At 40.5% G+C, this 144,179-nt stretch overlaps 1 protein-coding gene across 2 annotated transcripts; it reads left to right on the forward strand.

The window, feature by feature from the left end:
• The first annotated feature begins 7,068 nt into the window (after positions 1-7,068).
• Positions 7,069-82,552, forward strand: micall2a (mical-like 2a). 2 transcript variants are annotated; one of them, XR_009656752.1, is made up of 20 exons: positions 7,069-7,278; positions 10,674-10,722; positions 21,205-21,346; positions 21,881-22,197; positions 24,290-24,417; positions 24,522-24,983; positions 25,315-25,487; positions 25,843-25,906; positions 31,373-31,539; positions 37,436-37,525; positions 37,609-37,722; positions 37,923-37,981; positions 38,080-38,203; positions 39,202-39,304; positions 39,528-39,601; positions 39,760-39,874; positions 40,138-40,184; positions 40,268-40,443; positions 41,868-41,973; positions 82,276-82,552. XR_009656752.1 is itself a non-coding variant. In XM_060942117.1 (18 exons), the coding sequence occupies exons 1-18, from the start codon at positions 7,136-7,138 to the stop codon at positions 40,354-40,356; spliced, it is 2,460 nt and encodes an 819-aa protein (XP_060798100.1). In that variant the 5' UTR covers positions 7,069-7,135; the 3' UTR covers positions 40,357-40,573. The 2 variants fall into 2 exon arrangements, 1 of the variants encoding a protein (XP_060798100.1); XM_060942117.1 differs by lacking the exons at positions 41,868-41,973; positions 82,276-82,552 and having other exon boundaries at positions 40,268-40,573.
• The last annotated feature ends 61,627 nt before the right edge of the window (positions 82,553-144,179 follow it).

Raw genomic sequence — 144,179 nt, forward strand, 5'->3', positions numbered from 1 at the left:
TTCGGGAGTCATTTGTGATAGGAAAGTCCCAGCAAAAGTGAAAGGTAAGATGTATAAGACAGTTGTGAGACCAGCTATGATGTATGGATTGGAGACCGTACCCTTAACGAAGCAACAGGATGCAAAGTTGGAGGTGGCGGAGTTGAGGATGGGAGTAACGTGGTTGGAATGAGCACATCAGAGGGACAGCACATGTGGAGAGCTTGGGAATTAAGCTAAGAGAGATGAGACTGAGATGGTATGGGCACATCCTGAGAAGAGATGGAGAGCATGTTGGAAGGAGAATGTTGAGGTTGGAGCTGCCAGGCACACGAAAACGAGGAAGGCCAAAGAGGAGATACATGGATGTGGTGAGAGAGGACATGAAAGTGGCAGGTGTGGTAGAGAAGGATGCGGAAGACAGGGAGCAATGGAGACGAAAGATCTGCTGTGGCGACCCCTAATTGGGAGCAGCCAAAAGAAGAAGAAGAAGAATTAGCCGAACCTGCATGTCTTTGGACTGTGGGGGAAACCGGAGCAAACCCATGCAGAACATCCAAACTCTACATAGAAAGGCCATCGCCGGCTGCTGGGCTCAAACCCAGAGCCTTCTTGCTGTGAGGCAACAGTGCTAACCACTACAGTACACCACCGTGCCATCCCAAGTTTCCCCACTCTCCCCTTCTCAGTAAACAATAATGGTTTTTTTTCGTGGTCCGGTTTCCATCAAATCCGGGGCTCTGATTGGCTGGCGAGCAGGTCTGTATCCTACGATACGGACCCCAGTTACGGACCTCTGGCGACTCGCTCGTTCACAACAACAACAAACATAGTAGCAATTTTTGCCAACATTTATTTTCACATTTCTCAGAAGAATAGCATTAATTTTACATCATGGATAGTGATAATGACAGTCTTCACAGCGAAAGCGAGTTTTACTACCCTGAGGAAGAAGAAATAAAAGAAAACATTTCAGGAGAGAGCTAAAAACTTGTAACTGTTGCTAACGCCGAGCAAAAACATGGCTGAATCCTGAATGACTCAATTTTGTATAAATAGGGGACTACATAGGTGGCAAAATGTAGTTTTTTTTTCCTGCCATGGAAGTGCACTTGTGTACCGAGGAGGAAGCCATTTGCATTACAGCCGTGAATGAGGATTCAAAATGGCGGCTCGGCTCGGCTCGGTTTTCCTTTTCGGGCCCTCTCATTTTCTATTAGAATTTGGTAAAGAAAAAAATAAATATATTATTTACCAGCTTAAGGTCGGTCCATATGGTGAAATACCGTGACCTCGGCCTTGAATACTGACCTCGGCCCAGAGGGCCTCGCTCAGTACTTTCAAGACCTCGGTCACGGTATTTCACAATACGGACCTCCTAGCTGGCAAATAACATATATATTTTTATCGTGGTGCGGATTTCATCAAATCCTGCGCTCTGATTGGCTGGCGAGCGGGTCCGTATCCTACGATACAGACCCCAGTTACGGACCTCTCGCGACTCGCTCGTTCACAACAACAACAAACATAGTAGCAATTTTTGTCAACATTTATCTTTTTTATAAGATTTATTTATAAGATTTTTTATCAAAAATCTTATAAATTTTTGCCAGCATTTCTCAGCATAATTGCATTAATTTTACATCATGGATAGTCATAACGACAGTGTTCACAGCGAAAGCGAGTTTTACTACCCTGAGGAAGAAGAAATAAAGAAAACATTTCAGGAGAAAGCTAAAAACCTCTAACTGTTGCTAACGCCGAGCAAAAACATGGCTGAATCCTGAATGACTCAATTTTGTATAAATAGGGGACTACATAGGTGGCAAAATGTAGTTTTTTTCCTGCCATGGAAGTGCACTTGTATACCAAAGAGGAAGCAATTTGCATTACAGCCGTGAATGAGGATTCAAAATGGTGGCTCGCCTCGGCTTGGTTTTCCCTTTCGGGCGCTCTCGTTTTCTGCTAGAATTTGGTAAAGAAAAAAAAATTATTTACCAGCTTAAGGTCGGTCCGTATGGTGAAATACCGTGACCTCGGCCTTGAATACTGATCTCGGCCCAGAGGGCCTCGCTCAGTACTTTCAAGACCTCGGTCACGGTATTTCATGATATGGACCACCCCAGCGGCTGGCAAGGGCCTTTCTGTGTGGAGTTTGCATGTTCTCCCCGTGTCTGCATGGGTTTGCTCCGGTTTCCCCCACAGTCCAAAGACATGTGGTTAGGTTAATATGGGACGGCCTTGGGCTGAGGTACCCTTGAGTGAGGCACCTAACTCCCAACTGCTCCCCGGGCACTGTTAGCATGGCTGTCCACTGCTCTGGGTATGTGTGTGTGCTCATTGTTCACGTGTGTGTTCACTGCTTCAGATGGGTTAAATGCAGAGAAGAAATTTCACAAGTGTGTGATGAATAAAGTTGTGCTTTCTTTTCTTTTTTCTTTCTTTATATATAATATATTCTGGTAAAACTCTTTTATTGTATCCTAACTGAACATCCTGCTTCTGTCCCTTTATTTACAATCTGATATGTCAGAGATGAATGAATGAATGAATGAATGAATTTATTTATTTTGAACATGTATAAAAATGTATGTAACTATTTGTACATACAAAAGAAAGAAAATGAAAAAAGTGACAAAAAAAAGAATAAATAAAATAACATAAAGAGCTAATACATTACAATACACCGCACATTGTTTGAAAAAGGAGTGGGAAGAAGTACAATACTTTTTAATTTCCCACCCCTTTTTAACTACCCCGAAATCCAAACTACATTAATACACCTATAAAAATATATACCATATATATACTTCATGATTATCCATATAAATATATCTCATCTCATTATCTCTAGCCGCTTTATCCTTCTACAGGGTCGCAGGCAAGCTGGAGCCTATCCCAGCTGACTACAGGCGAAAGGCGGGGTACACCCTGGACAAGTCACCAGGTCATCACAGGGCTGACACATAGACACAGACAACCATTCACACTCATACCTACGGTCAATTTAGAGTCACCAGTTAACCTAACCTGCATGTCTTTGGACTGTGGGGGAAACCGGAGCACCCCGAAGAAACCCACACAGACATGGGGAGAACATGCAAACTCCACACAGAAAGGCCCTCAACGACCCCGGGGCTCAAACCCAGGACCTTCTTGCTGTGAGGCAACAGCGCCAACCACTACACCACCGTGCCCATATAAATATATAATTACAAAAATAAATATATACTACATACCATATCCATATATATATATAAAAATCTCCTTCTCACCCCCGGTGGGGGAGTGGTATCCATGTCATCCTCAAGCTCGGGTCCTCTACCAGAGGCCTGGGAGTTTGAGGGTTCTGCGCAGTATCTTCGATGTTCCTAGGACTGCGCTCTTCTGGACTGAGGCTTCAGATGTTGTTCCTGGGATTTGCTGGACCCACTCTCCCAGTTTGGGGGTTACTGCCCCAAGTGCCCCCACTACCACGGGGACCACGCAACCCTTGACCTTCCACATCCGTTCCAGCTGCTCTTTCAACCCTTGATACTTCTCAAGTTTCTCATGTTCCTTCTTCCTGATGTTGGCGTCAGCTGGGATCGCCACATCTATCACCACCACCCTCTTCTGCTCTTTGTCCACCACCACTATGTCCGGTTGGTTAGCCAGGATCTGTTTGTCAGTCTGGAAGCTGAAGTCCCACAGAATATATATATATACATACACACACATATTATATATACATACATATACACACACACACACACACACACATATATATATATATATATATATATATATATATATATATATATATATATATATATATATATATATATATATATACATACACACATACACTTCATAAATATCTATATAAATATTTAGTTACAAAATTAAATATATACTTCATTCCATATATACACTTCATAAATATCCATATAAATATATAATTACAAAAATATATATATACTTTATACCATATATACACTTCATAAATATCTATATAAATATATAATTACAAAAATAAATATCTACTACATACCTATCCCTGTAAATATGAAGATATAAACTATCCCCATAAATAAATATATACCATATACAATGTTAGTTCTAATATAACAATCAACCCTATTCTATTTATCCCTCATCATCCTCCATTAACATACTTCCTCTTCTATACACTGAGTGCAGAATTATTAGGCAAGTTGTATTTTTGAGGATTAGTTTTATTATTGAACAACAACTATGTTCTCAATCAACCAAAAAGTCTCATAAATATCAAAGCTGAATATGTATGGAAGTTAGAGTGGGGCGTTTTTAGTTTTGGCCATTTTAGGAGAATATGTATGTGTTCAGGTAACTTTCACTGTGCAAAATTATTAGGCAACTTAATAAAAACCAAATATGTAGCCATTTCACTTATTTATTTTCACCAGGTACACTGATATGACAACTCCAGATTTGCAAATAAACATATCTGACATTCAAACACAAAACAAAAACAAATCAGTGACCAATATAGCCACCCTTCTTCATGAGGACACTCAAAAGCCTTCCATCCATAGATTCTGTCAATTTCTTTATCTGTTCACGACCAACATTGTGTGCAGCAGCAACCACGGCCTCCCAGATGCTGTTCAGAGAGGTGTACCGTTTTCCCTCTTTGTAGACCTCACGTTTTATAATGGACCACAGGTTCTCTATGGGGTTTAGGTCAGGTGAACAAGGGGGCCATGTCAGTATTTTTTCACCTTTCAGACCTTTACTGGCTAGCCACGCAGTGGAGTATTTGGACGCATGAGATGGAGCGTTATCCTGCATGAAAATCATGTTGTTCTTGAAAGATGCTGACTTTTTCCTATACCACTGCTTGAAGAAGGTTTCTTCCAGGAACTGGCAGTAGGTCTGGGAGTTGAGTTTGAGTCCATCCTCAACTCGAAAAGGTCCAACAAGCTTGTCTTTGATGATACCAGCCCATAGCAGTACTCCACCTCCACCTTGCTGGCGTCCGAGTCGGAGTGGAGCTCTGTGCCCATTACTGATCCAGCCACAGGCCCATCCATCTGGCCCATCAAGAGTCACTCTCATCTCATCAGACCACAGCACCTTAGAAAAATCAGTCTTAAGATATTTCTTGGCCCAGTCTTGACGTTTTATCTTGTGTGCCTTACTCAGTGGTGGTCATTTTTCAGTCTTCCTTACCTTGGCCATGTCCCTCAGTATTGCACACCTTGTACTCTTTGACACTCCAGGAATGTTGCAACTCTGGAATATGGCAGAACTGGATGCTAATGGCTGCTTGTTAGCTTCACGCTTGATTTTCCGCAGATCATGTGCAGTTATTTTGCGCCTTTTTTCCCCCCACACGCTTCTTTCGACCCTGTTGACTATTTGCAATGAAACGCTTGATTGTTCGGTGATCACGTTTCAACATCTTCGCAATTTCAAGAGTGCTGCATCCGTCTGCAAGACATCTCACAATTTTAGACTTTTCAAAGTCTGTCAGATCTCTCTTTTTCGTAAAAGCACACACTCTGAAATTCACTGATCTGGTTAAACACAAGACTGCACAAATTATGTATAAAGCAAGACATAACCTTCTTCCGGGTGAGGTACAAAATACGTTTATGGAAAGGCAGGGTGGGTATAACCTGAGAGGGGAAATGAATTTTAAGAGAGTAAATGTTAGAACAATTATGAAAAGTATGTGCATAACAGTCTGTGGGGTGAAATTGTGGAATGGTCTGGATAATGAGCTCAAAAATAGCACCAACATAAAACTGTTTAAAAAATTATATAAAAACATGTTAATAAAAATATATGAGAATGAGGACAGGCAGACTATATAGGTGATGATGAAATTGAGAGTAAGTCTGTGACTGGTCTTCTTGTATTTAGTGTATAGTTATAGGTATGTGTATATGTATGTACTGTATATATGTATTGTATGTGTGTATATATGCATAACATAAGTATCTGTATATATGATTTGATTTGGTCGATATTATACCATGTCGGTATGTTTTGATATGTTGGTATGTTTTCTTTTTTGTTTATTGCTTTTGTTTTCTTTTGTATATATAGTTTATTATGGTGGAAAGTGACATTTGATTAGCGGTGGTATAGAGGGTTAGGATTGGATAAGTTATTACTTCTTCCTAATCCTTTCTGAACATTATGTTATTGCCTTGTGGCTACGCTATTCTGTTTGTTTATGATGATGTTTTGATTATTGTATTTTTTATTTAAATTTTTATTTTTATATCTTTCTTCTTTATTGTTCAGAATAAAGTAATCAATCAATCAATCAATCAATCAATCAATCAATCAATCAATCAATCAATCAATCAATCTTCTGACCCATTTTGCCAGAGGAAAAGAGGTTGCCTAATAATTATGCACACCTGATATAGGGTGTTGATGTCATTAGACCACACCCCCTCTCATTACACAGATGCACAGCGCCTGATATACTTAATTGGTAGTAGGCTTTCAAGCCTAAACAGTTTGGAGTGGGACAACATGCATTAAAAGGATGTTGTGGTCAAAATACTCACTTGCCTAATAATTCTGCACTCAGTGTATACTTGTTTAAAAATATTTTTTGTACCTTTTTTAAAACAGATTTATACTTGCACTTTGTTTTATTTCTGTCTCCAGTCTGTTCCATAAAGTCACCCCACAGCTCGATACGCACATGCTTTTCATATTTGTTCGAACCTTTGTTTTTTTAAAATTTAGGTCTCCCCTTAGATTATATCCCCCCTCTCTCTCACTAAACATTCCTTGTATATTTTTCGGCAATAGATTATTTCTTGCTTTGTACATTATTTGTGCTGTTCTGAATTTGACCAGATCCATAATGAATAACTATTATGCAAATGAGCCTCTGACATCACCAAGCGACGACAAGGGGCTTTTGTGCGTGCTTTACAGTACTTTCCCCTGAAAACAGCTGGCAGCACTGAGCTCTCCCTGAGTCGTTTATGTCTGGCGCTTCTGTCACAACTTTTTTCATCCACCTTTACTGCTTTCCTCGTTGTTCGACTGGACTTTTTGGTGTAACAGTGACCTCTACGGGGACCAGGTGGCCCTGGGAGCAGATTTCAGCTGGACTCTGTTGTCCTTGGGGGTTTTTGTGGCTCAGAGCAGGAGTTAGAGGAGGATGGCGGCCATCAAGGCGCTGCAGCAGTGGTGTAAAGTCCAGTGTGATGGCTACAGAGATGTGAACATCATCAACATGACCACCTCATTCAGAGATGGACTGGCTTTCTGTGCTCTCATCCACAGATTCAGACCGGACCTCATGTAAGGATGACTTTTAACACACACTTTAACATGGGGTTTCATTTCAGACCTGTTCCTCAAATGCTCAGATATTCCTATGATTAGATGAGAAATGCTTTTAAAAAAAAATCCCACTTAGACTAATTAGCTCTCCCAGTTTTGTTAATTAATTACCCCAATGCTACATGTTTATCCTGATAAAGGTAACTGTTACTTTAACTAACCTGTTTACAGTTACAAACCTGTCTCAAAGACATTTTCAGCCCCAAACACCTAAATACTAATATTTATTTGCAACTTTTAAACAATTAATTTTGTTAACTTGTGAATGAGTTTTAATAGTAAAACACTACAGGAGCTGCATTTCCATGGTTTTGATATTAACCAGGAATTTCTAACAAGGATACAATAGGTCTGTTTATTGTTTTTCATGCCTGGAAAGATTATAAATAAGTTTATTTTCTTAGAGAACTGAATTGATCAGTTTAACTTTAATTTGAAGGCCCTTTGACTATTAATTATGCATGATAAAGTGCTCATTATAAAAGCAAAAGAACATCAATTTTAATCAGTGTTTTAATTTTCTTGAATATTAGGGGAGAGCAGGGAAACTTGGGACGGGGAGACTGGGGACAGTTTGTATTCTTGGTTGAAATTAACCCCTTGGCTGCCACCCATAATTAATTAATTGTAATGTGCCGGGCATATAGGACAAAAATAGGTCAAAATTGGGATATTTTCATAATCTTTCTCTAACTTGTTCAGAACTTTTTATATTTTTTAAATATTTGTATAGAAAAATCACAAAAAACTAGCCTGGCAAGCCAGATTAAATGTGAATATTTAGTCTGGTCTCGGTCGTAGACATTTCCGAAGGGTGTGGGTAGGAACAACCCGTTGTCTTTCAAACTGTCTCTGTGCGTATAGGCCAACGCTCTGACCAATCAGCGCAACAGTGACTGTGACGTAGTCAGAGCGACAGAAAGCAGTGGGGGAGGCAAAAATATTTTTGGCCGCTAGGCGGGTGGGTCTAGTTTACTAGGCTAGAGCCAGCTGGTAGATCAGACTTTTGCCATCGCCGGTCGGCAAAACAGCGAAAACGTCCTTCTTGAAAAGGAATGAGCGGAGAGCCTCTTCCTGCTCATGTTTCAACGAAAACTCCAAGTCTAATTCTTCTAAAACTGATTCCAAAGCGGAGTCAAACGAGTGCTGTTCAATAGCTGTAGCCATCTTTCCTGTTGTGCTTTCTCCAGCGTCGCGCAGCCTTGTCGTCACTCCTGCAAAAGCCCGCCCAAAGAATCCAAACAAAAACCTTGCATTGTGATTGGCGGGCACGATTTGATGCCCGGGGTGTGTTGTTGATATGGTCCGAGGCTAGACCCACTTGTAGGCAGAAATATTTTGGCCGCTAGGCGGGTGGGTCTCGTTTACTAGGCTAAAAAAAACCACTGTTGTAGAGTAAAAATAACTTTAGTAATCAAAAACATAAAACAATGAGAACCCGTCCATAAACATGAATTACTAGTACTTGAAAACACAGTGTACACCAAGGGTCCATGTATTCCAAGTAACTGGGTACCATTTTTATGATGGTCTTTGGTATGACTATAGAACTTGCAATCTCCCGATTGAGAGGCAGACACGCTAACCACTAGGCCAACTCGGGGTAATGTGCTACTGTGAAGTAAAAGTAATGTGCCATGTAAGGTACATAAAAGGAGGTGTTTATGACGAGTAGCGTACGTCATAAGGCACTGCGGTAAAAGATTTCATGATGTACGTGACTCATCCAAGGGCATTGAAGGGGTTAATCAGGTATTAGATTACATTAGATGTTAGATGTTGCCCCTCAGAGTAACCTACTTCCTTTGGAGACATGAAGGACACTGCAGTAAGATTTATGCAGTTTAATAGTTTTATCAACCAAAACTTGTATTTTCTATTTCATTTCTTCCTCCGTTCTATGGTGTAATGCGCGCTGGTGAATTGGGATTTGTTAGGAATTTAAGTATGTAGCCTCAAGTTACCATATATAATGTTATTTATTAAAACATTTTAAGGATTTTTTTTCAAAATGTCCAGATGGGGAGAGTTGGGACAGTTCATGTTGTTACAGGTTTTTTCTTGTGGTTTACAAATATAAAATTTTTAAAAATGTGGGTGTGTCCCTGCATGAAAATTAATCTTATTTCAATCCTTCTTGAGAATGGATCTGTTTTGTCGAGTCAGGTTTTGGGTAAACTGACATTTTTCTATTGCTGTACCAGCATTGTGTGTTCATACTGTTCATATGTTACAAGTTTTGATGATAAATAAAAATTAAACATGTAGGATTAATCTAGATATTTTATTTTTGTTCCATGTCACCCCACTATGTCTCCCCTCAAAAAATAATGACAGAAAAAGTGAAGCCTGAAGACCAGTATATGTGACAAGCTGAGAAACTAATGTTGTGGTAAGAGGGTACAATAAATACTCTCTAATGCAATATGACTGTGATGCTGCCTGCAAAGAATTTCACACAATCTACAAAAGCTGAAAACTTGTCCCAAGTCTCCCTGCTCTCCCCTGTCAGTACTGTAGATCTGGATTGACTCTTGAACGCACCGACACCTTAAAGTGCATATCACGGGTAAATTCAGGAGCAAGATCAATGTGATTCTCCTATTTTATATTAAACTTTGGTCAAATATCTGTCACATTTTGCATTTTGTGCAATTTTTTTACCTTGCGCAATACCAGAAAAATTCAGTTGAAATCAAGCCATTTGAGGCGAATTGGTCCGCCTCTGAAAAAACTTGGCATTTGGATTTCCCGGCAAACACTGATTTTCGTGACGTCGCGTGCGGGACGCCTCCTTCTGAATCCTACGTCAGCGCTGGTTTGTTTATGAGAAAACGACCTGGTGGTTTATGCAAATTTCTTCAACGTTATCATGTAATTATTAAAATGGTTAACAGATGTATCGTAGGAGGGTGTAGCAACACCAGTCATGATGGGATTAGTACTCATCGTTTTCCAAAAGACCGGACAACGAGAGAGAAATGGGAGTGCTTGGTCTACACAGGCTGTGCACTGAAACTGTGCAAAGCTCTCGCAGCCTGCTGGCGCTTCCACAGGTGACGTCATGAATCTGGCTCCAGACTCCCTTGGGATTTTTCCAGATGCGTTTTATTTTTTCTGCTGTAGACAGATGGCCTTGTGCAAAATTACCCTTCTGGATGAGTGTGTAAAGGCACATAGTTTCATATAACCCCCCCCCGAAATTGGTCCAGAATATGCACTTTAATGTAAAGCTTAGAAAGCATTGCGTGTTTCTCTGTCCTTGGAAATGATCCCTGAACAGGCTCCTAAACATCAGAGAACAGTCCTATTTTACTACTGAATGTGATTCATGTCTGTTTATTTCCTTTCAGAAACTTTGAGTCCCTGAGTAAGGACAATGTCTATGACAACAACTGCTTGGTAAGATTTCCTGTTTCCTGACTAGAGGAAATGACTAAAAATATACATATTTTCCTCATTACATTTTCTAAACATAACATTTTAGGGCAGCATGGAGGTGTAGCGTTGCTGTCTCACAGCTCTGAGGTCCCTGGTTTGATCCTGTTCTCAGGTTACTGTCTGCCACATGTTGTCCCCATGTCCGTGTAGATTTCCTCTAGGTTCTCTACCTGTTGTTCTTCTCAACCCCCCCCCCCCCCCCCCCCAAAAAAAAAAAAGAAAGAAAGAAAGCCCATGCCAGTAGGTGGATTGGCTCATCAGGTTGCCCCAAGGTATGAGCTTATCGCCTCACGCTTAATGTTCCTGGAAAACCCTTGGTCTCTTTGCAATCCTGACCAGAATAAAGCAATTCCTGTAAATGAATGAATGGCTCAGGCTCTTCCCAGGGTTCCTATGGATCCCTAAAAGGCACTGAATTCATTAAAAACAAGGCCTTAATTGGTATTAAAGTGTCTTAAATCAATCTTTTCAAAAGTCTTAAATGCTTAGTAGGATTTTATGGATCTTTTTTTGACATTGCACTTTAAAATCTCAAAATAATTAAAAAGAGATGTTAATAATTTACTGAATGACTCTTGGATTAACACCATGCAGATCAGGATGGCAGAACCAACAACACTCTTATTTTGTTTGCAGCGTGGATGCTCAGAGCAGATGCGCTGTCTAGATACAGTTGTGGTCAGAAGTTTACATACAGTGACATGAATGTCATCTTGGATATGAATGTCATGGCAATATTTGGGCTTTCAGTAATTTCTTTGAACTGTTCTTTTTCTGTGGCAGAATGTACAGCATGCATCTTTAATGAAAAAAAAACCACTAGAATTTGTTGCACAAGTTTTAATTTTCTTTGGGTTTTCTGAAATCAATACAGGGTCAATATTATACATACAGGGACAAAAATGTATTTACACTCACTTAGATTATTAATTCAGAGGTGCTGAAACTTCCGAAATTTATTTTATCTTGCCAAGGCCGAGGTCTCTTAACTTCCTGTTAGTGATCATGATTGACTACAGCTGGTAGCTTCTCTGTACTTTCATAAAAAGGGTTTGTTTACAGCCAGGGGTGCCGCCAGAAATTTTGGGCCCCATGAAAGATTAGAATTTTGGGCCCCCCAACTTTGCCCACCCTCGTCACAATTGCACTATTGCCATTATTTGACTTTTGATAGCCCATGGACCTTGAGTTTGTGACTTTATTACATTTTATGTATTAACCTACCAGGGACTAGATGAAAACTGGTCAGTGACTAATTCTGGTGCATTTACAATCACAAATGAAAATTCAAGATTTTGCCACATGCCTTCTTGTGCTAGGACAATTGGTAGTGAAATGTGTGATGTGACTGCTGTCCGTTATTAGCAACACTTTAATCTAGCAAACTGTATATGGCGCTCGCTCATTAAAAACTTCAATCCTAAAGCATTTATTGCTGCTTACCTCCTTCTCCAAAGGGGGATTCAGTGGTTTGGTAGGGCGGAGGTCCCCCTGAGGCTGAATCTGTGCATATTTAGGGCACCCCATTAGTTATGAAACTGGTTATTAGCACTAGTTATTAGCACCAGCATAACGTAATATTTCATCTTGTTTATCACACAAGTCAGTTCAGTTATTAAAATGGAAAAAATGTCACTGTACAAACTGTAAAAGTGTTCTCTTGATAGGCTAATCCAACCATGTTCATACTGTTCATTTACCATTCGCTAATATTTTGAACACACATGTGAGCGATAGCTACCTTTCTTTGGGAAAAACTGAGTGACCAGTTGGCTGCCTCTCCGGTCCCTCTCAGCTTTCAGCTGCCTTTCTTTACGTTTTTGACAGCCACTCTTCATATTTAGCGATCATAGACTGTACGCACTCCACTGATGGCTGGCTGGCTGCTGCACCGCGACACAGCAGCAAGTAGCGTTGCACTGATCAGCACACAGATTTAACGCATCGCGCTTCTACCAGAAATGGACCGTACCATTTCGCAAAAGGGGGAGGGTTAAATGACAATATGTTGAAGAACTCAAGAAATAGACAACCTTGTTCAATTAGCTCATTTTACCAGATGGAATATTGCATTCTTGTTATTTCAAAAGTCTTATTAAAATCATTAAAAGCATATTATCAGCCCCTTAAAGGGCCCCATGGCAGTGCTGGACCCCTAGAATTGTTCTAACCCCCCCCGGCGGCGCCCATGTTTACAGCACTCATTGGATTGACCAACACACAGTAAAATGGGAAAGTCCAAGGAGTTCAGTGCAGATCTGAGAAAGAGGATCACAGATGTTCACAACTCCAGAATGTCTCTTGGTGCCATTTCTAAACAACTGCAAGATCAGTTAAAACAATTGTATGAAAGTTATTGTGAGGTGTAGTCACTTTGCCAAGCCACTTTGCTTCAAGAAAACCCAGACTGTCACCCACAGCTGAAAGGAAATTGGTTTGGATGGTCAGGAACAACCTGGTAACCACCATGGCACAGCCCTGCCATGAACTAGAAGCTGATGGATCACTGCGTACAGTTCAGATCACCATGGACTAAGAGGCTGCTATCCAAGAAATAACCCCCTGCTCCAAAATTGACGCCTTCAAGCTTAAAGTTTGAAGCTGACCACAAGGACAAAGAAAAAGCCTTCTGGAAGAAAGCTGTATGGTCAGATGAGACAAAGATTGAGTTGTTTGGCCACAGTGACCACCATGTACAGAGGAACACTGTACCAGCTGCTGGTGGTGGTAGGATCATCATGCTCTGGGGCTGTTTTGCTGCCAGTGGAACTGGTTCATTGCACAAAGTGGATGGAATAATGAAGAAGGAGGACTACCTCAGAATTCTTCAGCATAAACCATCAGAAACTTGAACACAACTTGGGAGTTACAACAGGACAATGATCCCAAACACACATCAGAGCTGGTTGTGGAGGATAAAGCAGGCTAACATTAAGCTTAAAACAAGTCCTGACTTCAACCCTATTGAAAATCTGTGGACTGTGCTTATAAGTCGAGTTCATGCCAAGAAAAAAACTAGATAGAACTTGACGCCAACGGCATCGATGGGGATGCCTCCGCCTGGTAGACTACATGCCTTATTAAGTTGTGATTTGGGGATGGACATTTGACCTCACAGTAATCTTGACCTGGTGAAATTCCTTTGATTTGCCTTGGAGATATTTTGTTCACAAGGTTTTCGGACAGACATTTGACCTCACAGTGACCTTGACCTTAGACCTTTTGATCTCAAAATCTGATCAGTTCATGTTTGTCCCAAAGCGCACAAATGGTGAAAGTTTGGTGAAATTCCTTTCATTAGCCTTTGAAATATTGCGTTCACAAGGTTTCGGGATGGACGCACGCACGGACGGATCACAAGGTTTCGGGACGGACAGACGGACAACCCGAAAACATAATGCCTCCTGCACCTTGCGGAGGCATAAAAACAAATTTAATTGAACTCTACCAATTCTACTATGAAGAGTCGTGAAATATCCAACCAGAATTCTGCCAGAAGCTTGTTCATGGTAAACAGAAATGTTTGGTCAAGGTGAATCTTGCGAAGAGACATTTTACCCAAATATTAGGTGTGCTGTATGTCTATTTTTGACCCTGTGTTGATTTCAGAAAACCCAAAGAAAATTAAAACTTGTGCACCAAATTCTAGTGTTTTTTTTTTTTTTTAAATTAAGGATGTATGCTGTACATTCTGCCACAGAAAAAGAACAATTCAAATAAATGACTGAAAGCCCAAATATTGCCATGACATTCATATCCAAGATGACATTCATGTCACTGTATGTAAACTTCTGACCACAACTGTAGATAGATATATTTACTTTTTTGAACCCAAGCTGGGAAATTGTTATAGCCGCAAGTTATCAGAAATGCAAAAAACCAACATGAAGTAGAATGAAAATGTATCCCAGAACAAGCCAACTATACAATATAAAGATAAAAATGTAATGCTACAAAATGTCTAAATAAAAATGTGTGCTAGCTCGCGACAAAATGGGGAAGTTGTTCTTAAATGTAATTCTGAGTAAAAAGTCTTAAATCTAACTTGCCTTAAAGGCGTCGTGCGGTAATTTCAGCAATCAGGCTATATCATGTGTCAAAATGTCGGGTTTGGTGGGTTATTCAAGCCCCTCGGTTTCCCGCGATCTCAGTGTCACGATGCGCCCGCTACAAGCATTTAAAGTTGACGCGCACAGCCAAATTTAGGCAGCCAGCCGTTAACTAGGTCAACTTATGTGTGACGTCATACCAGTAACCTCCCTTGGGTGATGCTGGCCTGTCGCCATGTTTTCTCTATAGCGTGCGTTTACCAGAGTTGTTTACATTGCGGATTTTGTGGATTTATTCAGTTTGTGGATAGTTTTGAACACTCAAAACACTATGAAATGATGTATTAATATTCTGTGATACAAAATGCCTAATCGGTGTATTGTGTTTGGCTGTAACAACACCCCATGTCGCTTTTAATAGGTCTAAGATCATCATGGGAGAGCAAAATAGATCTATAGGATAGAAACCAAAAGGCCAAATTTGGACTTGTGTCCAAATTTTACAGTGATTTATGCCACAGAGCTGCCTTTAACTAATAATTATCACTTATTACTGACGATTGTACGTTTACTAAACAATACAATACAAAGCTCAATACTCCCAGCCTATAACATACTGAATATCAAGTTAAAATCAACCGCAATAAAAGGAAAATGATGAAAACTGGAATATCAAGGGGTCTACTGTATCAGAAGGCCCACTGCATTTCGCGAGATCGCAAGCTGTCAAGTTGCTAGAATTCAATCTTTCTAGCTATACTTTCACCCCCTACAGCTATCAGTGTTACACATAATCATAGATTAATCACACAGCATTCTAATTCAAGTGAAAATGGTCTTTAAAAATACACACAAGTAGTGATTTAGTCAACAAGTCTTCAAGTCGCCGGTCTTCTTCATTCTCGTCTTTGTTTCTGTCGTCGTCAGAACTGTCCTCATTTTCTTCTGAAGATGAGCGCTCAGGTTCAAATCTGTAAGGCTGGATACCACCAGGACATTCAGCTGTCAAAATCTCTACTTGTGGGCCATTTTCTTCTTCTGTATCGGTAAAATCAAAGCTAATTTCCTCAGCATCGCTCCTATTTTCTGGTGTGTCCGCCATTGCAACTGCACCGAGTGGTTACTGGTATGACGTCACGCAGCTGTTCCATTGACCGAGAGGGGGCGCTGTGAACACAGGAAATTTCAAGTGATGGGCATGACCAAATAAGGACCGATTACAACCGCGGGAAGCTTTTGAAAAATCGACGGTCAATTTATTTCGAATCTCGAAAGCATTCTGGTGCAGAATAATGCGACTTTTATCGCCACTGCGTGACGCCTTTAAGCTGTAGGAACACTGCTTCCTTATAGGAGCATGTATTCATGTTGAGTGCGGCGCACTTTCCAAACAGAATTCTCTCTGGATGACCTTTAGGTGTTTTTATTTTTTAAATGATGCGGGGTTAAAGGTCATGATTTGTAAATTGGTGTGTATGAGCCATGCATTTGATGTCACCACATTGTTCATAAAGTTAATTTACACTTGACAGCGTAATCATTTTGAAGGTTATCATTTCCAGGTGGCGGCACGGTGGTGTAGTGGTTAGCACTGTCGCCTCACAGCAAGAAGGTCCGGGTTCAAGCCCCGTGGCTGGCGAAGGCCTTTCTGTGTGGAGTTTGCATGTTCTCCCCGTGTCCGCGTGGGTTTCCTCCGGGTGCTCTGGTTTCCCCCACAGTCCAAAGACATGCAGGTTAGGTTAACTGGTGACTCTAAATTGACCGTAGGTGTGAATGTGAGTGTGAATGGTTGTATGTGTCTATGTGTCAGCCCTGTGATGACCTGGCAACTTGTCCAGGGTGTACCCCGCCTTTCGCCCGTAGTCAGCTGGGATAGGCTCCAGCTTGCCTGCGACCCTGTAGAACAGGATAAAGCGGCTAGAGATGATGAGATGAGATGAGATCATTTCCAGGTAGAACTGGTCCTGAACTTGGACCACTCTCAGGGTGAAACATAGGAGTTCTGAAAATGGGAGGCTGTGACTGTACTGCCTTTTTTTAATCAAAAACCTAAAAATAGGATGGCAAGTAGCATTTATATGGCAGTGAACATCTGCTTTGGCTCAGTGATCTAATTGTTTTGTTTTTTTTATCCTTCCTTTTGAGCAAGTATGTATTGGGTGTTCGTGATGGAGTGAACACATTCACCACACCTGGGACATTTCCATTATATAAAGCTTTATTTCCTTCCTGCTTCTTTCCCTCCTCGAAGGGCCCAGATTACAGGCCCCTGCAGTGAGACCCACTCGCTCACTGATCTGTTCTGAAACACTAGTTGCTGCTGGAGGAACCTGAGCTGTGAGGAATAACCCCAGCTCATCCATTATGGAGCAGTGTAGCTATCGAACATCTGATCCTTTCCGTCAGGATGAGTTTACTTCTGTTCTACTACTGTCACGACAAATGTTAGGTCCTTTGTACATTTTAAATACTAAACACTGACCAGCTGTTTCTTGTGCTGTAGCTCTGTTTTGCTCACAACATATGGGTTCAGTCCTCAATAAAGTCTCTCCGTGTTCTCTCAAGGTAATGGAAATGGTGGCAGGCGATTTGCTTTGATCTATTTTCCATGTTATGATCCATGTAAGCTGTGTTAAACACTGGAGTCTGTGTGTGATGGAAACAGGAAGACTACTTGGGTCTTTTGTTACATTTCCTGCACCCTTTAACAGAAGCAGCTGCCATGCAGGAGGATGTGGAGCCCTGTATAATTTAATGAGCCTTGTCCAGGTCATTCCCAAACAATGCACCTCCGTGGTCCTCTTTTCCAGTTCCTGGAGTGTATGCAGGAAATGTGTTATGCAGTATGTGCTCACTGACTACAGCTTGAACTAAAATGGCATGGCTAAAGTTAGTGTCTCTGTGACCCCTTTTTTCTTATTTAGAGAGATTCACCTGGTCTTTCCATCAACAAGCTTCTGACAGAATTCTGGTTGAATATTTTACCACACTTCTTAGCAGAATTGGTAGAATTTGATTAAATTTGTGTGTTTTCTGGAACAGACCTGCTTTTTAACCACAGTCCACATATTTTCAGGAAGGCCATTCCAAAAGCTTAATGTCAGCCTGCTTTATCCTCCGCAACCAGCTTTAATGTGTATTTGTGGTCGTTGTCTTGTTTGAACACCCAAATATGTCCGTTTCAATGGTCTGAGGTTGAGCTGAAGATTTCTGAGGTAGTCCTCCTCCTTAATTATTCCATCCACTTTGTGCAATGAACCTGTACAGCCCCAGAGTATGATGCTACCACCACCGTGCTTAACAGTTGGTACAGTGTTCCTCTGTACCTCTGGTTATTGTGGGCAAATAACTCAACCTTTATCTCATCTGACCATAAAACCTTTTTTTCTCCAGTAGGCATTTTCTTTGTCCATGTGGGCAGCTGAAAACTTTATTCGAGCTGAAAGGGGTCAATTTTGGAGCAGGGGCTTTTCTTGGATGAAGTCTCTCAGTCCATGGTGATGTAAAACTCGCTTGACTGTAAACAGTAACACTGGTGTTCCAGCAGCTTCTAGTTCATGGCAAGTCTGTGCTTTGGTGGTTACTGGGCTGCTCCTGACAATTTGAACCAATTTCCTCTCAGCTGTGGGTGACCGTTTGGATGATCTTCCAGACCTTGGCAAAGTGGCTACACCTCCCAGTAACTTCCCAGATAGCATTACAGTCCGCGGCTGATGTTCTAAGGTCTGCATTGGCTCTGTCTGACAGGCCAACCCTTTCCCTGGGTCAGCGTCGGATGTGAGCAGAATGATAGACATTCAATGATAGATAGGTTTATACACCCGCGGGGCGGGACTGCGCGGGCGCACTCTTCAACAGTTTCAACAGACACCAGCAATTTCTTCAACGGTTTCAACAGACACCACTTCAGTCCAGTCCACTCGCTGTATGCGGCACTCGGCAGACTTTTTCGGTAAGTGCCTTTTCGACATTGTTGTTTTATGATACGATTGTGTGTGAGGCTGTTTTGGCATGGCTGGGATTATTTTCCACACGGTTTATTTTGTTAATGTGTTTTTATATTAAAACAAGGATTGCTGGATATACTTGTGTTTGAATCATGCCATTTTGAGAACTGATAAATGTTTTTCATCTTCAGGTACAAGGGGCTGAGCACGAGGCTAATGATGACATGTGATTTGTAGAGAGGGGCGCTCTCTGAGGGCGCAGTCACACCAGGAAGTTTGGTCAGTTTCCTCTGTTGGTTTGGTTCGTTTGTAGTGGCGTGATCGCTGATTAAATCACGTGTGAAGACTTTGTACCAATACCATACACTGCCATTTTCTTTCTTTCTTTTTTTTAAACCCAATTTTTAAAGCCATGGTTCACTTGACATGTTGGGCCTGTGTGAACTTCAGGACATTTTGGTGTGAAAGCAACCTCTCTTACCTCAGCGACAGCATGCATAAGGTTCACTTTACAAGCCTGGACTGTGAACTTGAGTACATTTTGGTGTGAAAGCCATCTTTTTTATATCCATGTTTTGCTTCTGTGGTGTTTATAATGCAGTTCAGCACTTAATCCATGTTTTACATATATGGTGATGTATAAGATGCAGTTCAGCACTATGAACATTAACATTGTTTAACTTTTTTTTTTTGCACTGCTCATTATTGCACTGTGCCAGAAATTTTGTGAGTTGATACCAATTACCAATGTGAAAATAGTTGATCTACGAAGTCATATGTTCACATGCCAATAAAAGCACTTTGTGATTTGAAGATTTTTCTTAACATTTGTCTTATTAATGCTAATGAAGCAGGGTTGGGGGTTCACCTCAGATGGTTGTTGTACATATCTGGACTACATCCGGCACTGATCCAACTCGCATCCGTACCTGATTTGGGCAGTGCAGAGAGAGGTTTTTAGTGATCTGTGCCGGACCTGGCCTATATCCGTTCCAGATCCAAAAATTGTATTTGTGCCGGATACGCAAAAGTACGGAGAGCAAAAGTTATGTGGGATGGATCCGTTTGCTGTATTCAGACCGGACTTTGGGGTACATCCGGTGCTGATCCGGCTCAGGTCAAATTGCTATCTGGGTTGTACTTGAACACAGTTGTTTCAACTGATTGTTTAGAAATGACTTCAGGAAACCTTCCTGAGTGTGTAAATCTATGATCCTCTTTCGCAGATCTGCACTAAGCTCCTTGGACTTTCCCATTGGCGGGAAAGTGGTGTAGTGGTTAGCGCTGTTGCCTCACAGCAAGAAGGTTCTGGGTTTGAGCCCGGTGGCCGACGGGGATGTTTCTGTGTGGAGTTTGCATGTTCCCGGAACACCCGGGTTTCCTCTGGGTGTTCCGGTTTCCTCTACAGTTCAAAGATATGCGGTTAGGTTAATTTGGGTACCCTTGGGCCAAAGTGCCCTGCTCATATATATATTGTGTGTGTGTGTGTGTGTGTGTGTGTGTGTGTGTGTGTGTGTGTGTGTTCACTGCTTCAGATGAGGTTAAATTTCACTGTGCTTGAGTGTACGTGTGATAAAGTTCTTCTTCGTGCCATGTGTTGGTCAAGCCGATGAGTGTCTGTCAAACCTTTTTTGCATTGTGCACAGAGAAACTACCGGCATTCTATGTAAACTCTAGAGACTGGTGTGTGTGTGTGAGAGAGAGAGAGAGAGAACCCCAGGAGATCAGCAGTTTCTGAAATACTCAAATCAGTCCATCTGGCACCAACACCCATGCCACAGTGAAAGTCACGGAGATCACAATTTTTCCCATTCTGATGTTTGAAGTGAACATTAACTGAAGCTCTTGATTTGTATCTGCCTGATTTTTATGCATTGTGCTGCTGTCAAGGGATCGGCTGATTAGAGAACTGCATAAAAGTGTATGGGTGTTTCTAATAAAGTGGCCAGTGAATATATTTTCCAATAACAGCATGCCTCGTCACACTTATTATATTCCATATGTACTAGTAGTTGATTTTAAAGGTGCAGCTTGCAATGTATGCCTTTCCTACAATAATTATATAATGTATACAGACATGCAATAAATCTTGTATCAGTCAAAACAGAGCTGAAAAAAGACCATCATTACGGCTCGACTGTTGTAAGTGTAGTTTGTAGGCTTCACTTCTTTAAGAAACCGATATGTCAAAAATGAGTTGTTTTTTTTTAATGTCCTCAAACTAAAGTGATAAACAAATTTGCTTTTATGACACTGATATAAAGCACAATGTACACCTTCTGCAACTGCTGCAAAGTGTAATGAATCTGTTGTTTCTTAACAAATTAACAAAATTAGGTGAGGATAAAATGTGTATAAATGGACTTCACACGCAGTCTTACTTAATTTTCTTTGTTGCTAAAAGATTGTTCGAAACCGAGTCATATTTGAAATTAAATGTGTTTCAGGCTTTTCGTGTGGCTGAGGATCATCTGGGGATTCCAGCTCTCCTGGAAGCAGAGGACATGGTGGCTCTTCCCATCCCAGACCGACTCAGCATTCTCACTTACGTCTCGCAGTACTATAACTACTTCAACGGTCGCTCACCTAGTAAGATTATGATTGTATCCAAGCAATTTTCATTATCAGCTTTTGGAAAGACACACTCGTTCTCATCGTTTTTCTGTCCCCCCCCGAAACAAATGGAGTTTCGGAATCAAAGTCTTCCTGCTTGGAAACGTTTCATCAGAGAGCCACCAAACTTCATATGACCCCTCAGGCCAGCTCATCCTATAGATATATGAATTTGGCTATGATCTGCACTCATCTCTTTCTTTCTTATCGTCCATCCATTTTTCTCCCATTGGCAGCAATGCATCTTTGGCCCCATAGAAATGAATGGAGTTTTGGAATCGGAGTCTTCCTGCTCAGACACACTTAATCAGAGAGCAGAAAGTTCATTTCATCATTTCGTAATCAGACCAAATCGACATGCACGTACAACTGTCACAAGCAGCATTTGTTTTTTTTTTTTTTCGCACCGCTGCGCAGTCATGTTTGCATTTTCAATCGGAAATGCATTTCTCGTTGTTATTTACAATGACTTGGTATTAAATAAGATTTTGTTTGTTCATTCGTTCGTAGTCGGAGGAGTTGGTGGAGTCAAACGGCCGGCAGAGGACTCAAAAGAGGAGCCATCAGAAAAGAAGAATCTCCCCATCGCTGCCAAAACCTACATCCCAAAGACGCATCCAGTGTCGTCTTCTGTCTCCTCAAAAGTTGCTCAGAACCGTCCACCATCACATTTCATACAGAACAGTAGCTCAAACAAGCATGTCTCAACCGCTCCGACACAGCAGCGTGCCATAGAAAAACACACCGTATCCGAAAACAACAAAATGGCCTCTCCAAGCACTGAATCAGCATCCACAGTGAAAACCCCAGGCAGGAATGCTGAGAAGGTACAAGTGCCTCTCGTCTTTACTTTTGTTTCTGGTATCATAATGAAACTCTAATAACTTTTTTTTTTAAAGCAAGCAAGAAAGAATAAGCCAAGCCAGTAAGTCATGCAGGGGAGAATCACCGGTTTGCGCTGTGACTAATTGGTGTTTGGCAGCGAAAAGCAGTCCTGGAGCTGCTGTGTGTGTGAAATGCACTTCAGGCTCTTAACATAATGCATGCGTGTTGGCCCAAAAATGAAAAGTCAGAGAGTATATTTGAAGACAAATACAAGACTCTTACATGCTCAGTATTAAGCCCAGTGATAAAGCCCATTGGTACACCCGGTTAGGGGCATGAACGTATTCGTGACATCTTGTTTGATAATTTCTCTGCTTAAAGGCAGCTGATTTACCGAGTCAGTTACTTACTAAGGATGTGTATTCAAATAACCAAGATCCAATCTGAACCGATATCTGACAAAGAAATGCTATGTTGAAATATACTGTGTTTATTATCTTGTATCATGAATATCATGCATGATAGTTTTAACCGAGCGTGTGATGGCGAACGGCAGAGATTGTTTAGACACAAGCACCTCATGCCAAGTGAAATAGCAACTTCTACAGAGAGCTATATGTGGAAATACCAGCTATACTTCTGTCCCAGCGGAGAGAGTTTTTTCAGCAGCACGACTAGTTGTTCAGTCTCCAAATGCACCTCCTGCCGTGTAGACGTTCTTAAACAATGTAGCATGAGATTAACAGGATCATACATTACAGATAGGCGACGTTGGCGCCTTCATGTATTATAGACACAATGCAGAGTTTTGTGTGTTTGTATGCTACTTGGCATTTTTGTATGGAGGCTGTAAGCATTTTTGTTTTGGACATCAGATGTCAATTTGAAACGGTTATCGTTACCTCTGCATGCAGTGAACAAATGTGTATGAAGACTTTTTTTAATTCAATCTTTTCTTGTTGGATTAAGTAATCGTTTAAAAATGCAGATTTTTCGAATACCCAAAAGCTCATGTCTATGGTTAGGCTACATCCACACGACAACGGCAACGAGATTTTTTTTTTTAAATATCGCGTCCACATGGGCAACGGATCAGTAAAATATCAGGTTCATATGGCAACGCAACGCTTGCTGAAAACGATGCAATACACATGCCACACCTCTACGTGCGCTGTAAGACGGTCCCATCGGGGACACCAGAACAATAGAAGAAGTAGACGCATGTGCATAAACCCCTTCTTCTGTAGCATTAGCCACATAAAGTTTTGATTATTAATCAGTAGCGTAAAACGAAAGACGTGGAAAGAGGAATGAACGGGGGTAAATGGAAGCCGGTACGCCAACATTCTGATATCCTCCAGAATTCTTTAATGGTCCGGAATAAATTGAATGCTACACGTTGATGGATTACTTTGTTCTTCTACGCCCTTTTTGAGGAATGTATTGTCGGACTTAAACCAACATCTGAAGAGGTGAGATCGCTCCTTTTTTTTTTTCCTATTTTTGCTGGCGGGATTGTTTTTGGAAAGCGCACGGGCGGTGCGCGGTTTGGTACTGCTTCCGCAGTGTTTGGACTAAAGACTCTGCCCTAAGGGCTATTCTCTCTCTCTCTCTCTCTCTCTCTCTCTCTCTCTCACTTTGCACCATTACACAATAAATATTCACAGTGAAAATATTTTGTAAGCACGTTTCATGAACCAAGTTATAGGATTTGTTGACAACTTGCATCGAGTTTGTTACACTTCTACCCGGCGTGAAGCACTGACAGTCATGTGGTTGTGACGTCATCGTAAACAAATCCGTTCTACTCATCCAGACGACTTCGCAACGGCAACGTTGCCAGATTTTTTCACTCTGGAACCTGTTCTCAAAAGATTTCGTTTTGGGGCACCCAAAAAGCCGGTGCCGTGTGGACGCCAGGCCGAAACGATAAGCAATTTTATCAGATTCACCTGAATCCGTTGCCGTGTGGACAGGGCCTTAGTAGCAGGGAATTAACCAAACTGGTTCAGGCTCTGGCACTCCATAACAAAAGATTTTGTGCGTCATTTTTGCTAAACCTATATTAATAAACCTTGTTTATTCTCCCCGAAGACCGTTTTAGTCGAGAGCTCCAATAAAACCGGCACCCTGAACAGTAAGTGTGCAGTGTGCAGGAGTCACGTTCACTTGGTTCAGAGACACCTAGTGGATGGGAAACTGTACCACAGGAGCTGCTTCAAGTAAGATTCCATATATATATAATATCTTTTTTTAACTAGTGTATATATTATGGATATTTATAAGTAAACCATACATGTAATCTTGCTTGAATCCTGTCCATTAGATGCTGTGAATGTTCAGCTGCTTTACAGTCCGGGGCGTATACATCTGGCCAACAACCTGGCGCACTGCACTGCCCTTCATACCGCTGTACTCAGAACGGCCTTAAGTCTTCAGCTAAGCATAGTGGGTCGGATGCAATTGGATTCAAACCTGAGAGAGAGGGGAGTAGGCCATCGCCTCTGCAGAATTCCTCAGTTCTGATCAGCCCTATTAAACCTGATCCCAAGTCAATTCAGCCAAATCTGACCCCAGAACCATGGACTGCTTCAGCACTAAGGACTCAAGCTGCCAGGCAGAGGTTTTTTCTTTCCACCTCAGAGGCCTCTTCTACCCAGAACATCATTGTACCAAAGTCTGAAGAAGAGAAGGAGCAGGCGCAGGCATTGATCTCTCAGAAATTGGCCGAAGGAAACCGCAACAATAATAACAAAGCTTATAGCTGTGGGCTCAGTCCAGACAACAAGTAAGGAAAAGTGGATGCTCAGGCATTATTATTATTATTTCATCTCCTGTGACTCATGCTTTGCTGTAGTTCACCAAGATAGACAGTATGTTTGTACGTCTAGCTATGTGCATTCTAATAGGTCATGCAGTGAATTGATTTGATTCAAAGGTACTTGTTAATGTGTAGAGAGAAGCTGTCTCTTTGAGTAATGATTTCAGGTTCTCTATCAGATTATGCCAAGTAGGATTTTGTAACTAATTCTATTATCAAGCATTCAGCTAAGCAGACAGTTTGATTCGAGTGTAAATAGTAAATAATTCAAGAGACACCTTTCTTTCTTTCCTCTCAGATCGGTTGATGTCCTCAGCTCAGAGCAGGAGAAATATGGCTCAGGAACAGAAGTCAAAGCTAGCTGTTTCTGTATTTCTCCCACCAACTCCAGTAGCATGGAGCCCCTGTGGCTGAGTGGCATAAACAAAGAGCGCACTAGACCTCCCTCCTCTTCCCTCTTCATCACCGGAGGTGCTGTTCACGTACCCATGACCTTTGCTTATATAGACGATAGTCTGTTTTTAAAATGCTTTTTAAAGGTTGCAGAGGGAAATAATATTATAAACATCGAATATAAGCAGAGAGGACGAGTGCAGACACACGGAACGAGCAATATAAAAAAGCGTGCGTTTCATTTAGTCCACCACAATGAGTCAGAATAACTTGTGATTTTTTTTTTTTTTTTTTTTTTTTTTCCCAACATGACTTGTAGCGTTCTGTATTTTTATTCTTTGTACATCCAAGCACTGCTTTAAATAATATAATTTGATTATGTATGACTCATGCTTGTTTGTTGGGTATTTTTTTTTTTCTCTGATGGCCATAGCCAAAGATGTGGGGTGCTGTGAAGGCCCAAAGCTGAAGATGGCTTCAAATGAACCAAGACTAAAGTAAGTTTTCCTTGTTTATCCCTTTTATCTCTAAAATAGAAATTGTGTGAAATACAAAAGGGACACATCATTTGCAGTGTGAGCAGAGACAGCTGGCATAAATGGCCTAGCAGGTCTTAGCAGTAATGGATATTTTTGGCATCCACGTCAGAGCATTACTAACTATTAGTATAAATACGCAGGTGATTATAGAAAATCACATGCTGACTGGTCAAGAAATTCAAACTATTTACAGTGGTGCTTGAAAGTTTGTGAACCCTTTAGAATTTATGGTTCTGCATAAATATGACCTAAAACATCATCTCATTTTCACACAAGTCCTAAAAGTAGATAAAGAGAACCCAGTTAAAGAAATGAGACAAAAATATTCTACTTGGTCATTTATTTGTTGAGGAAAACGATCCAATATTACATATGTGAGTGGCAAAAGTATGTGAACATTTGCTTTCAGTATCTGGTGTGATTCCCTTGTGCAGCAATAACTGCAACTAAAAGTTTCCGGTAACTGTTGATCAGTCCTGCACACCGGCTTGGAGGAATTTTAGCCCATTCCTTTTTTTTTATTTTTTATTTTTTTTTTTTTATTAAGTTTCTGCCATTGCACAAATAAACTAACAATAAAAATAAGATATAAAATAAAATTATGTAATAAAAAACTTAGTAAACTTAATAAATGGCAAGGCAAACACAACAGAGCTAGGCTCCAATAACAGTGCCGCCTATATAACTAAAATAATTTCAACTAAATACTAAATAAATGAGATAATCTAATGATAATCATAAAACATGTAAATATGGACAACTCTTAAACAATTAATATAATAGTTAATCAATATCCGAGTATTAATTAATAGCAACATTGCTTAAGTAGAAGAAGATTAAGAGAGGAAGAACATTTAGGACACAGAGATTTCCAGGTTAAAAAGTTAAATTGATTGTATGACTTATCACTAGCGTCTTTATAAAACTTGAGCAAATGAGATTTGAATTGAGCAAGCGAAGTGGAGCTGCGAATAAAAACTGGGAGATTATTCCACAGTTTGGCTAATCGATTAAAGTAGGAAGCTTGGAAAAGTTTAGTACGACATCTAGGAACATGAACATCTAAGTCAGACGAATTACGCGTAGATCTAATAGACATTTTAGGTTTAACAAAGTCAGTAATATTAATGTTGTAGTATCCTAAACGACATCTAAAATAAAATATGAGGTCTTTAGCCTCATGCCAGTAAGTTAAGGGCAATAAGTTAGTTTGCCTTAGCCTATCTATGTAAGGTACTTTATTTTGCCAATGTAGGTTAAGAATAAACTTGGTTGAACGACGTTGTAGCTGTTCAAGTCGCTGCATGCTACAAATAGTTTGGGGAGCCCAAAGTTCACTAGCATACCCCACTTGAGATCTGATAAATGTAAGATAAAGCAATCTCCTAGTTGTAAGACTGAAATTCTTATTTAGATGTCTACATAAAAAACCCAACATTTTATACCCTTTTGAGACAATTTTAATGATGTGACAGTCCCATTTTAAGTTAGATGTAATGGTTACACCTAAGTCTCTTTGTGATGTTACTTGATTTAATGGCACACCGTCCATTTCATACTGATAGGTTATAGGTGATTTCTTTCTAGTAATTGACAATGCTTCACATTTTGAACTGTTATAACGGAGACTCCATTGCTTGCTCCAGACGCTAAGAGTATCAAGATCACTTTGAAGATTTTTTGCGTCATCTTCACAATTAATCTCGTTGCACAGTTTAGAATCGTCTGCAAATAGGACCACGTTGTTATTAACAGCAGTGGGTAGATCATTCACATATACTAGGAATAGAAGAGGACCTAGTATACTGCCCTGTGGTACTCCAGAAGTAACGGGAAGACTAGAAGACGTCACTCCATTGATAATACATTTCTGGTAACGATCGCTTAAATAGTTTTCCATCCATTTAAGAAGAGTATCAGAAATGCCGTAGGTAGTGAGTTTGACAAGCAGTTTTCTATGCGATACACTATCAAATGCTTTAGCTAGGTCCAGATAAATGACATCAGTCTGAAGACCTTTATCCAGACTTAGTCCCACGTTATGATAAAACGACAACAACTGAGTAACTGTAGAACGACCCTTTAGGAAACCATGTTGTGCATCTGTAAAAAATTGGGCAATGTGTTCCATTAAATTGTTATACACGCAGCGTTCAAGCACTTTAGATAACACAGAAAGCAATGAAATCGGTCGGTAGTTGGTGATGTCCTCTTTTTTGCCCTTTTTGAACACAGGAACCACCACAGAGTGCTTCCATTCCTCAGGAATCTCTCCAGTTGCTAGAGATTTGTTGAACAGGTTACAGATAGAAGGACAGAGTTCTGTAGCACATTCTTTCAGAATTGATGTTGGGAGGCCATCGGAGCCAGGGGCTTTGCGAGGATCAAGTGAAGACAGAGATGACAATACTTCCATATTAGTCAACACTATGCTATCCAACTTTGGAACTTGTGAATCCTGATCATGCTGATTTGGGTAGCTAGACTCGTCAGAGGTAAAGGTGGAGAAAAAGAACTGGTTAAAAGCCTCAGCCTGGGAGTGGCTATCTCTGTGAAGTTGTCCCTTGTAAGAAACGATGTCAGGAATGGAGTTTGATCGTGTTTTATACCTAAAAAAGGACCAGAACCGCTTTGGATTTTCTGTAATTGACTCTCCAATTGATTTTGAGTATTCCACATATTTGAACTCTATCAATCTTTTCACATCTCTCCTCAGCTCCTTGAACTTAGATAATCGGCCATCACCACCATATTTCCTGTACGCACGTCTAGCTGTTTCTTTTTTCCTTAACGCATGTTTCACTTCTCCATCTATCCAAGGCGGGGTGTTTGAGTTTTTGATCTTTACTTTAGGAATATGCTTGTCCGCGAGATGTAAGAGCGTATTCTTCCAATTTTGCCAACACTCATTGATGTTATCTAAGCTAGAGGAGGTTTGTTCCTCCGTACAGAACAGCTTCAACTCTGGGATATTGGTGGGTTTCCTCACATGAATGCTCGCTTTAGGTCCTTCCACAACATTTAGATTGGATTAAGGTCAGGACTTTGACTTGGCCATTCCAAAACATTAACTTTATTCTTCTTTAACCATTCTTTGGTAGAACAACTTGTGTGCTTAGGGTTGTTGCCTTGCTGCATGACCCACCTTCTCTTGAGATTTAGTTCATGGACAGATGTCCTGACATTTTCCTTTAGAATTCGCTGGTATAATTCAGAATTCATTGTTCCATCAATGATGGCAAGCCGTCCTGGCCCAGATGCAGCAAAACAGGCCCAAGCCATGATACTACCACCAGCATGTTTCACAGATGGGATAAGGTTCTTATGCTGGAATGCAGTGTTTTCCTTTCTCCAAACATAACGCTTCTCATTTAAACCAAAAAGTTCTATTTTGTCCACATCCATCCACAAAAAACATTTTTCCAATCGCCTTCTGGCTTGTCCATGTGATCTTTAGCAAACTGCAGATGAGCAGCAATGTTCTTTTTGGAGAACAGTGGCTTTCTCCTTGCAACCCTGCCATGCACACTATTGTTGTTCAGTGTTCTCCTGATGATGGACTCATGAACATTAACATAAGCCAATGTGAGAGAGGCCTTCAGTTGCTTAGAAGTTACCCTGGGGTCCTTTGTGACCTCGCCGACTATTACACGCCTTGCTCTTGGAGTGATCTTTGTTGGTCGACCACTCCTGGGGAGGGTAACAATGGTCTTGAATTTCCTCCATTTGTACACAATCTGACTGTGGACCGGTGGAGTCCAAACTCTTTAGAGGTGGTTTTGTAACCTTTTCCAGCCTGATGAGCATCAACAACGCTTTTTCTGAGGTCCTCAGAAATCTCCTTTGTTCGTGCCATGATACACTTCCACAAACGTGTGTTGTAAAGATCAGACTTTGATAGATCCCTGTTCTTTAAATAAAACAGGGTGCCCACTCACACCTGATTGTCATCCCATTAATTGCAAACACCTGACTCTAATTTCACCTTCAAATTAACTGCTAATCCTAGAGGTTCACATACTTTTGCCACTCACAGATATGTAATATTGAATCATTTTCCTCAGTAAATAAATGACCAAGTATAATATTTTTGTCTCATTTGTTTAACTGGGTTCTCTTTATCTACTTTTAGAACTTGTGTGAAAATCTGATGTTGTTTTAGGTCATATTTATGCAGAAATATAGAAAATTCTAAAGGGTTCACAAACTTTCAAGCACCATTAACACTTATTCGCTGAATGTGAAGTGAAGAATAAGTGAGACAAAGTCGAGGTTATTATTCACTGAGACCAAGGTGGATAATTGTTGTAGTATAAATACACAGGTGAGTATTTTTTAAAAATAATTTATTTCAAACTTCAAAAGCAGCATGCAAATGTAATTAAGGCCCAGCGCAGACTTGTCACTTATCTACGCCGAGTCACATAAAATGCTTTGTTTTGAAATCGATAAAATAAATCACAATTCCATCTTGCCTTTTGAATAGTTTTAGACCAACCTTCATAGTATCTTTAGTGCTTTTAGGGACAGCATTTTCTTTCATCATTTGTAATTCTTCCTCACTTACAGTGACGAAGCGATTGGCCGCCATTTTGTTGCGTTGCTCAGGGTGATTATTGAGAAATAATCTGAATTTCTTGACCAATCTGCGCACGATTTTATATAATCACCTGCGTATTTGTACTAATAACCGTCTCAAGTGACTCAGCAAAATGGCAGCCAATATGTTTTTAAATGATAACCTGTGTATTTACACTAAAACAATTATCCACCTTAGGCTCCATGAATATCAGTGAATAATAACCTTGACTTCATCTCGGTTATGCACTGATATTCAGTTCACCTTCAGCAAATAATTGTTAATTGCCAAGGTGTTAATAAGGTGGATTATTTAGGACTTTTGTGGAACCAACCGTAACGCCTCCACTGATGATAACAAAAGTACACAAAGGTATGAGGAAGCCAGGGCTGATTTCTTTCTAGCCCAGACTGTAGATTTATGCCACCTATCAGCGACAGTGGTGTCAGAATGAAAGGCAAGATCTGATTTGATCTCCATTTGGGCTGATATTTTTCACCCCATGTTGTTGTTGTATCCGTCAGACATCACAAGAAGCGACTGAGAAGGCAGGTATGAAATATAGATTAGGATTTAATGAACGTAAATTAGGTACATTATTAACTCCATCCTTTTTTCCAGAAAAATGCTTTTGGATGAGAAACTAAAATCGATTGATTTAAGCACAAAATGTACAAATTACACAAACAAGTCTCAGTGTGTGCTGGGCCTGAATATGTTCTTGGTGCAACCCTACTCTTACATTGAAATTTGCCTTGATATGTTTTATACACTTCTCCCCTTTATTTAGAGAAAACAGGTGAAGTTTCTGATGGCTGCTTACTAAATGGCTGTTCTTTCTCTAGAACATTTGCTGAGGATAATGCTGTGACTCCTGAAGAAAGCAAATTCCTCTGCAATGATAACCAGCTGAATCACCAGTACACTACTACTTCTGTGCCGGGCTTCCAGCGCACCAACATTGTACAACTCGGCACTCCTAAATCTCCAGCCACAGAGTCTGCTGTCTCAGGTATCACCCCTGCTTCACAGCCACCTGATGTACTTTCTAACACTGCTTTAATCACATCATTACTGAATAGTGGAAGAACGTCCGTCAGATGTGTCGGCATGGGATCACCAAAATGACCGTCATTAATAGCTTGGCTCAAAATATAACTGAATCCTCGGTCTGGGTGATAGGGCAGTGTAAATTGAATATTGGAAATGTTTGACATGTGATGTGCCAGAGTGCATTTAAAAGCTGCTGAATTATGACTATCTTGTGGCCACTTAATTGAATTAGCTGAATAGGACTACTGAGTCGGACAGTGGGGTGATATTATCGATTATCATGATAATTTAATTAATAGGAATATCTCATCTCATCTCATCTCATTATCTCTAGCCGCTTTATCCTTCTACAGGGTCGCAGGCAAGCTGGAGCCTATCCCAGCTGACTACGGGCGAAAGGCGGGGTACACCCTGGACAAGTCGCCAGGTCATCACAGGGCTGACACATAGACACAGACAACCATTCACACTCACATTCACACCTACGGTCAATTTAGAGTCACCAGTTAACCTAACCTGCATGTCTTTGGACTGTGGGGGAAACCGGAGCACCCGGAGGAAACCCACGCGGACACGGGGAGAACATGCAAACTCCACACAGAAAGGCCCTCGCCGGCCCCGGGGCTCGAACCCAGGACCTTCTTGCTGTGAGGCGACAGCGCTAACCACTACACCACCGTGCCGCCCTAATAGGAATATATTATAAATATTTTTAGATATCACCCTCCACTACTGAATATAAACATTGATTATAGACTGATATATATCTCAGTGGTGCTTGAAAGTTTGTGAACCCTTTAGAATTTTCTATATTTCTGCATAAATATGACCTAAAACATCATCAGATTTTCACACAAGTCCTAAAAGTACATAAAGAGAACCCAGTAAAACAAATGAGACAAATATATTATACTTGGTCATTTATTTGTTGAGGAAAATGATCCAATATTACATATCTGTGAGTGGCAAAAGTATGTGAACCTTTGCTTTCAGTGTCTGGTGTGACCCCCTTGTGCAGCAATAACTGCAACTAAACATTTCCAGTAACTGTTGATCAGTCCTGCACACCAGCTTGGAGGAATTTTAGCCCATTCCTCCGTACAGAACAGCTTCAACTCTGGGATGTTGGTGGGTTTCCTCACATGAACTGCTCACTTTAGGTCCTTCCACAACATTTCGATTGGATTAAGGTCAGGACTTTGACTTGGCCATTCCAAAACATTAACTTTATTCTTCTTTAACCATTCTTTGGTAGAACGACTTTTGTGCTTAGGGTCGTTGTCTTGCTGCATGACCCACCTTCTCTTGAGATTCAGTTCATGGACAGATGTCCTGACATTTTCCTTTAGAATTCGCTGGTATAATTCAGAATTCATTGTTCCATCAATGATGGCAAGCCGTCCTGGCCCAGATGCAGCAAAACAGACCCAAACCATGATACTACCACCACCAGGTTTCACAGATGGGATAAGGTTCTTATGCTGGAATGCAGTGTTTTCCTTTCTCCAAACATAACGGTTCTCATTTAAACCAAAAAGTTCTATTTTGGTTTCATCTGTCCACAAAACATTTTTCAAATAGCCTTCTGGCTTGTCCACGTGATCTTTAGCAAACTGCAGACGTGCAGCAATGTTCTTTATGGAGAGCAGTGGCTTTCTTCTTGCAACCCTGCTAGGCACACCATTGTTCAGTGTTCTCCTGATGGTGGACTTATGAACATTAACATTAGCCAATGTGAGAGAGGCCTTCAGTTGCTTAGAAGTTACCCTGGAGTCCTTTGTGACCTCGCTGACTATTACACACCTTGCTCTTGGAGTGATTTTTGTTGGTCGACCACTCCTGGGGAGGGTAACAATGGTCTTGAATTTCCTTCATTTGTACACAATCTGTCTGACTGTGGATTGGTGGAGTCCAAACTCTTTAGAGGTGGTTTTGTAACCTTTTCCAGCCTGATGAGCATCAACAACGCTTTTTCTGAGGTCTTCAGAAATCTCCTCTGTTCGTGCCATGATACACTTCCACAAACATGTGTTGTGAAGATCAGACTTTGATAGATCCCTGTTCTTTAAATAAAACAGGGTGCCCACTCACATCTGATTGTCATCCCATTGATTGAAAACACCTGACTCTAATTTCACCTTCAAATGAACAGCTAATCCTAGAGGTTCACATCCTTTTGCCACTCACAGATATGTAATATTGGGCCATTTTCCTCAATAAATAAATGACCAAGCACAATATTTTTGTCTCATTTGTTTAACTGGGTTCTCTTTATCTACTTTTAGGACTTGTGTGAAAATCTGATGATGTTTTAGGTCATATTTATGCAGAAATAAAGACAATTCTAAAGGGTTCACAAACTTTCAAGCACCACTGTATATATAAAATTTTAATTAATTTATTGATAATGGCTCCCTTGTAATAAACTGCATCTCATCACTGGCTTTAGGTACAAAAAAGGCTCTGTACTCCTTCTGTTTGCATCACTGCTTAATAAAAACTTAATATCCTTCATAGCATTAAACAGCGCCACTAATGCAGCATTAGACTTGCTCACAAGTTGGATTTCTGTCAAATTTCCAACTATTTCAGACATGATAAACTTTTAATATCTTTTAAAGTGCTTAATAACACTTTAACTGTTTTGCTTTTTTATATCGATTCCCTGATTTGTACAGGTCAACAACCATCTGTTGATTTTGTTTCGAATGGTCATTGTTTTCCCAGTGTAATGGAGGTCATGCATGTAAAAGGGGTTTTTACATGTGCGCAACCTCATGTTTATACCTTGCAGGGGAAGGGGTTAAAGGCAACAACAGCATTTAATGAGCAACTAAAAAAAATAATTTTTTCATATGGCAAAAAAAAAAAAACTTTTTAGGACATACTTTTGAGAGAAAATGCTATCATTAAAAAAAAATGGTCCTAATTAGCAGGTTAACAGATGGTTTTTTTTTTTTTTTTTGAGTGGAAAATTGGAATGATTATACAACTGTAAATAACGGTGGTTGTATGCAGTAGTTTTGGGTGATTTTTATGAAGGGTGCCAATATTTATGCAGGGAACCATGTCCGTTTCTGTACTGAAGGATTGCTACATTTGGCTTGACCCTACGTTTTCAGTATTATTAGCTCATCCAGCTGATAGGCGATGAGCTCATGTCGTCATGTGTTGTCCATCCGGTGTCGTCCAAATTTCACGAAAATTGCTTCTTCTCTCTCAATTCTTCACCGATTTTCATTCTTGTTGGCAGGAAGGTTGGTCTGCCTAGGGTGCATATAGCTTCTACCCAAATTTACATAATTGTAGTTAATAATCAGGATATGGAGTAATTAAGCCCTAAGGAGCAGTTTCCACACAAATCGCTTCTGTCTCAATTCTTCACTGATTTTGATTCTTTCTGGCATGAAGGTAGGGGTACCTAGGGTGCATATAACTTCTACCCAGATTTGCTTCATTACAATTATTCATGAAGTTATGGACTAATTAAGCCTTAATGAGCAGTTCAGAAAATTTGCTTCTTCTTGGTCAATTCCTCACCGTTTTGGAGTCTTTCTGGCAAATGGGTAGGTATTCCTAGGGTGTATGTAGCTTGCAGCATTTATTGTGCAAGGTGGCCCACTTTAGATCGTTCCTTCTGGACTAGACGGGGCTGGAGTGAGCTACACCGTCATTGATGGTCTCGTTAGTTTTTCAGTAATTAAAATATCTTGTCTTTTCTTATTTAAACTAGGAAAATAATAAAATTTTGCTTTAATGCTCTCATGTACGTACAGTCTCCTTAAGTATGGGAAGGTCAAGTCTTTTGTTTTGGCATTTGGGTTTGCCATTAAAAGATGAATATGAAATATTATCAATATTTCAGCTTTAATTTCCTGATATTTACATCTAGATGTGTTAAACGCCTTAGAGTTTGGTCAATCTAAAACCTTCCACTTCCCCCTGTTGAAGTCCTTTGCTGTGTTGGCAGTGTGTTTTGGGTCATTGTCTTGCTTCACGATGAAGTTCCTCCTAATTAGATTGGATGCATTTTCCCTGTAAATTGGCAGAGAATGTTTCTGTAGACTTCTGAATTCATTCTGCTGCTACCATCATGAGTTACATCATCAGTAAAGATGAGCGAGTCCATTCCAGAAGCAGCCATATAAGCCATAGCCATGACACTACCTCCACACCATGCTTGACCGATGAGCTCAGTATGTTTGGGGATCATAAATGGATCTTTTTTCTTTTCTTCTCCATCGCTTTGGTGGATCGTTAGTCTTGGTTGCAAGACATTTTTGTCTCATCTTGATATTTCTTTGTGAAGTCCAATCTGGCCTTCAGATTCTTACTGCTGATGAGGGGTTTGCATCAGCCTTGGCCAACTTGATTGTTGTCTGGTTGTTAGTACACCAGCGGTTTCTTTCCAAATTGTTGTCTTGGCTATGTCCAATGGCTCTGATTGTGCTGACTTTCCCTCTTTTCTCTGCTTCAGATTGGCTTGCTTTATCCCTTAGACAGCTCTCTGGTCTTCATGTTGGTTTATCCTTTTTAACAGCAAATGCAATCTCTACAGGTGAAACGAATTGCTCAAACCAAGAGTTAGGGTTTAGAGCTATTAAAGGTAGACTGCCTTTCAGAGTTTTCAAGTGTAGTTCATAAAAATAATTTTCCCTGACGCCCAGTTATTTTTGTTTAGTAGACCAAAAGCTGCTGAATTCGAATCGCAAACTTCCAATTTTACTCATTTTATTTTATTTTATTTTTTTTAAATAAATAGAACACTTAATGAATTTAGGGCCACATGGCCCTAAATTCTCCACTATTTTTTCCTGCTTCACCATGACCCAATTCAAGATACTACGTCATGCATCATGTAGTGGGCTTTTCCTCGTTCACGCAAGGCATTGTGGGATACAAATTTGAAACAGGAGAGGAAAATGGAGGACGTGAGTGTGGAAATGAAATGTGAAAGACCGACTACAGTAAAGGAAAGCGAGAAGAAAAGACACTATGTTGCGAAGGAAAGGAAACGCAGGACCAAACTAATAAATATCGGCGGTCAGCGAGTACATCGGTGTGATCAGCTGTTTGTTTAGCAACAGAATGATGTTCCTGTCAGTGCACGGTCAAGGTAAACCTATGGATGGCAGTGATGCAACACTGGATGGCAGCTGCTGTAAAAAGAAGAAGCAGGTAAACCTGCGCATGTGCACACGGATTTCCTCTGTCTGCTTGACTGCGTGAAGTGAGCGATTTCATGCACATTATTTGCTAGGGAATCCCCTCAAATTAAATAACTTCCCAGCCACAGAATGGCCTGGGTTGTTTTTTATTTATTTATTTTTTTTGCGATATTGCAGAAATAAATATCACAATGACCAAATTTCAGAGGGAACTAAATTTCACCGATTTTTGTGAAATCTAAGGCCGTATAGCTTTAATCCATCCAGGCACACCTGAGCAACACCTATTACTCATATGTTCATATAGTCAATGTCACATATGATCACTTGAAAAATGGGTGGGTTCAATCAAAAGGTGCCATGTTCTAAGTTGTTTAATAGATGTATCTGATCTCAAACGCAAATGTCTTGTTGGTGTTCCAGTACTTTTGGAGGGGATTACAGTGTATATATGCTGTGTATAAACAGTACTTAACATTAGCCTTGACTGAATATTATTTACATTCGCCTATAAAGCAGTAATCATTTATTATTTCATGATTATGCCATGATTTACATTTCCAGCACATTTTCAAACTTCCCATAAATGCTCCAGTGTAACCCCTGCTCACGGTGGGATTTTACTGTTTCACGAGCTGCACACTTGGATTAGGTTATAGTGACCGTGTCATTTTCTTTTACTTACAGGCTCTAAATCTGAGAGTTCCTCAGTGAGCTCATCACCCAGATGCACACTGCCATCCACAGATCAACACCATGGAGGCTTGGCTGAATCTAGTAATGTGTCACCTTTTACCCTGTGATTAAAATTACATGAAGCCTTCAGGTAACAAAAGTCTGATGTGTGCTCTGGTTTTTAGGTTGTATATCAGGAAATTACAAATCCTGCCCATCCCTCCAGCCTCTAGTGGATGACGGTATCTCCTTGAGACCTTCTACTATACAGCCAGGATGGCCTGACTCTGCAGAACATGGTAACTTGTTGTTGTTCTAGAAAATAATAATAATAATAATAAAAGACCATACATTTTTTGGCTGACAATAAAATAAAGCTGGTGTGATGGACACGTGGGCATAATTGTCTTGCATATTAAAGATCAATAAGTATGCAGTGGTTCTACAGTCTGATTTTTTAAATTAATTAATTTATTTTTTTGTTCTGCTTGTTCCCAAGCTGAAAATGGAAGTGTGCCACTCGAGAACAGTTCAGAACCTGAAACTAAGCCACTCGCAGTAAGTGCACACATGAGAATTCTCCTTTTACCTGTTCAGCTCAACTTCATCACTGTTTTAAACCGACATCACCACATGCCACATTTCTTCTTGTGTAGATCAAGTCTCGCCACATCCCAGTCGAGCAGATCACTAAGGAGCTGGAGGAAATTGAGAACAGCCTGAGCGATTTGGAGAAAGCAGGAATTGACCTCGAGAGAAGACTGCGCAGCTGTGAGGAAGGTAGGAAAATAAAGAGCAGGTTCCTCCTGCTGTTCATATTATTGCCTTCTTGATTTGTCAGATATTTTAGAACATTTGACCCAGACTATGAGCTTTTCTTTCTGCAGGCCACTGTGATCCAGCCTCATTGATTTGCTCAAAGTAATAGAAAAAACATGGTATTTTAGGGAGCAGGGAATTGCCGCTTCATGGTGGTGGTTATGATGGCTGTGTGATTTTAATTGATTTTATAATGAGAAACTTTTTTTTTTTTAAGAACAGTTAATTTATGCATATTCTTTGTGGTTGAGTATATAAGCTTGTTGACACCAAGTTGACATAAATGAGATCAGTGCGACTCAAAAGTGCTGTAGACAGGCTGGAGTGTGTGTGTGTGTGTGTAGGGTTCCAGCCTCATTCCAAACCTGTTAGTGGAGTCGGTCCACCTGGGAGGTGGAATTCCGTCGTAGCCTTGGGCGGTGAACAATAAAGAGGCACACGTATCCAGCAGCCAGAGCTAAATGAGGCGAGGCACGGGGGAAGCTCACTGTCCTCCTGCGGGATTCTGGGAAGGAAATGGAAAGAGACAGCATTTTATAGTCAGACTGATGGCTAAGAGGGGACAGGGACACCTGATTGGCTGATTTCAAGGTCACCACGGCCTGAGCTCAGTGATATCATCTGCGTGCCGTCACACTCACCTATTCTGGACCAAATCGAGCCCAGTGCTTGATCGAATTACACAAATGTCTCTGTGTATGTGAGCTGTATCAGACCTCAAGGCAATGTCAGGGGCACAACAGACATTTTGGACTGCATTATGGTCCTATATTACTCGTGGCGTAAAGCCCGACTCGTATTTCCAACAGATACACACCAAGCGTTTCGCTACAAAATGGTTGTTTCCTCCAGAGCATATGTAATCACAATTTTTGCTTGAGGTGGCATGTATGCTCCATCTTCAACCATAAGAGACTTTCACAGTCTTGCCCCCCATGTGACCTTGGCTTGTTTTGCAGAGGGTAGCGGGGACATTTTGGCAGATCCGTTAATGGTGGACTGGTTCAACCTGATTCGGAAGAAGCAAAGTTACATACGGAGGGAATCTGAGCTCATGTACATGTAGGTGATTTATTTTACATTGTTCCCTGATTAAAGGGATATCACTTCCTCATGATAATGTCTAAGTAAATTTAAATACATTTTAATCTCAGAGCGGTGTGCTCCATTTGCGATCTAGAGCTGTATAAAGACTACAGATCTTTTGAAATTGAATAGGAATAAAATATAGTCTCGTGATTTATGAGTGAATGGGCTTTAAATTTCTCTTCCAACTCTTTAACAGAGCAAAAACTCAAGATTTAGAGGAGCAGCAGCCAGGAGTGGAAGGAGAGCTCAGGAGACTGATTAATAAACCAGGCAAGACTTAAAAAAACCACATTTATTGTATCCCCCAGGAGTAATGCTTCGTACAGTTGATGATACTGAAGATATTTGGAGCATAATACACTTTCAGGGACAAGCTACAATATTTTTGAGTGTGTAGCCCAAACTGTGCGTGTGTGGTTCTGTCTCAGAGCATCTGAAAAGCACTTTAGAAAGGAAGAGGGAGTCTGATCTCATGAAGAGGTTGGTGGAGATCGTGAACGACAGGAATGCCATTGTGGACGGTCTGGAGGAAGACAGACGGAGGTCAGCTGGTCTTAAACACACCTCTTTCTGTGTGTCAGATTTCTTTATTGTACAAGACACCTGATATTTATTAGTTGTGTGAGTGAGTGAATAAAGGGTGTTCTACTGTTTCCTGCATGAGACCTTTTACAAACTGCTTTTAGCTTCTCACTATAGCAGGCATTCAGGTCTAATTATAAAGTCTGCGTTTACATATTTGCTGATTATTTTAAGAGTTATTGAGCTAGGATTAAACTATCATTTTGTGTGTGTTGCATTTCAAGAGAGGAAGAAGAGGATCAGCAGCTGAATGAAATGATGCACCGACTCGGTAAGGGTCCGCTTAGTAAACTAAACGGAGAAATGTACAGGAACATGAATCGAAAACATTTCTTGGCCTCTGTCCTGACTTAGGTCTGCGGAAACTGAAAAGCAGGAGGAAGTCGTCCTTTCTGAAGTTGTTCAGACGCAGAAGTAAAAATGAAGGAAGGAAGGAAGAATGATCCACGTCCAAGCCGGCGACTTGACGCAGCCGTTTCGGCACAAACAACCACCTGAGTTCTTCACAAGAACCCTCAGAAGTGTGGCAGGTCAAATTTTTTTTTTTTTTTTTTTAATAAAACATAACACAACACAGGGCGGCACGGTGGTGTAGTGGTTAGCGCTGTCGCCTCACAGCAAGAAGGTCCTGGGTTCGAGCCCCGTGGCCGGCGAGGGCCTTTCTGTGTGGAGTTTGCATGTTCTCCCCGTGTCCGCGTGGGTTTCCTCCGGGTGCTCCGGTTTCCCCCACAGTCCAAAGACATGCAGGTTAGGTTAACTGGTGACTCTAAATTGACCGTAGGTGTGAATGTGAGTGTGAATGGTTGTCTGTGTCTATGTGTCAGCCCTGTGATGACCTGGCGACTTGTCCAGGGTGTACCCCGCCTTTCGCCCGTAGTCAGCTGGGATAGGCTCCAGCTTGCCTGCAACCCTGTAGAAGGATAAAGCGGCTAGAGATAATGAGATGAGATGAGATAACACAACACAGAAAACGGTGTCTGGATTTATGACTGAATTTCATAAGATTACTTTGGAGTTTGTTTGTACTTTAAGGTTTACGTCACAGCAGACTGCACTCACCTAAATCTAGAACACCTATTTTATTGCTCTGGGTGGGTTTTTATTTTTTTGGCTTTCTTCTCTTAATAGTGTTAAAGGTTTGGGTTTTATTTGTAGCTCTACGTACACTTACACTACAACATTGAATTGATGTATCCGATCAGTTGATCAGATTTATTTATCTTATTTTACTGAATTTTTATAATTATTTTTACAGTAATCCTGGTCACTTTTTTTTTTTTAAATTAATATAATGTTATTTGAAGAGCTGGCCAAATATCTTGCACATTTCTATGACTCTTCACTTTTCATGTTGCCCTAAAGGTGGCACTATAGGCTCACATGCCCTTCAGAAGAGTATCAAAGAAAGAAAGAAAGAGAAGAGAAAGAAAGCACCCTACATGCAAACACTTCCTCCCTTGCCCAAAGTATAAACTCAAAAAATATTTCTTCCAAAAAAATATTTAAACCAAGCTGAAGCTCTGGCATCCCTGAAAGATTTTTTTTTTTTAATTCTAAAGAGACAAATAATTAGTTGTGTGTTTTGCTTTTTAAATGCATTAAACAAGATTAATTATGTGTGGACTGTGGTAATGTGTCCAAAAGAATTTTCTTTGGTTCCAGAAAGACTTTTGTTTTAAATAAAAGTGAATAGGAGAAATATTAGTAAATAATAAATTGCGAAAGGTTGCTGTTTTGTTTTTTGTTTTTTTTAAGTGATTAAGCCTACTTTTGAAAATATTTTAAACTTTGTGTTTTGGTTGCAAACTGGTAATTTGTTGTTGTTGTTGTTGTTTCATTTTTTAAAATTACTTGGTCTAATAAAAGCATAAGACACGTTTTAAAAGTTGTTTACTATCTGTGCTGTGTTATTGCAGTTTTATTTACTTTATTATAACCAAACCTTCTCTTGTAGTTTTCTGTAGTGGGATGGCGAGGTGTTGACGGTCCTCGAGGAGGGTCTCTGAACTACCGTAGTAGTCTATAGAGATTTGGATATAGACATCGCGTTCTCTGTAGAAGTAAGTGTGTGTGCGTGCATACGGTTCCAGTATGAAAGTTGCCTGTATTCCCACAGAGTCTTCTTGGGGGATGTGTGGAACTGGCACTGCTCTATTTTCCAACTGAAATCTCTCACAGTTTTGGGCAACAAAGTACGCGTTTAAAAGTTGCTTCAATCGAATCCAAAAGTTTTTCTTCTCTAGATCTTCTCTAAAAAATTTTTACATATGCAATACAACTTTCAACAGTATTTTATTTCTTCTGCACGTTTTCCTAAACTGGGCTCAGATTAATTTGTGTTAATTTGTGCTTTTATGCAGATTATTTATTGTCTATCTTTCATGGGATTTTTTTTTTAACATGGATTGGCGTTCATTTATAACAAATTCCCTTTACTTAAATATTTGTGTTGTGAAACATTCACATGGATACCACTGACAGGATCCGTGATCTGCTCTAAACCTCCCTGAAGATTTCCTTCCTTCCTTCCTTCCTTCCTTCCTTCCTTCCTTCCTTCCTTCCTTCCTTCCTTCCTTCTAATTCCAGATTAAAATAAAATGTGTTGGCCCAAGCTGCTGTCCCACAGGTCACCAAAAAAAAAAAAAAACAACATTCACATAGCCATAGTTTAATATGAGTTCTGGTGAAACACCATTACGATAATTTACTCACATTTAATATTGCTCGTGCTACTTATCAGCTCCCCAGCCTAAATTTTTAAGACGCATGAAATTGTGCTCATGAACTTGGAACACGGTCTTTTCTAGTTCAGAGGAGGCGGGATATGATGTTGGGGTGCAGAACGCCAGGCGCTGATGCAGGTGACAGCCGGACTGAATACGTGCAATATTAGAGTTAATTAAAGCTTTGCGCCCCATCTCCCGCAAACGCTCATGCTTCTGCAATTAAGAATCAAAGGCGGGGGCTTAGTGTCACAGGGTGTCTAATACATGGCTTTAACAGGAAGGGGACCTGATTTGGCCAGCTCCTAGCGACAAGCATTAACAACAGGCTCAAATTAGAGGGGCATTAATATTCATAAGTAAAACAATTCAAATGACTGACGAAATGAAAATCCTCCGAGGTGAGCTCTCGTCAACTCCCGAGCTCCGCCCGTGCCCATCAAACGATGTCATTAGGGCTGGAGAGCTTAATGTATATGGGGAAGCTGATAACAGGGATGACCACTAATGAAGGAATTAAGGAAGCACTATAGTGGTTCGAGGCCCGTGCTGTTTGGAAATTCACGCGGACGCTTTAGTGTACAGGACGCACTTCTTCCTGCGTTTCTGTGTGCTGTTCAGACTGTACACGAGCTGTGAGTGCGATTGAAAATCACTTTTGTTCATCAACAGGGCAAACAAGCACATATAATTAATTTCGAATTGCAAATTGACCTGTACTTCTAATACGGCTATGATTAAGGATTAAAAGACGGCTGCCGGTTGTGATTCATTTTGGATCTTTCCTAGGTGCTACAGGTTTTTTTTTTAATATAAATTGCTGTGCTGCTTCTGATTCGTGACACTGTAGTTCTTTGAAGTGTACTGGGACGGTCTATCCCTGCCCACACAGTTTCAAACGGGCCCACATGCCATGTGGCGTTCTGTTTTTCTTTGTGTGTGTGTGTGCGCGCGCGCGTGTGGCACACGGAGAGTGCCAGTGTCTCTGCCACTAGCCTGTAATTATGATCCTTGAGGTAATTTTATCAGGCTCATTAGCTCTGATGAGTAAACGAGAAGCGTGCCTCTAATTTATCGGCCATCCAGACTGGAGACTGGGCCCTCATCAGCCTGATCATAATATTTGTACAGAAAGGCTGACATATTCTCTGCATCATAAGCGTTTCGGAGCCAGCTTGGGCAGGAGGGAAAGACTTTGTTGCTTTAATCATTAATTGCATTCCAAATGATAGACTGGCAGAAGGCTGGTCCTGATAATTAGGCATGACTACAGTTACTAGACATGCTGTTTGATCTGTGTCTAAATGCTGCATGGCAGCTGAAAATGCAAATCCACTTTCGCTTACACTTCATACACGTATATTTTGGACACTAAGGTTATTCTGGAATACATGTGTCATTCTTATGTTGTAACATCCATTGTTTTGGGTTTTTTTTTTCCTGACTTGTATAAAAGATTTTATTTTGGCTCTGTGAAAATATCTGATTAAGGATAATGCGCAAAGAAAAAAAAAAGCTTTGAGGAAAAAATATGCACATGGCTAGTAGGGTTTAATGGATAAAGTGGCACGGCTTGGGAGTCTTGACAAGTGCAGCTTTTCATCCATCTCAAATGAATAATTTTCCCTTCCCTTAAACATCCGTAATCCAGCCATGTTATCAGCGCCGACGCAGGAATCGGCTCCGCTCGGCTCAACCGCGAAGTAACTTTTTCCTCCTTCGCTCTACCCGGCTGCCAGAGCGGGCAGCTCCACACACTGCTACACCAGAGCTCACTTTAATTCGGCCCCTTGGTTTTTGTGGATCTGCGTGACGGACCCACAACAGCAGGGCTACAGGAGGACGAGTTTCCCGAATGCCAGCGTGTCTTTTTCACCAACCGTCTGGGGTGACTTACTTCACACTGGCACCAACATCACTCTGGAGAGAAAAATCTCTCTCTGCTGAATGGAAGTGTAATTTTATCTCCCTTGTACTATTAGATGTTTCACAAATGGAGTTCCTGCCATCCAGTTCTTTGGGTTTACATTTTTTTTTGAACTGAAGAACGAATTAGAATAAAATAATAATGTGTAAATATGTAGAAATATTTTAAATATTATACATGAACGAAAAAGGGTCTAATTGAAATTGTACATTCGTTGAAATATATTCAGGTATCTGCCATGAGTTTATCCAGATCTGATTACTTTTTTTTTTTTTCTTTCCCCCCCTTAGGATTTATTGGAGTATTTTTCACACTTTCCTAATAAACAATCAAAGGCATAATTGCTAACTGGCACCTCATCGTGAGCTGTGTGACTGTGTGTAATGTCAAGCCATGTGCTCCATGCACCTATTCGACATTCCCGTCTCCTCCCCCTGTGCCATATATTTGTGATAAGTATATTAACCTCGTCTTTTTCAGGTAGCTCTCGGATGCTTGAACTTCCTGTCTTTAAGACGTACAAGCTGCTAAGATTTTTTTTTTTTTTTTGATTTGGCATTTAGTGACATTCTAAGCCTTTTAGACAGAAGCCACACTGGGATTTCACATTCATGCTGAAGGAAAGAAAGAATTTTGCCCTCTGTAGAAAAAAAAATGTTGAATGATTAAGTACACTGTGTTCGGTAATAAACAACCTCCAGATGAATTCTGTAAGATGTTTTGTGCTATGTGTGTGTGTGTGTGTGTGTGTGTGTGTGTGTGTGTGTGTGTGAATTTGATAGATGGTTTCAGGCAGTCTGGTTGCATGAAATTCAGACACACAAATGAGCATTAGTGTCTGTATTTCTTGGTGAAATGCCTTTTATACAACTAAAAGGATCCTTTTTCACCTCTAAAAACTAATCTAAAAATCAATTTACTTAAAAAAAAAAAATCAGTGTGAACATCAAGCTGTTAGGAATGACGCTCTGACTTTACCACTGCAAAATGTGCTCGTTGTCAGTATTCACTGCATGACCGTTCAGTAGGAAATTGGTTGATTGGCTGATTCAGTAATAAAAGACACACAGGAGGCCTTGGCAGGTCCTTTAAGTGTTTTGCATGGAAGTGTATGTGTGTGTGTATCCGTGTGTGTGTTTGATGGCCACTGTGCAGCACAGACTGCGCACTCTTCTTTTTGTAAGCTGGCAGCTTTGATACTCTTCCTCTCTTATCTCAATCCTGGCAAGGTTAATGAAGTGCTAGCACTCTTGCAGGAAGTAAAAATGGGCTGACTAGCCGACACCGGAGGAAGCTCGAAGATGAAACGCACAACTCGGAGCAGCTCTAAGTGGCAATTTTAGTGAATTACTGAGACAATGAGAGGAGGGGTGGCATCCTCTTAGACACAACGGCAGTAGGTATCAGGAACGGTCGATTGGATCTCTTTTAACTTGGCTCATGTGGAATTACATTAACATTTCAGCCCTGCTTGTAATATGATCTGTCACACCTCCGAGTCAGCCACAACTGTTCTACCAGGGTGTTTCTTTTTAGAAAACTATTCCTTGGAGTTGGTTTGCGTTCGAGTAATTCCAGGTCTAGAAACACGATCGGTTTAATTTAGGGCTGAAATTATATTCACGCAGTGATTATTCAGTTCTCCTGTTATTATTCATGCTTTTGGTAAAGAGTAGCACAATATCTGCTTACAATTAGGACATTTTTTTAGGAAAGATGGGACTATTTAAGATTGATGACTGAGCAAATGATTCAGTTGTGTGCTTGGAGAATTGTTTATACTGAAAAACTTTTTAGAAATGATATTGATTATTAATACATATCATTAAATACATTTCCCTGCTTTAGGAATCTTGTCCTATATTTTTGAGAACTTGCTGGATTTTATGAATATAGTGTTTTTGGATACGATTTATTTTTCTCTCTCAGTGCAGAATAAAAGTGATGGTGTTTTTAAATACGAAACTCAGATTTCCTTATCTTAATGCACATTTCTTAAAATTATCCATTTAACAACTGGACGGAGAACAGAGGTGGTGTGTGTGTGGATGGGTGGGTGGGTTATATATATAATGGTGTGTGTGTGTGTATATACCACAACACATCTCTTTATTTTATGGGAATGAATTGCTCAAAAATCAATATAAAGACCTGGTTAAGTACTGTAAGACCTGAAGCTTGACTCTTGACTGCTGTTTAAATAACAAAAGGAAATGGCTCATAATGTCTGATTATTAGGACAAAATAAAACCCTAATGCTTTGTTACTCAAGCGTTTGCTTTTTTTTTTTTTTTTAAGTTACAATATTCTAATGTCCCTTTGCATCCATATGTGCTAATAGGTAAACATGACTGTGTGCAAGAAATGAATCTGGAAGGTCTACTTCCCAATGAATTAGCATATAAATGACTTCATCTTATACAAATAGCGCCCTACTGCCCACAACTCCCAGCGCTAAGCAAAGGATTGTGTGTGTAAAATATGTCAGGAGGAAAATGTAAATTAATCTGTCCAACTCATCGCTCAGTCTAATGAGAAAATGGTTTTACCTTTAACCCTACTTTTCTATTTCCAGCAGCTCCCTGAAATCACTTTTGCAGATATGCAGCATAATTGTTTCAGCCAAGTACAGGGCACCTTTTACTCGAAGCAAAACCATTTGGAGTCTTGCTGCTTCATTCATGAAATCAAAACTGAAACAAACAAGTCGCCGAGCAGACTATAGGAATAAATCACTCTTGGCGGAATCTTTATCCGGACTTTTAAATAGTTAATTAAACACATTAACGACAGCAGTTTAGTGCAAAGTCTGGATCTTATCTGCTTTACAAAAACAGCACGGATCTTGCACTTTTTATATTTTTGAGGAATCAAAAAAGAGGTTGTTTTTGCCTAATTGTCTGAAAATTTGGTCAGTGAAAAATGTGAGCTCTGGACATCAGGCTCAACGAAGACCAAATCCACTTTTTTCCACTACTTCTGACTCTGTAAAGCTTTAGATTTCCAAGGCAATGCAGCAGTTTGGCTCAGCCTCCTTTTGGAAAACATTGTCTGGCATTATTAAGTTGACAAAATGTTACCCCAGATATACAGCACTACTTTACCCCAAATATTTCATATATACAGCAAATAAAATGGAGAAATATTCATCTCTTGTATGTAGGAATGTCCTGAAGTACTGTGCCTTTTTAAAAAGGTACTCCTGTGTGTTTAATTGATCAGATTGGCAAGAACCAATCTCATGCATCCTGGACCCATATCCCAAGGTGAATATCACAGAATATAAGAATAACTCTGCAGTGGCTGTTGAAGTCAAGTCAGTTTATTTGTATAGCGCTTTTCACAACAGACATCATCGCGAAGCAGCTTTAAATAAAAATAAAGACTTTAAACATATGACCTAATTTTATCCCTAATAAATTTATTTATCTATGATGAGCAAGCCTGTGGTGACGGTGGTGAGGAAAAAGTCCCTCAGATGACATGAAGAAACCTTGAGAGGAACCAGACTCAAAAGGGAACCCATCCTCATCTGGGTGATAACAGATAGCATGATTATAAATAACTCGCTTCTATAACTGTGTCCTATAGAGTTGCAGAGTACAACTGTGTAACCAGGAAATTCATTATAGGTTTAGCATGAAGTCTATGAACTGTATATGCACTGTATATACATTTGTGGTCAGAAGTTTACATACAGTGACATGTCATCTTGGATATGAATGTCATGGCAATATTTGGGCTTTCAGTAATTTCTTTGAACTGGTCTTTTTCTGTGGCAGAATGATTGTACAGCATACATCTTTTAATTAAAAAAAACCCACTAGAATTTGGTGCACAAGTTTTAACTTTCTTTGGGTTTTCTGAAATCGACACAGGGTCAAAATTATACATACAGGGTCAAAAATCTACATGCACTCACTCAGATTATTAATTCAGAGGTGCTGAAACTTCCAAAATGTCTCTTATCGTGCTAAGGACGAGGTCTCTTAACTTCCTGTTAGTGATCATGATTGACTGACTACAGCTGGTAGCTTCTCTGTGCCTTCATAAAAAGGGTTTGCTTACAGCACTCATTGGCTTGACAAACGCACAATACAATGGGAAAGTCCAAGGAGCTCGGTGCAGATCTGAGAAAGAGGATCGCAGAGGTACACAACTCCAGAATGTCTCTTGGAGCCATTTCTAAACAACTGCAAATTCCAAGATCAGTTCAAGCAATTGTATGAAAGTTATTGTGATGTGTAGTCACTTTGCCAATCCACTTTGCTTCACGAAAACCCAAACTGTCACCCACAGCTGAAAGGAAATTGGTTTGGATGGTCAGGAACAACCTGGTAACCACCATGGCACAGCCCTGCCATGAACTGGAAGCTGATGGATCACTGTCTACAGTTCAGATCACCATGGACTAAGAGGCTGCTATCCAAGAAATAACCCCCTGCTCCAAAATTGACTCCTTGAAGCTTAACTAAAGTTTGAAGCTGACCACACAGACAAAGAAAAAGCCTTCTGGAAGAAAGCTGTATGGTCAGATAAGACAAAGATTGAGTTGTTTGGCCACAGTGACCACCATGTACAGAGGAACACTGTACCAGCTGCTGGTGGTGGTAGGATCATCATGCTCTGGGGCTGTTTTGCTGCCAGTGGAACTGGTTCATTGCACAAAGTGGATGGAATAATGAAGAAGGAGGGCTACCTCAGAATTCTTCAGCATAAGCCATCAGAAACTTGAAAACGACTTGGGAGTTACAACAGGACAATGATCCCAAACACACATCAGAGCTGGTTGTGGAGGATAAAGCAGGCTAACATTAAGCTTAAAACAAGTCCTGACTTCAACCCTATTGAAAATCTATGGACCGTGCTTCTAAGTCGAGTCCATGCCAAGAAAAAAAAAATTAATTGAACTCTACCATGAAGAGTCATGAAATATCCAACCAGAATTCTGCCAGAAGCTTGTTCATGATAAACAAAAATCTTTGGTAAAGGTGAATCTTGCGAAGAGACATTTTACCCAAATATTAGGTGTGCTGTATGTTTATTTTTGACCCTTTATGTATAATTTTGACCGTGTGTTGATTTCAGAAAACCCAAAGAAAATTAAAACTTGTGCACCAAATTCTAGTGTTTTTTTTAATTAAAGCTATATGCTGTACATTCTGCCACAGAAAAAGAACAATTCAAATAATGACTGAAAGCCCAAATATTGCCATGACATTCATATCCTAGATGACATTCATGTCACTGTATGTAAACTTCTGACCACAACTGTATGTTTATGGAAGGAAGGAAGGAATCCCAATAGCTGAAAAGTTTAGCCATATAATATTTTTTATAATACTTAAAACAATTTTCAAAATGGGTTAGAAATCCAAAGCAGTACAATTCTCTCATATTTACAAAACTGCACAAAAGTCAGAGGTCACTATTTATTTATTTATTTATTTAAAACCCCCAGGAGATCAGCAGTTTCTGAAATACTCAAACCAGTCCATCTGGCTCAAACCAACACCCATGCCACAGTGAAAGAAAGTCACACTTTGAGATCACAATTTTTCCCATTCTGATGTTTGAAGTGAACATTAACTGAAGCTCTTGATTTGTACCTGATTGATGCATTGTGTTGCTGTATGGGTGTTCCTAATAAGGTGGCCAGTGAGTGTATATACAGGTCAATATTAAAGTTCAATACTGCGAATAAAAATTTACAGATTTCATACTGTTTTGAATCATTAACATTAAGATATGACTGAATGGCCTTTTGATACTTTTTATTTTCTATGTCTCTGACTTTTGCATAGTTCTGTATATACAGTGGTGCTTGAAAGTTTGTGAACTCTTTAGAATTTTCTATTTCCACATAAATATTACCTAAAACATCATCAGATTTTCACACAAGTCCTAAAAGTAGATAAAGAGAGCCCAGTTAAACAAATGAGAGGAAAAATATTATATTTGTTCATTTATTTATTGAGGAAAATGATCCAATATTACATATCTGTGAGTGGCAAAAGTATGTGAACCTCTAGGATTAGCAGTTAATCTGAAGGTGAAATTAGAGTCAGGTGTTTTCAATTAGTGGGATGACAATCAGGTGTGAGTGGGCACCCTGTTTTATTTAAAGAACAGGGATCTATCAAAGTCTGATCTTCACAACACATGTTTGTGGAAGTGTATCATGGCACGAAAAAGGAGATTTCTGAGGACCTCAGAAAAAGGCTATTGGAAAAATGTTTTTTGCGGATGGATGTGGCCAAAATAGAACTTTTTGGTTGAAATGAGAAGCGTTATGTTTGGAGAAAGGAAAGCACTGCATTCCAGCATAAGAACCTTATCCCATCTGTGAAACATGCTGGTGGTAATATCATGGTTTGGGCCTGTTTTGCTGCATCTGGGCCAGGACGGCTTGCCATCATTGATGGAACAATGAATTCTGAATTATACCAGCGAATTCTAAAGGAAAATGTCAGGACATCTGTCCATGAACTGAATCTCAAGAGAAGGTGGGTCATGCAGCAAGACAACGACCCTAAGCACACAAGTTGTTCTACCAAAGAACGGTTAAAGAAGAATAAAGTTAATGTTTTGGAATGGCCAAGTCAAAGTCCTGACCTTAATCCAATGGAAATGTTGTGGAAGGACCTGAAGCGAGCAGTTCATGTGAGGAAACCCACCAACATCCCAGAGTTGAAGCTGTTCTGTACAGAGAAACGGGCTAAAATTCCTCCAAGCCGGTGTGCAGGACTGATCAACAGTTACCGGAAACGTTTAGTTGCAGTTATTGCTGCACAAGGGGGTCACACCAGATACTGAAAGCAAAGGTTCACATACTTTTGCCACTCACAGATATGTAATATTGGATTATTTTCCTCAATAAATAAATGACCAAGCATAATATTTTTCTCTCATCTGTTTAACTGGGTTCTCTTTATCTACTTTTTAGGACTTGTGTGAAAATCTGATGATGTTTTAGGTCATATTTATGCAGAAATATAGAAAATTCTAAAGGGTTCACAAACTTTCAAGCACCACTATAATTGATAGATGTGTGCAACGTTAATAGTTTGCTTCTATTTAATGTTTGTTGGGCTGCTTTTCTGTCTGTTGTTGCAAACTCCATTCTTTTATAAATAGGTAAAAAATGATCTGGTTAAAATGTCTTATATTTTTGGATCCGATTAAGACAGATGTCACTTGTAGAACTTATTATTATTATTTTTAGTAGTAGTACGAATTACGATTTAGGTTCATATTCGTCTTTTTAAAATAATGTTCATACAGTCACCTTGGCCATCTAATTTACTATTTTACAATCACAATTGTAATTAAACCCATAATATTTTCCTCCTTTTGGAAATCCGAGCTATTTGTTACATAGCTGGTGGTAATACGGTAGAAGAGGCTTATCGAATTTGGTTAGCTAATTAAGCAATTAGCTTATTTCGGCTCAGTGCTGCCACTGAACTAATCTGGGGCATTGTGTGTTCACTGATATGCTAACACAGAGGCGGGGCTCTTATGCCACAGCATTTCTGTCATTGGCCTCTTTGAGGGGGAAAGAGAGAGAGAGACATGGCTTTTTTACACAAAGCTTTTTTTTCTCAATTGCGTCGTTGCAGAGAAGTCTGTGCTGATGCTTGTATGGTTAATGCAAATTCCTCCAAATGAAGCTAAGGGATTGTTTATTGGGCGGGTTTCATATCATAGCATATATCAAGAAGTTTGCTTGGTGTTATTGGGGTGTGTATATTTTAGCAGTGTTGACGCCTGGGATCTAAAACAGAAATGTTCACAGTGCCATTTTGACACGGTGATAACACCTGAGGTTAAACACAAAAAAAACTACAAACTAATGATGTTCTAATTACAGCATCATCTCTCAACCTGCTTCTTTCTTCTCAACCTTTTGCAATATTAGCGGAGTTGGGTCTTTGCTCAAACACTGTACAACTTACTGTATCTTCTTTTTTGTACTGTTTTTTGGAAACCAAATTTTATTAGCTGTAGTAATCGACTGAGTGTTATGAGTTCAGAAAATAAAAAGAACCCACTGTGTTCAATGATGAACATAAGGCCTGAGTGGTTCAAATGCATTGAATGAAATGGTTAAAACTTGAATGTTCACACTTTCATGTGACATTACTCGATCACAAGGCTGCGTTACAAACGAATCTGTGTGGTGTTCTTTACAGTAAAATTGGACTGATGGGCCCAACCCAAGTCATTCACTCCATGTCAAGTTATAAAGCTCATGCAGAAGGCACTGTAGCAAGCCAGTAGCCTCATGACTGTCACTGTCTGCCATGTTTGCCAAATATTTCACAGATTGCTCAATTTGAAGATGTTAACTGCTCTAGGCTGCACTTTCAAAACCTGTATTTGGGAATTTTTAAGGATTTGTACTTGTGTGCCAGCTTGTCCTCACCTCCTACTGTGGCCTGAGGGAGAAAACTCACTGTTGCTGTAAATTCTCCAGTACAGTCTCATTCAGCAAAAGTTAGTTTCTACAGGCAAGTGGCACCATCCTACTTGTGATCCCCAGAGGTTCTGTTTAAAAGTATGCTAACCTGCAAAACCGTTCCATAAACCCACATAAAACCTGTAGGCTGCAGCACAAGTTTAAAAGGAGTTTTCTTTTTATTTTAATGTGAGGATTAACTGCACGATGATGCACTGGACCTTTCTTTTTGTGTTGATGTGTTTGGTCACACTAATTTCATAGCACACATTCACTCTGGCTCATAATACACACTTAAAAAAATAAAGTTGCCAGAAATAAAGTTCTTTATATGTTATACTGATGCTGTTGCAGGATCAGATCTTGAACCATTCTTTTTGGTAAAACAAACCACTATATGTTAACTCGATGTGGAAGGATCTTTTGTAAAAAATTATTTTTCAGTTTCTTGTGGAAAAACGTGCAGTAGTTCGTGAATTATGAACTGAAATGATTCTTTAGGGCAGGGCATCTCCAACTTTTTACAGACTCTTTTAAATGTAAAACAAATTCCGTGGACACCCCCAGCACTGATTTATTCAATTGACAATTCAATGCACGATACGGAGTTCATGATTTGATTTTCCAATGATATTTTTGGAGAAAACATACATGAAAATTTTATTACCAAAAAAGCAACATTTATTTTCCTATTATTTATCAGCGTAAATATTCCTTTAGTTAAATTAAAAAAACTTATTTAATTTTCTACATAAGAATTATTTACACACATTTGTAAAGGTTGGAGTAAAATATAATAGTCTATTAACTAAAATATAAATTTTATTGAAAATGAAAAGGGTTCCGGCACGGTGGTGTAGTGCCTCACAGCAAGAAGGTCCTAGGTTTGAGCCCAGCAGCTGGCGAGGGCCTTTCTGTGTGGAGTTTGCATGTTCTCCCCACGTCTGCGTGGGTTTCCTCCGGGTGCTCCGGTTTCCCCCACAGTCCAAAGATATGCAGGTTAGACTAATTGGTGACACTAAATTGTCCATATGTGTGAATGTGAGTGTGAATGGTTGTTTGTCTCTGTCTCAGCCCTGCGATGACCTGGCGACTTGTCCAGGGTGTACCCCGCCTCTCACCCATAGTCAGCTGGGATAGGCTCCAGCTTGCCTGCGTGATCTTGCACAGGATAAGTGGCTTCAGATAATGGATGGATGAAAAGGGTCAATAACAATTAGTATAAATACGCAGGTGATTATGGGAAATCATGCGTGCTGATTGGTCAAGAAATTTGGACTATTTCTTGATAATCACCTCAAGCAACTCTGCAAAATGGCAGCCAATTGCTTTGTCACTGAAAGTGAGGAAGAATTACAAATGATGAAAGAAAATGCTTTTCCTAAAATCACTAAAGGTGCTACGAAGTTTGGTCTAAAACTATTCAAAGGTAAGGTGGAATTATGATTTTTAAAAAAAAATCTCTTACAAAACAGTATTTTATGTGACTTGGTGTAGATAAGTGACACAAGTCGGCGCCGCACCATTATTACATTTGCATGCTGCTTTTGAAGATTGAAATAAATTATATTTTAAAATATGATTTAAATTTTTTTAAATAATCACCTGTGTATTGATACTAAAACAATTTTCCGCCTCAGGCTCCGTGAACATCAGTGAATAAAAACCTCAACTTTGTCTCCATTATTATTCACGGACATTCCTTTCACCTTCAGTGCATAATTGTTTAATAGGCCTTTTATTAACAATTTATGAACATTTGTGAAGGCTGTATGTTTTTGCGACATTTTGTAGAGCTGTGTTACTTCCATCTACAGTGAGGTCACGTGTATTCCCATGATTTTGTTATTATATATCTAAATCACACAACTACAGCTCAGAAAATCTAAGAAATTATGCAGCCTGATGATAATTGCGACTCATTTTTCACTTTATCGATTTTATTTTACTCTCATAAATTAGTGTCTCAATTTATCACCGCACCTATACTAGTATATCATTACATGCCTATTCAACCCAGTTTTTTTTTATGAAACACAGTCCAACTATTCAAATATTAAGTGAATTATTTACAGTAGCTGGGTTTCCATTGCAGTTTATTGCAAAATAAAAGCTATATTTAAAATTTTTTTTACAAAACACAATTGCGAATGTTGTGTTTCCACTGAGTGGTGATGTGCGAATAAAGCTGAGTTTTTTCCACTTGCAATAGCTCTTACAGAGTGCTCTTTTTTCAAAAAGGTAGCATTTCCATTTGCTCTTTGTCATGTCATACGAAAATGTTTCTATTTCAATTTTGTGAAATATTGCTTTATCAAATGATCTGAAAAACCAACTTGTGCAAGCGTAAAAACTTTTTTGCAATATTTGAGTTTGCTCATTTTTTAGTTTGCAATTTCAAATTGCGCATTAAGCAGGTTAATAAAAACACACCTAATAATACGATTAATCCATCCATTCCATCCATTTTCTTCCACTTATCCGAAGTCAGGTCGCGGTGGCAGCAGGCTAAGCAGGGTATTCCAGGTGTCCCTCTCCCCAGCAACGCTTTCCAGTTCCTCCTGGGGGATCCCAAGGTGCTCCCAGGCCAGATGTAATCTCTACAGCATGTTCTGGGTTTACCCTGAGGTCTCCTCCCAGATGGATGTGCCCAGAAAACCTCCAAAGGAAGGTGCCCAGGAGGCATCCTCATCAGATGCTCAAACCACCTCAGCTGACTTCTTTCGACATGAAGGAGCAGTGGTTCTACTCCAAGATCCTTCTGGATGTCTCAGCTCCTCACCCTATCTCTAAGGGTGAGCCCAGCCACCCTACAGAGAAAGCTCATTTCAGCCGTTTGTATCCGTGATCTCATCTTTTGGTCACTACCCAATGCTCATGACTGTAGGTGAGGGTTGGAATGTAGATTGACTGGCAAATGAAAAGCTTTGCCATCTGGCTCAGCTCCCTCTTCACCACAACAGACCGGTACAACACCTGCATTACTGCAGATGCCGCCCCAATCCACCTGTCCATCTCCCGCTCCATTTTACCATCACTTGTGAACAAGACCCCAAGATACTTGAACTCCTTCACTTGAGGCAGCAATTCACTCCCAACCTGGAGGGCGCACTCCACCATTTTCTGGCAGAGAACCATGGCCTCAGAATTGGAGGTGCTGACTCTCATCCCAGCTGCTTCACTCTCGGCTGCAAACCATCCCAGTGCTTGCTGAAGGTCATGATCTGAAGAAGCCAACAGAACCACATCATCTGCAAAGAGCAGAGATGCAATTCTGAGGTCCCCAAACTGGACACCCTTCTCACCCTGGGTGCACCTTGAGATCCCATCCATGAATATCACAAGCAGGATTGGTGACAAGGGGCAGCCTTGGTGGAGTCCAACACCCACTGGGAACGTGTTTGACTTTGTGCTGATAATTCGGACACAGCTCACATTTTGGTTGTACAAGGACCGGATGGCTCGTAGCAATGGCCCCTATACCCCATACTCCCACAGTGCCCCCCACAAGAGCCCTCGTGGGACACGGTCATAAGCCTTCAAAATCTACAAAACACATGTAGACTGGCTGGTCATACTCCCATGAACCCCCGATAACCCTGCCAGGGTAAAGAGCTGGTCCACCGTTCCATGGCCAGGACAGAATCCGCATTGCTCCTCCTGAATCTGAGGTTTGACAATTGATTAGAGCCTCCTTTCTAGCACTCTGGACTAAACTTTTCTGGTGAGGCTGAACAGTGTGATACCCCTATAATTGGAGCACACATTCCGGTCCCCTTTTTTGAATAAAGGAACCACCACCCTAGTCTGCCACCCCAAAGGCACTGTACCCTACCTCCACGTGACGTTGAAGAGGTGGGTCAGCCAAGACAGCCCAACAATGTCCAGAGCCTTCAGCATCTCAAGGTGAAGCTCATCCACCCCTGGCGCCTTGCCACCAAGGAGCTTCTTGACTACCTCAGTGACCTCTGCCAGAGATATGGGTGAAGCTTCCCTTGAGTCCTCAGACTCCACCTCCTCCATGGAGGATGTGTAGGAGGGGTTCAGGAGTTCCTCAAAGTGCTCCTTCCACCGCCCGACAATATCCCCAGTTCAGGTCAACAGTTCTCCTCCCCGGCTGCGCACAGCCTGAGGCAAGCCCTGTTTCCCTTTCCTGAGTCACCAAATGGTTTGCCAGAACTTCCTTGAGGCTAACCGAAAGTCCTTCTCCATGGCCTCCCCGAATTCCTCCCACATCCAGGTTTTTGCTTCAGCAACTCCCGCAGCTGCAGCCTTTCTGGCCTCCCAGTACCTGCCTTCTGCCTCAAGGGACCCTTGGGCCAACCAGCCTGAAAGGCCTCTTTCTTCAGTTTGACAGCTTCCTTCATTGCCAGTGTCCACCAGCAAGTTCTTAGGTTACTGCCATGACAGGCACTGATGACCTTTTGGCCACAGCTCCTATCAGCCACCTCTACAATGGAGGCTTTGAACATAGTCCATTCAGATTCCATGTCCCCAATCTCCCCCAAGATGCATGAAAAGCTCTTCTGGAGGTGGGAACTGAAGACCTCCTGAAACAGAGGACTCTGCCAGACATTCCCAGTTCACCCTCACTACATGCTTTGGTTTGCCAGGTCTGTCTGGCAGCCTCCCCTGCCATCTGATCCAACTCACCACCAGGTGGTGATCAGTTGACAGCTCTGCTCCTCTCTTCACCCGAGTGTCCAAGACTTATGGCCACAGATCTGCTGATACAACCACAAAGTCGATCATCAATCTTTGGTCTAAGGTGTTCTGGTACCAGGTATACTTATATACTACCTTATGCTCAAACATGGTGTTTGTTATGGCCAATCCATGATGAGCACAGAAGTCCAACAACAAAACACTGCTTGGGTTTAGATCAGGCAGGCTGTTCTTCCCAATCACCCCCCCTCACATTGCCCATGTGAGCGTTGAAGTTCCCCAGGAGAACTATGGAGTCCCCAGTCGGCACCCCTTCCAGGACACCACCCAGCAACTCCAAGAAGACTGAATACTCTGCACTGCTGTTTGGTACATAAGTACAAGCAACAGTCACAGTTTTCCTCTCAGCACCTTACAGTTGCATAGAGACAACCCTCTCATTCTCCAGGGAGAACTCCAACACAGCAGGGCTCAGCCAGGGGCTTATGAGTATCTCCACACCTGCCCGGCACTTCTCACTCTGTGCAACACCGGAAAAGGAGAGAGTCTACCCCCTCTCCAGGTGTTTGGTTCCAAAACCAGTGCTATGCATGGAGGCGAGCCCAACTATAGTTGGTACCACACTGCCTCCCGCACCAGCTCCGGTTCCTTCCCCACCAGAGAGGTGACATTCCACATCCTAATCACTAGCCTGTGCTGCCGAGGATCAGCATGCCCAGGCTCCCGCCTTTGCCTGCCACCCAGCTCACAATGCACCTGACCCCAGTGCCTGTCCTTGCTGGTGGTGAGCCCACATCATGGCGGCTCCATGTAATTTCTTCAGGCTGTGCCTGGCCGGGCCTGACCACCAGACACTTGCCGGCGAGCTCCCCTCCCAGGTCTGGCTCTAAGAGGAGGCCCTGGTTTCCCGCTCCTAGGCGAGGTGCTGCAGCTCCTTCTTTGCCGTTTCATTGGGGTCTTGAATCGCTCTTAGTCTGGCTCCTCCCCTGGAACAAATTTGCCTTGGGAGAGCCTACCAGGGGCTGATGCCCCCGACAATACAGCTCCCAGGATCACCAGGACACCCAAACCCCTCCACCATGTTAAGGCGGCAATTCTTTGGAGGGGAATCCGATTAATACAATTAGTTGTGTGAATATTTTGGCTATTAAATGGAGCCATATTTCTACTGAATATTACACAAATACAGAACAACATCTGATTATTTATAGGCTTATTTTTAATTTATTGCGATTCAGATTAGAGCCATACAATTCAAGTAACTTGTCCAGTAAATGGAAAAAAAACCAATACATGCTCAGTAAATAAAGGGTGTCTGAAAAAGTCTGGGAATGTGTTGAGCAAGTATGTTGTTTTGATGATGCTGAGCAAAATTTACAAATAAAAAAAAAAATTATATGTTTTCCTGCCATTGGTTCCTGACTTCAGACAGCCTGTATAAGAACTTTTACCTTTTTACATCGTACCAATAATGTTACTACTGTAGCCAGGGGTGCAGATCCGATGTCAGGATTGGGGGGGACACAAAAGTGATTTTTTTTTTTGCCCGTATGCAACTCATACCATGCAACCATAAATCACAACTTTGTAGAGGCTTGCCACATCATTCAAAAAGTACTGCACAGGGAATCATTTGTCTGAAAATACATTTGTTTGTACAATTTTGAATAATTTAGGGGATTTTTATTTGGGGGGGGCAATTCATGTTTTTCAAAAATTGGGGGGGGCATGCCCCCCCCCCCCCCCCCCCCCCCCCCCCCCGGGATCTGCACCCATGACTGTAGCAAAAATCAATCAAGCAATCAATCAAGCACCACCCCCCTTGGTAATGCTTCACAGAGCCCTGAGGGTTTCAGGGCCCACTTGTGCTTTAGGGAACCTAAAGCAGTTCTGTTAGTCCAGTGCTGTAAAGAATCTTAATTTTTAAAAGTGTACATTGTGCTTGCTTTAGTATGGAAGATCACTCGCTAGCTGTAAAACGTACCAAATGTGGCCCTACTCATGTGCAAAGGTCATTATACTCTGGCATACATTACAGACAGTTCTAATTACAAAACGCTTTAAACTGTTGATTTATGAGGATTATATTTGCCAGGTTAGAGTATATACAGTGCATCACACGACTTGTCTGTCAGAGGCCAGCGTCCCGGTTGCTTCATGAATCCCTAATGCTCGTGGCAGGTTTAAGCGGTGACTCATCATCCACGCTGAGTCACAACATGACGCTTGTCCTTATGAAAAGAACAAACCTAGACATCCAGTTGCTAAAGTAAACACGACCCTCCTCCTGTAAATTACACCCTCCTTCTCCTCTCTAATCCCCCACCTCCTTTCAGTGATGTAGCTCGAATAATTCTTCGTTTGAGTCTGAGGTGGTTTGCTATGACTGACCACAGCCCTGAGGTAAAGTGGGACACCACAGGCTCCTGTGGAAAAGCAAATGCATAATGTGGACCATTGCTCTGAGGTGGCATTTCTCACACGCTGTGTAATAATCTTCTTTTTGAATTTGAGAGGAAGAGTGAGAGGGGGGCAAAGGGAGACTCAGCCACACAAGTATGGTAATGCGTTCAATATGATCCACTTATTCCCCAATGCAGAACCAAATCCAACATGGCTGCTGAGCACTTGCCTCGAAAGCACCAATTTGACATGGGCATCCCGCGGCTGAGTAGATTGCACTTAAACACACGTCAGGAAGCGCTTTTGGCTACGCAGGAAAATGAGCATGCAGCGTTTTGCAGTTGGAGGAATGGTTGTTACTAGACATGCCACATGCCACCTAGCTACCTGGCTAGAGGCTAAATTTGGTAAATGTAAATTATTCTGAGTTAGCATTTCCAAAAAAAAATTGCTATGATGGCAGCATGGATGAAATAATTCTATAGTCATGAAAGGAAATTAACATCATTTTGATACTGTAGACTTGGATTAAACATAGTGACTCTTTATTTGAAGGGCGTCTACACGAGAACTTTCATAAGCACTGTATAAAGCATGACTTTTTTATGAAGTGTTTGGTTTTGTCTTTCGATGAAAGAAGAGAGACAAAGTCTCCTATCATCACGGATTGACTGAAACTGTTGTGTTAGTTGTATTTTGAAACTAAACTCGGAAGTTTAATTATTTAATTAACTTTCATTATTATTAGGAGAAATCTTCAATGAAGTGTACACTGGTAAAATTAAGTTCTTATAGGATCTTGGAATTGAGTGATCTTCATCTGAAGTACTGGTGGACCATTTGCATTCAGAACTATTATGGAGTACCGTTCCAGTCCAGCATTACTTATTTACGAATGCCCTCAAACTAAAGTGCGAACCAAATTTGCATTTATAACACTTATGCAGCACTATATATGCCTTCAGTGGCTTTCTCAAAGTGTCATGAATGTGTGGCTTGTAAAACCAAACGAATAATTTTCAACAACAACAACAAAAAAAAAAGTGACACCCCAACACACTGTATTAGATATGGAACTGAATATGAATACATTATTCTGATTGAACATATAATGTACTGTGTATATAAACGAATATAAATGCAAATATGAATTGGAGTTACAATATACACTCACCAGCCACTTTATTAGATACACCCACATGCCTGCTGTTTTATGCAGTTATCTAATCAGCCGATCCCTTGACAGCAGCACAATGCATCAAATCATGCAGATACAAATCAAGAGCTTCAGTTAATGTTCACTTCAAACATGAGAATGGGAAAAATTGTGATCGCTGTGACTTTGCTTGTGGCATGGGTGTTGGTGCCAGATGGACTGGTTTGAGTATTTCAGAAACTGCTGATCTCCTGGGGTTTTCACACACAACAGTCTCGAGAGTTTACACAGAATGGTGCGAAAAACAAAAACCATTGAGTGAGCGACAGTTCTGTGGGTGAAGATGTCTTGTTGATGAGAGAGATCAGAGGAAAATGGCCAGATTGATTCGAGCTGCCAGGAAGGATATAGTAACTCATAGCAACTCTTTACAACCATGGTGAGCAGAAGACCACATTGGGTTCTACTCCTGCAGCCAAGAAAAGGAACCTTAGAATCAAGAACAAGTGGCCAGTGAGTGTAAGTTCACAGTTCTGCGCATGCATTTTTGATTAGTCCGCATAGACTGTGTGCAGCATGTCTCTGCTGGAATCTCTGAAATAATTATTTAATTCATTTTTAAAAAGACTAACTTGTATGGGCATTGTATGAACATCCTTGATCATTATTAAAAGGAGACCTTGCCGGAAAATCATACAAGCATTAAAGGACCCCATTTTGACTCACAGAAGCACTGCATCCCAGCTCTGCTCTTTCTGGAGTGTAATGAACTCAAAAATTTAAGAAATTTTGATAAAATAGTATATGGCTCTTGTCAACTGTACAGTGGTGCTTGAAAGTTTGTAAACCCTTTAGAATTTTCTATATTTCTGCATAAATATGACCTAAAACATCATCTCATTTTCACACAAGTCCTACAAGTAGATAAAGAGAACCCAGTTAAACAAATGAGACAAAAATATTATACTTGGTCATTTATTTATTGAGGAAAATTATATGATCCAATATTACATATCTGTGAGTGGCAAAAGTATGTGAACCTTTGCTTTCAGTATCTGGTGTGACCCCCTTGTGCAGCAACAACTGCAACTAAACGTTTCCGGTAACTGTTGATCAGTCCTGCACACCGGCTTGGAGGAATTTTAGCCCATTCCTCCGTACAGAACAGCTTCAACTCTGGGATGTTAGTGGGTTTCCTCACATGAACTGCTCGCTTCAGGTCCTTCCACAACATTTTGATTGGATTAAGGTCAGGACTTTGACTTGGCCATTCCAAAACATTAACTTTATTCTTCTTTAACCATTCTTTGGTAGAATGACTTGTGTGCTTAGGGTCATTGTCTTGACCCGCCTTCTCTTGAGATTCAGTTCATGGACAGATGTCCTGACATTTTCCTTTAGAATTCGCTGGTATAATTCAGAATTCATTGTTCCATCAATGATGGCAAGCCGTCCTGGCCCAGATGCAGCAAAAAAAAATCCAAACCATGATACTGCCACCAGCCTGTTTCACAGATGGGATAAGGGATATGCTGGAATGCAGTGTTTTCCTTTCTCCAAACATAACGCTTCTCATTTAAACCAAAAAGTTCTATTTTGGTCTCATCCATCCACAAAACATTTTTCCAATAGCCTTCTGGCTTGTCCACATGATCTTTAGCAAACTGCAGATGAGCAGCAATGTTCTTTTGGAAGAGCAGTGTCTTTCTCCTTGCAACCCTGCCATGCACACCATTGTTGTTCAGTGTTCTCCTGATGGTGGACTCATGAACATTAACATTAGCCAATGTGAGAGAGGCCTTCAGTTGCTTAGAAGTTACCCTGAGGTCCTTTGTGACCTCGCCGACTATTACACGCCTTGCTCTTGGAGTGATCTATGTTGTTCGACCTCTCCTGGGGAGGGTAACAATGGTCTTGAATTTCCTCCATTTGTACACAATCTGTCTGACTGTGGATTGGTGGAGTCCAAACTCTTTAGAGATGGTTTTGTAACCTTTTCCAGCCTGATGAGCATCAACAACGCTTTTTCTGAGGTCCTCAGAAATCTCTTTTGTTCATGCCATGATACACTTCCACAAACGTGTTGTGAAGATCAAACTTTGATAGATCCCTGTTATTTAAATAAAACAGGGTGCCCACTCACACCTGATTGTCATCCCATTGATGGAAAACACCTGACTCTAATTTCACCTTCAAATTAACTGCTAATCCTAGAGGTTCACATACTTTTGCCACTCACAGATATGTAATATTGGATCATTTTCCTCAAGAAATAAATGACCAAGTATAATATTGTTCTCTCATTTGTTTAAATGAGTTCTCTTTATCTCGGACTTGTGTGAAAATCTGATGATGTTTTAGGTCATATTTATGCAGTAATATAGAAAATTCTAAAGGGTTCACAAACTTTCAAGCACCACTGTAACTATGACAGTGTCCTGATTTGTAAAAGACATTTATTTTGAAATATAGTTAGTTTACTTACTCCATCATATACACAGTCAGATAGAAGACAGAAAGCTTTCCACAAGATTCTACAGGACATCTGGTTCAGGATTTTATTTTTAAAAATTTTTTATTGCTATTTATGAAATTTGCTTTTTCAGATACAAATATTTGTGTTCAGAGAAAGAAATATCTTTACAGATACACATCGAGATATTGTGTTGCCCTGCTGTCTATCAGTCCATCTATAATGATAACTGAGAACTGCTGTCTCTTCTCTCTGTCATGTAAATCTCTAATGCCACAACCTGAATTTCAAAATAAGCATTTCATCAGTTCTTCTGCATCACATTGGATGCAGTGTAAATGAATGTGTAATAAAAGCCCTATATAGATACCTTCAGGTAAAGTGTTATGAATAACATGTAAAAAACATGGACGGTGTAATGTCAAAAAAAGTGAAGCTACTACAGGTCTATAGAGCCCCTGCTGATTGGCTGTAGTATAATATGTAGCTCCGCCCATCCCCATGTGTTTCAGTGACAAAATAGCCTTTATTCCATGTTACTTTTCTCATCTAAAAGAGAAATTGTCTTTCTGTCTATACAGTACTGTGCAAAAGTCTTAGGCACCTTATTTTTTTCATACAAACTTTGTTATAGATTTCTATTTTATGATTTCTACATTGACGGCACGGTGGTGTAGTGGTAAGCGCTGTCGCCTCACAGCAAGAAGGTCCGGGTTCGAGCCCCGTGGCCGGCGAGGACCTTTCTGTGCGGAGTTTGCACGTTCTCCCCGTGTCCGCGTGGGTTTCCTCCGGGTGCTCCGGTTTCCCCCACAGTCCAAAGACATGCAGATTAGGTTAACTGGTGACTCTAAATTGACCGTAGGTGTGAATGTGAGTGTGAATGGTTGTCTGTGTCTATGTGTCAGCCCTGTGATGACCTGGCGACTTGTCCAGGGTGTACCCCGCCTTTCGCCCGTAGTCAGCTGGGATAGGATCCAGCGTGCCTGCGACCCTGTAGAACAGGATAAAGCGGCTAGAGATAATGAGATGAGATGAGATTTCTACATTATGGAGTCAGTACAAAAACATTTTAGATTCCAAATGTTCATTTTCTAGCACAAAACTAAATGTTACAGAAAAAATTTTTTGTATCTGAGCAGCATATTACATAAGCTATCACTTTTCAGATTAACAACAAAAAAACATAATGAAGGCTGCTGGGTTTTAGTGCAAAATTTAAGAAGAAAGTGTGACAGTCAAAGTGTCCAGAAGAACTGTGGCTGGTTCTGTAAGATGCTCAGTAAAACCTACAGCTCATTTCCTTATAAAACTGCACTCACTGTACCTCAGACTACTATGTTTTTTTTTTAAAAGCAAAGGGTCGTCTCACACCAAATATTGACTTTGTGTCATTTATTATGGCTTACTGCTGTTTATAGTATTTTTTTTTAATGTTGAAACATCTCATCTCATTATCTCTAGCCGCTTTATCCTTCTACAGGGTCGCAGGCAAGCTGGAGCCTATCCCAGCTGACTACGGGCGAAAGGCGGGGTACACCCTGGACAAGTCGCCAGGTCATCACAGGGCTGACACATAGACAACCATTCACACTCACACCTACGGTCAATTTAGAGTCACCAGTTAACCTAACCTGCATGTCTTTGGACTGTGGGGGAAACCGGAGCACCCGGAGGAAACCCACGCGGACACGGGGAGAACATGCAAACTCCACACAGAAAGGCCCTCGCCGGCCCCGGGGCTCGAACCCAGGACCTTCTTGCTGTGAGGCGACAGCGCTAACCACTACACCACCGTGCCGCCATGTTGAAACATTTCATTTCATTATTTTTCAGCCATTTTTGGTCGACAGCATTTCTTTACATGTGCCTAAGACTTTTACACAGTACTGTAGTTCGAAGTGTATAATTCAGTTAGTTTTTCTTTGGCTGATATCTGCATAATTTTTATTTTCCCTCAGAAATTAGATTTGAAAATGTTATTCTACTATATCGTAAGAAGCTGTGGGAATGGACTGGGAATTGGGACAGCCTTGGAGATGCTCTAGACCTTGGTATTGGGAGGAAGGGGCGGGTTTACCAAATGATCCGGTGTACCTGACTTTAACGTAGTGGAGGAATGTTGGTTGTTTTTTATAGTCATTGAGTGTTACTAGTGAAAAGATAATTAATACATTAAATTAATAAAATTTTCACCAAAAAAAAAGGTTCCATCTTTATGGCACAATGATATGGATTTCCTTAAAATGGAAAAAGAACAAATAGAAATACAGTATGTCGTACATGAACCCTGTCCTTGTGAGTTTTAGACCAAATGCATTTTGTGACATATAGAATATATCAGTCTCGTCACAACAATCCTACAGATGATCTTTTTGACATATTTAGGCCAGCGTATCCAGGAGCATGTGTGATAATGAGACTTTGCCAACTAACCTGTGTGTTGTAGATATGAGATGTTCAATCATCTATTTAATAATCCATCTGCCAATTAATCTAGTCAGCGGTGTTCAGGTCTACAGAAGGTTAATAAGGCTCAGCTGTGGCATGGTTATCCTGGGTAAATGTCACTTAGATGAGGGGCACACTCGGGTCAAGATCTCCCTCCAGATCTAAATTTAATCATACTGCGCGTCCACTGGCCTCCACTTCACCCTAATTAGTGCTGGCCTGAGCAGGAGGGTGATCTGCCATGCGCGGGCCTCAGACTCCTCTCCCCACCTCCCACACATACACACAAAAACACCCATGTCACCCCCTACCCCTCCTCTCTTCTTACCATGTGCCTGGCTAAAAAACAGGTGCTCAAAGTCAATCCCAAGGCCACTCAGAGTGTTAATGAGTGAAGAAGCCCATCAGGTGATGCTCACGTTTTGATGAACATTTAGGTGAATTAGATTTTTTTTAATATATCAGGACCTGCTTTGCTGTCTTTATTAAACCATTTAATTATTCAAAAGACAGGGCAAAGGTTAATGCTGCAATATTGTTTTTAAAAGCGAGACACACTATTACAGTATTTAGCTGTGTGGAATTGCTGCAGTGCACCGTGGTCAAACCAGATGGACCATATTGCTAAATTATTTAAGTCTGAATATTAATATAAATGAGACAGAAAGTGGGTAATAATTCTCCTGCCCTGCAGAAATGATTAACATAATTCTGATAAATAACTGGATGGCAGAATTGAGGTAAATTTATCTTAATTAATATCTTGAATCTACTTGGAAAAAGGTAAATGGCTCCACTGGGGCCAAAGATGCGCCTGTGTCTCTGTGTTTATCTGTGAACCCCTTTCAAAGCGTGCCATGGAGTGGCAGCTCGTAGAAATTAAGCAGCTCTCAGGGTGTGCATTAAGCTCAACTCAGATGCCTCTCTCTCTCTCTCTCTCTTTCTCTCTCTTTCTCCACATTTTCATGCCAAACATTTGAACAATTATGAATTCTGCCATCACATATATAAGTAGGTACATGTAATACAGTGTGTCCTGACTAATTATTTTTGACCACTGAAGCTAGAGTTTCAATCCTGAAAAGGGAACAAATGATAGACATAAATAAACACATTGACATTTTATTATTTCAGGCTTATGCTGCACTACAGAATTATGCTTAAGAGTTTAATTACATATTTAAATTTACTCTTCAATTACTCTGGCTTAATAAAATATCATTATCCTGTCTCCCAAATTATATGCAATAGGGACATACTGTATATTAGTCTATCTACTTAAAAAATATTAGATTATGGAAAGACCAGGCTTTGCCAGGAGGCTGGGCTCGATCTATGATAAATCTCTGTTAACTTAGAAGCCGCAGCTTACATCAAAATTTGACATCGGAACTAACAAACAATGTGAAATTTCCATATTAATTAGTGCTGCACACTACGGGCTGCATTTCAATGACTGGCCATTCTTAGCTGTGAGGACCTACAGTGCCGCCATGTGGAGCTAAGCACAATACTAATGGAGAGCATGAATGCCAACTTAAAGCACCGTGCTAGTCACTTAAATTCTAACTCTCAACCACTTTCAAAATGCCACGATGCTTTAGCCCCTTAGCTGAACAATACTCTGTCATTAACTGACTGTAGGTTAGTGTTTGACTTTCGAATCACTGATTCCTACCAGCCATAGTATGTGATGGTATGCTAATAATAATGAGTGTTATACTGTAACTGGGTTTATATATACATATATACAGTGCTGAGCGTAAATGAGTACACCCCCTTTGAAAAGTAACATTTTAAACAATATCTCAGTGAACACAATTTCTGAAATGTTGACAAGACAAAGTTTAATATAACATCTGTTTAACTTATAACAGGAAAGTAAGGTTAATAATATAACTTAGATTACACATTTTTTCAGTTTTACTCAAATTAGGGTGGTGCAAAAATGAGTACACCCCACAACAAAAACTACTTAATCTAGTACTTTGTATGGCCTCCATGATTTTTAATGACCGCACCAAGTCTTCTAGGCATGGAACGAACAAGTTGGCGACATTTTGCAACGTCAATCTTTTTCCATTCTTCAACAATGACCTCTTTTAGTGACTGGATACTGGATGGAGAGCGATGCTCAACTTGTCTCTTCAGAATTCCCCAAAGAAAATAATTTCTTTACACCACAAAGGTGAAGGCTACAAGAAGACCAGCAAAGCTTTACTTATCAGTCAGAATACTGTAGCAAAAGTGGTACAAAAATTTAAGAAAGATGGAACTGCAACCATCTCACAGAGACGTCCAGGTCGTCCACGGAAGTTAACACCTCGACAGGAGCATCTTCTGATGAGAAGGGTTGAAGAAAATTGGCATGCAAGTTCACTGCAGTTATCTAAAGAAGTAGAAAGACAAACTGGGGTGACTATTTCTCGTGACACAATACGGCGTACACTGCAGAGGAATGGCATGCATGGATGTCGTCCACGAAAGAAGCCTCTCCTAAAGCCCAGGCACAAAAAAGCCCGCCTAGAGTTTGCCAGGGCCCATGCTGACAAAGATGAAAACTACTGGGACTCTATACTCTGGAGTGATGAGACCAAGATAAATGTTTTTGGAACTGATGGCTTCAAAACTGTATGGCGTCGCAAAGGTGAGGAATACAAAGAAAAATGCATGGTGCCTACAGTGAAACATGGTGGTGGCAGTGCCCTTATGTGGGGCTGCATGAGTGCTGCTGGTGTCGGGGAGCTGCATTTCATTGATGGCATCATGAATTCACAGATGTATTGCTCTGTACTGAAAGAGATGATGCTACCATCACTCCGTGCCCTTGGTCGTCATGCACTTTTCCAACATGACTAAACGCACATCTAAGGCCACTGTTGGATTTCTGAAGAAGAACAGGGTGAAAGTGATTCAGTGGCCAAGTATGTCTCCTGATCTGAACCCAATCGAACACCTATGGGGAATTCTGAAGAGACAAGTCGAGCATCACTCTCCATCCAGCATCCAGTCACTAAAAGAGGTCATTGTTGAAGAATGGAAAAAGATTGATGTTGCAAAATGTCGCCAACTTGTTCATTCCATGCCTAGAAGACTTAGTGCTGTCATTAAAAATCATGGAGGCCATACAAAGTACTAGATGTAGTAGTTTTTGTTGTGGGGTGTACTCATTTTTGCACCACCCTAATTTGAGTAAAACTGAAAAAATGTGTAATCTAAGTTATATTATTAACCTTACTTTCATGTTATAAGTTAAACAGATGTTATATTAAACTTTGTCTTGTCAAAATTTTGGAAATTGTTTGTGTTCATTGAGATATTGTTTAAAATGTTCCTTTTCAAAGGGGGTGTACTCATTTACGCTGAGCACTCTGTGTGTGTGTGTGTGTGTATGAGGTGATCACCTGAACCAAATCTTATTTAATCAGGAAAAGTATAAAAACCACTGCTGTGGTCATCACTATCCTCTAGCAATAGAACCAGTTTGAATGGCAAAAACAGTGCTTGTAGTGCCTTAACTTTAACTGGAATACAAAAATATCTATCATGGAAAAAGAGTTAAAAAGAGAAGTTTTGAGTGAGAAACAAAAGGGTTCAAGTCTGGCTTTACTGGCAGAGGGATACAGTGAGCATCAGGTTGTTTCCATCCTCAAAATTTCAAAAATGGTATTCATAAGAACAAGGTCAAGCAGCAGACATTGGGGACAACAAAGTTACAGGCTGGCAGAGGGCGAAAACGACTCTCCACTGACTGGGATAATCGTCAGCTCCTTCGATTGTCACTCAACGACTGTAGGATGACGTCAAATGACCAACAAAAAGAATGGCAAATGGCAGCTGAGGTTAAGTGCACAGCAAGGATGGTTCAAAATATGTTCCTCCAGGTGGGGTTGAAGTCATGCAAAGCTAGAAAAAAAGCCCTTCATCATTCAGTGCGTTTACATGCACATCCAAATTGAGCTACTGTCGGTAATCGAGCTAAGGGTCCCAGCAAGGGTGCCAGAGAAATCCAATCCTACATGCACACAAGGAAATCAAGCTATTGTGTGAGGTACATTGTGCACCCGAGCCACAGGTGGCGCTACATGCCCCATCGTGTTGGTACACTTCCGGTTGTCGTCATGAAGAAGAGCTATTCGAGAGTATAAACAAAGTTATCAGTTCCGTGTTCACAAAGTTATCAGTTCCGTGTTCACAAAGTTATCAGTTCCGTGTTCCATGTTCTCTTCTGCTGCTCGCTACTACTACTGTTGTCATACCAACCGAGGCTGTTGTGTTTCCTGCTTGTGGTCTCGTCACTCGTCACTTCCAGAAGGGGCAGTGCTGAAGTAAGTAGCTCGACTACGTAGCTCGATAGGGTTTACATGCACTAAGTAGCTCGGCTACAATCACATAATCTAGGTCGCGTAGCTCGATTACGAGAAATCCAGTTCGGTTCGATTTCAGCCGAGCTAAGGTGTTTCCATGGCATTTAGAACTTCGATTTCAGTCAAGCTACGGCAGAAATTCGATTTTCTTTATGTGCATGTAAACGCACTGAATGAGAAGCAAAGAAGAGCCAGGCTGAGGTTTCCTAAAGACCATCAGGATTGGACCGTAGAGAACTGGAGTAAGGCCATCTTCTTTGATGAGTCCAGTTTTCAGCTTTTCCCATCACCTGGTCATCTAATGGTTAGACGGAGACCTGGAGAGGCCTACAAACCATAGCATCTCACCCATTGTGAAATTTGGTAGAGGATCAGTGATGATCTGGGGGTGCTTCAGCAAGGCTGGAATGGGGCAGGTTTTTGTTTGTAAAGGACACATGGAATCAAGCCTTGTACAAGGTTACCCTGGAAAAAAAATGGCTTGCTTCTGCTGTGATAATGTTCCCTAACTCTGAGGATCGGGTTTTCCAGTAGGACAGTGCTCCATGCCACACAGCCAGGTCAATCAAGGTGTGGATGGAGGACCACAAGATCAAGACCCTGTCATTGCCAGCCCAGTCTCCAGACCTGAACCCCATTGAAAACCTCTGGAATGTGATCAAAGGAAGATGGATGGTCACAAGCCATCAAACAAAGCTGAGCTGATTGAATTTTTGGATCAGGAGTGGCATAAAGTCACCCAAGAGCAAAGAGAAAGACTGGTGGAGAGCATGCCAAGACCCATGAAACCTGTGCTAAAATGTCAGGGTTATTCCACCAAATATTGATTTCTGAACTCAGCCTTCATTCAAACATTAGTGTTGTATGCTCTTGATTTCTATGCATTATTCAAGGTCTGCAAACACTTCATCTTTTTTGTTATTTTGACCAGTTGTCATTTTCTGCAATTTAATGCTCAAAGTGACAATATTTTTATATGGAATTTGGGGGAAATGTTGTCAGTAGTTTATGGAATAAAAAAAAATGTTAACGTTCCTCAAACACATACCTATAAATAGTAAAACCACAGAAACTGATCATTTTGCAGTGGTCTGTGGTCTCTTAATTTATATATATATATATATATATATATATATATATATATATATATATATATATATATATACAGTGGTGCTTGAAAGTTTGTGAACCCTTTAGAATTTTCTATATTTCTGCATAAATATGACCTAAAACATCAACAGATTTTCACACAAGTCCTAAAAGTAGATAAAGAAAACCCAGTTAAACAAATGAGACAAAAATATTATACTTGGCCACTTATTTATTGAGGAAAATGATCCAATATTACATATCTGTGAGTGGCAAAAGTATGTGAACCTCTAGGATTAGCAGTTAATTTGAAGGTGAAATTAGAGTCAGGTGTTTTCAATCAATGGGATGACAATCAGGTGTGAGTGGGCGCCCTGTTTTATTTAAAGAACAGGGATCTATCAAAGTCTGATCTTCACAACACATGGTTGTGGAAGTGTATCATGGCACGAACAAAGGAGATTTCTGAGGACCTCAGAAAAAGCGTTGTTGATGCTCATCAGGCTGGAAAAGGTGAAAAAACCATCTCTAAAGAGTTTGGACTCCACCAATCCACAGTCAGACAGATTGTGTACAAATGGAGGAAATTCAAGACCATTGTTACCCTCCCCAGGAGTGGTCGACTAACAAAGATCACTCCAAGAGCAAGACATCTAATAGTCGCCGAGTTCATAAAGGACCCCAGGGTAACTTCTAAGCAACTGAAGGCCTCTCTCACATTGGCTAATGCTAATGTTCATGAGTCCACCATCAGGAGAACACTGAACAACAATGGTGTGCATGGCAGGGTTGCAAGGAGAAAGCCACTGCTCTCCAAAAAGAATATTGCTGCTCGTCTGCAGTTTGCTAAAGATCACGTGAACAATCCAGAAGGCTATTGGAAAAATGTTTTGTGGATGGATGAGATGAAAATAGAATATTTGGTTTAAATGAGAAGTGTTATGTTTGGAGAAAGGAAAACACTGCATTCCAGCATAAGAACCTTATCCCATCTGTGAAACATGGTGGTGGTAGTATCACGGTTTGGACTTGTTTTGCTGCATCTGGGCCAGGACGGCTTGCCGTCGTTGATGGAACAATGAATTCTGAATTATACCAGCGAATTCTAAAGGAAAGTGTCAGGACATCTGTCCATGAACTGAATCTCAAAAGAAGGTGGTTCATGCAGCAAGACAACAACCCTAAGCACACAAGTCGTTCTACCAACAAATGGTTAAAGAAGAATAAAGTTAATGTTTTGGAATGGCCAAGTCAAAGCCCTGATCTTAATCCATTCGAAATGTTGTGGAAGGACCTGAAGCAAGCAGTTCATGTGAGGAAACCCACCAAGATCCCAGAGTTGAAGCTGTTCTGTACGGAGGAACGGGCTAAAATTCCTCCAAGCCGGTGTGCAGGACTGATCAACAGTTACCGCAAACGTTTAGTTGCAGTTATTGCTGCACAAGGGGCTCACACCAGATACTGAAAGCAAAGGTTCACATACTTTTGCCACTCACAGATATGCAATATTGGATCATTTTCTTCAATAAATAAATGACCAAGTACAATATTTTTTGTCTCATTTGTTTAACTGGGTTCTCTTTATCTACTTTTAGGACTCGTGTGAAAATCTGATGATGTTTTAGGTCATATTTATGCAGAAATATAGAAAATTCTAAAGGGTTCACAAACTTTCAAGCACCACTGTATGTGTGTATATATATATATATATATATATATATATGGATGATTTCATGATTGGGGTTCAATTTGTGTCACACTGATATTATGGTAAATTATGTTTATAAATAGGTATATAAAGTAAAGGTGAAAGACATTTTTGCTATACTGTAGTTCACAACTTTAGAATATGTGTGTTTCAGATACATACTTCACTTATTCCTAAAACCACTATCTAGAGAAAACTGTATTTTTACAGATAGAAAGGAACTTAATAATCTGCATAAACATATTTACATAAGTCATCAGAATGTCTTCAAGCCATTCTAGTTAACCACACTTTGTGTATTTGCTAATTCTATCTTAAGAATTGTCAGCAAAGCTTTACCCCAGTCGTAGAATCACGTTTCAAGCTGTAAACCGCAGTTGATTCATTCCTGCTATCTTCAATTACGGCTCAGAGCACACATGAGCCTGATTACAGCGGTTCTCATACATGTGCGTGTATTTTAGCTTGTTTTACATTTACCAGCTGAGGAAAGGGAAGCTCTAGAAATGGCTTTGAGGCAAAAATCTATAATTAGAATGCAGATCAATTGGGTAGCAGGTAATTTACCTTTAGGGAGGGAAGTCTAATTATTGTCTTTGAAAACCTAATTTAGCATTAAACACTTCAGGTGTCTCCTCTCCTCTTTACAGGCAAAAAAAGAAGAAGAAGAAGAAGAAGAAGAAAAAGGGAAACGCTGTCCCACAGCAGCATTCCTACTCATGTGTTTTCTTTGTTTCCTTTCATTGATGTTTACATTTTGGAGATTAAAGCACATTTGATATAAATATACAGTTGAACTCAAAATTATTAGCCCCCCTTGTGGAATTGAACATAATTCTTGATTTCTCCATGAAAATGACCATTGACAACAAATGTTTTTATTCTTGAAATAAATGCACTATGAAGACATTGTCCAACAAGTTTCATTACGATATCTTATTATCACACTGAGTTTCAACCAAAAACAGCAAAAGTGAGATGTTCAAAATTATTAGCCCCCTGACCATTAGTAGTCAATTGTGTACCCTTTTTGACCCACAACTGACAACAACCTCTTGGAATAGTTTTTCACTAGGTTGGCACAGGTCTCCTGAGGAATTTTGGCCCATTCCTCCATTGCAAACTGTTCCAACTGGCCCAAATTGGATGGCTTTCGTGCATGGACGTTCTTTTTCAGCACTTGCCACAGGTTTTCTATTGGATTGAGATCTGGGCTCTGTGCAGGCCACTGTATGACGTTGGTCTTGGTATCCTTGAAGTATTGCTGGACTATTTTAGATGTATGCTTTGGGTCGTTATCTTGCTGGAAGACCCAACGACGACCTAAGCGCAAAGTGAGAGCAGACTTCTGCATGTTTTCCTTCAGTATTTTTAGGTAATCTTCCTTTTTCATGGTGCCATGCACCCGAACCAGACTGCCTGTACTTGAGGCTGCAAAACAGCCCCACAGCATGATGCTGCCACCACCATGTTTAACTGTGGGAACTGTGTTCACAGGGTTGAAGGCCTCTCCCTTTCTTCGCCATACATAGGCAATGTCCATATGCCCAAACAGCTCCAATTTCGTCTCATCTGACCAAAGCACAGACTTCCAAAACTCATCTTTCTTCTTCAAGTACTCACGGGCAAACTTTAGTTGGGCTTTGATGTGACGATGTTTTAGTAAGGGGGTTCTTCTGGGACGATAGCCCCGAAGCCCATTCCGATGAAGAGCCCTCACAACAGTGTGCCTTGACACACAAACTCCAGAAGAGGCCAGGTCAGCAACAATTTCCTTTGCAGATGTACGGGGCTCTTTACGGACATCTCTGACAATTTTTCTTTCCAGAGTTCTTGAGATCTTACACTTGCGTCCACGACCAGGTTTGTTCTTGACCGAATTTGTCTCCTTGTACTTGGCAATGATGCACCGAACTGCAGTTCTGGAGACTGTAAACCTCTTCGAAATGGCAGTGTAGCCTTGGGCCTTGTCATGAGCCTCCACAATCTTTTGTCGGAGTTCAAGACTTATTTCTTTAGTCTTCGGCATTGTGACAAATAGTAATCCTCCTCATTCATTCAAATGCCCTGTTCCTTGGAGTCCTTTTAAACTGTTGAATGGAGCCAATTGACTACAGGTGTTGCTAGGAAGCCAATTGATTGCACAGGTGTTGTTTAAAAGCTGATTGGTTAATTAACTGTGTTTTAAAAGCAAGAATCCACATGGGGGCTAATATTTTTGACCAACTCATTTTTACCATATTTCATATAAAGACAGCCTAAAACTAATTTCATATTCCAAAATGCACCACAAACATCTGAATAGTACTGGTGATTGTTTGTGTATATCAATTTTTATCAATGCTTTAAACATTTGGAGGATATTTGGGAAAATGTTCCAAAATTTAAGGGGGGCTAATAATTTTGAGTTCAACTGTAACTGTTTATGCTTGTAATCTGTGTGTCTGAGCTTATTCCGTTGCCTAAACGTTGCTAGCAGGTGAGGCTGTACCCGACAGATGGTGTTTGTGAGTGACGCTTGTTCCCAGTTGATCGGAGCCCCAGGAAGCACAGGGGAGAACGGTCTCGGTAGAGCATTGCACGCTGTCCGACGGCATATGTCGCTCAATGGCCTAGGCTTGCTGAAAGGATGCTGCTCACACCAGCCTCCCTTAGTGGCCCTGCTGAGCACATGGTGTTAATCATAGCCTCCTCCCTCTCTGGACTGGTAAATAACCAAATACCCTGAGTGGGCAGAAGGGGCACGCTTGGCCACAGTGATGGCTAAAAAGTAGTGCTATGGCAGGAAAAGAACCCAGTGACTTTCCTGTTGGCTTGGGCTGAATTCCTACAGCCAGAGAATGGGCTATAAACAGAGCTGCACCCGGGCCTAGGATGGACCATTGAAATGTAGAGGGTGGGGGAAGAACCCTGACGGACTACGCTCGGCCGTGTCCAAATGGAAAGCAACAATGTGATAACACAGAAAAATGGCAATTAGGCCATGCTGATCCTAGACAAAGCCAATTCAGATGGCAATGGAACCTTGGGGCGAGGAAGTCTGAGCTGGCACAAAGTCTGAGGCTGGGCCATGTCGCTTCCAGCTGGAGTGGGGACACCCTTCCATACAGACCGCCTCAGCCCTTCTTGGCTGTTCCTGGTCCTTGCTGGCCATCGGGGACATAGCGTGTATGCATGTGTGTGTGTGTGCGCGCGTGTGTGTTTAATATGTGACATAATATGTGTGGGTTTTCCTTTCCCCTCTGTATATCCCGAAGACAAATACAGTCTGCCTTCATGCTATAACAGCCATTACTTAATTGTCCCGGATTTTCCGAGCAGAGTGTTGCTTTAATTAAGCAGCTAATTGCAATGTAGCTCTTGATTAGCTTTGGGGGATGGGAATGTTCAGGCAGCCTGATATGTTGTGCACACTTCAGAATCATTTACAGAAATTGAAGCTAATTTCGCTCTCTGTGTCTATGGCTGCATTAATTTAATTTGGGTTGCTTTTAGCTCATTAACACTTCTAATTAATACGTTGACATCACTATTAAGATGTCTCTTTGAAATTGGCGTCTCCAGATAATCAGGATGGAGAAGGCTGACGGATCGAACGAGATGGCGACTGGAGAGGGAGATGAGACGCAGAGAGAGAGAGAGAGAGAGAGAGAAGAAGTGCACAGTAGGAGAATAAGGGAGATGGAGAGGGACTGTTCCATCCTCATTTGTAAATCACCAGCAGCGTATGATTATGAACTCTAATAGGGCTTTGTGGCAGGCTGGTAAATTGGAAATGAAAGGCAAGTTGATTGTTTTAGATTTGATGGAGGTTGCAGTGCGTGTGTCTAGGTGTATGTGTGTGCTTTGGGGTGGGATGGGGTGGGGGGAGAATGCTGGTGCTAGGGTTGCTGGTACAGGCCAGATGCGGTACACAGCTGAATCCCACGCTCGGCTGCCTCTATGTTTGGGTTTGTCATTTTAATGAGCAGAATTTAGTGACTATGGAGTATAATCCTTAGGGTGAGGCTGCAATCCAGTTCATCACACTGTCATCACTCTCAGCTTTCCCAGTACCATACCCCCCCCACACACACATCATGGCCCACACTCCAATACATTTAGCCATGTATTTGTATATAATTTTCCATTCCGTCATAGATATCTGTGAATGTTAGCTTGAGCAAAAAGGTCTCTCTAACCGGGGCAGCCAGTCTGTTTCACTGCTTCTGAAGAGGGCTGGCTTTCAGAAGCATTATCTATGTTATGATAATAACTGCATAATTAAAACCAGCCAGGGGTGACATTATGAAAGTCTGAACTCGTCATCTCAGATATTAAAGAAAGAAGTTGTCAAAAAAAAGAAAAAAAACAAATGCTCTTTAAATCAACCTGGAGGATGTGTGTGTGTGTGTATATATATATATATATATATATATATATATATATATATATATATATATATATATATATATATGTGTGTATACGTATGTGTGTGTGTGTGTGTGTGAGAGAGAGAGAGTGTGTGTGTGTGTGTTCTGTTTTGTAGCAACAAGCACAACTTTCAAAGAAGTTAGCATTTACATAGAATTCATATATTCACTTTTACGTCCCATAAACTGGGATTAAACACTAAAATGCCTATAAGCACCCCATATATTGATGTTCCGTCATGCAAAGAGGGTGTATATTTATATTCCGCATCGTTCAAGAACTGTCTAGGTGAAATAATGTGGTAAGTGAGTGACGCCATGTTCACGATCGACTTTCTTTCCCTTCTGGTCTTCTATCAGGAACTGCAAATCAACAGGGAGGGAGGTGTGGTAAAGCACCGCTTATTTAACAGATAAATCAATGGTCATCTCCTGCACTTTCCCTAAAAGCTCCTTCTTTCTTTCTTTGTTTTTTTTTTTAAGAATTCTCTTGGATACAATCCTGTTGTAAAAAGCCTTCTGTTTAGCACTTCATTAAAAAGTGCCTTGGAATAAGAGTCACAAGGGACACGATCCCAGCGTCATGTGTAAAAGCCATCAACAGCTGCATCAATTAACCCCTCGGGCCCCCCGGGGGCCCATTAGCAGCAGAAACACCCTTTAGAATCGCATATGCTTCCGATTGTACTAGGAATGGTTTTATTTGCTTTACCTATAGGGTTACATTTGTAAAACAGTTCAGCGAGATGCGTACACTTCTTTGTTGTAGCTTTTTTTTTTTGATGATGGATACGTATTGTGGAATGGATTTCACATGACTAGTGTTTTACTGCGGGAAAGCACAGCCAGCCACAGACCCACACACAAGTACAGTGGTTACGGCAGACCTCTCTGGCCTCTCTGCACCCTTATTACCATGAAAGACATCCTAACACTCTGTAAAATGCCACTGATTCCAAATAAAGCTTTTACTTTTAAAGCCATACGGCCTTTCAATTTCATAAAATCGGTGAAATTTAGTTCCCTCTGAAATTTGGTCATTGTGATATGTTTATTTCTGCAATATCTCAAAAAAAAAAAAAAAACCCAGGCCATTATGTGGCTGGGAAGTTATTTAATTTGATGGGATTCCCTAGCAAATAATGTGCATGAAATCACCAGCTTCGCGCAGTCAAGCAGACAGAGGAAGTCCGTGTGCACATGCGCAGGTTTACCTGCTTCTTCTTCTTTTCCTTCTTCTTTTGGGTTTTACGGCAGCTGGCATCCACAGTGTTGCATTACTGCCATCTACAGGTTTATCTTTGAGCATGCACTGACAGTTACATCATTCTGTCGCTAAACGAACAGCTGATCACACCGAGGTGCTCGCTGACCGCCGATATTTATTAGTTTGGTCCTGCGTTTCCTTTCCTTCGCAACATAACATCTTTTCTTCTCACTTTCCGTCACTGTAGTCGGTCTTTCACGTTTCATTGGCGTCCTCCATTTTTCTCACCTGTTTCAAATTTGTATCCCACAATGCCTTGCGCGAACGTGGAAAGCCCACAACGTGATGTATGATGGAGTATCTTGAATTGGGTCATGGAGAAGCAGGAAAAAATAGTGGAGAATTTAGGGCCACGTGACCCTAAATTCATTAATTGTTCTATTTAAAAAACCTAATAAAATTGGAAGTCTGTGATTCGAATTCAGTAACTTTCGGTCCACTAAACAAAAATAATTGGGTGTCGGGGAAAATTCTTTTTATGGCCTACACTTGAAAAATCTGAAAGGCGGTCTACCTTTAAGTATACATGGTTTCATGCATTTCATGACACATTTTGTAAATGCTTGGTATAGTTTTATATTTTACATATATTATAAGTATAAGCTGTGTCCCTTCTCTGAATGAGAGGTCTTAAACAAAGGACCAATCATAGAATCCTTACAGCAAGGTGATAGAGACAATAGGGAGTCCTGTAATCACTACAGGCAAGACTTCGTGTTTAAGTTATTACCGCCACAGTGTGCTGATCGGCCAATGTTTTAGCTTGTTATTGAAATAGTAAATACTGTAATGTAGAGAGTCAGCTCTGAGGGGAGCAGAGGATTTACACTTTCACCGCAGCTCTGCTTCTCTTGGAATAAATGCAACATAAAACTCTCTCTCTCTCTCTCTCTCTCTCTCACTCACACACACACACACACACACACACACACACACACACACACACACACACACACACACACACACACACACAGAGGACAGGTGAGAAGAGCTATAAATGAACCTATGCACATTTGGAGAAATCGCAGCAGCCCCTGTGATCATGCACTCCAGACATGCTCCATATTTTGCATGTAATTAATAGACAGCTATTCAGTTTAATCCAAGGTGAAGCTCGTTAATTCGAGACTCTCTCTCTTTTTTTTTCTTGTGCACCAAGTGATTTCTTTTGCAAAGGCATTTTGAATGTTAATGCTATGACTTGCTCTAATGCAACCAGACATTTTGAGGACACCTCAGAGTTTCCAGAATGGGTTAAAACCTTGCAAACATACGTACCATTTGTGAGACAGAATTAAAATGATGTGCCTCCATCTTTGAATTTTCCGCTGATTCACACCTCTTTTTGTTTTTGCAGCATAAATGTAATATTAGGCCGTGCTTTTAATAACGGCCATAGGATAAATCTATGCAGCTCACACTAGCGCTATATGTTACCCAGTAATTTCAGGAATGAGCTCCGTATTTCTTTGGCCAGGAATTGTGAGAGGGATTCTAACTCGACAGACGACAAGATGAATCTACAACAACAATGAACAAGCAAACACTTGGCACTCATCAGAGTGTTGTAGACAATGCAGCCCAGCTGCATTAGCAACCCCCAGACCAAATCAAGAGTAATAAAAAATCATTCATTTTGGTTAATGAGGATATTAACAGCCACAGTGGTGTTTAAGCACAAACAAGAACAACAACATTAATAATTGCAACTCTCTGGTGCTCAGCTGATGTAAGCTTTTAATAATTAACAAGTCTTTGTCTTATCCCCTAAAGGGTTGCCTCCTATCATCCACCCGAGTTACAAACGGGTAATTACTCTGCCACTGGATGGTCAAAACAGCTAGCTCAGATCTCTCGCAGTCAGTCTTCATTTTAATCAATTCACCCTCTGTAAGAACATGCCTTGTTATCAAAGAGCAAACCTGATATTTTGATGTATTTAGCTGCCATTTCTCCTCCATATTTATTAGAGGATTACTCTTTTTAGCTCCTGTGTTTACATATTAGTGCTAATCCAATTGAGTCAACAAGGGCACTTAGCATTGGCAGAGAACTGCAGCTTACACGAGAGGGAGTGGTTATTAATTTAAGACTTATTCACTATTTTAAGCTTTCAGGCTAACACTACTGAAACATCTGTTGTGACAATTCCAGCAAATCGGGCGCTTTCTAGGTTGTGTCAAGGTGCTGCTCTCTGCACGCACTGCTGCATCAGGTCTGCAGAGGGCGCGTCTTTTCTCAGAAGATTAGAAGAAATGATGCCCGCTGTTCTAACTATAGGGTTGTAGGAGGAAAGAAAGGACAAAACAAGTGCCCCTGAGAGCAAGAGGCACTATTGGAGCTCTAGGTGTCAAAACCGGGAGAGCGGGAGTGGCTGGATGTTTGGTGCTCAGTTGTCAGCTTGATTTAAGGCCCAGTGTTTGTAATGAGGATGTTGATCCTTGAGCTCAGCCACGACCCTTCCTCATGACCTCTGACCTCCAGCACACCTCCTGTCAGCTAAAACTAATTAGTGCTTGATGACGTGTGACGAGTACACTTTAATGACAAAACTAGAGGTCTCCAAGGACATTTAGAGAAAAGAGGCGGCGAAGAATGTGACAAACAAGGTGTGACATATGAGGATTGCAATAATAATAATAATAATAATAATAATAAGACATCATATGAAAATGTGGTTAATTGTTATAGAGTATGGAACTACACACTTTTTTGCAATATTGTGGCAATCATTGCAAGCACTTTGTCGTCGTCTTCTTCTTCTTCTTCTGTGCTGACCTGTTTGTGTAAAAGTGCAGATGTGCTTTGCATCAGGCAAAGAAAATCCTGGAGAGAATTCCCTATGCAAACAGCTGCCTGGTATCCTCAAACAGTTTAATTTCATTTAGTGCTGCTGCTAACCTGCCCATGTACGTCTAGTGCAGAATTTATGCTTTATACAGTCTATTGGTTCATCAGCAGACCAATATTTGTGTACTTCGACCGTTTATCCTCCCCCTAATTAGTCCCAGATCAATACCCCCAATTGATTTAGCAATACACTTTAGAAGAGCTTTAGAAGGTGTCATATAGCAGTGTAGTGTGCAAGTTTGCCATTAGAAGCTTAATGTGCTGAAATAGGTGGCAGCTTTAAGGAAGAAAAATGCCCCCATTTACCATTAGCTAGCTCCAAGATGCATGCTTTGACATGAGGCAGTGGCCATGGCTGTGCTCGGATGAGAGTTTGATCATTAATCATTAGTTGCTTTCTCTCTTTCCTCTAGGCCTGTGCTTATGCTGGCTAATTAAGCAGTGCAGGATGTCAGTGATGCTGGGAGACTTCCCCCATCATAGCCGGGGAGCCACTCCTCCGAAGAGGAACGTGGCGTGAGCTGGCTTTTGTCATCTCTTCATCTCTGTAGGGGGAGAAGACAACCTCAGTAACAGCAATCACAATCACATTTGCACTATACCCTCTTCAACATAGACGGCCCACAATGGTGTAAATTAAGCTCAGAATGGTGCATGAGCCATCGTTTTGGAAAAGGCAGGCAGTGTCCTACACACTTAAGCCACGATAGAACAGAAATAAAGGAATGGCCCACCACAAAACATAACCATAAGTAGGCCTGATGTATCACATCGATGACCAAGTAAGTATACAAACCCCCCTCCCCTTCCCCTCCCCCGCAAAACAACAACAAAAACAAAAAAACAGGTTTGGCACTTTATTGCCGGCGTGATTAAAAGCAACAATGGGTTATTTTTACATAAAAAGAAATCAGACGAGTGGTGATGGTGAATAATACATGCTCAGTGTGAGGTAGGACTACTCTTGCAAAGTAACACCCATTAAAAGCTCATTTGCACCATGAGGCAGTTCATTAATGCAGGGAATAGTGAAATCACACCAATAGAGCACAGCGTAACCCCAGGGCACTGGCAGGAGCTGGGGTTCACTCTGCCAACAAACTCAACCCCACAGCTCATTTACACTGGGGATTACCACTGGCCAGGGTGTTTACTGTTTTATTGTTTACTCACATGTGAGAGTGTGCAGTGTAAGACATCTGTCATCATTTTCAGCATGGATACGCCTCATTTATGTGTATGCCCTGTCAGATTCGCTATATGTCAAATGGAATGGATAAAAACATCTTTATTATATATATATATATATAATGTATGTATGTACACACATATATAGAAATTTATATAGAATTTTACTTTATATCTATAGTATAAAGAATTATACTATCTGTAGATAGCTAGTATATGAATTTTTTGATATGTGTTTCTGTCGGTAATTTCATGATTAGGTAGATGCATCTTAAGTTTTCAAAACAGTGTCCTTGTGTTTTTTTTTTTTAAATAACATATTTTTGATAATGATATACTATTACCTTGACATAGGGATAGATTTACAATTTTATAATGAAAGCATTCCTTTATAAACAAGGGTTTATTACTGTCCTGATACACAACCCTCCTGACCCCATATACTGTGTGTGTGTGTGTGTGTGTGTGTGTGTGTGTGTGTGTGTGTGTGTATATGTATGTGTGTGTGTGGGGGGGGGTTACTGAGAAATACACCACTCGTATTTTTCACATGAACTAAATCCTGGACACTCGTGAGAAAATCGATGAATTGTTTTGATAAATTTGGGTACTTTTTATTTGTGAATGTGTCAATATAATAAAAAGAATGTTGGTTTGAAGATATAAAGTTTGTCTTCTTGTATTGAAAAATTTGTATTTTTCATACAAAATACATCGTGGATCTGAGTGAAATATTTCCAGATATTTCACTCCAATGATGTCACTCCCAGTGTTTTCCCGCTGTCTAGACGTGCGTTGTCAAAATGGCGAACTGCTTCAAAATTCTTTTGATTAACTTCCATTTTTTTCTTTAATTTTTGTGGATGTGTCCATATAATATAAAGAACATTACGTGGTGGTGTGAAGATATGAACTTTATCTTCTCATGTTGAAAATATAATATTGCATCAGTGTGTGTGTGTGTGTGTGTGTGTATACACAGAGAGATCGAGAGCGAGAGTTCATTATAATATATTCTTATACATGTTATTACAGCATGTTATAAAGTAAGCTAGTGTTTTATTAGAAATATATATTTTAGAATGAACTATTTATCCAAATAACACTATTAATAATAATTGTCCAACTACTACTAGTAGGGATATTATTACTAATGGATATGATGGTAATATATATTAATTTATATATTATTATAGTAATTATAGCTTTTACAATATTATAGTGTTATAACAATATTAACACTATTGTTGGTGCTGCTGATTCTACTACTACAACTAATAATAATAATAATAATAATAATAATAATAATAAATACTGAGCTTTTTGTTTACTTGTTTATACGTTTATTCATCTATTCAGTCTGACATGCTCCCAGACTGTCTGTTGTCCTTCCACTGCTGCTGTGGTGTTGGCCAGGCTCAGGCTGCAGTTCAGTGGAGCTCCAGCAGATGCCCCGCTCTTTCCTGCCCCGTGGCTCTTCCCCAGCAGAGCGCTCTGTCTCAGGTCTCAATGAATTTCTCTTTCTTTTCATCACTCTGTGATGTCCAGCTGCTCCTGTCAACACCTTCTTACTGCAGGCAATTCATCGCTACACACTGGCAGCTGAGACCTCCTTGATGAACTTCAATCTGCTCTCCGCGGAGAGGCCTCGCGTCCCAGCTCTGGCTAATCAAGCGCAGGGAGGAGGAGGGGCCACGCGGACAGATTGACTCCAAAGTTACGCCCCTAATTATCTTCTCATTGGCCTCGTGCTGCAAGCTGGCGCCCTTAGAAGACGTTATAAAAAGCAGAAGAGGATCCACCCAGACACCCACCCACCCGGCTGAGCCTCGGTCCGAGCGGCTTTATTTATATTTTAAAGGGCCTCATGAAGGTGAGGCATTTCTTATGCGCTCTACGATAAGTCTCCTGCCGCGGGTCTCGATTATTCCGAGTTGGTATAAAACACCCCACCCCCGGAGGTGCAGCTCTCTCGAAGGCCTTCCGAATTTTATTAAAGCCCCTTCAGGGTCATGTTTAACATGTCCACAGGCAATCAATTCACCTTCACCCCTCATGCTACTCCAACCTAAGCTGCCCTTAATAACCAGGCAACGGTGAATTACTGATAAGGCGTTAAGGTCTCTGACCGATATATCCTTCCCTCTATATATTGGGGTATCCAAGAGAGAAATGTAGCTTTTTAAATGCATGTCCTGAAATTAAATAATCTGACGCAGGGGAAACATGGAGGAGATTTGCGTTCACCTCACAGCCTCACACATCCTCAGTGTGTTTGTTCAGTACACAATGGGAAAGTGAGAGACTTGTGGAAAGTCGTGTTTAGAAAAGGCAAAGGAGTTTGGTGTTTTAATGTAGCTTAATTAAATTGTCAGTTTTGTGGCTACAGTGGTGGGTAAGGCTAATTTTCTTGGTGGATTTAATTCATTTAAGCTTGTATCGAATTCTCATGCCCTGGTGAATGATCTTGAGAAAATGTACAGAAATTAATTTAATCTAAACACGGATAATTTTCTTTCAATGTTATTTTTTAAGTTTAAAATTGTACCATGATGCTCTTTGCTCTTTTTTCTTTTCTTTCTTTTTCAATTAAAGAAACACCTGCTTTGATTGTTGTTGCAACAAAAAAGAGACCAAACCCTCCACGTATTGAGCGTCTTACCCAAATATCTGCTCTTAGAGCAATTCTGCTTCTGTTAAATCAGCAATATTCATCATCCTCGAAAAGACAAAACTGATATTCTTTCAAAATGTACTCAATGAAGGATTTAACACTTTTTAAGCAGACTATGCTACACTCTTAAAAAAAAAAAGTTTCTTCAAGGGTTATTCTGTAAAGGTTCAGTGTATAATTTAAGGTTCCCAGCTGAGAAGAAAGGGTTCTACTTAGAACATATAACCTTTAAGGGTTTCTCTGACCTTAATGGTTCTAAATATGGCCGATGTGAGAGCCGATCCTCAGCGAGGTATCAGTTTTCTGAAACAAAAAGTCTCCGAGGTTTCTTAACTGACTGCAAAACGACTATTTCAAAGTGAGGAACCCTGCATTGCAACATGCTCTCTCTCTCTCTCTCTCTCTCTCTCTCACATGGGATATTTTCATCTCAGTGATGCTGACTAGAGCGGAGATGTTTTTCTGCTTCCATCTCATTTGCTCCTCATACATCACCAAATGAGAGTTTTTGATGTGTAACATTTCATTTATTTGCTTTTGTAAATGATAATTTGGGATATTTAATCCTCATTCGTGATGGTTTCCTGTCTAAATCTGCAAACTATTTGAAATTCTCATTAAATATCTGACTCTAGTTGTAATATAGTGGTCAAAGCACATGGATAGATATTTGAGTCATTTTAATTGAAACGTTTTGTATTACCTTCCTTGAGACTTCTGAACTGTATGTTCTTTTTACTGCTACAAAAAAAAAGAAGCTCCACGGTCCATAAAAGAGGAATTTTGTATTGTTCACTTGGCAAATTCACTGCTTCCACTATTTTCCTCCGTGTCAGCGACCCCTGTGTAGGTTTTTACCTAACAAGCATGTAGAGAGTGCTACATTTGCCCCTATTTGACAGTGACTAATTGCTGCTAGGATGCGAGGTGCTTGTTAGGCCAGTGGAAGTTAGCCCAATTTTAGCTTGGCTAAATTCATTATTCTCTCTCTTCTCCACTGACTTGCTACTCATCAAGTTAAAGCTAGTGGCAAAAACTGAACATGACAATGCCCCATAAGTCCCTCACTGACTGTGCATTTGAGGGTTCAGGAGAGAAGGTGGATGGGTTGGACAGTAAGGACAAAAGTTATTCAAGAATAATTCAAACTGAGACAAATCAATATTAAATAGTCTCTGAATATCCTGGTTAAATCATAAAAATATCATATTCGTGCAGTGGAATTGCTTGCATTATGTGTATTATTTAATCAATTAGTATGATTACAATCTGTGTGTTCGGGATTTATCAGTATTAAAAAAAACTAGTACAAAAATAAGTTATGTATTTTAATGTATATAATATTATAATTAACAATTGTTCACTGAGCCTTAGGCAGATAATTGTTTTAGTATACATACACAGGTGATTATTTAAAATAATTAAAAAAAAAGGTTTAAAAAATAATTTATTTCAAACTTCAAAAGCAGCATGCAAATATAATAACACAGACTTGTCACTTATCTACGCCAAGTCACATAAAATACTTTGCTTTGAAATAGATTTGAATAGTTTTAGTCCAAACTTCGTAGCATCTTTAGTGCTTTTACGAACATCATTTTCTTTCATCATTTATAATTCTTCCTCACTTACGGTGACAAAGTGATTGCCATTTTGCCAAGTCGCTTGAAGTGATATTGAGTCTGAATTTCTTGACCAATCAGCACACAAGATTTTCTATAATCATCTGTATATTTATACTAATATAATACAATATAATATATAGAGGATATTACATGGTTGTGTGAAAATATGAAGTTTATCTTCAAGTAGTGAATGTATATTTGTATATTTCACAAGTGAGTAAAGTGAACAAGTGAAAATAATTTCAACACGAGAAGATAAACTTCATATCTTGGCACCACTGTGTAATGTTCTTTATATTATATGGGCACATCCACACACACAAAAAAAAGTTGATTAAAAGAATTTTAATTTTGAACCGGTTCGCCATTTTGATAACGCACATCTACTCAATGGGAAAACACTGGGAGTGACGTCATCAGAGTGAAATATTGGGAATTATTATATATATAGGACACTTTTTTGATGGAATAAAAACATGTGTTCTATTCCCTTCTAGCAGGTTTCATTCATTTGGTTTGACAGCATGCAACATTGTTACCATATCGCTTATCCTACGTGTATTATGTCACTCTACCCAATGGAGAATGAGCGTTGAATATGGTTTACGATATTGCATGGTTGTCAAGACAACATGACGTCACACATCGGAGATGTAAAACTTCCATGCTAATGATCGACTGTGACAATTTGTAAACAAACATGGCCGCCAGGTTTGCTTTGTTAAATACAGAAGCTTTTGAGAGAATTTTGAAAGAGAAAGAGGTGCTGAAAACCTGAAATGAATGTGTATGAATAATAATAATAATAATAATAATAATAATGATAATAATAATAATAATGGTTGGATTCTTCTCATGGTATATTCCATTTAGCTAGCATGATATTGGGCTCGTCTTCGATTCATTCAGTGTTGAGTTAGCTGAATGGAATATATCTGATAGACCACTCAAAGCCAGCCAATATTAGATTAGATTAGATTAGATTAGATTAGATTAGATTAGATTCACTTTATTCATCCCACATCGGGGAAATTCACGTGTTACAGTAGCAAGAAAATGTCAAACAGATAACAAATAAAACTGAAATAAAAATTAGACAAATGAAGGATTAAATACAGAGGGCTATTTGCATTATCTACCGTGAAAAAGTATAGAAAAACTGCCTTATTGAGAGGCTCGGAAAAATTGCACATTACAGGTAGACTCTGTATATATACACACATATATACATAAATAATATTTATACACACACACACACACACACACACACATATATATATATATATATATATATATATATATATATATATATATATGCATAAAAATAGTTTAGGGCCTATATTATTGCACATAATAATTGCATTGATGAGAGATGGCAGAGGTAGTAGTGGTATTATTTAAATATGTCACTCAGATCCGTGATGTATTTCAGATGAAAAATGTGAGTTTTTCAACACGAGAAGATAAACTTCATATCTTCAAGCCAACATGTGATTTTCTTTTTATTATATCGACACATTCACAAGCAAAAAGTAAACAGATTTATCAAAACAATTAATCGATTTCCTCATGAGTGACATATAGAGATTTATGTCACGGTTTTGGTTCTCCATGTCCCAGATGGAGCTCGTATGAAAAATACAAGTGGTGTATTTCCCAGTAAAATACTTGAGTCAATATAATATAATATAATATAATATAATATAATATAATATAATATAATATAATATAATATAATATAATATAATATAATAAAGTGTTTTGCTGCCACACCAGAAAAAGAGACACGGCTCAGTGTCACGTTATAATGTGAAAAGTTTATGGTAATAACAAGATATTTTTCACATTATTACAACATCCAAACTTCACATTAGAACAAGAAACTTTTCTTGTTATCGCTATCAGTGCACTATTTATCTTATTATAATGTGATAAATTATTGTTAAAACATTTCACGTAATAAGAAAATAATTTATATTGTTAGGCAATAACATGAAAGTCATGTTTGAATGAGGAAGCGGTGTGTGGAGAATGGATAAATGGAGGAATACGTCTCTTTTTTACATGATTTGATGACGTTCTATGTCACGTTTGGGTTGAGACCTGGAGAGATTCTGTTGTTATTGAGAACGATGGATGATGTTATAATAAGTATCTCATCTCATTATCTCTAGCCGCTTTATCCTGTTCTACAGGGTCGCAGGCAAGCTGGAGCCTATCCCAGCTGACTACGGGCGAAAGGCGGGGTACACCCTGGACAAGTCGCCAGGTCATCACAGGGCTGACACATAGACACAGACAACCATTCACACTCACATTCACACCTACGGTCAATTTAGAGTCACCAGTTAACCTAACCTGCATGTCTTTGGACTGTGGGGGAAACCGGAGCACCCGGAGGAAACCCACACGGACACGGGGAGAACATGCAAACTCCGCACAGAAAGGCCCTCGCCGGCCACGGGGCTCGAACCCGGACCTTCTTGCTGTGAGGTGACAGCGCTAACCACTACACCACCGTGCCACCCTTATAATAAGTATGCATATGATAAATAGTATATAGTTAACTATAACAAGAAAAGTTTCTTGTTTTAACATGATAAGTTTGTATGTTGTTATAATGTGGAAATATCTTATCACAATAAACTAATGTGATACTTATCCGTTTTTGTTCGCTGGTCAGTAATAAATCTCTTCAGACACGTGTACAACAGCTAGCTGATGATAATAATCTTCACGCTCTGAAAGAGAGAGTTGATTTGTAGGCTCCTGTTGTTTTTATGCTTTGTTTTTTCACCTGCATTTCTTCTCAGCACTTTGAGTTAAAGTGCTTTGAGCAGGTCACCTGTTCAGCTGTCGGGGTCATTCAGAATGTGTACTGAAGGGTGTGTCACGTTGGCAAGATGTCAGTCATGTTGAAGCCCCTCCCCATGTCTGTCCTTTCCCACATTACCTGCCTGCTGTTTGGTTATTTACGTCGACTGTTTATCCAAAATACTCACAGGAGGTCTACCAATTAAATCAAAGCGGGACTCTGGGCTGAAGGCAGTGCTGGGAGGTGCTACATGTGTTATTTGATCCTGTATGCGGTGGTATGGTATGGAATGGTATTGTGTGGCGTGGTGACCCAGAAAACAGATGGCAGTCTGATGGTCGATTTCCAAATTTCCTACATAGTCCTAATGGTGCATGTGCAAAACTAAGATCTTTATATGTTCCTTATTATATGTTGTATGTTATATATGTTCTTCCTTCCTTCCTTCCTTCCTTCCTTCCTTCCTTCCTTCCTTCCTTCCTTCCTTCCTTCCTTCCTTCCATCCATCAGTCCTTCTTTTTTTCCCCAGCTCCCCACTCCCCCAACCCACCGCCCACATCCCTGGACAGGTTTCAGCATTTAAATTTGAAAATGATTTGTCCTGCCCCTTTAATAATAGATGAGAGCACTGACTTGGGGTCCCTTTAATAAACTCCCTCCTTGCTTTAATTAGTGAACAAAAAGCCCAGTCTGCTGAGGACTCGGGCTTGGGTTCCGTGTTGGTAATTAAAACTGAAACCACCAAAAGGAGACAGGAGGGGAGGAGGAGGAGAAACAAGAAGACAAAGGAGAAGAAGAAAGAGGAGAAGAAGAAGAAGAAGAAGAGAGAGAGAGCGAGAGAGAGAGAAAAGTCTCTATTTTTATAGTGCGTGCAGGCTGTTTGGTGCCGAGTGCCCATGGAAGGTTCTGCAATAAAGAGTGATAATGAAGGTGTAAGAACTCTGGGGGCCAAGCCGGGCGCTCGCTACAATGGCTGCTCTCACACCAGACTGAAATACAGGGAGCAATTAGAGGAGGCTGCGTGCAGACTGGCCACTGGAGATTAGTTAACACCTCAGGAGCTACGCTTCAGGACAGGCACATGCTTGTTTTCCCTCCCCACTATTTGCTTTCTTTAAAAAAAATATATAACACACTAATGCCGTAATAATGGGAGGCTGGGAGTTTGTTTGTCTCATCGAAAGAAGCTTTTTGTTTTGCCGTGGGCAATGACAGGGGGTCGGTTTGTTGCTAGTATTCAGTGATTGGGCCGCAGGAAATATTTTGTTGTTGATTTTGTTTGTCAGGCGTCTTTTTTTTTTTTTTGTAAGATTGTTATCTGGAGTGGCAGAGTTAGCGCTGGCTGTTGGAGGATTACAGTCCTGGTGAAGTCGCTTTCCTGTTTTTAAAGTCATTTCACGGTGGGCGCTCTGAAAAACTCGGAGAGTGCCAGTAACCTTAAGCCTGATCGCTAATCCAAAAGACATTGTTAATAGAGGCCACATATGAGCTGTTAAGCTTGTATATTCATAATGTTATTTAATTGGAGTCATAAAAAGCCAATTAACTTCACCCACTCACAGGAACAGACACACACACACACACACACACACACACACACACACACACACACACACACAGAAAAGACAACATTCACATAAGTGCTGCACCACTGGACTCTGCACCGTCCATTAGGAAGTGTGTGCAAATCACTGGCCATCACAGTCAGACCAGTAAAAGTGTATTGCAGAGAAGCATGAAGGAAACGAATGAACGTTCCCAGACTTTCTTTCTTTCTTTCTTTCTCTCTCTCATTCTGTCTCTTCTTGTTCTTCTTCTTACTACTCCCTCCATCACCGTGTACACTCAATATCATCTGAAGAAAGATTTTTTTAAAGCAAAGGGTCCTCAGACCAAATATCGACTTTGTTTCATTTCTTAACGTTTACTCCTCTTTATAGTATTCCATTTTAATGTAGAAAATTTTAATTTCAGTTAAAAAATAATAATAATCTCAGGTACAATGTGTATAGTTGTTCTGGAGATTTTGACTGTCACACTTGCTTCTTATTTTTGGAGCAAAACCCAGCAGTCTTCATTATGTTTTTTTTTTTTTGGTCTGAAAATTTGCCTTTTATGTAATATACTGCTTTCTTTACTGACAAATCTATAACAAAGTTTGTCTCATCTCATCTCATTATCTCTAGCTGCTTTATCCTTCTACAGGGTCGCAGGCAAGCTGGAGCCTATCCCAGCTGACTACGGGCGAAAGGCGGGGTACACCCTGGACAAGTCGCCAGGTCATCACAGGGCTGACACATAGACACAGACAACCATTCACACTCACATTCACACCTACGGTCAATTTAGAGTCACCAGTTAACCTAACCTGCATGTCTTTGGACTGTGGGGGAAACCGGAGCACCCGGAGGAAACCCACGCGGACACGGGGAGAACATGCAAACTCCACACAGAAAGGCCCTCGCCGGCCCCGGGGCTCGAACCCAGGACCTTCTTGCTGTGAGGCGACAGCGCTAACCACTACACCACCGTGCCGCCTAACAAAGTTTGTATTAAAAAATAAATAGGGTGCCTAAGACTTCTGGACATGATTCAGTATATAGAGGATATTACACGGTTGTGCAAAAATATGAAGTTTATCTTCAAGGGGTGAATGTATATTTCACGAGTGAGTGAAGAGAACGAGTGAAAATATTTTCAACACGAGAAGATAAACTTCATATCTTCGCACCACCGTGTAATGTTCTTTATATTACATGGACACAGCTACCAAACAACAACAACCACAAGTTGATCAAAAGAATTTTAATTTTGAACCGGTTCGCCATTTTGATAACGCACATCTACTCAGTGGGAAAACACTGGGAGTGATGTCATCAGAGTGAAATATCCGGTTATTATACATACAGGACACTTTTTCGATGGAATAAAAACATGTACTCTATTCCCTTCTAGTGGGTTTCATTCATTTGGTTTGACAGCATGCAATGTCAGGGCTCGAAATTAATTTTTTTTCACCAGCCAGCCGGACTAGTTACCTTCCAAAGTAACTCGCCAAACAGAAAATCAACTAGCCAAAATTTGTTCATGTATGAATTTTACTTCTGTCAAAAATAACGCAAAAGAGAGTAGTTACCATTGTTCATGACTAATGTGCATTTATTTCAAGACCCGAGTATTTTGATACTGTTGTTAAATACATAAATGAGAACAACACAGAGCACCATAATATAATATCAACAAATAATAAGAAAACTTGGCAACTTGGTGTATGAGTATTGAAAGCAAATATACTTACTATCATGACTATAGCACCCGAAATATGTCCAACATGCTTTCTGTATTTAACCATTTATGAGAGAGAAAGCATTAGGAGCTTCATATTGACTAGGAATCAACTTGAAAAAAATTAATTATTCCATAAAAATCGTATCGAAGCCAAGGCCTACCCTGCTCCCATGTTTGCTTATAAGTCCTTTGTCGTTTCCCCTTCTCGTACGCTTTATCGGTGGCCTTTTTCTCCTCTTCAGACCGAGGGTCGCTTTGTCCCCGTCTCTGGTGGTTTCTGTACACCTTTCAGAAAATTCCACATCGCAGCGTAGCTTTGGCAGATGTACATGTAAACAACAACAAAAACACACGTGTTTAAATGGGCGATAATGTGGCCACATCTATTGAATTTGATAATATGATGTGGCAGCAGGGGCGTGGCCAAGCGTCAGTCTGTGAATGGAGGGCGGAGTCAGGGAAGGTAAGTGGTGGAATCATTGCACCTGATGGGGATTAACCTGTGTTTGTGTATCTTCCCCAGTGACCGCGCCCTTTAAAAGGAGAGGAGAGCAGAGAAAGGGAGCTCTCTCTCTCCAACCAGAACACGTGTGTGCGCGCGCGCAGCTGGGAAGTGATAAAAGGATGAAAAGCTAGCAATAAATAGTTCATTGAGAACTCAGTTCTGGCCTGCCGTGCTTCTGTGCTCCACCCACCTGGTCCAATACTACACGTGATTACCGTGATATTCAACGAGACGCGTTATATGCATGTGCAGTAGTGAAAAAAACGACAGCCTGACTCGTACATGATATGATTCGGAATTCTTCGGTATTTTCCATCCTGCTGATAAACACATCGATTAACACAGACACGGCACACGCTTAATATGTGGCGGCTTTAGTTGACGGTGTGTCTGAATCTTCGCTTCATATATATTTTTTATTTTCAACTAGCCAGCCGGGCTGGCTAGTGACAGGAATTACCCGCCAAATGACAAATTAAGTCACCTCGGGCGATTGGACCACCGCGAATTTCGAGCCGTGAATGTTGTTAGCATATTGCTTATCCTACGTGCATTACGTCACTCTACCTAATGGAGAATGAGTGTTGAATATGGTTTACGATATTGCACGGTGGTCAAGACAACATGATGTCACATGCCGGAGCTGATGCGAATATTCAATGAGAAAGTTCTCTGCTGCACATGCGCAGACGGATTTCTTTGTTCACCGGCGGCACCCGCAGTAAACTGTAACAGTGAATTGAAAATGCCATAAGACACGTATTACAAGTAACCCCCCATTCTTAATTTTTTTGTAAAATCTATAATTGTTCCATCGAATGTGTATGTATAATAATAATAATAATAATAATATTGGCTTTTTTCGTGGTATATCAGATCTATTCCATTCAGCCAGCATGATAGTGAACTCATCTTTGACTCATTTGGTATCATGGTAGTTGAATGAAATAGATCTGATAGACGACGAAAAAGAGCCAGCCAATATAGAGATTTATGTCACAGTTTTGGTTCTCAATGTCCCGAATGTAGCTTGTATGGACAATACAAGTGGTGTATTTCCCAGTAAAACACTTGTGTCTATATATATATATATATATATATATATATATATATAAAATCTCATCTCATTATCTCTAGCCGCTTTATCCTGTTCTACAGGGTCGCAGGCAAGCTGGAGCCTATCCCAGCCGACTACGGGCGAAAGGCGGGGTACACCCTGGACAAGTTGCCAGGTCATCACAGGGCTGACATATAGACACAGACAACCATTCACACTCGCATTCACACCTACGGTCAATTTAGAGTCACCAGTTAACCTAACCTGCATGTCTTTGGACTGTGGGGGAAACCGGAGCACCCGGAGGAAACCCACGCGGACACGGGGAGAACATGCAAACTCTGCACAGAAAGGCCCTCGCCAGCCACAGGACTCGAACCCGGACCTTCTTGCTGTGAGGCGACAGCACTAACCACTACGCCACTGTGCAGCCATATATATATATATATATATATATATATATATATATATATATCATCTCATTATCTCTAGCCGCTTTATCCTTCTACAGGGTCTGGAGCCTATCCCAGCTGACTACGGGCGAAAGGCGGGGTACACCCTGGACAAGTCGCCAGGTCATCACAGGGCTGACACATAGACACAGACAACCATTCACACCTACGGTCAATTTAGAGTCACCAGTTAACCTAGCCTGCATGTCTTTGGACTGTGGGGGAAACCGGAGCACCCGGAGGAAACCCACACAGACACGGGGAGAACATGCAAACTCCACACAGAAAGGCCCTCGCCGGCCACGGGGCTCGAACACAGAACCTTCTTGCTGTGAGGCGACAGCACTAACCACTACACCACCGTGCAGCCATATATATATATATATATATATATATATATATATATATATATATATATATATATATAAACATTCAAGGAAAATATAACAACAATTGGAAGCAATATTGGATCAGTCCAATCTGAGCCATTTAAATCTGAATGCAGGTGAAGTGGAAGAGGCAGGCAGTGTTAAATCTGACGCTTGAATGAAAATCTAAACCTTTCAATACCTCTAAGCAATGTACCTCATTGCGATTAACTGTAATGTACCTCAGTGAATTAGCTGTAAATGCTTCCTTCTCTGTATGTGTGTCTTCCAATTTAAAATCTCATTATTCATATAAGATCCTGAACAAGGTGACTCTTAGGATAGATCAAATAAGTGAAGATAATCTTACCGGTTAGTTTTATGCAAATGGGAAACTGTATTGAATCAACTAAGAGGAGAATAGGGAATTGAAGAAGCTAATAAGACAGTAGGGTTACGGGAATTGTGATTCCGACCGACTCGGGTATGTGTCTCGGCTTTCGGCTTTGTCCCGTTGTAGGCAAAGATCCCAAAGTGTATGAATTTCAACAGCAGCCTGATTTACGTCTTCCTACTTTTGGTCTTGGATACGGATGAGAATGAGAGTTTGAGAGAAGATCTTTCAAACAGTGATCACTTTAGGTACACAATCTGAACTTACTGACACGATGTTCACTCCATTAACTACACTAATGAATTCTCAGCTGAAGCAGCACTTCACACACACACACTGATGAGGAGAGAATTCACACTCATAGAACATCCAACACATGTGAGAGTTTAAGCTCATCCATTATTCACACTATAAATAATGTAAGATTCATTACACAGAAGTGTGAAATTTGACTGTTCTGTCCCTCCCCCTCCTCCTGCACGAATACATATAAAGCAAAAATATTAGGTGATGCAATTTGTTCTTAACCCAAAGCGTGCGCTGAAATGACAATCAATAATGATATCGTAACCCTTCTAAATATAGCTCACAAGTCCTATACAATTTATGAAAAGAATAAACGTTCGTATTTATTAACCTGTGAGATTAACCTTGACAGGTAAGATCACAATACGCTTGGTATTTTGTTTGTTCATTCTCTGGATCGGTGTGTCCTACACAGGAGCATACAGACTTCCAAGCTTTATCAAATTATCACTTGACTTGCTCAAAACAATTGTTATGAAGTAAGTTGCACCAAATGTTCATTCATTCCAATTTCTTTCCCCCCCCATTTTACTCAGAGCTTTGGAAAGACTTTTTTTTCCTTGTGCTGTGGATTTGTGAGATTTATAGCAAAGACAGCTGTGTGTCAAGTGCTCTGAGCTCCTGTCGACCACCCACCCCTCTTCATTTCATATTAGAACTCCTTTGAACGTCGGCCTGCTTCCCCTGAGACGCTGACATGCCGTGTGAATGTGAGGATGTGAAATTACAGACATTTAAGCACGACTGCTTGGAATTATGGCGGAGATGAGAGAGGCTGTGGATGCAGCTGGATTTCAGGAGCCCGCCGTATTTTATGGCTGGAGCAAATTCACATGTTGTACTACATCGGCGATGATACGGCAGTATTTCTTCCTGTCAGCGTCGTGGTAAGATAAGATCTGTGGATCAAAGGAAGCTAAACGCAAAAAACTTTTATACTGGATACGTGTATGTACATAGTATTTCCGTGCTTGTTGGGATAGTGAAGATTTCTCCAATCCATGACAGAAATTCTAATCCGAGCTGCACTGAAACCTATAAGAACAGAATCCGCTGAGTCCATGGAAGCACCTGTCCAGGAGTGTGTACAGTAGGAGCAAGAGGAGGAAAGGATGAACCAACCAACAAGTGGATGGATTCTTCAGGCCTGTCAGGACATTAGCAGGCAGGAAAACAAATCAGAGTCGGATGGCAGGCCGTGAAGAATCCACCCTTCCTCTTCCTCCTCTTATTCCTGCCAATGTGCATGAGACCAAAGCCGGAGAACCTGGTGACATGACCTGCTGACCTGACCCACCATGTCCGTACCAGACGATATACTCGTTTATCAGCTGTGATGAAAAGCCAGTGTGTTATAAATGAAATGTGATATGCGTGCAGATTTTCACTCTATATACACATTCGAAGGTGCTTCTGTTCCTTCCAGCTGCAAATGAGACATGGTGCTGCCCTTCATGGATACAAATATGAACAGAAGAATCGCTCTATTTACGTGGAAAACACAAAAACACATCTTTTTGTATCGATAAACAATTTGAGATTAAATCTCTTCCCAGCATCACAAACAACTGGAATAGATTGAAAAATATTCTGTGTCTATGTGCGCTCTTCAGACTGGCTATCCCGTTTGATCTGGCAGCATATTAATCATTTGTGTCAATAAAAAGCGTGGTGAATGCAAATATCCGGGCTAGCCGTCAATAAGTAACCATGAAAGCAGTGCAAATTAACCTCTAAATGTCATGGGAAAACCCAATACCAAATCCATTATCCACTGATAGGTAGAAAATGCTCATATTACTTTGTTGCTTCACAGACTGAAGGGAGAAAGGAAGAAATAAAAAAAAGAGTCCTGGAAAAGAGGAGTACCTTGGAGACTTGTTCACATTTCTGCTAGTCTTTTCTGCTGCACTGAAAGTGTGAAGAATGGATGGGGTGAAAGTGTTCGCACAGGCACAAGCACAAGAGCAGGAATATTATACTAATGTCTTGATGTCCATTTTAAATTGTTTTTCAAAAAAAAAATCAAGAGAAAAAAGACTTTCTAGACTTGAATCAAGCATTTTTCTCAAAATATTTTTGTCATGTCTTGAATTCTTGATTGGAATTGTGTAGGGTCACGGGCAAGCTGGAGCCTATCCCAGCTGACTACGGGCGAAAGGCGGGGTACACCCTGGACAAGTCGCCAGGTCATCACAGGGCTGACACATAGACACAGACAACCATTCACACTCACACCTACGGTCAATTTAGAGTCACCAGTTAACCTAACCTGCATGTCTTTGGACTGTGGGGGAAACCGGAGCACCCGGAGGAAACCCACACAGACACGGGGAGAACATGCAAACTCCGCACAGAAAGGCCCTCACTGGCCGCTGGGCTCGAACCCAGAACCTTCTTGCTGTGAGGCGACAGCGCTAACCACTACACCACTGTGCCACCGCCCCCCCTTCGAAATCCATCTTGAAGTTTTTCTTCATTGATGAGTCAGACTGGCGGCACGGTGGTGTAGTGGTTAGCGCTGTCGCCTCACAGCAAGAAGGTCCGGGTTCGAGCCCCGTGGCCGACGAGGGCCTTTCTGTGCGGAGTTTGCATGTTCTCCCCATGTCTGCGTGGGTTTCCTCCAGGTGCTCCGGTTTCCCCCACAGTCCAAAGATATGCAGGTTAGGTTAACTGGTGACTCTAAATTGACCGTAGGTGTGAATGTGAGTGTGAATGGTTGTCTGTGTCTATGTGTCAGCCCTGTGATGACCTGGCGACTTGTCCAGGGTGTACCCCGCCTTTCGGCCGTAGTCAGCTGGGATAGGCTCCAGCTTGCCTGCGACCCTGTAGAACAGGATAAAGCGGCTAGAGATAATGAGATGAGATGAGTCAGACTTGGAAGTTTTGACCACAACATGCCTGATATTTTTTTTTACTTCGTAGCCACCTGCGAGACAGCTGAGGCGGGGTATGGTCCATTACAACATAATCACCAGATAAAAACAGAATGAAAGAATTTAAAAAATATAATTGGGTATTTCTTCGGTAACAGAATTACATTCACAGTGAAATGTGGTAACTTTTTTAGTTGCGGTACTCAAGATAATGGTATTGAATAAAAAGTTCACACTGTATGGGGTATCTTTTGACCCTAAAAAAGCATAGAAAAATTGGCTATGTTTAACTCTGAACGCAAAATCTTTTATGAGGAAAGAAAAGTCAGGAACGGAATTACGTCAGAAAAAAATTTACTTTCATTTCTTAAAATTCAAACTGATATTTCTCCGAGGTGACACTGCTATAATTGGAGTGATGATTTTTAAATATGGTTTTCAGTACATTTTGCCTCGGATTACATACTTTAGCAAGATCACTGAACTGACACGTTAAGGCAGGGGTGGGCAATTATTTTTTCCATAGGGCCACATGATTAACAGAAAATTTTGTGGCGGGCCGGACCATAAGGCTGAACTAAATTCTGCATAATATTAATTGTATTTCTTTATATAAAGCAGTAAATATCATTGTTTTTACAAGCTGCTAAGACTGGTAAGAGTATGGAAAAAACGAGGTTGCCTTACAAAAAATGTCATTTATTCAATCAAATTTCCCAAAACAATGGTTCACAAAATGTGAGCATTTGTACCATTTTTTTTCAGTCACATTCACCCCAAAACACAATAAAGGCATCACAATATTGTCTTTCTACTCCAAATATCAAGCAAGATGCATCATATTATAATAATGATGCCCACATTTGTAGTCTAATCACCTCATTTGGTGTTTTTTATTTGTTCAGTGAGAGAAATCTAGTCTCTGGTCTTTAACGAGTGCATCAGAGTCAGGTTGAATGTCTGAGGTGGAGATGCGAAGCACAGCTGACAGATGATCATCAGTCGATTCGGTGTCGGAATCAGATCTACAGATCGGCTCGGGCTCCGGCGCCTGCTGGTGACGTCGCACTGTGTGATTGGCTGGACCGTTTGAAGGATGACATCCAAGTTTGTGGTTGGTCTGGACAAATTACGGAAGTAGTTATCGCGGGATTAGGTTTCGTGGGATTTCATGTCATGTTCATGTCGCGCGCATTGCGTTTTTGTTGAACACAACTTCAAAATAAAAGCAATGCACATTCAGTTCATGCATGAGGTAAAATTAGAAAATACGTTTATTTTGTAATTTCTAATTAACCTTACACGGGCCGGTCAGAATGAACCAAAGGGCCGGATACGGCCCGCGGGCCGTAAAATGCCCAGGTCTGCTTTAAGGCAATCTTAATAATTCCATAATTTTGGCGCCTCTGCTGAAGAACTGCCCAACTACTTTGACGAAATAGCTTCAATTTCACGTTATAATGTAGATCTCTGGCTTAAGATGATTTGCAGACATCATGATGATCTTAAGATGATCATCAGATCTCTGGATTTAGATGTTTTGCCTGATTTTTGATATAGAGATTTTTACTAAACTTTTGTTGATTGCCTCTTCATTGTGTAACTTATTTTGTAAATTATTTAATGTTTGTGTGTATGGATGTATGTTTTGGCTCGATGCTTTGTTAACTGTGCTGCTGCCAGTCTTAGCCAGGATGCTAAGAATGAATTAATCTTTCCTTGTTAAATAAAGGTTAAATAAAATAAAATAAAAAAAGATGTCGCTGGATTGTTTTGTGAATAGTGGAATATCAATGGATGTGAAAATGTGACTTGCTGTTTGACGGAGAGGATTCTGGGAAGGGTGAGCCACCCCTTTAACTCTATGTAGTAGTAGTGTGTTCAAGTTGTGAACCACACTCAAATCCTGAAGCTTACTGTAAAATAATTAATGATTATATGCTAAAGATTTTAACAAATATGTGTAAATAGGTGTAGTGGTTAGTGCTGTCGCCTCACAGCAAGAAGGTCCGGGTTCAAGCCCCATGGCCGACGAGGGCCTTTCTGTGCGGAGTTTGCATGTTCTCCCCGTGTCCGCGTGGGTTTCCTCCGGGTGCTCCGGTTTCCCCCACAGTCCAAAGACATGCAGGTTAGGTTAACTGGTGACTCTAAATTGACCGTAGGTGTGAATGTGAGTGTGAATGGTTGTCTGTGTCTATGTGTCAGCCCTGTGATGACCTGGCGACTTGTCCAGGGTGTACCCCGCCTTTCGCCCGTAGCCAGCTGGGATAGGCTCCAGCTTGCCTGCGACCCTGTACAGGATAAGTGGCTACAGATAATGGATGGATATTAAAAAACAACCACACACACACACGATATACTGATTAAATACAGCCAAATGCGTATAATATTTAAAAATAATATAATAATAAATGTTTGTGTTCTCTCGAACTCCATCATCACCACCTCTTACGAATGAGTTCCACTATCTCCTACCTTTACCTTGTAATTCATGCAGATGTTTCTCTGAGTCTATTTACGAGGACATCCTGGTAATCTATTCATGTGCAACTGTTTCTGTGCATAATTTTAATAGCACAAAAGTCTTTTAGCATTTAACTCACTCCATGATCTTTATTGGAAAACCGGTGAGGATTTTCTGCCATGGAGTATGCTTTATAGAAATACCGTGCTATAAAAACACAGTTAATATTTAACCATGATGACAGTTGTGAAGGTCATAATATCCCTAAGTGTTTGTTTTTGTGTTTTGTTCCAGCTTTGTGTTGCTGATATATAGAAAATTGAACCGACGTTAACGCTGCGACCTGCTAAACAGGCATCTGTCACAAACACTGTGAAAGACAGCTTGGGTTGCTGAGACAGCCATGACAGGTTCTCTAAAAATAAATAAATAAATAAATAAAGCCATTGAGATGACAGTGATAAATCTGGAAACGAGTACAAATCCATGCCAGCGCTCATTCCATTCCGTGACAATATCAACACAAATGTCAGCGCAGGGTCAGTGGTGGCCTGGATCACCCATGTGCAAGCTCACTGCACTGAGTGAACACGTGTTGTTTTTGAGAAGCTTGACAGAATTAGAAGAATGATCAGAACCGCTGCTTTGCTGTGACAACTGAATATCAGAGAAAATCACTTTTAGAAAATATGCTCACACACACACACACACACACACCGGCCACTTTAACAGGAACTTGTTCTTGATTCTAAGATTCCTGTTCTTGGCTGCAGGATTGGAACCCAATGTGGTCTTCTGCTGTTGCATGCTGAGATGCTTTTCTGCTCACCACGGTTGTAAAGAGTGATTACATGAATTACTATATAGTTCCTGGCATCTCAAACCAATCTGGCCATTTTCCTCTGACCTCTCTTATCAACAAGGTGTTTGTTTCCACCCACAGAACTGTCGCTCACTTAGTGTTTTTTGTTTTTCGCACCATTCTCTGTAAACTCTAGAGACTGTTGTGTGTGAAAACCCCAGGAGATCAGCAGTTTCTGAAATACTCAAACCAGTCCATCTGGCTCGAACCAACACCCACAGTGCCACAGTGAAAGTCACACTTTGAGATCACAAGTTTTCCCATTCTGATGCTGGTGAGTGTAGAGGCTATAACATCATCAGCAGTAAGGATCAGAAGGCCAGATTGGAATTTGCAAAGAAATACAGAGACGAGCCACAAAAGTTCTGGACCCAAGATTCACCCCTATCAAAGTGATGTAAAGGATGTAAAATAGAGAAAGAAAGGATCTGCACATGATCCAGAACATGAGCTCTTGGATGAAGCACGGCAGTGTCATGGCTTGGTCTTGCATAGATAACTGCCTAAAACAGCAGGTGTATGGGTGTACCTAATAAAGTGGATGGTGTGTGTGTATATATATATATATATATATATATATATAATAATACAGTATGTGTGTGTGTGGATGGATGGATGGAGATATATATGTGTGTGTGTGTAGGCCTCGGATATGCTGCTTTTATAGCCTCCATAGCATCACAGCCTCAGCGTAAGCTCCATATCCCATATATTTCCTAGTGACATTTCCAGATGGATGCCATGTTTCCATCCTGACTTATTAAAAAATATTTGTTTTAGCTAAAACAAAAGAGACCGCATTATGTTCTTTGGAACCGTATCTTATTGTGAGTCATATGAGACATCCGGTGTTTGTTTGTCGAGACAGAAGAAGCTACAGAAATCTTTTGTACATATTGCTCAAGGGTATTACCGATAAAGCCACAGTAGACTTTCTCTCTCAGCACTCATACAGGCTTGCTTCCTTTCAACCATTTAAAGGAATTAAAAAGATGAGCTGGTTTAGAATAACATAATTTGAGTGTTTACACATCCATTGTCTACTACATGCAAATGGCTAGGGTGTGTGTGCTGGTAGTATTTTCTTTTTTTTAATCTCCTACACAGAGCCTCTGCATGCGGTGCCTATGTTCGATTGCGCCGTTGCTATGATGTTATGCATCGCTCACGCTCTCAAGCTTTGTGCTTGTGTAGATAATATTGACAGACTTGTTTGCCCTCATATGATAAGATTTCCCTTCAAGTGTCGGGCAAATAAAGTTTATATATTTAATGTTTTGTATGCTATTTGGAAAAGCTCAGAAAAGGAGATTTTATTAGGTGAGATCCATTAATACCTGCATATAGACACAAGGCTCATCTGAGGAAGAATTGTGCAACTCCTCCAGGTGATCTTTTGTTTTACATTCCAAAGCTGTTCCCCTTTTTCCCTTTTTTCAATGAAATGAAATGACTGTTGACATTTCAGAAATATATTCGTTACGGAAACAAATGGAGCCGGCCTCCTCTTGGAGAACGTCGGAGCCATGAACTGGACACGTCTTATTATTTTCACTGTGACGTTTTATTTTAGTCGACGAGCCTAAATCTGCTCAGCTTGCATTAGAAAGGATCTAAAAAAATGCCCTTTAATCAATAGACTTTTAAGAGTTCCTAGACCGCCCCTAAAGTGGGAATGGGTGCGATTTCTACCCTTTGAGAGTGCTAATTACTAACTCAGGTCACTTCAGTCCCCATCACTCACTCTGTCACTCAATATTAATACAGAGTGCATTGACGTCTGGCAAGCTGTCTAGACATCACCTGAGTGATTCCTCAGAGCACCATGCCATAGGAGAAGCTTATCTATAGGCCTCAGCCCAATAGACAACCATAACAAGTCTCCGAAATGCAGCTAACAGGTAACTAATATTGCCCTGATCTGCTAGTGTTAAAATCCTAAATCTATTTACCCATAAAAGGTGAGCATAGGGAAATGTTGCACTAAAAAAAAAGAAAGAAAAAAACCCCATAGGCCTACACCTTTTGAAAATTTGAAAAAAAGAGAAAAACTGCTTCATAAATTCAGCTTCACAGTTATAGCAAGAAACCAGCGTTTAAAAGAAATGAATAGATTTTGAATTTTAAAGGCAAGATCAAATGAAAATCGCACAAAAGAGGCAGCAAGTGGAATTTGAAGTGTGATACAGGAGACGTGTGCGTGTGTGTGTGTGTGTGTGGATAAAAACAGGATTAGGCTCTGCAGGCCTGGTTCCCACAGATTGCCTGAAATGGGGGAACAGATTTAAAGCAGGTAGTCGATGTTGACAGGTTGAGTTGTACACAGCCATTTTTCCCATCCCATTTTCTGTGTGTCGTACACATGAACGCAACCCCGTGTCAGAACCTGTTTACATGTAATCAAGAGCAGAGTAACATGCTCCAATCGACGCAAGTGATTTGTGGTTAAGTCGGATGACGGGACGGTTTGAGTCTTTGTATCTGGTCGTAGCGCGGCGTTGAGGCCTGTCGCCTCGATGAGTCGATTCGGCACTGGGGGCCATCGTTAAAAATTCGATGGTGTCTATATATAACCTACGAACTGCCTCTGATTTTATTACGTCAGTTTTTTTCCTACTTTTTTCCCTTAGTTTTTCTGCCTGCGACTACATTAAAGATGTTTTCCTGTGCATCAGCAAGTTTAGTAGATTAAAGAGCAGCGTGTGTAATGGGATAAAGAGAGACACGTGCCTTACTCCAATCCCAGGCCAATTGAGTGTTTTTAATGCAATTTGTGGACTCCCTCTGCTTGTAGGATTTGTTCCATACTGTTAGATATAGAGTCAATTACACATATCTCTGGAGTAAATTTTGGTTGAAGGACTGCTCGGATACTTATTGCCAGTAATGAATATATGTGTATAAGGAGTTCAAAATGCGCTTAAACATAGCGACGGTCAATATCGTATGTCCTAATGCGTTTATAATGCGATGCACTTGCTGCCCTGGTTTTAGCCATGATTTCTTGCTGCGCTAATGTTCCCTAAGTGCATCACCAGTAAAATGTTGGGACTGCACTCTTTTACTCAAGATTCTTCATGATGAAACTGTTACACCACAAAGCCCAATGAGCCCATAGCTCTTTGCATTAATGTACCCGAGTCTTCGGCAGTCCAAAGCCTGTGTCTACTGTACCGTATATAGCTCTATAACCATATTGGCTTAGAGTTAAACATGCTTTTAAAAATTCCAGCGGTAATTACATTTGTTTTTGTCCTTTTATTATGCAACACTATCACGATCAGTCCATTGTACAGATAAACGTACAATATTCAACGTGTTATGTGTGAGACGCAAACTGTTTTTACATTATTGCCTGGCTGTTTTTAGATCTTCTGTCTTTTAGTGTCTCTAAAAAATTCTCGAAAAAATGTGCATTGCTGATTTCATTAAGCAAAATTTCATAGCACTATCCATATTATGAATTTGAACCCATTCTAGGGAGATGTGTTCGAGAAACGTGAGCATGAATCACTGAATCAAAGAGTGTATTATCTTAATGATGGTCTGCTTTATGCAGACTTACTGTTAAGTGGAAAGCCTTTACTCTCTAATATTGTTATTATTGAAAATGTTCTATATGATTAATCATAGATTTGAAGCACCCCCAGTGACTTACCGGATAATGTTAACAAATAATTCTCCCTCAAGGGGGTTCTATTAATAATTTTCATATTCTTTCCAAATATTATTCCACCCACCTGCTGCGAGAGCTTCATTTTTTTCCCCTTTCGTTTTGTGATCATACATTATTTAGTCCCTTGCCACATCTAATAAATGATGTTGACATATGCTCTAGGAGGAAGCAGTGCCTGGCAATGTTGGATGATAAGCTTCTTTGCATTCACACTGGATCCAATTTTGTCCTATCAGTGAGTGTGTCTAGGGCTGCAGACATAGTCCACTAGGCCTCGAGATGTCCTGGGGCTTGTGATTAGTGAAAGCAGTGGAGAAAAAAAAGGAGAGGGAGAATCGGCTAGGGAGTTGGAAGGGGAAAAAAAAACAGAGGCTACAAAACAACCCTATCACAACTGCTATCCTCTGTCACAATAATGCTTCCCCCTTGCTACTGAGTGCTTGATTTCCAATTTCCTACAAATATTGCTGGGTGTTTTCGTATTTTAGCGTGCTGACTGCAGTCTCTTGTGTTTTCCTTTTCTGCCCATGAGGGATTGTTTCATAGATCTGCCAGCATTTCTTTGAATTGAGTAAGGCGCACAAATTATTCTTAGTGTGTAATTGGGAATTTAGTTCGTAACCTTATGAAATCATTTGTGCTGCTGGAGAATGGATTTGTCAAAGATATCATTTAAATCTAGATGGAAAACATTAGAAAATCAGTTTAGGGACAACTACGAGTGTTTATTGTCTCTCTCTGTGTCTGTGTTTTACTTCATTTATACTATTTATCGTATACATATATATTCGCATAATAAATCGGGACATCGTGCATACTGATTATATATGTAGATATACATTCACCAGCCACTTTATTACAAACACCCATCCACCTGCTGTTTTTATGCAGTTCTCTAATCAGCCAATCCCTCGACAGCAGCACAATTCATCGAATCATGCAGGTACAAATCAAGAGCTTCAGTTAATGTTCACTTCAAACAACAGAATGGGAAAAATTGTGATCTCAAAGTTTGACTTTCACTGTGGCATGGGTGTTGGTTTGAGCCAGATGGACTGATTTGAGTATTTCAGAAACTGCTGATCTCCTGGGGTTTTCACACACAACAGTCTCGAGAGTTTACACAGAATGGTGCGAAAAACAAAAAACACTGAGTGAATGAGCAACAGTTCTGTGGGTGGAAACACCTTGTTGATAAGAGAGGTCAGAGGAAAATGAACAGATTGGTTCAAGATGCCAGAAAGGATATAATAACTCATAGCAACTCTTTATAACCGTGGTGAGCAGAAAAGCATCTCAGCATGCAACAGCAGAAGACCACATTGGGTTCCACTCCTGCAGCCAAGAACAGGAATCTTAGAATCAAGAACAAGTTCCTATTAAAGTGGCCGGTGAGTGTTTATTAACATAGAAAATCAGTACATAGTGCATACTGTGTGTGTATATATATATATATATATATATATATATATATATATATATATATATATATATATATATATATATATATATATATATATATATATATATACACACTAGTGCATCTCAAAAAATTAGAATATTGTGAAAAAGTTCAATATTTTCCATCAGTTATTTAAGAAATTGAAAATGTTATATATTATAGACTCGTTACACATAAACTAAAATGTTTCAAGCATTTTTCTATTTTAATTTTAATCAGTATGGCATACAGTACAAAAACATTAAAAAAACCATCTCAAAATATTAGAATATTTCATTTCGAGTTTGAGTAAAACAGTATAAACACAGTGTATCTCTCGGTCTAGTTCAGTACACACAACCACAATCATGGGGAAGACTGCTGACTTGACTGTTGTCCAGAAGATGATCACTGATGCCCTCCACAAGGAGGGTAAGCCACAAAAGGTCATTGCTGAAAAGGGTGGCTGGAAAAGGTGCAAAAGTAACAGAGATGGCTGCAGTCTTGAGAGGATTGTCAAGAAAAGTTGATTCAAGAACTTGGGAGAGCTTCACAAGGAGTGGACTGAGGCTGGTATCAGTGTATCAAGACCCATCACGAACAGACATCTTCAAGAAAAGGGATACAACTTTTGCATTCCTAATATCAAGCTACTCCTGAGCCAGAGACAATGTCAGAAGTGTTTTATCTGGGCTAAGGAGAGAAAGAAATGGACTGTTGCTCAGTGGTCCAAAGTCCTCTTTTCAGATGAAAGTACATTTTGCATTTAATTTGGAAATCACAGTTCTAGAGCCTGGAGGAAGAGTGGAGAGGCACAGAATCCAAGGTGTTTGAAGCCCAGTGTGAAGTTTCCACAGTCTGTGATGATTTGAGGTGCCATGTCATCTGCTGGTGTTGGTCCACTGTATTTTATCAAGTCCAAAGTCAACACAGCCATCTACCAGGAGATTTTAGAGCACTTCATGCTTCCATCTGCTGATGAGCTTTTTGGAGATGCTGATTTCCTTTTCCAGCAGGACTTAGCACCTACCCACAGTGCCAAAACTACTACCAAATGGTTTGCTGACCATGATATTACTGTGTTTGGCTGGCCAGCCAACTTGCCTGACCTGAACCCCATAGAGAATCTATGGGGTATTGTCAAGAGGAAGATGAGAAAGTTTACATACAGCGGCATGAATGTCATCTTGGATATGCATTGCAAAAAATTGAAAACTGAATTTAAGGAGAAAATGATTTAATACTAGTGAAATTATCTTGCTGCATGGACAGATATTTTTACTTGATAAGTCATCTGAGAATAAGTTGGTTGCAATCTAGAACTAGGTTTAATAATCTCAGAATTGGTGTCTTTTATTCTAATAGGAAATGCTAGATCGTTTCAACTATTTTCAAGATATTTTCACTTGCTAAGACATCATTTTTTGCAGTGTGAATGTCATGGCAATATTTGGGCTTTCAGTAATTTCTTTGAACTGTTATTTTTCTGTGGTATCTTTAATTAAAAAAAAACACTAGAATTTAGTGCACAAGTTTGAATTTTCTTTGGGTTTCCTGAAATCAACACAGGGTCAAAATTATACATACAGGGTCAAAAATATACATACAGCACACCTAATATTTTGGTAAAATGCCTCTTCGCAAGATTCACCTTGACCGAACATTTTTGTTGACCATGAACAAGCTTCTGGCAGAATTCTGGTTGGATATTTCACAACTCTTCATGGTAGAATTGGTAGAGTTCAATTAAATTTGTTTTTTTTTTCTTGGCATGGACTCAACTTATAAGCACGGTCCATATATTTTCAATAGGGTTGAAGTCAGGACTTGTTTTAAGCTTAATTTTAGCCTGCTTTATCCTCCACAACCAGCTCTGATGTGTATTTGGGTTCATTGTCCTGTTGTAACTCCCAAGTTGTTTTCAAGTTTCTGATGGTTTATGCTGAAGAATTCTGAGGTAGTCCTCCTTCTTCATTATTCCATCCACTTTGTGCAATCAACCAGTTACACTGCACTGCAAAAAACTGAAAACTGAATTTGAGGAGAAAATTCCTTAACTCTAGTGAAATTATCTTGCTGCATGGACAGATAATTTTACTTGACAAGACATCTTGGAATAAGTTGGTTCCAATCTAGTCCTAGTTTTAATGATCTCAGAGTTGGTGTCTTGTATTCTTCTACACTGCAGAAATGATAACTTAACAAGTTAGAATATATTGAATATAGTTGAAACGATCTAGCATTTCCTATCAGAAGAATACAAGACACCAACGCTGAGATTATTAAAACTAGTTGTAACCAAATTATTCCATGATGTCTTGTCAAATAAAATTATCTGTCCATGCAGCAAGATAATTTCACTAGTATTAAGGAATTTTCTCCTCAAATTCAGGTTTCAATTTTTTGCAGTGTGGCAGCAAAACAGCCCCAGAGCATGATGATCCTACCACCACCACCAGCTGGTACAGTGTTCCTCAAACAACTCAATCTTTGTCTCATCTGACCATACAGCTATCCTCCAGAAGGTTTTTTCTTTGTCCATGTGGTCAGCTTCAAACTTTAGTTAAGCTTGAAGGTGTCAATTTTGGAGCAGGGGGTTATTTCTTGGGTAGCAGCCTCTTAGTCCATGGTGATCTGAACTGTAGACAGTGATCCATCAGCTTCCAGTTCATGGCAGGGCTGTACCATGGCGGTATCCAGGTTGTTTCTGACCATCCAAGCCAATTTCCGTTCAGCTGTGGGTGACAGTTTGGTTTTTCTTGAAGCAAAGTGGATTGGCAAAGTAACTACACCTCACAATAACTTGCATACAATTGTTTGAACTGATCTTGGAATTTGCAGGTGTTTAGAAATGGCTCCAAGAGACATTCTGGAGTTGTGAACATCTGTGATCCTCTTTCTCAGATCTGCACTGAACTACTTGGACTTTCCCATTTTACTGTGTGTTGGTAAATCCAATGAGTGCTGTAAACAAACCCTTTTTATGAAGGCACAGAGAAGCTACCAGCTGCAGTCAATCATGATCACTAACAGGAAGTTAAGAGACCTCGGCCTTGGCAAGATAAAAGACATTTTGGAAGTTTCAGCATGTCTGAATTGAATACCTAAGTGAGCGTATGTAAATTTTTGACCATGTATGTATAATTTTGACCCTGTGTTGATTTCAGAAAACCCAAAGAAAATTAGAACTTGTGCATGAAATTCTAGTTTTTTTTTTTAATTAAAGATGTATGCTGTACATTCTGCCACAGGAAAATAACAGTTCAAAGAAATTATTGTAAGCCCAAATATTGCCATGACATTCATATCCAAGATGATATTCATGTCATTGGATGTAAACTTCTGACCACAACTCTCTCTCTCTCTCTCTCTCTCTCTCTCTCTCTCTCTCTATATATATATATATATATATATATATATATATATATATATATATATATATATATATACACACAGACACACACACACACACAGTGGTGCTTGAAAGTTTGTTAATCCTTTAGAATTTTCTATATTTCTGCATAAATATGACCTGAAACATCATCAGATTTTCACACAGATCGACTAGCTTTCATTGAAAGCTGAAACGACTTGTGTGTGGTAGAACGACTTTTGTGCTTAGGGTTTTTGTCTTGCTGCATGACCCACCTTCTCTTGAGATTCAGTTCATTTGACATTTTCCTTTAGAATTCGATGGTACAATTCAGAATTCATTGTTCCATCAATGATGGCAAGCCATCCTGGCCCAGATGGAGCAAAACAGGCCCAAATCATGATACTACCACCAGCATGTTTCACAGATGGGATAAGGTTCTTATGCTGGAATGCAGTGTTTTCCTTTCTCCAAATATAACACTTCTCATTTAAACCAAAAAGTTATATTTTGGTCTCATCTGCCCACAAAACATTTTTCCAATAGCCTTCTGGCTTGTCCATGTGATCTTTAGCAAACTGCAGACGAGCAGCAATGTGCTTTTTGGAGAGCAGTGGCCTTCTCCTTGCAACCCTGCCATGCACACCGTTGTTGTTCAGTGTTCTCCTGATGATGGACTCATGAACGTTAACATTAGCCAATGTAAGAGAGGCCTTCAGTTGCTTAGAGGTTACCCTGAGGTCCTTTGTGACTTTGCCGACTATTACACGCCTTGCTCTTGGAGTGATCTTTGTTGGTCGACCACTCCTGGGGAGGGTGACAATCACGGGCGATTGCTCTAAGACAACGAGGGAGGCTCAGCCTCCTCTAAAAATGACGAACATCATGTCGGATGAATTGCACTAGGCTTATGTTATAGCCGACCTTATAACATTGCTATTTCAGATCCAGAATCATAGAAATATATGTGCTCAACCCAACTACAGTGTGAAATCATTCCATTATAACTTTCCCCAGTTCGCCTAATGTGTGCGTGAGTTTTTCCCCCTTGTGACAGCGCGATGCAGCCCAGCCTCAGTGGACTTCAATGGCATTTGGGAGCTATGCGCTTTCAATATCAAAATGCAAGACGATTATTGGACAAATACTGCGAAAACGCCCGCCCACCGGACTCCCAGCCTCAGTGGACTTCAATGGCATTTGGGAGCTATGCGCTTTTCAATCTCAAAATGCAAGACGATTATTGGACAAATACTGCGAAAACACCCGCCCACGGACTCTGAGCCTCACAGTGGGAGGGACATGGCAAAGTTTTCCGCGAGGAGACTGGTGATTGGTGAAAGCGGCCGGATATTTTCTTTGATTGACAGCTCGTTTCAAATATAGACAGGCAGCGGTGAATTTCAGTTCAGTCCCATGCGGATTCGCAAGTGCTGTGGTGTATTGTAAGAGATCGGCTTACATCTCAATTTCATTCATTACATACGGTTTCTACCAGCTTTTTTAGTTTGTATATATTTTCATTGTAAATAAAGTGTAAATATAGTGTTGTCAAGTTTGCTATCTTACAAGTTTGCTATCTTAGTTCCAGAAATTTCGTTTATTTGAGTGACTGAACTTGAACTTGAGGGGGCTAGTCAGCTAGCAAGAAAGCTGCGCACGGATGCCAAGCATTGCTGATTTAATTTTGGCGAAGCCATTTGCCAGTCTTCCTTTCGAGGAAAAAATTAAAATTAAAGAGCAGGGTAGACCAACGCCTCAAATTGACTTGGTGAAAAAGGTAGGGAATAATACTCGTTCCTTTCAGCTCTCCTGGTACGAGAAAGTGAATTGGCTAACAGCAAGTGACCCACATCAACAACAGTAAATAGGCTCCTTTAGTAATATGTCATGGATGGACCAAAAATATAGAATCTATTTAAAATGTTTATGCTGAGTATATTATATTGGAATATATATTTTTCTGGATATGAATTAAACACAGCTACAATTTGGAAAACATTTTTAAACAAAAACACAGCTGAGAACATTTCACACTACAGACCTGGATTAAAAGTGAAGGGTTATCAAAATTGTCAATAAAACATTTCTCAGTCAAAATAAGTAAAATATAGGGAAAGTGCCATTGAATGAAATGTGTAGCACCCAGCTCTATGTTTGGCTCCCCAAGGTCAGTGCTTGAGCCTATTCCAGAACACTCTGCTGTTACTGCTGAGGTTCCTGACAAAGAGCTGCTTTCAATAATGATCAATTTTTAAACAACATGCCACAATTTTCATCTCATCTCATTATCTCTAGCCGCTTTATCCTGTTCTACAGGGTCGCAGGCAAGCTGGAGCCTATCCCAGCTGACTACGGGCGAAAGGCGGGGTACACCCTGGACAAGTTGCCAGGTCATCACAGGGCTGACACATAGACACAGACAACCATTCACACTCACATTCACACCTATGGTCAATTTAGAGTCACCAGTTAACCTAACCTGCATGTCTTTGGACTGTGGGGGAAACCGGAGCACCCGGAGGAAACCCACGTGGACACGGGGAGAACATGCAAACTCCACACAGAAAGGCCCTCGCCGGCCCCGGGGCTCGAACCCAGGACCTTCTTGCTGTGAGGCGACAGCGCTAACCACTACACCACCGTGCCGCCTGCCACAATTTTAAAATATAAAATGTTAAAATATACCCCCCCCAACACCACCATCATGTATATTGGACAGTAGGCTAATGGGCCAAAAGAACCTGTTATTTCACAGTTTGTGACCCTGCCAACAATCAGCCAGATCAGAGGCAAGAGTATGGGCAAAACTGATGTGTTTTTTCTTTTAAAATCTGGAAATATCGTAACCGACCAGCCTCCCCTGTTTGAAAGACTACCAGCTGCCACTGGTGACAATGGTCTTGAATTTCCTCCATTTGTACACAATCTGTCTGACTGTGGATTGGTGGAGTCCAAACTCTTTAGAGATGGTTTTGTAACCTTTTCCAGCCTGATGAGCATCAACAACGCTTTTTCTGAGGTCCTCAGAAATCTCCTTTGTTCGTGCCATGATACATATCCACAAACATGTGTTGTAAAGATCAGACTTCGATAGATCCATCCATTATCTGTAGCCGCTTATCCTGTCCAACAGGTTCACAGGCAAGCTGGAGCCTATTTCAGCTGACTATGGGCAAGAGGCAGGGTACACCCTGGACAAGTCACCAGGTCATCGCAGGGCTAACACATAGACACAGACAACCATTCACACATACGGTCAATTTAGAGCCACCAATTAGCCTAACCTGCATGTCTTTGGACTGTGGGGGAAACTGGAGCACCCAGAGGAAACCCATGTGGACACGGGGAGAACATGCAAACTCCACACAGAAAGGCCCTCGTTGGCCGCTGGGCTCGAACCCAGGATCTTCTTGCTGTGAGGTGACAGCGCTAACCACTACACCACCGTGCCGCCCCTTTGATAGATCCCTGTTCTTTAAATAAAACAGGGTGCCCACTCACACCTGATTGTCATCCCATTGATGGAAAACACCTGACTCTAATTTCACCTTCAAATTAACTGCTAATCCTAGAGGTTCACATACTTTTGCCACTCACAGATATGTAATATTGGATCATTTTCCTCAAGAAATAAATGACCAAGTATAATATTTTTGTCTCATTTGTTTAACTGGGCTCTTTTTATCTACTTTTAGGACTTGTGTGAAAATCTGATAATGTTTTAGGTCATATTTATGCAGAAATATAGAAAATTCTAAAGGGTTCACAAACTTTCAAGCACTACTGTGTATATATATATATATATATATATATATATATATATATATATATATATATATATACACACACACACAGTGGGGCAAAAAAGTATTTAGTCAGCCACCAATTGCGCAAGTTCTCCCACTTAAAAAGATGAGAGAGGCCTGTAATTTTCATCATAGATACACTTCAACTATGAGAGACAGAATGGGGGGGGGAAGAATCCAGGAAATCACATTGTAGGCTTTTTAATTAATTAATTGGTAAATTCCTCTATAAAATAAATATTTGGTCACCTACAAACAAGCAAGATTTCTGGCTCTCACAGACCTGTAACTTCTTCTTTAAGAGGCTCCTCTGTCCTCCACTTGTTACCTGTATTAATGGCACCTGTTTGAACTCGTTATCAGTATAAAAGACACCTGTCCACAACCTCAAACAGTCACACTCCAAACTCCACTATGGCCAAGACCAAAGAGCTGTCAAAGGACACCAGAAACAAAATTGTAGACCTGCACCAGGCTGGGAAGACTGAATCTGCAATAGGTAAGCAGCTTGGTGTGAAGAAATCAACTGTGGGAGCAATTATTAGAAAATGGAAGACATGCAAGACCACTGATAATCTCCCTCGATCTGGGGCTCCACGCAAGATCTCACCCTGTGGGGTCAAAATGATCACAAGAACAGTAAGCAAAAATCCCAGAACCACACGGAGGGACCTAGTGAAAGACCTGCAGAGAGCTGGGACCAAAGTAACAAAGGCTACCATCAGTAACACACTACGCCGCCAGGGACTCAAATCCTGCAGTGCCAGACGTGTCCCCCTGCTTAAGCCAGCACATGTCCAGACCCGTCTGAAGTTTGCTAGAGAGCATTTGGATGATCCAGAAGAGGATTGGGAGAATGTCATATGGTCAGATGAAACCAAAATAGAACTTTTTGGTAAAAACTCAACTTGGCGTATTTGTAGGAGAAAGAATGCTGAGTTGCATCCAAAGAACACCATACCTACTGTGAAGCATGGGGGTGGAAACATCATGCTTTGGGGCTGTTTTTCTGCAAAGGGACCAGGGCGACTGATCCGTGTAAAGGAAAGAATGAATGGGGCCATGTATCGTGAGATTTTGAGTGAAAACCTCCTTCCAGGGCGGCACAGTGGTGTAGTGGTTAGCGCTGTCGCCTCACAGCAAGAAGGTCTGAGTTTGAGCCCCGTGGCCAGCGAGGACCTTTCTGTGCGGAGTTTGCATGTTCTCCCCGTGTCCGTGTGGGTTTCCTCCAGGTGCTCCGGTTTCCCCCACAGTCCAAAGACATGCAGGTTAGGTTAACTGGTGACTCTAAATTGACCGTAGGTGTGAATGTGAGTGTGAATGGTTGTCTGTGTCTATGTGTCAGCCCTGTGATGACCTGGCGACTTGTCCAGGGTGTACCCTGCCTTTCGCCCGTAGTCAGCTGGGATAGGCTCCAGCTTGCCTGCGACCCTGTAGAACAGGATAAAGCAGCTAGAGATAATGAGATGAGATGAGAACCTCCTTCCATCAGCAAGAGCATTGAAGATGAAACGTGGCTGGGTCTTTCAGCATGACAATGATCCCAAACACACCACCAGGGCAACGAAGGAGTGGCTTCGTAAGAAGCATTTCAAGGTCCTGGAGTGGCCTAGCCAGTCTCCAGATCTCAACCCCATAGAAAATCTTTGGAGGGAGTTGAAAGTCTGTGTTGCCCAGTGACAGCCCCAAAACATCACTGCTCTAGAGGAGATCTGCATGGAGGAATGGGCCAAAATACCAGCAACAGTGTGTGAAAACCTTGTGAAGACTTACAGAAAACGTTTGACCTCTGTCATTGCCAACAAAGGGTATATAACAAAGTACTGAGATGAACTTTTGTTATTGACCAAATACTTATTTTCCACCATAATTTGCAAATAAATTCTTTAAAAATCAGACAATGTGATTTTCTGGATTTTTTTTTCTCATTTTGTCTCTCATAGTTGAGGTATACCTATGATGAAAATTACAGGCCTCTCTCATCTTTTTAAGTGGGAGAACGTGCACAATTGGTGACTGACTAAATACTTTTTTGCCCCACTGTGTGTGTGTGTGTGTGTGTATATATATATATATATATATATATATATATATATATATATATATATATATATATATATATGAACTCTGTCTATAGGTTCATTCCAGTCCTGTCTTTTTCTCCTTCATTCCAAAGACGTGATATATGGAACCATGGAGACTGAATAGACAAGTTTTCTTTTTGACTGCGTAAATGTTCAGGGAATTTGTTTTCAAAAGCTTCACTGGCAAATCAATTGAATCAATGCCTCACCACTGATTGTTTGTTATTTTTCTGCTGACCACACTGCAAGGATTAATATTTGATTAGCCTTTAGGAGAAGTGGAAAGTACTTATTAACCTTATTTGTCAATCTGTCAGTGCCACTTTCCTTATTGGCCGTTGCTGGAGGGAGAGGGTGGGAAGGAGAGAGAGAGGGTAGGAGGAGGAGGAGGACTGTTTTAATTTCCTCTCCTGTCTGTCTCTCGGGGTAGCCCCTCTGTAATTAGCCACTTGGGTTTGAACATGCGTACATCTGCTATCAGTTTTCCACCATAATCTGATCATTTAACACAGCCTGCCTCTTTTGCTGCATGAGATTGTGTACATATTAATATTAACTAGCATGTTGAGATCTGGCCTAACTCTGCATCAATGATTATGGTTTCACAGCAAATATGCTACGTCTAGGACCAGTCTAATTTAAGAGAAGCAGGATTTGTCAAACTGACTTCAGTTTCCGCATTTCAGCAAATTGGTCACTAACAGCTCTCCCAGTCGTGATGTGGTGAACACACACTGTTTGGTCTGCATTGGATCAAAGTAGTGCATTGATTCGTGCTGATGAGTACATTCACAACCTACACACGTTTCTGAAACATCTCAGCCCCTCTCCGTGCTGCTGCTGAAAGTTCTCCACCCGCATTCTTACACTTGTGCTCACACTTGGACTTCCATATTAGCCACTTCATCCCAACATTAGATTATGTCACTTTATTCGAACTGAATCCGATGCTGCGAATAAACTGGTGATTAAAACTTTTAAATACATTCATATGAGATATGTACTGTATATACATTATTGTGCAAAAGTCTTAGGCACCCTATTATTTTTCATACAAACTTTGGTATAGGTTTCTATTTTATGACTTCTACATTACAGAGTCAGTACAAAAACATTTTAGAGTCCAAACATTCGTTTTCCAGCACAAAATTAAATGTTACAGGAAAAAAAAGTTTGTATCTGAGCAGCATATTCCATAAGAGACCAGTTTTCAGATTAAAAAAGAAAACATAATGAAGGCTGCTGGGTTTTGGTGCAAAATGAAGAAGCGAGTGTGACAGTCAAAGTGCCCAGAAGAACTGTGGCTGGTTCTGTAAGATGCTCAGTAAAACTTACAGCGCATTTCCTTATCAAACTGCACTCATTGTACTTGAGACTACTGTTTTTTTTTAAAGCAAAGGGTCGTCTCACACCAAATATTGACTTTGTTTCATTTTTTAAGGCTTACTGCTGTTTATGGTATTTTTTTAAATGTTAAAGCATTTCATTTCATCATTTTTTAAGCCATTTTTAGTCGACAGCATTTCTTTACATGTGCCTCAGATTTTTGCACAGGACTGTATTTAGGATGTACAGATGTGCACAGTGCTCTCTATTCGCCAAATTCATATACCGTACTAATGGAACAGATTCATATACTAATTACAATTACATGATTTATTCCCGCCCATTATACTGTATATCTTCTCCGAAATGCTGGAATTGACTTGTTGGGCCCTGTAATTAATAATACCATTGATATTTTCATTTATTTGTAAAATAATTCCAATCTTTATTGCAAGTCAGGTCATTTTCATTAACTTACTAAGGCAGGAAGCTGAAACATTTCAATTCCCCATTTTCAATTGATAAGTAAGGTTCCATGCTGCAACTAGTTCATTTTTCATTATAGTAATTTTAATTAAGTCGACTGCACAACACAGAAATTGACTGTTTGTATAATTGTTCATTACGGTTCTTGTTTTCCACAATGGTTAGATTAAAAATTTCCCCAGATTGAGGAATTCAAGAAATGAAGCCGGCCTCCTCTTCCTCCTCCTCCTCCTCCTCCTCTTCCCAAACATAATTCATAATTGCCTAGAACCAGAGCAAAGGCATTGTGAAATGAGAGTGAACTGTAGATAATGATAGCTGTGGTTTGAGCAAACCAAAAAAATGTGCCTGAGAGAGTGAATTGCTCCACCACACGTCTAATGAAGCAATGTTTCCTATTATTGACCAACACAGAGCTTTTTACGGTAAATACAAGCTAGCATGATGGATTGTTATTCACTGTTATAATTGCATTTTAATAGAGGGTTTTTTTTTCGAAAATGAAATAAAAGTGAGGCATCAGTATAGCTTTCTAGCACACTAATAAAGATTTCTTTTCCACTCATTTTCAGCATATTAAAGCATGCAGTGCCAGGCTAGAGTTTTCATTACGAACGTCTTGGAAAGTGTGTGTGTATGTATGTGTGTGTGTGTTTTGCCCCCCCCACACCACCACCACCCCCCACCTGCTACATTATGATAAATCCTTCTTCCGTCTCTAGATTTTCACTGGAGGCTTCATCTTGTCAGTCTTGCATTATCTGGGTTCATCCACCCCCCACGCCACAGCACCGGCCTTGAGCGTGTACCTCAGTTCACTGTCTTAATTACAGATCCTTTGATGTGATAGAATACAGCCCTGTTGAGATTGATTACTCTTTGAGCTAAGTTGTCTACCAATTACTTAGACAATTAGCCAACTAATTAAAATACTTACCCAGCGTGTTTGAAAGGAAAAGTCGAGGCGCTCCATGAGATGCTCCCCTGACAGATGAGCTGCCTGTGTTTTCAGGAGCACCCGCTTATTTTCTCCCTCACTCGCTTCTCAGTGGTTGCACTAAGCTTCTTTTTATTCATGTACCTTCACAGTTTTGTCAAAAAATAGAGGAAATTGTATAGTGGGCATGCTGTGTTGTGCTCAGAGCAGTGTTGCGGAGATGGCTTTCAGGGTGAAGAGGTTAAATGGAGGTGATCATCAGAGACCAGTGGCTAATGCTCTCTCCTTCTGTCTTATCCTGAATGTAGTGTGGCACAGCTATGATTCTGCAGTATCAGTTGCTCACATGTTGTAAGCTGATTAGCATGGCGAAATATAATGGAACGATGATTAGCATAGCAGGTCACTGCTATATTTATTACTTACGTACAATGCTGGCAGTGAAAATCTAGAATAGCAATACTTTATAGTGGCTTGCATATTTTTGAAGAAGTACAAGGCATCCACAACAACTTTGCTTTTAAACAGCTGAGAAAAAGAATGAGTCCACTGCCATGCCCTTTACTCTCTTCATGCTAAACGGTGAGATAGACATTTCAAGTGCAGTAAATATATTAATCCTCTGTGTTTTGTTGAAAATGATAGGCAACACTAAATGTCCATTTAGCTTAGTATTGCTCGTGTGTGTGTGTGTGTGTGTGTGTTATTACGGCTGGACAGGCTGTCAGGCTTTGTGGAAAACAGTGCAGGCATGTCTGATTGAAGTTGCCAGGTCAGGTTGGATCGAAAGGCCCCTGCTGATTAGATAGGGTGCGAACTCAGAGCGATCAAAACTCTTCAGCTTCATCCCTCTAATCACAGGCTATATAAAACAATCTAAGCACCACTTAACCTGAGCAGGATCCCTGTTATGGCTCAGCCAGCCCTGTCCCCATTAATCAATCTGCCTTCCTGTCTGAAGAGTCGGGATGCAAATGCATGGTAATGCCCCCTCCTCCCTCCTCCTGCACGCTGCAGCCCTCTGCCGTGCCTGCTGCCTCTGAGGCTCCAGTGCATCCCCACGCTAAAAGCAAGAAATGAGCATGGAGCTTGTCTGAGAGCATAAAAAGTTAAATATCTGTATGGCACTGCTGTTGTGTTACCCTGCCATGTGTTTGAAGTGCTGGCATGTCCGAATGAGGGAGCAATGAGACACAGCCAAGGCAGGGACATGTGATCAGCAGACACCCCCCACCCCACCCCTCAACCCTTCGATCGCCCTGTTTTGGCCTGTGCTGCAGGCTCCCTGCTGCTTAGGGGGATGTGGGGAGCCCAGTCCAAATGGCCAGCTGTCCTTCTCATGCAGGCCACTCACTGTGCTGATGAGAGCCTATGTAAACAAAGACAACACAATACCATTGCTCTCGCACTTCTCTTGGAGAGTTTTCCAGCTGCCTGGGCCACCCTATCCTGTGATGGTTCGAGTTAGTTAGTCCATCTGAGAGGACCAGGATGTTTCCAGTGTCAACCGTAGGTGATTAATGAGTGGGACTGGTCACAGCTTGGTGTATTGGAGGACACAGACCTGTACTGGCTTAGATTACTAACACAGGCCTCTTCTCCTTTACCATGGGAAAGTTTTCAGCTGAACTCCATCAGCAGTGGCCTCTGGCCTGTGAAATCCAGCAAGCATTTTTCAGGCTCTTTGAACTGACTCATAATTGATTTGTCAAAGTGAAATCAAAGCATCAAATCAAACGTTCCGAAAAAGAAGAGGTAGATTTGTCCTCCCGAGGGAAGAGAACATTGCGACTTCCATTTTGTCTCATTGGTGTGCTGAATTCAAATTAGCGTCATTTCAAAATTGCTCTGACACCCTGTGCACTCCTCTCACAAGCAGACAAAATAATGAATACGCTCTTAATGGGAATTTGTCAGAATGTATTTAGTGGCGCGGGCGGGTCATAAAAGCTGACGCTTGGCCTCCCAGCACTCGTAATAGTAATCCTGCTCTTCCTCCCTGATGTGGGCCTCATTTGCTGCAGTTGTACAATACTGGGGCTATTTATCATAGAGAGACGCAAGCTTTATGACAGTGAAATACCACCACTTTGATTTATTGAGTCCCAAGAAAATATGTCTGTGAGGTTGTCAGTGACATCTCTAAAAATTGTTCCTCAAATCTCCCCATTACGAGCTGGCAGCCCATGAGGCACTCTCTTGAGAAATAAAAACTGGGCTCCTTTTATATACAATGCATTATTAACAACGTCATTACAATGGGCGTGCTGAGTGAGAGATTGTTTCTTGGGGGGAGGGCTGGGGTGTTGGCGGTTATTTGGGATCTTTCAATGAAGCGGCCATGCTGAGACCTACTGTCTTGGCTGACCTTTAGCATCAAAGCCTGTTCTTATTTCCAATTCCCCACAAGCACAGCCACGTTGCTGCACTCTGCTGGGGACCACCGGCCTCACATTATATCATTTGTCCAATTTGCTATTGTTTCATCCCTGTCAGGATAATTTGCTTTGGGTTTCTTTGTAATGCCTTGGGTTTTCCCAACTGCCCCTAGAGAGGCGTCTTAGATGGTGTGTGCCCTAGATAGCCTGTTTATCAAGAACCCAGCGTTCTGTCACATCTGTTCCTCTAACCATGATACACAGATCAAATGTGTGGCTTCATCTCCTTCAGAGTCTCCTGTGGTCTAACCTGATGGCTTCTGCATAGCCTTGCTTTGCTTCTAATGTGGCGGATGCAGAGGATGTAGAGGCGCCGAAAGAGGACGAGGAGAACTCGTTATTCCTCTAGCCTGTGAATGATGGCTTTGCAGCTGCCATTCTCTTTCTCTTCCTCTTTCTAATATTAGCACAAGGTGACTGCCGGATCGTTGGGTTTTATTGCGAGCCTATTGGAAAACTAATTCGTTTAATGTATCGTTACTTTTTCTTTCAGGTAGAACCTTCTGTGTACGTCCACCCCGATGTGCTGCAGTTCGTAATGTGTCCCCTATGCTGGACATTCTCTCAGTGGACCAATGTAAATCTCCTCTATCTCTTCCAGTTTGACCATATTCACTCATGACGTGCTCAATGCGTAAATCCAGAAGCTTCCGTATCTCTAATTCTTAAACCTACGGGACTGAAGCAAGGCACATAGTTTAAACACAGTGTCAGGCTGAAACACGTTAATGAATAAAGACGCAGCGATTCCCGTTTTGAGGGAAATATCAAATTGATTTTCGATGAAAGCTTGTTCCAGGGCCCTGTCCTGTGAGAGGTCCAGGCTTAATAATCGGCATCATATTTTGACGGGTGGCAGTCGAGAGCTCATTAATCACCTCGTGAACCCCAGTCGTTTTCCGCCTGGCGGGTTCAATGGTCACATGAGTAATAGACAGCAGCCACGGAATCCGGACGGCCTGTCTGACAGCTCCGTCTGCCTTTCCTGAACCATACGGCTGCCTACCCCCGCCCCCTTTTTTCCCTCTTCTCCATGCTGCCACAGCTCGGCCTCCTGGAGATTCTCGGGCGTCTTTGTCGTTAATAATGATGAAGTGCCAAAACCTTCGCTCCTCCTTCATCTCGAGCAGCTCAGTGTCACGCTTCTTCAATTAATTGCTTGTGTTGTGAATGTATCTCAGCACATTATCTTGTTCTATCTTTTTGATTGTGCGCACTTAATCCATAACGTAATTGACTGTGTTGTGCGCCGCCACTGGGACAGTCATGTCTCATACCAAATTAGGCTTAAAATTGTTTTGCTGTGCTTCCTGCTTTTGATGCCACCTCACTTCAGCTGTGAGTTTGATATTGTCACAGACCCAATTACATGTGCTCACACTGGATAAACCAGAAGAAGGAAGGGGAGAAACATGGTAATGTTTGAGTGGTGTTTTGCTGTGGTATTTGGTACTAGGCTTCACTGCTCATGTTCTGTTTTTCCTGAACTCCCCCCTACATCCGGTGTGATTTTTCCTGTTATGTATAAGTGCCATAAGTCAGTAAAATGGCAAAGGAGTTAAAGCAGGAGAAGAGTAATGGTGCACATCATTAGCATGAATGGATGCTGGGGTAATGGAGCACTGGCTCTATTATTGCCTGGCTTGTTCAAGCATTGCTCTTGCAATAATGGCTGAGGAAAAAAAATGCATCATGGAAAACATTTACCAAACACATAAGGCATTTCCAAGCCCATGAAGACGTAGCAGAGGTTAAATGGTCTGTTCATGCTTCACGTGAAGGGAATCCCTGTCTTACTGCTGACCTTAGAGCACCTTGACACACAGGAATGAAAGCCGAAGCAGTACAAAATAACTCCGTCAGTTTGGTTCAGGTGGGTTGAGAAATTTCCTGCATCCTCTATGCTCCTGCTCTAGTCTAAACTTCCTCGCTATGTTGCATTGCAGTCCATGTTTTCTAAAATGATTTGTGTTCAGCAGTACTTACTGCTGTGTACTGTACAAGGGTCGAATGTGGTGGAGCTGGGCCTGAAGGCTGCAGCCTCTGAGGAGCTCGGGAAGAGTGATGGTCGTGTTTATTGGGTCACAGCAGTGGTTAGTGAGCCTGGCCCAAACTTCTGCTGCCCACTGAGCTCGGTTTTGTCCTCATTCTGTCCATGTGAGCTCAGCCAATAAGTGGCATTCTAATCAGCCTCTTACCCTCAGTAACCACCTCCCATCACCAGTCACTGTCCTGAAACAGGGGTTCCTCTTTATGAATGACAGCCACTCTTTTAAATTTTATCAGCCTTCTCTCTCTCTCTCTCTTTCTCTCTCTCTCTCTCACACACACACACACACACACACACACACACACACACACACACACACACACACACACACACACACACTTTTCATTCCCATCATGCTGTGTATTGGCACATTGGCACATCAGAGCCCTCCCTTTCCATCAGAGCATTCGGACTGGCATGCATTGGGATTTGAAAGGCTTTATGATGCACAGAGACCGAGGGGCTCCGCCCCATCTTTATATGGCATAGGACCAGGAGCATATTGTCAACTCAGCTGGCATCTGTGCAACCCACCCCCTGATACACACACACACACACACACACACACACACACACACACACACACACACACACACACACACACACACACACACACACACGCCCAAAAAAAGAAAGAAAAAAGGAAAAAGAAAAGAAACACTGCTGTGAAGGTCTGGAGTAATTACTGAAGTGTGGTTATTTTCTTAAAAAGCAAGAAACACACACACACACACACACACACACACACACACACACACACACACACACACACACTAAATCAAAATCTTCTTGAAAGTTTTAAACCCTCAGATTCCAGAGATTTAATATTTACTAAGTGAAGTTTTTTTGAAGGTTGCCTGTCGGGCTGTAATGACGAGGTTTTGGACGGGTATTAAAAGGTAGTTGGTGTCTGCTGGAGTCTCAGCAGAGGCACTGGGACAGACAATGTTTGCCTTGTTAATTAAATTTCTTCTCCTCAGCAAATGAGGTCACGCACTGCCATGGGTGTAATGTCTCTCTCTCTCTCTCTCTCTCTCTCTCTCTCTTTTACAACAAAAAGAATGTGAGGTGGCCAGAAATCTTAACTGAAACAATCTCCTGATAAATCTCTTTATTTGTCTCCAGATTTATATTTTCTGGAGCATCACTGGCTGAGATATTTGATGTATGGCGAGTGGGGTTTTTATTGCTTCAATTTTACAGACAGTTGGGATTAATGACGAGCTCTATAGCTTCCAGGAAGAGCTGGCAATAATGCAGGGGCTTTTCCCATTATTCTCTACCTATACCGAATGAACACATTTGCTCTGATGTCACCCTGGTGATGATTGCCAGATTGTTACTGTATGGTGTTTAAAAATTGTCTCTCACATTGATAAATGTCACATTGGCGGTCTCAACACACAATCTAGTGGCCTCCAGTCTCTTATTGTTTCTAGGGTCAGCTGAGTGATAAGGATAATTTAATCTTATTCAACCCTTATCGTAGCAACAGGGAGACTGACTGACTGACTGACTGCTGCCTGTAATAACTTCACTGCCTAATAGACTCCTTTATGCGCAGATACACACAGGCACGCTAAAGTGCAAATGAACAAGTTCTGTGCCCACTCTGGATAAGGGGCAATTGTTTACAGTGATTCTGCCCTATCATCCAGAAAAGCAATAAAGTCCAAGCTTTTTGAACAGAATAAGAAACAGTTATTTCCCCCCCTTTGTCTCTGTGGAACAGCTCACTTAACTTATCTCTTGAAAGCTCTCTCCACAGTGTCAAGTAAAAGTGCTTGTCCAATTAAAAATAATGGGAATGTATTTTCTCCATTTCGTTATCCACTATTCCACTGCTTTTGTTAAGGAACATTTCAAGTTTAAATGGAATCAATGGCTGGCGGAGAACTTCTGTCCATGCGCCCATACTTTCACAAATCCCTTTTCCTGTCTTATGTAGATATGATAATGTAACTTTGAGAATACTGCTGCCCGGTGCATATGTTTAATTACACTCAGAATTAAGTGCGACTGATAGTATTACAGTCCAGCCCAAATAGAAGCTGAAATTGAACGAATTATACAATTTTGTGCTTGCACTTATCATAATGACAACAGACAACGCAAACAGGTTTTTTTTTTTTTTTGCCTGTTCAGAGGGTAGCTATTATTATCATAAATGTTGTTGATGCATTCAGTATTCCAATAAGCATTAAAGTGTATAATATGTTCAGCTTGAATTCAAACCAGCCATTATTTCTCTTTGGATTGTCTCAGATGCTTGGTGCAGGAGAGCAAAATATGCAGTGCTCTTTCATGAATTAGTTATTGCTGTTCCGTTTGTGTATTATTTGACAGTTCTGGGTATATGTACGAGTGTGTGTGTGTGTGTAACTTATGTATATAAAAGGATCATCATTTTTAATAGGAGAGAAAAGCCAAGGTCAGGGATGTAAATCAACTTTATTGCACAAGCATATGTAAATGCACTGAGCTCCACATCCAGATCAAGCTTATTGTTACTTTTAATGTTTTATTCATTCCTGTCGATATTAGCTCACAAGTTAGAAGCAAAGCCTGTGACATTCATGCAACCCTGATATGATCCCTGAGTGTCTTTGTGTACACGCATGCATCTATATGTGTCAGGGTGTTTGCATGGCTCCATATGTATATATGCAATATGTGAAAGTTTCTTGGATTGTGCCAGACTGCTTTCCATTTGGTCCTTAACGCAGGCTGGCTCTGAGGAGAATAATAAAGCAGATTAGGACGACCGATAGGAAATCTCTAATAAATTTGCATTAACACATTTTGTAAAGCTGCTGCTGATTGCCTGGGTGAGACCCCAGGGTTCAGCGCTCCTGTACGCTGGCCAGATGGCCACTTCAGAATGAGACTGACACACCGTTTCAAACTGATTTTCATGCGAGCCCTCCGGAGGCAGAGCCAGACCATCGTCTCTGCTGGGAATCAGGATTACAAAATAGCCAATTAAAAAGGAAAGTGGTGAAATCTTGGCCTGATAAGGTGGAGATTAAATCAGTTATAGTTTATTAGGCAAAATTAGTTATTAGAGTCCGCACCTCTCCAAACACATTTCCATTACTAGGTTCCTGGCTTTTTATCTTCCTCTTTCCATCTGATAGCACAGGTCACTGTAATTGTAAAGTCCTGAAGTGTTCAGAGCAACACTTAAATGACTTTTTTCCTAAGCACTTTATTCAGGAATCTTTGAACATTTTTTTTTCTTTTAACCACCGTTGGTTTTTTTTTAAAATATATATTATTATTATAATTTATTCACACACCAAAAAAAACCTCACCACTGATACCTTCAAGTCATTTCTAAAAATCATTACAGTGGCTTCCTAATTGAAATCTTCTCAGCTGTTTGCTTAAATAGTCCTGGCTGGGTGGCGAATGGTGTGGAGTGCATCATCTGCTCTGTGTGTGTGATGGGTAATTACTGCCAGAGAATGGGGAAGCAGATGTGAGCGTCTCGCTGAGAGGAGGGAGCTGCTGCCCCAACTCCCAGCTATCCCAGCTCAAACCTGACACGTTCCACTGGCATCTGTACCACACCTGTAGGCCTGTCTACAGCTCGGCCACCCACTCGAGCTGAGGTTACGGTCCAGGAAAGAGCCCCTAGGTCATCCAGGTTCGTGAGAAAAACCTGCTGGAGAACTTCTCACCTCCTTTACCTCGATGGCCTGGATGACATTAAAGGCCTCCTCTGCTGGACAGAGGAGCTGGGATGGCTGGTGACCTGGGTACGGCACTGATCTCTTGTCAGTCTCGTCCCAAACCTGAACCAGAGAAGAAGTGCAAGCCAAAGCGGTAAATGCCCTCAGAGAAACCAAGCTCAGATCTGCAGCCATGCCTCTGACACATTTCTTACAAAGTATCTCAATTAGTGGACGTAATTAATGGTAGTAAATGGGTATATGGCTACAGTGTCTGAAAAGTCAGGGCTTACTGCAATGAACTATTATTATTATTATAGAATTTGAGAATAAGTCTGTTTTTTTAGCTGAGATATGCAGCTAAAGGGATTTAACGACCCTCTTATTTCCTTTGTTAAATGAGACCCAGTATATTTACTTTGTTGCAGGAGTATATTTACTTTGTTGCAGGAGGCCAACTTTGTTGCAGGAGGTTATGTTTTCACTCCTGTTTGTTTGTTTGTTGCCACCATAACTCAAAAAGTAGTGAACAGATTTTGATGAAGTTTTGAGGAAAGGTGAGCCATAGGCTGAGGAACAATTGATTATATTTTGATGCAAATCCGAATATGTGGCTTGGCAGAGGTCTGTACTGAATGCCCTTCTAATTTAATAACATTATTTATTTAAGTGACACACCTACACTCGCCAGCCACTTTATTAGGTACACCCATCCACCTGCTGTTTTACGCAGTTCTCTAATCAGCCGATCCCTTGACAGCAGCACACTGCAGATACAAATCAAGAGCTTCAGTTAATGTTCACTTCAAACAGCAGAATGGGAAAATTTGTGATCTCAAAGTGTGACTTTCACTGTGTCATGGGTGTTGGTTTGAGCCAGATGGACTGGTTTGAGTATTTCAGAAACTGCTGATCTCCTGGGGTTTTCACACACAACAGTCTCGAGAGTTTATACAGAATGGTGTGAAAAACAAAAAACACTGAGTGAGTGACAGTTCTGTGGGTGGAAACAAACGTCTTGTTGATAAGAGAGGTCAGAGGAAAATGGCCAGATTGGTTCGAGCTGCCAGGAAGGATATAGCAACTCATATAATCACTCTTTACAACCGTGGTGAGCAGAAAATTATTTCAGCATGCAACAGCAGAAGACCACATTGGGTTCCACTCCTGCAGCCAAGAACAGGAATCTTAGAATCAACAACAAGTTCCTATTAAAGTGGCCGGTGAGTGTATGTTTTTCGCAGGTAGTGTTAACTATTGTGATGTCTTAATGACTAACACTTGGTTACGGGTGGCACGGTGGTGTAGTGGTTAGCGCTGTCGCCTCACAGCAAGAAGGTCCGGGTTCGAGCCCCGTGGCCGGCGAGGGCCTTTCTGTGTGGAGTTCGCATGTTCTCCCTGTGTCCGCCTGGGTTTCCTCCGGGTGCTCCGGTTTCCCCCACAGTCCAAAGACATGCAGGTTAGGTTAACTGGTGACTCTAAATTGACCGTAGGTGTGAATGTGAGTGTGAATGGTTGTCTGTGTCTATGTGTCAGCCCTGTGATGACCTGGCGACTTGTCCAGGGTGTACCCCCCCTTTCGCCCGTAGTCAGCTGGGATAGGCTCCAGCTTGCCTGCGACCCTGTAGAACAGGATAAAGTGGCTAGAGATAATGAGATGAGACACTTGGTTACATAGGTGTTAGGTCTTATATTTGGTGCTGCTTTCAGTAAATAATAAATTTTTCAGAGATGAAGTAAAGAACACACACATACTGTTTGTAATGTACTGAAAATATACTGCAATATATTGCACCAATATTTTGGGACAAATATTCCAATCGTTTATTATATTTTTATATTTAATCTTGATATAGATTGTTAGTGTTATGTTAGTTGCTGTTTTGGAGTTTTGGGCCACACTGTAATACATGTACTGTACATGGTATGATGTGTGTTGAGTGTTCAGGAGTGTGTTTAAAGTGTAAAGATGTTACATTTGAGTGCTGTATTGCATTTGAGCACATATTCTGCACAGTATCCTGGCAACTCCACGCACAAACGGTTTAATCATCCTCCAATTAATAACCTCTCGTCCTTCTCCAAACTGCTCCTGCTGGGCGCCTGGGTCTTTCCCGGGTCTTCATCTGTTGTGGGCCTGTTTGGTGATATCCACATGTCACATGCTTCATAATTTCACAGCATATGTGATAGTGTAGCCACTCGCAATGCTGGCACGTCCATATGTGTCGCATGCGAAAACCGTGGCATTAGTTTCACCAATATGGTACTAAGGCTCGCTCGATGTAAGGATAATAGGATTCTTGGCACAAAAGCAAGAGATAGAAGGATTCCCATTTTGATTTCATTAGAAAGCAAAATGAGATGAAAGTCTTGATCTGCGAGGACATCCGGGAACGCCTGTGGCAAATTGACAGGCATAATGTGGTTTGATTTGCTTCTGAAGAGGAGTAGCTGACCAGAATGAATGCAGCACTCAGAGAAAAAGAGATGATTTCGTGAGCCCCAATAGAAAAATAAAAAGTATTACCTGTGATGTGTTATGTACAGTATATGAGTACTGGATATATATGGATGAAATCCTGAATGACTCTAAAATTGAATCGTTTGTTCCTTTTCCCATGGTGTGTGTAGTTAGATCATTCAGATAAACATTTATTCCCATAATGGTGGGAAAGTGATGTGCAATTTGTTATACTAAATTGGAATAAAATGTCTCTAAATGACTAAAACAGATTTAACTGTTTTACAAATTCACATATTAACAGATTAAACCACACAAAAATAGTACTGAATGAATTTGATGTGTGTTTCAGTCTAATTCAGCAAATAAAAAGATGATCTGAGAGTCATGAAGTAAACAAATGTTACTGGGATTTAAAATAATATAATTTAACAGGATTAATTTAATAATTTAACTGTATTGATTGAGTGTAAGTATTATGCACATGAAATATGTAAATCTAATATTCATATTTTTCTTACTGTATTAAAGTTAAAAAAATTATTTATTAAATATTTATTTTACACATACTGACATTTCCAAATGCTAATTTTTATCTCATTTTATAGCATTTCATCTCACCAGCTATCAGTTAACTTTATCATTACCTTCTCCGTAGTGATGTACAGTCTTGTGTAAAAGTCTTAGGCACATGTAAAGAAATGCTGTCGACCAAAAATGGCTTTAAAAAATAATGAAATTAAATGTTTCAACATTAAAAAAAATACTATAAACAGCAATAAGCCTTAAAAAATGAAACAAAGTCAATATTTGGTGTGAGACGACCCTTTGCTTTAAAAAAAACAGTAGTATCAGGTACAGTGAGTGCAGTTTGATAAGGAAATGAGCTGTAGGTTTTACTGAGCATCTTACAGAACCAGCCACAGTTCTTCTGGACACTTTGACTGTCACACTCGCTTCTTCATTTTGCACCAAAACCTTAGACTACGTTCAGACTGCACCCTGAAACGACCCATATCCGATTTTTTTGCCCATATGCGACCTGTATCTGATTTGTTATTGACAATCTGAACGGCACAGATCCGATTTTTTTCACATGCGACCCAGGCCGCTTGGATATGTGGTCCTAATTCCGATGCATATCCGATATTTTCACATGCGACTGCAGTCTGACCGGACAGGTCGCATTCATGCGACCTACACGTCATCAACAAGAGACAAACGTCACTATTCTGCGTTGGCTAATCCCGCCTCTTTGGTGGAAAACAACAACATTTGTACAGTTTTCAGAATTTAAATAGACTTTTATAGAATTGATCAAGCTAATGGTGGATTTGGTAGGGACCTGGATGTTGATCTGTTAGCCTGATTAAATAAAACAGTTTCTATAACTGATTTATAACTTAAACCATCCTGTATTACAAGATTATAAGATTGTTCTGGAAATTTCCAGTAATTTGACACCTTCGGTCTCATTAGTCTGCTGCCCACATTAATCAGATTATTGTGCGAGTTCCGCCGCCGCCACAAAAACCACATCGCCAGGTCTCGCCTCATCTCCATGCTTTACTTGCAAACTTGAAGAGTGCGCTTTTTTTTTGTTTACGTATTATGTAGATGTGCTTATTACGTGTCAATTTGCGCATGCGGAACACTTTTGGGTCGTTTTCCGTTCATATTGGAGATCGCATACAAGTCTCATATAATTGGTAATGTGAACGGCCTAACAAAAAAATCGGATTTCACAACAAATTGGATATGGGTCGTTTCAGGTTGCAGTCTGAACGTAGTGTAAAATGTTTTTGTACTCAAGTCAAGTCAAGTTTATTTGTATAGCGCTTTTAACAATAAACATTATCGCAAAGCAGCTTTACAGAATTTGAACGACTTAAAACATGAGCTAATTTTATCCCTAATCTATCCCCAATGAGCGAGCCTGTGGCGACGGTGGCAAGGAAAAACTCCCTCAGACGACATGAGGAAGAAACCTCGAGAGGAACCAGACTCAAAAGGGAACCCATCCTCATTTGGCAACAACAGACAACATGACTATAACATTAACAGTTTTAACACGAAGTCAGTTTCGTTGATGTTATAAACTCTTCATTGATGGAAACTTGAGTGCAAAACTGTTCATGACAACTGCAGTCCTAAAGTTAGCAAGTCAACTGTAGTCCTCAGCCATAAAAGCATTACTGTAAGAGTCCAGAGCGTCCTCCAGGTGTGACTTTCAACTGTCCACATGGGGCCGTCCTCCACAGGAGCGATGCAATGAGACTCCAACCAGACACAGGGCACCAGCATGGATCAGGTAGGTCTGAGGAGCAGAAGAGACTGACTCGATAATGTAGAAGTCATAAAATAGAAATCTATTGCAAAGTTTGTATGGAAAAAATGGTGCCTAAGACTTTTGCACAGAACTGTCTGCCAGTTTTGTCGTAGATTTATATAGATTCGAGTAGATTTATTTCAGAACAGAATTTTTCAATACCACAAAGTCAATAAATGATATTTTCTCTTTTTGATCTATATCACATCACGACTGAGTATTACTGTGTCAACAACATGCCATTACTGAACATTACAAAATCATCAAGTCAAATTTCTTTAAAATTGTGCTACTACATCTTCAAACCACAGTGATTTTTAAGCGTGCATATCATTATCTATAACCAGATTGCACTCGCATCACAATACAAATAAAAGATGTAATAAATATCCCTTTTGTCTTCGCTTTGTTATTCTAGCCCTTCTAAAGAATTCATGAGTTTCTTTCTGAATGGCCGGAGCTCCAGCTAATAGTCCGTACCATGCCCATTTGGCTTTTGATAAAGACAATTGTACTTCCGCACCCAATTACAGCTCACATTTACCACCATTCGCCCAGCACACAAATTTGTTTTCACATGGTGTTCCACTCCAAGTGCCTGTCAGGCTCTCTGTAGCCATGCGTGGCTGACAATCACACTTTATTGGGATTGGAAAAAGTGACGGCTAATTGATTTTACAGTGATACCGATGGAGAGACAATGAATGTGCTATCAATTCAATCCGCTATTTAATGGTTCCAATTTAGCCTCTGTAAACGCCCGCTAAACTAATTTCTCTGGGTGCAGCAATCTGAAAAGCTATCATATCTCTAATCTCCTTCTATATATTCATCAGGAAAAATGAATTTAGCCAATTCCAAGGTCTCGAGATGATCTGTTAGCGCAGTGTAAATGTTTAGAATGCAGCAATTGAGTTCATTTATTGGGATATGAAAAGTTTTATTGGCAGGGTCAGTGGAGTGGAACTGTCGGATAATAGGCAGTTACCCAGAAGTCTTTGAGAGCTATGAAGCATAGAGATGTAGGGAATAAAATGCCGGGACATACCTTAATCGGAAGCTAAACTGAAATTCTCAAACACCACGGCTGTTAGATTCCCACTGATAAGAGGTGCAGGGGCACGGGCTATTGCTATTCAACCACCTATTTATTTTCCTCTGTGTAAGCTCTTCAATTTTGGCCAAAACTGGGGTTCAGTGAGCCGCATATGCCAATGCAATGTGCACTGGAGATGGAGAGGCAATGGGCTCTGCTTTTTTCCATCAACACACTTCACCAAGCCAATCATCATCGGATATGACTTTGACTTCGGAACAATAGAGCTAGTATGTGATAATATGGCTATTCTCACCAAATATAAACCCACAATAGCCTTTTAAAGACCTGATCATTCCATTCACTGCTCAATATAGGACTGACCTCACTCTATTCATTTCCCTCTGAGCCACACACACACACACACACACACACAAACCTACGCACATCCTCTTAGTGTTTTTGTCAGCTCACAACCTGTCTCTTGCCCATAGAGGGTTGAAGATGAATTGCTGGCGAAGGTACGATCCATCCTTAGGTGAAAGATAAGAAGCTTTTGAGTTTATTCTGCTCTTTTCTAAAAGAGGATACTCATGAGTACTATCAAATGACTGATGTCCTAATTGGACTGTTTCTTGCTAGAAACAGGCCAGAGTTGCTCGGTTTTTATTTCAGTTTTGTTTCTTACAGCAAGATTAGTCCTTCATAATGTTGTAAGAAGTACGAGGTGATATAAAAACTCAATGCCGTACAGTATGAGGAAAATAATGATTATGCTATGATTATTAGATCATACATGAGCTGATTCAAGCCATCTGATTTTGTTTATTCTTTTCATTTTTCATGCTAGTATTCCTTAACGTATTTTTACTCATACCTAAGGTCTAAAATGACATAAATATCAAACATATACAGGCATCTATAATATTATAACAAGACTATGTCAAGCAAATCTTATGTAAATGCACATCTCCCATGTGAAGAAGGCCAGCGTTAGGTTTTAGTTGTGCTGCGTCCCAGCCTTGTCGCTGAACACTAAACATTGTCAGAGCACTTGTTCTTGTTTAGTTGAAAATATCCTCAGTGCAGTTCACAGGGCCAGTATTGAGTGTGGTAACTATGGGGAAGTCTCCACAGGAAGCCCCTAGAGTGTGTCTCCACAGGGCCTGGATCACTCTATTCCCACCCTGCTGCTGTTTGTTTACCGCTGCTTTGACAGTTTGAGGTGAACATTTAGCTGCTAATTCAGGCTATTTGAGTTTCTAATGTGCCTCAATTCAAGCAAATGGATCACAGCCATCTTATCGGCTGTTCCCGACACTGCATTGGTCTGGAAAGTATCAGTCTTTAGTGGTAATGGGACAATTGTGGCCACATTTAATCCAGCATCAGAATTCGTCCCTCCTTCAGCAATGTGTGGTCGGCGTTGATTTGGAGAACATGTTTAATAGCATGCTTGGTGTAATGAAAGGAAAGAGAAGAAGAGAAATTCAAAGAGAGACAAAGAAATAGGAAGAAAATGAGGTGAGATGTGAGCTCTGAGCTTATCTAAGGCCAGCGTTAGGGGCTTCAGTCTTACATTAATGTCCCTCTCAGGAGATTAGGATGTAAATATGTTGGATAAACTTGTATCATTGCCATAGAAACGGTTCTTACCAGACTTTTAACCTTATTGCACTCCCAAGTGTACCTCGCCACTCCTGACTGTGGGTTAATACAAGGCACTTTCAAATATGATTGCTATTTAAAAATATCATTATCACCTCTAGGATTGTGTTTCTATGTCTCATTTTTATGCATTTGAATTCAATATGTAGCATGAACGTTATTCGTTTCTTTTTTTAAACCACCACTAATTAAAAAAAAAAAAAAAAAAAAAAAATATATATATATATATATATATATATATATATATATATATATATATATATATATATATATATATATATATAATAAGAATTGTATTGCACATAATAGCCTAGAATCCAGTTCTGATTCTTTAAAGTCTCGAAATAATCAACTGTAACATCTTGTGGGATGCCTTGGTAATTTCAGAGGTGCACAAAGCCATTTTTTTTTATTTAAAAAAATTGAAATGGAAAGTTAATAGGCTCCTCGTTCTTTTTGAGGGGCATGATTAAAATATCCATTATGAGATCAGCTCTTGAGTTTCAGTGTTGTGGATTACTTTAATCTCGACAGCCTGATAAATTATGAAACTCTACTCTCAATCTAATGAGGTAATTGCCTGAAAGACTCATTGTTCCATTCATTTGCCGCGCCATCCTAGTGACACAACTCTCAGGGCATCATCATTTTCATAGCAATTAAATTTTCCTCCCTGCTCTCCGATGGTATATTTGTTTGAAAAAAAAAGAAAGAAAGAAAACATACGATTTGACTGTAAACATGCATTTGTTCACTCTCCTAGATTTATGGCTCGGCTCATGGTTACACAAAATGGAGTGTCCAGGGCTTTTCTGTGTTTATATGCTTTGGCTCTTAGCCCATGTTGATTATGGCGATTGTGCTGGGCGATTGTGTGTTTCGCCAACAATGGCACCCAAGCATGGTCAGTGTGACAGGAAAAAAGGCTAATCCCTTGCAAACAAGCATCTTTGGCAGGAGACAATCCTATGTTTGGTGGTGTGGTGTTGTCCAGGTGAGAGGTTAGGAAGGGCTGAGAGAGGACAGAGGAAGTCAGCTTAGCCCAGATAAGGGCGATCATGCTGAAAATGACTCTCAGGTAAGACCCATATCTCTGGATCCCCAGCTAGAACAAGCTTTATCACAACTGTCCCTGATCTGAATCTTAAAGAGAAAACCACATGAGCTCCTTCTGTATAACTGTAAGACAATGGATGAAGAGGATGATGATCGTTTAGGCCATGCGGTGTCGACTGTCGAACCAAACAGCATGGCTTAAACGATCTCTTCATCCATTGAGAGAGAAAGGAAACCAAATATCATCAAACCTAACTTTGGATCCAGTGGGTAATGTGTATTGTGTCGTTAACATTTCCTGCTTCCTGCTCCTGTCTGTTTTTGTCTTGTTTATCTTCTATGAGTCTAAGAAAAAAAGCATTCTTCTGGAGGTTTTTAAGGGTTTATTGAATATTTAAAGGAAAACTCCAAGATTTTTTAACCTTGACTCCATTTTCTCATCTCTTTGTGCCCAGACACTTACTAAGGACAAAAATAGGTACCCTATGGGTACATGTGGCTACTGCTTACAAATAAAATAGTTTTCTCATACCATGTCCATACAGTAAATATAGCATATGTATTTACTCGATGAGGCAGTAGCCACAAAAATCAAGCGTAATCCAAAAATCAACAATTTTAAAAATCACAGTAGTAAAATATACCATGTCTGTACTTTATATTATTCTACTCTTACCTCTTACGGTTTTGGAAACTGAAACCTCCGAACCGAGGCTGACATACACAAGTTGTTGCCATGACCGGAACTCTTATTTCCCAGAAATGGCCCGGCGCTAGAGCTCAGTGGTCTCAATACTCTTTTCAACGACTTCCCTTAACAACTCGGAAGTGAGTCACATCTACATCACACATGGAACCACTGGCCGAAGAAGGCGAGTGGAGATATACCTGGAGTATATTTTAAAATAGGAATGCACTTTCCCTTGGTAATAAGAATAAACATGTCTAAAAGCAATTTCTTTCGTCTTGTCCATTTATTTTGAATGGTGAACTGAATTGTATACACTGACCGGCCAATTTAATAGGAACAACTGTACGCGCATGTGCAGTGAGCTATTGTTGCACTCATTCTAACATTCTTACAACATGATGACATACAGTGGTGCTTGAAAGTATGTGAACCCTTTAGAATTTTCTATATTTCTGCATAAATATGACCTAAAACAACATCAGATTTTCACACAAGTCCTAAAAGTAGATAAAGAGAACCCAGTTAAACAAATGAGACAAAAATATTATACTTGGTCATTTATTTATTGAGGAAAATGATCCAATATTACATATCTGTGAGTGGCAAAAGTATGTGAACCTCTAGGATTAGCAGTTAATTTGAAGGTGAAATTGGAGTCAGGTATTTTCAATCAATGGGATGACAATCAGGTGTGAGTGGGCACCCTGTTTTATTTAAAGAACAGGGATCTATCAAAGTCTGATCTTCACAACACGTTTGTGGAAGTGTATCATGGCACGAACAAAGGAGATTTCTGAGGACCTCAGAAAAAGTGTTGTTGATGCTCATCAGGCTGGAAAAGGTTACAAAACCATCTCTAAAGAGTTTGGACTCTACTAATCCACAGTCAGACAGACTGTGTACAAATGGAGGAAATTTGAGACCATTGTTACCCTCCCCAGGAGTGATCGACCAACAAAGATCACTCCAAGACCAAGGCATTTAATAGTCGGCGAGGTCACAAAGGACCCCAGGGTAACTTCTAAGCAACTGAAGGCCTCTCTCACATTGGCTAATGTTAATGTTCATGAGTCCACCATCAGGAGAACACTGAACAACAATGGTGTACATGGCAGGGTTGCAAGGAGAAAGCCACTGCTCTCCAAAAAGGACATTGTTGCTTGTCTGCAGTTTGCTAAAGATCATGTGGACAAGCCAGAAGGCTATTGGAAAAATGTTTTGTGGATGGATGAGACCAAAATATAACTTTTTGGTTTAAATGAGAAGCATTATGTTTGGAGAAAGGGAAACACTGCATTCCAGCATAAGAACCTTATCCCATCTGAGAAACATAGTGGTGGTAATATCATGGTTTGGGCCTGTTTTACTGCATCTGGGCCAGGACGGCTTGCCATCATTGATGGAACAATGAATTCTGAATTGTACCAGCGAATTCTAAAGGAAAATGTCAGGACATCTGTCCATGAACTGAATCTCAAGAGAAGGTGGGTCATGCAGCAAGACAACGACCCTAAGCACACAAGTCATTCTACCAAAGAATGGTTAAAGAAGAATAAAGTTAATGTTTTGGAATGGCCAAGTCAAAGTCTTGACCTTAATCCAATCGAAATGTTGTGGAAGGACCTAAAGCAAGCAGTTCATGTGAGGAAACCCACCATCCCAGGGTTAAAGGTGTTCTGTACGGAGGAATGGGCTAAAATTCCTCCAAGCCAGTGTGCAGGACTGATCAACAGTTGCCGGAAATGTTTAGTGGCAGTTATTGCTGCACAAGGGGGTCACACCAGATACTGAAAGCAAAGGTTCACATACTTTTGCCACTCACAGACATGTAATATTGAATCATTTTCCTCAATAAATAAATGACCAAGTATCATATTTTTGTCTCATTTGTTTAACTGGGTTCTCTTTATCTACTTTTAGGACTTGTGTGAAAATCTGATGATATTTTAGGTCATATTTATGCAGAAATATAGAAAATTCTAAAGGGTTCACAAACTTTCAAGCACCATTGTAGTGGCTACAGCCAAAAACAATTGAAATCTGTCCAGCATTACATTAGAACACTATCACCAGCAACCGCAAAATGGCTATACAATGTAATCCTATGGGGCAATCATCCATGTCAAGGTAAACTGCTCATTTACAAAAAGAGAAGTCTATTTCCAAAGTAATGCCTGAATATTTAGCTCATTACAACAATATGAATGAGTGTCTGACAACATGTTAAGGATCCCGTTTGTAAAGATCAGAAAACAGCCCCAGTGCGATAATCAACTAAAGGCACTGAACGGTGCACTGCATCAGAGACGAGAAAAAGAGAAAGGTAAAACAATGAGTGTAGAAACAGTCATTTTCTACAGTTTCTTTACAGATATTGAGGTAAACAGACGCAGGTGTATCTCTGTAGGGATCCTTTCCATGTTGTCAGACACTTATAATAACATTATGAGTCTGTCAGTGGAGAAAACGTGCAGTTTACTTTGACGTGGATGATTGCCCCATAGGATTACATTGTATAGCCGTTTTGTGGCTTTCAGTTATAGTGTTCTAACTCAATACTGGCCCAAATTCAATTGTTTTTGTCCCTAGTAAATATTTGGACTCCAAAGAGATGTGAAAATAGGGCCCAGGTTTTAAAAACTCCTAGAGTTTTCCTTTAAGGGTTTGTAAAACTTCTCTGAAAGAGAAATACTCTTTTGGAGGGTTCTACATAGAGCGTTTATGGGTTTTCCAAGAGGGACAATCAAACACAGAGAAAAAAGGGCATCTTTTCATCAGCAAGGAAAAATATCTTGAATATAGTTGAATTAGTCTAGTATTTCCTCTTATAAGATTACAATAAAGCAAATATAAGATGATTAAACCTATTTACAGCCATTGTTACTCACTGAAAGCTTGACACAGTCTTTGAGTTAATTTAGCTAATTTTAAGCAATTATTTCTAGAAAAATATCTATCTGCCCATAGAACAAAGCTATTTCAAACTGGAAATAAGTAGAAATATGTTGAATAATCTTATATTTAGTTTATTATAATCATATAATTGAAAATATTAATAAATATATTTAATAAATATATTTAATATATATTAAATATATAGTTAGGTTGACATGGGGCGGCCTTGGGCTGAGGTGCCCTTGAGCAAGGTACCGAACCCCTGACTGCTCCCCGGGCGCTTTGGTGTGGCTGCCCACTGCTCTGAGTGTGTGTGTGTTCACTGCTTCAGATGGGTTAAATGCGGAGGATGAATTTCACTGTGCTTGAAGTGTGCATGTGAGGAATAAAGGTTTCTTCTTTCTTCTTAAATACATTTTTATGATATTTTATTTTTTGCAGTGAAGGTTCATTGAATATTTAAGGGTTCTTAGCTTCCTAAAAATGGTTGTGACAGGTTGAAATGTGTTTTAGGGTTCTACATGGCACCTTTAAAGGTTCCCCCCGAGGAACAACTAAAACATACTTATAAAGGTTTATAAATTTTCTAAAAAAAAAAAAAACTCCTTCTCTGCTGTATCACCTCTCTATTCACATTCCCTGATCATTTTTTTTGTGTGTTGAAATACACATCAAACAGTTATTCCACAAAATCGAATTGTACGTGAGCTGATCGCCGATGAGGTGCATAGCACCGAGTAGGCTATAAGCCATGCACGACAAGATTGAGTGGAATAACTGTTTTATTCTATCCACATTCACTGGATTTTGAGAAACAGAGCATTTGATAAATAAAAACTTTATACAAATCATCTGACAAAATCATTTCCATTTAGAATGTAAACAACCCAGTGAAATGACAGTAGCAATTTGTGAAAAATGCTGTAATAATAATTTTTGAAAAATAAAAAAAGATACATTCATACCATGAAATACTTTTAATCCATGTATTGTTGTGGGTATTTTTTTTTTTGTATTTTGGGGGGGTTTGTTTACGAGTAGAGTTTTTATTTCATCCTCAGTTGGTTCAGCAACACGTTCCACCACTTTATTTTTCTCTGCTCATGATATATGAGCTGATAGCCAAATAGTAGAGTAGCCAATCAGAGAGCACAATTGCTCATATCCAGTGAATGTGGATAGAAAAAAAAATATGTAGTTAAGTTGACTACCATAGTATATATACAAGTAAATTATTAAATGTTTTTGGTGCTCTGTGGGTAGAGTCCATTGTTTTTTCCAAGATAACAAACTCAGTCTTTAAAAGTTATTTTCATGTACAGGAAGTATAATACTTCTGTATTAGAGGTGTACAAGTGAGTATTTGTGTTGTAAGTGCTTCTGGAAGATTTTACAGAAAATACTTGAATGTATATTTAACCTATACTGTACTAACTAGATCACTGTATAATTTCAGTTATTATTATTATTATTATTATTATTATTATTATTATTATTATCTGTAACCGCTTATCCTGCACAAGGTCGCAGGCAAGCTGGAGCCTATCCCAGCTGACTACGGGCGAAAGGCAGGGTACACCCTGGACAAGTCACCAGGTCATCACAGGGCTGACACATAGACACAGACAACCATTCACACTCACATTCACACCTACGGTCAATTTAGAGTCACCAGTTAACCTAACCTGCATGTCTTTGGACTGTGGGGGAAACCGGAGCACCCGGAGGAAACCCACGCGGACACGGGGAGAACATGCAAACTCCACACAGAAAGGCCCTCGCCGGCCATGGGGCTCGAACCCGGACCTTCTTGCTGTGAGGTGACAGCGCTAACCACTACACCACCATGCCACCCCTATTATTATTCATATCATCTCATCTCATTATCTCTAGCCGCTTTATCCTGTTCTACAGGGTCGCAGGCAAGCTGGAACCTATCCCAGCTGACTACAGGCGAGAGGCGGGGTACACCCTGGACAAGTCGCCAGGTCATCACAGGGCTGACACATAGACACAGACAACCATTCACACTCACATTCACACCTACGGTCAATTTAGAGTCACCAGTTAACCTAACCTGCATGTCTTTGGACTGTAGGGGAAACCGGAGCACCCAGAGGAAACCCACGCAGACATGGGGAGAACATGCAAACTCTGCACAGAAAGGCCCTCGACAGCCATGGGGCTCGAACCCGGACCTTCTTGCTGTGAGGCGACAGCGCTAACCACTACACCACTGTGCCACCCATTATTATTATTATTATTATTATTATTATTATTATTATTATTATTATTATTAATAATAATTATGTATATAGTACCTAGAAATGTATGTGGTGATAAATAGTTTCATCTGAGCACTAATGCGAAGATCACTTATATTTTCTAAAACTGAATAAATTCTGATGGGGTATGTAAACTTACGAGCAGAACTGTTTATGACCGAAGACCATTGGATAGTATTCTGAAAATAATGTCAACATGCTCATGAAAAAGTATATAATGATTACTATTTACAGTATTTTAAAAAAGAAAATAATAGTATTTTATCTAAAAAAAACACAGGCTACAATATGTGGCAGAATTATTGACACACATTATTTGTTTGCATTTATTTAAAAATAAATAGTCGCAGTAGAAGGAAATTTACTTTTACAAACTATTCTCCATAAACTGTATTATTGCCTTTCACATAATATAAGCTTGCACATGTTAAAATCTGTTGTCCATCATTATGCACTCTGCAAATGACAGAGATGTTTGTTGAACTTCAAGTCAGGAAGTGAACATATAAAAAAACATCATTGTTAGGTACTATTATAATACAAGAAAAACAATGGCCAATTAAATGCCTAACACCTGTAATAGTTAAAATTTTGTTGGAAAAAAGACGCCAAAAACATGCAGGGTCATGGTGGATCAGGGGTTTAGTGTGTGTGCAAGGTGGGAATACACCATCACCAGCTCATTGCCAGCCCAGTTAACCGTGCACACACACACACACACACACACACACACACACACACACACACACACACACACACACACACACACACATCATGCTGTTTGCTGGAAAACAAAAACAAATTGGCCGTTTCATTGTCTGAATTTGAACCCTAATGTAAACCTGTGATGTGAATAAATGAACAGAGCAGACTACGTGTGCAAACCTACGAATATAAAGCAGAAATGTTTTGCTATAGATAGATAGATAGATAGATAGATAGATAGATAGATAGATAGATAGATAGATAGATAGATAGATAGATATTATTTATTCATTTATTTATAAACTCACCAGACACTTTAATAGGAACTTGTACTTGATTCTAAGATTCCTGTTCTTGGCTGCAGGAGTGGAACCCAATGTGTTCTTCTGTTCTTGCATGCTGAGATGCTTTTCTGCTCACCACAGTTGCAAAGAGTTGCTATGAGTTGCTATATCCTTCCTGGCAGCTTAAACCAATCTGGCCATTTTCCTCTAACCTCTTTTATCAACAAGGTGTTTGTTTCCACCCACGGAACTGTCGCTCATTCAGTGTTTTTTATTTTTCACACCATTCTGTGTAAACTCTAGAGACTGTTGCGTGTGAAAACCCCAGGAGATCAGCAGTTTCTGAAATACTCAAACCAGTCCATCTCGCACCAACACCCATGCCACAGTGAAAGTCGTACTTTGAGATCACAATTTTTCCCATTCTGATGTTTGAACATTGTGAACATTAACCAAAGCTCTTGATTTGTATCTGCATGATTTGATGCATTGTGCTGCTGTCAAGGGATCGGCTGATTAGAGAACTGCATCAAACAGCAGAGTTATGTATGGGTGTTCCTAATAAAATGGCCAGTGAGTGTATATCCACATACATACATAAATAAATTAGTAATAATTGAATACAAGTCAGTATAGAAAAAGTCAAATGAATATACAACATTGCTCTTTTCCCTAATATCTTGATTTGTTTGATTACTTTTGCGCAACATTGAAGAAGACTAAGATTTCACTAATG

The sequence above is a fragment of the Neoarius graeffei genome, chromosome 16, assembly GCF_027579695.1.
Source record: "Neoarius graeffei isolate fNeoGra1 chromosome 16, fNeoGra1.pri, whole genome shotgun sequence".
Taxonomy (NCBI): Eukaryota; Metazoa; Chordata; class Actinopteri; order Siluriformes; family Ariidae; genus Neoarius; species Neoarius graeffei.

Coding starts and splice junctions, on each gene's coding strand:
- micall2a (XM_060942117.1), top strand. CDS start 7,136: ATGGCGGCCATCAAGGCGCTGCAGCAGTGGTGTAAAGTCCAGTGTGAT. Junction 24,984..25,314: donor GGGCTCAGTCCAGACAACAA/GTAAGGAAAAGT, acceptor CTTTCCTCTCAG/ATCGGTTGATGTCCTCAGCT. Junction 39,875..40,137: donor CTGGAGGAAGACAGACGGAG/GTCAGCTGGTCT, acceptor TTGCATTTCAAG/AGAGGAAGAAGAGGATCAGC.